The sequence below is a fragment of the Lytechinus pictus genome, chromosome 5 (assembly GCF_037042905.1).
Source record: "Lytechinus pictus isolate F3 Inbred chromosome 5, Lp3.0, whole genome shotgun sequence".
NCBI lineage: Eukaryota > Metazoa > Echinodermata > Echinoidea > Temnopleuroida > Toxopneustidae > Lytechinus > Lytechinus pictus.
In genome coordinates, this window is record NC_087249.1 from 44,397,448 (window position 1) to 44,535,107 (window position 137,660).

The following is a 137,660-nucleotide window of genomic DNA, read 5'->3' on the forward strand; positions in this document are numbered from 1 at the left end:
CCCTTGGTAATATAAGTAATTTGTTAACGAGAGTTGACACTCTATCCAGCATCCAGCGGGTTGTTATTTGATTAGCCTTATTTAATGTTATCAAGTGTGATAGATTTGGATTTTCAGAGGAACTAGGGCATTTGAAAGGGAATTCTGTACTCGCATCTAAACTTAGATGTGATTGATTTGGAAAAGCCCTCTAGATCCAGATCAGTGGACACAAGCAATTTTGATAACCGGTATAAAAAAAAGGAGAATTCGGATACAGTTCTCACTGTACCTTCCTAAAACTAGTTTAACGTGTAATGAGACCGGTCGAAGCAATCTTGGAAGCGATCTTCCAAATAGGTTCATTCAACCACCTCGCGATGTAGTTTCCAAGATCGCTTTGTCTCGTTAAACTGGTTTTAGCATGAAGACACAACCGTTATTTTGGGAAGCGATCTTCGCACATTTTGAGCACGCTACTCTACACACTTTGTGTAGAATGCCTACATGTACAATGCTGTTTCGAATTTCGCGCGAAACGTGTCACCCCTCCGAGAGCGTTCCCATAGCAACAAGATCGCTTTACGTGAAGTGATTTTGAAAACCACTTTCTGGTGATCAAATGGTTACGCTAGCAAAGCGATCTTCCAAACTGGTTCCCTGAACTGGTTCCCAGTAAACTAGTTTTAGAAAGCGTAATGTGAGAACGGGTTCTGATGTTAAAAAGAAAAGATTGACTTTTGGAAAACATATACATAAATCAGATCCATTGTGATTCTCCAATTCAATTTTTGCTTTCTGATATGTGAAATATATATAAATCCTGTCATAAGGAAAGTATATGTTTGCAGACTGTAGTAAAAAAAGTAAAATATACATTCTCATTAAAGGGCGATCCACCAAAAAAAATTTATTTAATTGCAAAATATAATTAAATTAAGTAAGTACATGTAAATGTAATTTCATCATAATTAGATGTCAAATTAGAAAGTTTTGTCGTTATATATTTTTTTTAATTTCACAAAACAGTTGATATTGGCAAATAATTAATAAACCAAACCTATTTTTTCTAATAAGAAAAAATAAATATGGTCATGTAAATGTAAAGCAGTTAATACATACATCATATTTTTTCTCTAAATTTGAAAATGATTTGGTTAATATACACATACGTATCATTTGTAACAAAAGTACATGTACAGACATTTTTTGAAAATGAAGATGTGGTTCACATACATATGTACATGTATTGTGAGTCCGTATATTTGATTATAAAGGAAATTTTGCCCAGGAAACATGAAAATCAAATTAATATAGAGATTTCTGATGTGATTAATGATTACAATTTCATTATGAGCTGGGCAGGAAAGTATTTTACTTGGTCAGAGGAGAGATCCAATTTATTATTTTTTGTCTCACCTGCATAGCAGAGTGAGACTATAGGCGCCTTTTTTCAACATCAAATCTTTACCAAAGGTTAAGTATTTGAAATGACAGCATAACTTAGAAAGTATATGGACCTAGTTCAATAAATGTGAATAAAGGTTAATCAAGTAATAACTGAACATCCTGACCGAGTTTCAGGTCACATGATCAAGGTCAAATGTCATTTAGGGTCAATGAACGTAGTAAATATTGTATCATTATATGAATGGTGTTTTTTTGGTGAATTATTTTATAGTAGTTTTCAAAGTTAGCACTGCTGCTATATTGAATCGCGTAATGCAGGTGAGACTGCCAGAGGCGCTCAACTTGTTTTTTGTAATTGTGTCCTTTTTTAAGAATGGCATATTATCAGGCAAAGCTTAAAAACATGTTTTCTTTTCAATATTACAATTATTCATATATATTTACACCTCTTTGGGAGGTATTGATTGTAGTGACTTCTGGGCAATTCTACGGTAACGGAATTACGAATCAGAGAATTATGGCTGTTATTTTTGCTCACAGCATCCAGATATTTCAATATTTTCTAATTTTCTGTTCTTGATACTAAGCATGGCCACTTGTGCTACAATACAGGGAAGAAGAAACTTGGCATTCGGGATCGTGAAACACGCTAGCAAATGTGCGGGATGGTCTAACGGGATTTGAACGGGATTGTAAACGGGAAACTCAAAATTGAGACGCAAATTCTAGCGTGCTCGGTCCGTGATTTCATCGTGCGCGGTCGTGATTTTCATCCCGCTTCTAACGTGATTTCCATGCTTCTATCGAGATCCCGTTGGTTTGACGCGCGTTTGCACGATAGATTTATGCGCAAGCTAGTGTCAGGACTTGCGCGCGCACCTTTTAAAAGGCGAGACAACAACGGGAAATGATTTTAAAGGGAATGATCACCCTTGCGCGAAACCCCGGGGGGCCACTTCCATTCACGAGTGGATACCATGCGCGACCATGGGGTCTCGAAAAGCACCCTAAACACGTAATTTCCATATTCTGAAAATGCACCCCTTAACAAGTATTGGCGTCTAAAACCCTACCCTTAACAAGTATTGGAAATAAAACATATGGAAAACTAGCGGACAGAAGGTCCTCGCTGCACGCGCGCACCCTTATAACACGCAGAATTCCCTTGCATTATACCCTTTTTTCACAAACAAATGTGTATCAAGGACAAGCGTTGATTCAGATAGAATTTCCGCCCCCCTGAAATGAATGGTAACAACTTCTTCTATCAGATGATCATAATTTTTTTTACATTCAATTGGTGGGAAATATGGCACTTTATTTTATTAGAATCACTAGAAACCATCCATAGTCAGGAATATGTATTGGGATAATGGGTTTGGGGGACATTTTTATAGTACCCGGGTGGATTATATCCGTCGTCACATCGGTGGGTGGTGGTATCATGAATTTCCGCCCAGATTACAATAAAGGGCACATTGTAAGGCAAATACTCATGAAAGAACCATGGAGATTGGTTAATAAGGAAATAGGGCACTTTTATCATCAAATCAGAGGAGATTTTCTTTGTGATAGTGATGTCCGAAGAGCAAACCTACACTCGTGACGGGTCCATTATGTATACGAGGGGTGCATCCTAGCTTACCACTGCATAGCTAAGTCTGAAAATTAAGTTTTGCTTATTTCTTTCATTTTATAATGATGTTTAAATGTTCAAACAACGATAATTCATGAAAATTGACTCAAAATATTGCGAATCAACGCTGAAACATTATCTGTGTATACATTTTATCCCTCTGTAATGCTATTTCCCCCATAAAGCCGCAACGGAACACTCCGCACCACTAGTCATACGATGATCGCGAGGTCTGCAAACGTCGTCTGCTATGTTTTTACATGTCCGGTACACTGCATACAAGTTTTCGATATGGATACTCTTGGCAAATACTTCCTGAAATGAACCCCTAAAATGTTTTATTGTTACGGGTCCTTCGGTATTCGTCTTTACCTTATTTGATTTAGTACGACCCTACCTTCTACACCTCGCGCAAATAGGACTCTAAACACGAAGTGTTGGGGCAAAAAGGACATCCTTTATAAAAATTTTTAATTTTTTATCCTCCCCGCAAATTCGACCCTAAACACGTAATTTACCTAGCGAAATAGATACCCTTTTTTCATTATTTTTGTGTTTTTGACACCCTTATCACGTTACGTACGTAACGTGCCCTATCGTGAAAAAGACATCCTTTTTACGTGTTTTTTTGGTCGCGCATGGTATCCACTCGTCAATGTAAGTGGCCCCCCCCCCCCCGGGCGCGAAACTGAACAAAAAGGATTGAAGTGGAAATATAACGGTATTGACGACTTTCATTGCTAATTCATTTTTACTCTGACATGAATATTGCGTATTTCGTTCACAGATCATTCACATCCGAAATGTGTTGTTTTTTTTCAAGAGGAAACCCTTCTTATTCATGATTATAAGGCGGGACATTTTTAAGATTGTCTTGTGGCTTTAACCATTTCAGATAATGTTCATTTACATTTTGGAAAGAATTTGTGTTCTCCGATAAGAAATATAAAAGACGTATTTTCGGAACAATAGAGACATCCCGGTGTGACACAAATGGGTTTAAAATGATAAAATGGTTGAAGTTCCTTAACATAAATTATTTGTAAAGAGTTATGAAATGGAAATCATCGAATTGAGTTATTTCAAGTCCGGTGTTGGCCCTGATGGTGTTGGTGTTGAAATTAGGATTGCTTCCCCTAGCTCCAAAACTTTTTCAGAGTTCATGCATAACTGATTCAGATCACATTATTTTCATCTCAACAACTAGAGAGTGACTTTTCGGGACCATCTTCATTATATGTTTGGTGTTATAACGGTGTAAAATTTGACCTTCCACCAACACCAAAAGGCCAACACTGAACTTGAAATCACCCATTTACGACTTGAAATTAATGATAAAAAAATAATTGTTGTAGGTTCTTAACAAATTCGTAGAGTTTTGAGGTGAAAATATAATCATATCGATATAATTTATGACGTAAAATCACTCAAATTTACTTCCGAAATATACGAGTTTCGCTTCGATCTTGGAGCACAGACCCTGATAAAAAGGTACGAAAATTATAATCTAGAAATTGTTGATGGTTCTTTATTCGTAAAGAGTTGTGAGGTAATCATGTCAGTTATGATTTATGACGTGACATTATCATACTCGGCATTTTCAAAGATACGAGTTGCACTTGGATATCGGAGCTCCTTGGTCGGATTAAAGCGTATGAAAATGATTGATAATCTATAAACTTTTTGAAGGTTCTTGACATAATTATTCGTAAAAAGTTTTGAGGAAGAAAGTAATCATATCCATGTGATCCATGACGTAAAATCGTTTTTCTTAGCTTTCGAAAGCTACGAGTTTCGCTTGGATATTGGAGCACCTTAGCCAGATCAAAACGTATGAAAATGATCATGTAAAATTGTTGAAGGTTCTTATGTTCGTAAAGAATTTGGAGTTACAAAATCATTATACTAAGCTTTCGAAAGATACGAGTTTCGCTTGGATATTGGAGCGCCCTGGCTTGATAAAAAAGTATGAATAATCTAGAAATATTGTTGAAGGTTTTCAACTTATGAATTCTTTAAAAGTAATGAAGTATAAATCATAATCGATATGATTTATAACGTAAAATCGGATACTTCACTTTCGAAATAATACGAGATTCGCTTGGATCTTCGAGCACACGGCATGATAACCATGATAAAGGGGTAGTGAAATGATAATCTAAGAATTGTTGAAGGTTCGTTAAGAGTTGTGAGGTAAAAATATAATCATATCAATATGACATACGACGTGAAATCATCCCTATCATTTAAGGATACGAGTGATACTTGCATTTTCTAAAATATTTTTTTTTCAAATAAGTTTCGTTACGACTTGAGATCTTGAAGTTAAAAGGCACCAAAACAAAATTGTTCGGAAACAAACGCATTTACCACGTTTACTGCAATAAAGGAGACGTTCATTATGATTGAGATCATTGCACAGTGCAAAATATTTTCTTCCTCTTCTCTTCCTCCTCTTTTGTAGTTTATTCCTTTTCTATTTTCCTTATAATTTCTTCGACTTCTTAGCCATGTCCTGAACCTGGTCTTTTCTCATTTCCCTTCCTTTTGGGCAATTCCATTATTATCAACCTTTTTGTACGTCCGATTCCCCTTTTTCTCAAGTTTTACTTCATGTTCATAAACTGACCACACTGCAAAAACTGCGGTGTTTATTGAACAACAGTCTGTAATATGACCACACGAGAGAAGTGTTGAAACAACACCGGCTTTAAATTAAATCGATGATGTATTAAAAATAATTTATGTTGTATAAACGCATATTTGGAATTAGTCGAAAACCAAACCGATGTTGTTATTAACACTTCTCTAGTGTGGTCATTAGATTCCGGACTGGTGTTGAATTAACACCGCAGTTTTTACAGTGCACAGATTGTCAAAAGTAAAAGAAATCAAGGACAGAAAATTTCATGAATGTCCCGGTCGGACGTACGGAAAATCGATTTGTCCTTTTCGTCATCTTCTCCGTGTCCTGCACATGCACGATTCTGTATTTTATTCCCCATTATCCCCAATATTCTTCTCTCTCATGCAGCATTCGTTCCGCAGTTGTTAGAAAAACATACAAAACTTTATAACAAGTTGTAGACATGTAGTCCACTCACTATACATTAGTTGGGTGGATGAAAGATTTATTCGCACAAAATATGATAATGTTTTGAAGGGCGGTTGGGGTCTGTATTGCAACATTAAGCAGGATGAAATTGATCAGTTCATATATGCCAGTAGATATGACTGAACTGTCGTAAGACTCATCATATCAAACACAATATTTTTAGAATTAATCAGACTTCCACTAGAAAATACAAATACCTCCACCAAAATAAGGATAGGCCTAGTACAATTTTTTGTACGATACGACACCAGCTTTGGAATATCACACCCCTCTTTCCATAAAAATTTTTGGTCTCTTGAAAATGATATCTTCTGAAAGTGTGTTTTATTATGTTGTGAAAATTTGGAACTATAGGAAATTACTTATCAGTTATTTTGAACGATTTATTATTTTCAGAAAATGAAGGCTTTGAAAATTTGTTTTGATCATTTCCATTATCTTACTATTCAAATCCCCTTGAGAAATGCTGCAAGGTATAGTTATAGTTACAATGTTTGTCTTGATGAACAGAAAAATTATGGAAAGTAAAACTACTCGTTCTTTGAATGAACGACGGATACAACTGATTAAAAAAACAGAATTGATGAACAGAAAATGATGGTAGGCAAATCTACATGCTCTTATTTGAATGAAAGAAGTAGCTGAAAAGACAACAGCGTAACTGATTAAATAATAATTAAAAAACAGAGTTGATGAACAGAAAAATGATGGAAAGCGAATCTTTTAATAAAAGACGTAAGTGATGAAATTTAAAAAACAACAACACAGAATTGATGAACAGAAAATGGTGGTTAGCAAATCTCCTCGTCCTTTAAATGAACGACGAATTACTGATTAAAACAAAAAAATGAACAGAAAATGATGGAAAGCGAATCTTCTTTTAATAAAAGACGTAACTGATGGAATTTTAAAAACCCCACAGAATTGATGAACAAAAAATGATGAAAAGCGAATCTTCTTTGAATAAAAGACGTAAGTGATGAAACTAAAAAACACACATAATTGATGAACAGAAAATTATGGGAGACGAATCTACTCGTCCTTTGGATGAACGACGTATTACAGACGTAATGATAAAATAAAAAATACAGAATTAATGAACAGAAAATAATGGAATTATGGAAAGTGAATCTTCTTTGATTAAGAGTCGTAAGTGATGAAAATAAACAACACAGAATTGATTAACAAAAGAATGATGGTTAGCAAATATAGTCATCTCTGTTTCATTAATGGATTTCGTATTTCAAACTTCAAAGGTTGTGTTTTTTATTTAAATTTTCTATTATATAATGATTAATTCTGTTAAAATCTCCATTTCATAACTCCATATAAATAAAACTCAAATCTGAATAATACTCGTCCTTGAATGAACATCGTAACCGATTAAATGGGAAAAAAAGAATGAACAGAAAAATGATGTTAAGCAAATCTACTCGTTCTTTAAATGAACGACGTAACTCAAAAAAAAAAATACAGAATTTATGAACAGAAAATGTAGGAAAGCGAATCTTTTAATAAAAGACGTAAGTGATGAAAAAAACAACAACATAGAATTGATGAACAGAAAATGATGAAAAGCGAATCTTCTTTGAATAAAAGACGTAAGTGATGAAACTAAAAAACACACATAATTGATGAACAGAAAATTATGGGAGACGAATCTACTCGTCCTTTGGATGAACGACGTATTAATATAGAATTAATGAACAGAAAATAATGGAATTATGGAAAGTGAATCTTTGATTAAAAATCGCAAGTGATGAAATAAACAACACAGAATCGATGAACAGATAATGATGGTTAGCAAATATAGTCATCTCTGTTCCATTCTTAATGGATTTCGTATCTCAAAGGTTGTGTTTTATTTAAATTTTCTATAAATATGATTAATTCTGTTACAATCTCTATTTCATAACTCCATAATAAAACTCAAATATGAATTATACTCGTAAACGATTAAATGGGGGAAAAAGGAATGAACAGAAAAATGATGGTAAGCAAATCTACTCGTTCTTTAAATGAACGACGAATTACTGATTGAAAAACAACAATGAACAGAAAATGATGGAAAGCGAATCTTCTTTTAATAAAAGACGTAACTGATGAAATTTTAAAAACCCCACATAATTGATGAACAGAAAATGATGAAAATACTCGTTCTTTGAATGAAATACATACCGTACCTGATTAAAGTTTTATAAAATTACAGAATTGGAGAACAAAAGATAAAAATGAAAGATAAAAAAGGATTATCTAATCGTCCTTTAAACGGAAGACGCCATTGATAACGTAAACACTAAAAAATAAACCATGGAGCTAGCTCCGTAAATAAACATTGGGAAGAGAATCTACTCGTCCTTTAAGCCAAAGACGTAACTACATGTATAACTATAACTGTGTCACTCGGTCAAGAGCTGCGCACATGGATTTCTATCGGGGACGCGTCTGATGCGCGCGCTCGAAGCAGTTTTTCAACCCGCTGTCTATCGGGATTTAAGAATTTTCAACCCGATGTCTATCGGGTTGATACTCATTCTAGCGGGTTGACAATCCCCGTTAGCCATTTTGAAGTGTCCAAAAAATAACGGGAATTGCATCGTGATTGCTTCGAGATTGCATCGTGTTTTGACCAAAAAGTGCCTAACGGGAAAATGCGGGTCCCGCAAAATCATGCCAAGTTTCTTCTTCCCTGTATTGTATATTCTGAACCAAGTTTTTTAGAAAACTCCTCACACGTTCAGATGTGAATGGCTGATATATTTGCAATGGTAACGGAATTACCAGAGTAATGAGTCACTTTGCAATACAAAGCTTAAGAAAAGTTTCTCTGAAATCTACAACACACTAGGTCCAAGCTAATGTCTAATTCATTTCTTTATAATGTCAACTTTATTTTGGAAGCAAATTTGTCACAAATATCATCAACAAATTTTTATGATCGGTCTTTCTTTGGTGAAGTACATGGTAACGGAATATTAAACACCTCTGACATTTATGAAAGAAAATGTTATTTTTAGGCATTTATGAATTAATAATCGCCTCTACATGTATAAAGCTTGTTTATATATTTTTTTCTAATACTTAACATTTAAGTACTTCACATCTATAATATCAAATGAAATACAAGTATATAGTATATTTAGCTCTACCATCCATGAATAAACATAATTTTTCAAATATGAGGGATCAGTGGTAATAAGAATTTAGTTCATTTTCATCTTTAGGGGTACTAGGTAATTAGTACTAGGACTAATAGGCCACTTTTTGCCTCCTCTACTGATGAAAAGAATAATGCAAAGACCAAGAATCATCATTAATACTCATGGTAACGGAATTACACAGACTACAGCCATATGTGTGTACATCAGGAATTTTACAAAAACTGAGGACAGCATGTGATCAGATACGTGTATGCATATTTAGTCAAAAGTTTGTGTAAATGGTTTAAGATATTCTAAAAATTATTAAATATTCAAAAGAATCATAGTTTTACATAGAATTGGCATCTTAAAACAGTTGAACTGAAAACTTTCTACTTTATACTGGTAGTTTAATAAATGTACTGAAAACGAGAAACAATGCTGAAACCACATGAAAATAGTGTTGACATTCACGTTTGGAAAGAATTTTGTGGACAACTAGCAATAAACTGGTTCTTAAGATCTATTTTTAATCTACACCAAGTAATCTAATTCTCTTCAATGGTAACGATTCATCTTTTGTCTATCTGTGGCTCACTGAGGACTGCAATTATAACAGATCTGAGAACTATTAAAAGTCAATATCATCTTCTTCCAGACCAGGTTTATTTCCCAAATGTGATACTAAGAAATTACAGTGATTTGATGATCATCTGTTATATTTATGACCTGGGGTGGTATTATTCTTTGATCAATTTTCATCAAACCTTCATTACCTTTCTCTATTTTGTTTTCTATTACAGTATTACGAAAACCAATATCATCAGGGCGAAGATCTACTTTAAAGGTCTTGGGAACTTGCATAAAAGTACTTTTGAGCATTCTCCTTTTTTTGTATGCTTTTAGTGATTGATAAGAGCAGTGGGTATTTGATCATAAGCAAGTAATTTGTTAACGAGAGTTGACGCTCTAACAGCATCCGATGGGTTGTTATTTGATTAGCCTTATTAAATATTATTAAGTGTTATGATAGATTTGGCTTTTCAGAGGAACTAGGGCATTTGAAAGGGGATTTCTGCACTCGCATCTAAACTTCGGTGATTGATTTGAAAAAGCCCTATAGATCGAGATCAGTGACAGTGACCAAGCAATCTTTGATTACCAGTATCTTATATTACCAGTATCAATCAACAAAGGAGAAGTTAGACACCATTCTCACTACCTTCCTAAAACTAGTTTACTGGAAACTAGTTTAGTAGAAACTAGTTAAACATGTAATGAGAACTGTTGAAGCGATCTTTCAAGCGATCTTCCAAACCGGTTTATAAAACCACCTCGCAATTTAGTCTTCAAGATCGCTTTGCCTCGTTAAACTGGTTTTAGCGTGAGGACACAACCGTTCTTCGGGAAGCGATCTTCGCACATTTTGAGCATGCTACTCTACACACTGTGTAGAATGCCTACGCTGCGGTTTCGAATTGTGCGCGAATCGTGTCACCCCACCGAGAGCGTTCCCATAGCAACAAGATCGCTTTACAAGAAATGATTTTGTATTTCCCACTTTCGGGTGATCAAATAGGAATGCTAGCATAGCTATCTTTCAAACTGGTTTCCTGAACCGGGTTCCAGTGAACTAGTTTTAGAAAGCATTATGAAAATGGGGTCTTATTTTGTTGTCTAAAAAGAAAAGATTGACTTTTGGAAAACATAGATAAACATGTAGATAAAGATCACATTCATTGGGTACCTCCAATTCAATATTCATTTTCTAATATGTGAAATATATTGAAATCCTGTCATTAGGAAAGTATATGTTTGCAGACTGTATCAAGTAGTAAGATACATTCTCATTAAAGGGCAATCTACCTCAACAGAAAAAAAATTGATTATTTATTGCAAAATATAAATCAAATATTTAATGTTACAAATTTTATCATAATTAGATGTCAAATAAGAAAGTTTTGTCATTATATTTGTTTTTCTGAATTTCATGAAACAGTTAATGTTGGCAAATGATTAATAAACCAAACCTATTTGTTCAAATAAGAAAAATTAAATATTGTCATGTAAAGCAGTTTCATCCATCATATTATTTTTTTCTAAAATTGAAACGTACGTATCATTTGTAACAAATGTACATGTACAGACATTTTTTGAAAATGAAGATGTGGTTCACATAGGTACATGTATTGTGAGTCCGTATATTCCACTATCAAGGAAATTTTGCCCAGGAAACATGAAAATCAAATTTAGAGAGAGGGATTTTTGTTATTAAAGATTACGAGCTGGGCAGGAAAGTATTTGCTCAAAGGAAAGATCCAATTTATTTATTTTTCAAAATTTTGTCCTTTTTTAAAACCCTTTCCATGCGTACTTTGCACATATGGGCAATTCCATGGTAACGGAATTACAAATCAGAGAATTTTGGCTGTTATTTTTGCTCACAGCATCCAGATATCTCAATATTTTCAAATTTTCTGAACTTAATTCTATACATGGCCACTTGTGCTATATTCTGAATCAAGAAAACCCCTCACACGTTCAGATGTGAATGACGGATATGTGCTATGGTAACGGAATTACCAGAGAAATGAGTCTCTTTGCAACCCAAAGTTTAGTAAAAGTTTCTCTGAAATTAGTGTTTTACTGCAACTACTATCATTTAGCTTTAAACCACGACTTTAGACCTGAGTTTAAGTTAAATCTGTTATCAGAATACAGGCCAAAGACTTTTTAAATTCTGGGCAAATAATAAAATTGATATAATACTTTGTTTAATAAAGATGTGAATAGGCTATCCCATAATTAAAAATGTATATATATATCTCTCTATATTTTGTAAGACAATACAAAAAAGAATAAGTTTCTACGTTTGTACTTAAAAAGTGTACAACAATCTGAATAAAGATTTTATGTAGAAAACACACAAAAACAAAACAACAACAAAACAAAAAACAGAAAATGTGAAGGGAGTGCAGCCAAACTGAAATGTGAAGGGAGTGCAGCGACTGCAAAGCAGATATGAACCAATAGCGCCATCTCAAGTCCTCAACTGCTCATACCTGGCCAGTTTCCTGACCCATAATGCTAGTGTAGTCTAGTAGTATAGATAATATATATAATGATAACATACTAATTAACCACTTAATACATTTATACCGCAATAATTATGTTACCATGTAGCAAAACAATTACTTTTCCTCTCTAAACGTTTTAGTTTCTCTACACAAATACAATTATAGGTCAATTTATTCTCGGTAGTATTAGTAGATATCTGAAAATGTATATTTTAAGACTATATGTATTTATAACACACAGTCAGTAAGAGACCACACACGGTTCACTCCCCCTTTAAGAGTCCCTTGATGTTAGCAGTAATGGATGCCCGCACCTGTATTGGGATGCATACCGTGAATTACTTAACAATCTCTGTAAATTTGTCATCCTGTGTACATTGTTAAGTATACCTTAATTAGGCAGTGATTATGCAGGTTTCATGCAGGTTTCTGTAGCGTCTGACAGTGAGGAGGTTTCACACCTTGCTCAAGAAAAAAAACAGGTAGTTTGTATGTATGTATGTGTAAATGGAAACAAGGAACTTGTATTATACACTGACTGAGAATACCCACTTACGGAACTTTTAAAAATGATGATACTATCATTTTTCTAATACATGCTTTCTGGTAAGCTTTCACTCAAACCGCTAGGAACAAAAACAAGTGTACGAAATTGTAGTCTTAAACTTAATATTAAAAGACAAGATAAAGAAGGTACATGTAACATACATTTATGATAAAATGAGGCATCTTTATTCAATATGTTTTTCTAGCAGATTGAGGCGGCGGTGCCAGGATAGAATGATGGGGGGGGGCAAGACGATCTAAAAGTGATCTTATATTTTTTTCTTATTGAAGTTGGTTGTTGTAGAGTCACACATCCCAGACGTGTTCTTTTTATTCCCTTTCTCTCCTTCTCCTGTTTAAAAGCAATTTACTCTTAATAATTGGAAAACTCAATTGATTAAGTCAATATGAAAATTAGGTGTTATAAGTACTTGTAATCTAATGTTTTTTCCAGATTGGGTAAATATGGATAGTCCCACTTTATAGTGATGTTCGTGTTTCCAATGATGTGCAGATCATGTGATGATCACAAGGGAATTCTTCTCGAACCAGATTACAAAAGGGAGAAAATTGGGTGAGGCAAGAAGGGTTGAGTTCTCAGCTGTCAGTTATGTGAGTTGTTGGTCTTTGATGGAAAGTGATTTTCCAATAATTATGGAAACTGAATATCATTCCTTGTATCACATCACACTGTACTTGGCTTTTCCTTACATAAATGTTTATTTCTATTCATCGGTATGCAAACATTTGAGGGAAAATGATGATGCCACTACACAACTCAGCTATTTTCTTTCATATTTCTTATAAAATATGAATTATCTTCAACTTTATTTCCTTATCATAATATGAAATAAGGTTTGATTCTTCTACGAATATGTGTGATTTTCATTGTTACGAAATATTGTTGTTCAGTGAAGGTTGTTACATGTACTTAATTGTCCGATCTGAAGACTGAAACTGTTATTTATAAAGCACAACACTGTTTCTTAAGAACCCCATCAAGTCTGCCAGTGTAACAAGTTATTCAAGTTAAGACCAATCATGAGATATAGCTAGGGTTGTTAAGAAGCCAATTCTTGAAAATTAGTGACATCCGTGACTTAAAAGCTGAATGAGCACAACACAAACAAAATAATGCTTTTATCTGTGCTTTTATTTTTTAACAGCAATATCTGTGCTTATGACTTTTTGGGGTCCTTCTCATTCTGCTATTACCGTTACGTCATGAATGTCACCTATTTTGGGACAAACAGCTTCTATCAATCCTATCTACATGTATATCCCATGCTTTGTTTCAACTTGGATAATTTGTTATATTGGATTATTTGATGGGGTTCTTTAGGGAGGAACTTACTTTTGATGTGTTTATAATGAAATATCATCATACAAAATAAATAGTCACTGTGTGAAATCATTTCGCATATCAACCATGTTGTGCATATAGACCATGGACTTTGTTGTAAGTCCATGGCAAAATGGTCATAACTGCTTTAAATTTCCAGTTTTGTAAGTTCTTTCTCAAGGAAAATAAGTAGGTCTGAAAATTATGTAGAAATGAAATGTTTTTATTAAGGTTAAAAAAATGTTCAAGCATTAATTTGATACATAAATTACTAGGTACAGTTAAAGGGGAATGAAACATTTTGAACATGATAGCTTGTGTGAAAACAGAAAAATCAAAGAAACAGATCAAAGAAAGTTTGAGAAAAATCGGACAAATAATGAAAAAGTTATGAGCATTTGAATGTTGCGATCACTAATGCTATGGAGATCCTCACATTGGCAATGAGACAAATATGTGTGATGTCACTTGTGAACAACTCTCCCCATTACTTTAGTATATATTTCACTTTAATTGCCTCTTTTATCACATCTATCAGTAGATCACATGTTCTTTCTATAGAAGGGCATGTAATACAGATTTTTAAAGAATACATCATGGATAAAGAGTTTGTATCACCTTAAGAAAAAGCAAAAAGAGACATTTTGGGGGTATTTTAGAGTCCATCAAAGGGAAAGTTGTTCACACGTGACATCACACATCCTTGCCGCATTGCCAATGGGAGGATCTGCATAGCATTAGTGATTGCAAAATTCAAATGCTCATAACTTTCTCATTATTTGTCTGATTTGTTCTTATTCTTTGATTTTTCTGTTTCGACACAAGCCTATTTGTTCCATAGGTTTCATTCCCCTTTAACATGTCTTAATCAATTCAAGACCAGACTTTCAGCTTTATTTTATGACAATAATTTATTTCTATTTGTGCATAGTGACATGCCCAGCTATGTGTTATGCACTCCAAGAAACTTGATATTAGTATTGCTATTATTTATTTCTTTATTTGAAAAAAAAAATCTCATATTTCTCTCTTTCCGTTGTGTCTGCAGATATGGTGATAAAATCAGAGAAGAACGCCATCAACGAGAACTGGAAACCGTCCTTCCTGTCCGACGATGAGTTCAGCCAACTGATGTTAGAAGCTCTGGATGGTTTTATGATAGTCTTCTCCCAGCAAGGCCATATCTTATATACCTCAGACAGTGTTATCTCATTACTCAGACATTTACCGGTATGTATAGTGAGTGCACAGCAAAAACTGTGGTGTTAACCGGTGTACATAGAGGATAACACCAGTTATTTTACACTGGCATTAAATTGACAGTGTTAATTCAACACCTATAGGCGTTATTACAACATCTTTGGTTGTTACGTTTGCACTCTTTGGTGTTATGTTCAATCTCTAGTGTGTAATTTTAACACCTCAGGGTGTGGTCCTCTATTAACACCAACTGGTGTCAGTTTTAACACCACAGTGTGATTGTATTAGCGACCGGCTTTTGTAACATCCTTCCGATGGGAACTTGAATAGAAAGATGATGAAATATGGTCAAAAACACATTTTCAAAGTCTTTATTTCTCAAAATAAGATAATATGAAAGTAGCTCATCAGTGATTTTGATGTTTTCTCAACTTTTCCCACAGAAAACACATGTTTGATAAATACAATGCCATTTTCAAGTGAGTAAGATATTCTACATGCGAAGAGGGGTCTGTTTGGTAGCTGATATCCTAGAAAAGAAAAAGGATTTCGGCAAAATTTTTACACATTTATATTTTGTAGTTATTTGCGTAGCTATGGTAAAAGTTTGATGAATTTTATGCGAATATTGTGTTTGATATGATTGAATTCATGAAAAGTGTTTGGTAATACGGTCCACTACCATACTTCATATGATAAAACCAATTGGTTCACTTTATAACCTTGCCCCTTCTAATATTTCCTCTCTCATTCATCCCTCTTCTACTACTCATACCGGTCTTTGCTCGTCTAGTTCCATCAAACTAAAAGAACCCAGAACAAAGAGGATATGGGATGGGGTGACAAAGCATTCTTTGCTGCTGCATCCTGTCTCTGGAACTCACTTCCACACAATTATTAAAAATCTCATCTTCTCTTCAGTCAATCCAAACAAACTTGAAAACCTATCTTACAATGTATGTCTCATAATGTCCATTAATACATGTACCTTAATAAACCCCCTCTCATGAATTATAGTGTAATTTTTTTTCATAATGTTTTACTATTTTTTTTTATAATTCACTATTTATTATGTTGAATTCATATTGAATTGTCAGGCGCTTTGAGCATCACTTGGAGTGGATATGTGCGCATTAGAAATTTTGTTATTATTGATGCCTATATGTATCCAGACACATTAAAACCAACAATAAGTCGCCAGAGAAGGTTCTCTAAAAATAGCCTAAGTAAGTACTTTGAAGTAGTAAATAGAAAATTAGCTTTTGAAATTCTAAAAGAGTAATTCTTCTTCTGCACACTGTTAAAATTTGAAGTTGAATAAACGACAAGATAAAAGAATTTCTTGAATTGATCTTCAAAAAGCAAAAATTAGACAATTAGCTGATTTTTCTTCTTCATTTTATACAAATTTGAAGTTGTAAAGTTGAGTAGAAGATGAGATACAAGAGTTCCTTTGACACCACTTTTCTCTGGACTGCTGGAAGTTTCATTGAGATTGCATAACCTGCACATATTATACCTGCTTGAGTGAACCCTGAACTTAACATTGTTATCTCCTTATTTTTTGTTAAAGCTCTCACTGAATTTCTTCTGCATTTAATCGAGTTCCTGACTGTGAGGGTTGATGTTGATCAATTTTGACACGTTATATCATTTTAAAGCTTGGGTTGAGATATTTTTAAGATGATAAATCTCAAAATTCATTTTAGGTGATTTTTTGTGGTTATGCAGGCCTGGGTTATGGAGTGGCAGCTCACATTAGCCCATGATAATAAAGTCTATTACCCCTTTCTTGAATTCACTCTCAAATTGTCGGGATCAAATGCAGATCGTTATAATGCAGCTTGGCTTCAGAAATTGCGGTCATGTATTTAGAAATAGTTTACATTATTTTTTTTTTACGAGTGCAGCTAGGAAACAGGGTAGCATATCATCAAACTATTCGATGCAGTGCCTTTGCGTGGGAAACAATAGCTCTGCCGCAGAATTAGCGCCATCGTTTGGGGATCACGTTCATGAATGACAAAATAAGATGGAGTGTGGCTCAATAAAGTTGAGTACTAATAGAAGCTTGCAAATGCAGCTTATTCCAGTCCTCTGTCTTCCGTGATTGAGATAAGCCGCATCCGATCCACATGGCCAGGAATTCACTGTGTTTTACTAAAATCAAAGTGGTGTTCACTGAAGAAAAGGCAGGGGCTGCGGAAACTGGAGTGGGGGGGGGGGGAGCTGGGGTGGCTTTAGCCCCCTCCCCCACTTTTTTCCCCTAAAAGTATACAAAAATATAAAAATGACCATGCGATTGTGATTTTTGCATGGTCATTTCCCCTACCTAACGTCCAAAACCATTTCACGGCCCTTGAAAAGGGATGTTCATCCTGACACCAAGTTTCAGTTGAAAGGAGCAAAATAGGAACATATGAATGAAGGTTTTGAGAAAACCAAAGACATTGGATATTTTTTAAACGCCCGTCTCGACGGGACGTATTATGGTATCACGCTCGGTGTCCGTCCGTCTGTCTGTCCGTCCATTAACTTTTCCTTGTAAACGCGATAACTTCAGTTTAACTTAACCTAGCAGGGCCTGACCTTTACTCTTTTTTTAGGGAGCCAGCCGGGCTCCTTAAGCACTTTTTTGGGGAGCCCGCAGGGGGTTTAGGGAGCCCAAGATTTTATGACATTTTTTTCATAATATATTTGTGTCATTGTTCGTCTATTGAACACATTATCAAACGTTTTTTTCTGCAATCATCAGCACTGGGAGTATTATTAGTGTATGTAAATGAGACTATGAGGATAAGCTGTTCTAAAAATCAATCTTACAACTATTCAGAAGCCCTAACAGACATACATGGACTTAAGGTTTCATCAGAATTGAGATATAGTCACTCTTCCTCGCTCCGTCTCTCATCAAAGCAATATCTTCATTATTACCCAAAAGATTGAGCAAACAATAATATCATACTGAGAGAAGAAATACATGTAACAACTAACAATTGACAAAAACAACTTTGAAAAAAAAAATGAAAGCCAAAAACTAAATCTGGGGGTTCAAATTGCATTGACAGAAAGGAACCATTTTATAGCTGGAGCTAAGCTGAGCGAACTAGGGGGCAGCTCGATCGATATAAATCACGGACACCGTCCGTGATTCAGACCCATTCATGTTCATCCAATTCTATCTTCGTTTACATTAACTCGGCCACTGGGGACGCCCAGGAGGCCCAGTGACCCCGCCGACATACCAAGCAATGAACGGTTACTAAGCAACACTTTTACTCGACATGAGTGACCCAGACATGACTCATTGTTTTCATGAAAGAAATCTTACACAAGTTAGTAAAAGCTGAGTCGTAAAAGCAGACGAATGATGATTAAAATAATCCAATACTTTTTCTTTTTTTATTAAAGGACAGTGGCGTATTGGTAAAAGACAGCCACACTCACGGAGGCTAAATTACTTTCAGTTTACTAGTACTCGTAGAAAACATTATGAAATAGTCTACATAAACTGTTCAAAAAATAAAATGAAATAATCAAATATGATTAACAAACAAACAAAGCTTGCGAAAACATGAAACAAACTATAAGTATTAATTCATTTATTTTTGCAGTTTTCCATACAACACCCAACTCAAACTTTTATTCTGTATTTTATTTTTTTTCAGTCACATAAACATTAGCCACGAATATCTACGTAACTCATTACGTTCAAACAATAATCCATCCTCGATCACATTATCACAATGCCTTTGAAGTTTGCAGTTTGTAAAATTAATCTACAAGTCCCCCCAGCCCAGGTACGCCCATCCAGGCACGCCGATACCCACACGCACATACAAACATGATACATTAAGAACAGCACGATACACAATGACCACGTGCGTTTCTCCCCACGTCCCTGGTTTCCGCGATCGTTGTGAGTGCCCAATATGAATTGTATGCTGTTGCAGTGTGTACACCATACACATTGCAACGTCATACAGTTCATATTGGACACTCACTACGATTGCAGATTTTTTTTTCTGTTGCAACTCATCGACCTACAGTATTCGCGCTGCTGCTGTAGCTAGTGTATGAGTTGAGCGAAGACGTGTGTCTAGGAATTGTAGCGCATGTTTTATGATTTTTTACTGCGGAATTTTTGATTTTTTAGATGGATTAAACTGCTGGTAAGAAATCACATTTTTCGTGATTGGGGCTTAAAAACTCAGGGAGCCCGCCGGGCATTTTCAATTACTTTCTAAGGAGCCCGCAGAGGTTTTAGGGAGCCTTTTGCCACCGGGCTCCCGCTAAAATCGAGCCCTGCCTAGGCTTATATAAATTGGTGTGTATGATACTAGCATAGATCCAAGGAAGCCTATTGATTTTTAGGTCAAAAGGTCAAGATCACAGTGACATGTTTTCATCTTACCCTTTCGAAGCCCTTGTTAATACAATAAGTTGAACTTAACCTAGGCTCATATAATTAGGTGTGTATGATACTAGCATAGATCCTAGCAATTCTATTGATTTTGAGGTCAGAAGGTCAAAGGTGAAGTCGCCATCTTCCAATTTTCTTGCTTGACCAATAGCTCTGTTTTCCGCGTTACAGAGGGGCGTATTACGTGTTCGCCTTAGCGACACTCTTGTTTATTGATATCTTTTATTCCTAGGCCTATTCAAAGACATCACAGACACCACTTAATTAAAAAAATTCAAAATAGTTTATATATATCACAAATAATGCTTTCTTATCGCCTTTATACTCTTTGAATTAAAAAAAAGGATGCAACCAAACTGTTTTTTAATGCAATGGTACAAGATGCGAAGGGAGTCTTTTTTTTTTCCTATTTCTTTTTCACCCACAGTAGGGTGTTTTATTCAATAAAACTTCAGCTTACATGTACATTTCCTTTCACAGTCAATATGACTCCAGTTTACATTTGTTTTCACAGTCAATGTACAAAAATAATCAGATAGCGAGTGTTTAACAGTAATGCAACAATAACTGATAATATACAATCTTGTCATTCGATTAATATGGGTGCTTGATTTGTTCATCGTTCACTGTAGACTTCATGGAGAACCAACCACCTGAGTTTGTTACCAGAACCCATAGGTGTGATAATAATAATTATACTTGCTTAACACTTGCTTTATCAGAAGTCTCTTAAGCGCTCTACAGTAATGCAGCATATAATTAGCCCGGCTTTAGCAGAGCAGCTGTTACCCGCGCTGCGTTTCAAGGAATAAATTCCTACCACAGGTATTTTGGAATTGATTGTAAGTTCTATACCCTGCTTTTATGTTGACTTACAGTTTTGGTTGCATTGTCTTTGTGCAATCTATCGTATCCCTTCATGTTACAGGCTGTATTTCATGCATCAAATTTTGGTTTGTCAAGCCGTGGCTTTTCACATGTATTTGCCTTTTGGGGGTATTTTTACTTTCAGAGGGCTCTAATGATGTTCAAATTAGCTCCAGAGAGTAGCAAATTGATGAGTTGGTCTTAGCATGCGATTTCACTTTGATCCATCATCTCCACTCTTGCAGGGACAAATTGATGCTGGCAGCGTCAGTTCTCCCATTACAAAGACATGTCAGATCTTGCAAAGTCTCCCATTCTCAGAAATTGGGGAATGCGCGTAGTAAACATAAGAAACATCGAAACTTTGGCCTGTTTTGATATAGGGGAGAGTGGGGTAAATAAGGCCACCTTTTTTATAATTCAAATTGTATCTTTTTAATGCAAAGCAGTAGAAACGTGATTCGATGTCAATTAAAAGATCTAGAGTAGACCGACATTCCATTTGTTTCTTTTTAATGTAAAGCAGTAGAAACATGATTAGGTATCTATTACTAGATCTAGAGTAGACCGACATTATCCATTAGAAGTGATAGAACTAATCAGCCTAATTTGCATTTTAATGACCTGTAGATATTTTTTGTTGGGTGGCCTTATTTCCCCCACCAAAATGGGGCAAGTAAGGCCGCCTGATTAAAACTGCTCTATTCGAATTAAAAATAGTTGTTGGGTTGATACAATCACTTAACAGTTACTAGAAAAATCATATTATTGAAATTTAGTTATTTACCAATTTAACTCCTCCACTTAAGGATTGATCTATTAATCCTCTCCAATGTTATGGAAAAACAGATTCTTGGATTGTGTTTTCTACTGTCACGGTTATATTATTGTGTATCTACATGTACATGTTTTATTGGTAGTGGACACATACATTATATATAATTATGTGTTGTGATGTCTACACTGCATTTTAAAGTTTTAACAGATGTACATGTAACCATAGAGTTTTAATTATGTATTAATCCGGTTGGCCTCATTTGCTCATCGGACATGTTGAGTTCATAGGCATCCAGTCAGAAAAAAAGAGCGAAAGTGGTGAAATTTACTACAGTACTGGCATGCACAATAATACCTTTATACATTAAGTAAACTAAGATAAAAGTTAAGACACATCACTGGGTAGGTACAGTACTTGCCTCTCTAAAGTGGCAATGCTAAGTACTTTCAAATTTTTGATTTTGAGTTGCTGCTGAGTTTGTGCTCCTCCTGGCCATATGCACTGGGCTGTGAGACTCTCTCTATGCTCAAAATCTGTGCTAAGGAACTGTCTTAAATACTACACAAACAGTAACCCATTTTACCCTACCATTCTTGAGCAGTGAGTTAAAAGCTAACAGGTGGCCTTATTTACACCACTCTCCCCTACATTACAAGTTTCTCACTTGGTTCACTTTCTTGTTGATATATTTAATCTATGTGATTCGTCAAAGACAAAATTTGTTGCGACTGAGCAGTGGGTGGACAAATTACTTCCAACAAATTTTTCAAAGGTGCCTTGTTTTGAAGGAAAGGTAGAAATAATGTTTACAGTCAAACCAGCATGGTATCAAGACTTGGGTATTGTAAGTTGCTAGGCCAGTTTTATTGAAGTTTCATGCCTTGCCATTTTAAATTACTGCATAGGAATGTGACAAATTAAATGTGACAGATTCAGTATCATCATGCCTGCTCATTAGTTTAAAAAGGAAGAGAAAATCAAAGAGGAGGAATATGCATTATTGGGGCTGACCGATCAAGACGTTGAGTCTGCGAGCTGGCAGGAATTCCTTTTTGAGCAGTGCACAGGAACGGCAGAAGCCACATCCTCAAGGAGGACAAACACCTGGAGAGCTGCTTCCGCTACGCCGCCGTAATGACCTCAAAGCTCACTCATCTACATCTGGTTTACGCATGAATATTAATTAGTGATTTTTATGTTTTCCTCAATTTTACACAAATGCAGAAAGACCTTGAGTCATGTACAATATATGAACTTATCCATGAAGATGACAGGCCGGAAATGTTCAAGATTCTGTCCCGGGCAGATTCCTCCAACGGCACTCCCGATGTCCTAGGGCAGAGGTTCTCCTTCTCATGTCACATGAGGAGAGGTACATTAGAGCCAGATAAACCCGCCGAGTATGAACCCATCCGCTTCAATGGAAGCTTCTCCCTTCTTCAGACAAGCCAAGGTGATTATACAAATTGCCTTTAAAAATTTTGTCTTATACTTACTTCACCGGCAATAAGCCTTTCGGCTTTCATTGAATATTCTGTTAAGGTATTCTTTCCAATTAGTACTGATATGTATTTCTCATCTTGTGATATTCTTGACAAACAAAATCCATCCATTCATCTTAAAATATTCTTGATGAATAAAATCAATCATTTTTTTTTAAGCTTTGAAATCACTTTTCTTATATTCATGGATTTATAGCTGAGATTTAAACTAGATACCAAACAGGTAAACATCGATTTGAAAAAAAATTTGTCATAGTAAGGACAGAGAATATAAACTGTCAGTAAGAGGAGAAATTCTTAAAGATTTTCAATGATGCTATTAGAAGCATAGATTCTTTTGAAAAATAACAAAACGTACTGGAGTGTAACTATACAAGTTCCATGCATTTTCACTGCTAAGTATTAAACCTGCTTAGTAAATTGCCTTAGAACAATCAAGATTGGAACGGGTGTACAGCGCAATGAAGCCAGTTTCTTTGCTTGCCAATTTTATTATTTAAAAAACAAATATTCAGCTGTTATGCAGTAAAAATGCATGAAACTTGCATGGTTTCATTTGTGACAGGAGGCTTTTTTTTAATATCATATTTGTTAATTAGATTTGGTTGATTTCTGTGCTTTGAGGCCTAGCTTCCAAACAAACATCCCTCTTTGATATCTGAACAACAAAGTGATGTTTTTTTCTTATTGTATTTTACCCTCTAGTTCTGCTTTAAAAAAAATGCAATTTTTGCTTGGATTCATACCTAGAGGAAATTGATTTGATGTTTCTATGACATTGCCAATTTAAAGATTTTAGTGACTTAGTGCACGAATCATTTCAAAGGACTCTCCATGCTGAAAATTATTTGATTTGAACAGAAAGTAAAAAACCCAAAATGTTCAAAATTTCATGAAAATTGGGTTAGGAATAACAAAGATGTGTCTATTCATAGATCTGAATTATTTCTTGTAAACAGGTCTAACGTTACATTTATATACCAGTCCTCATGAATATGAATATATCATTTATGTTATTCAGTTTTCTTCCAAGAATGTAAAATATAATTGACTACTGATTTATAAATTTTTTTTAAATTGTAATACTTGTATGAAAATATGAAAGATTCATGATTTCTAATTACTAATTTTGAACAAAACAAAAAAAGAAATTTGGGATGCAACATCATCAGCCCACCTATCATGACACATGTATTAAATGAATATCTTTTCAAAATATTGCTTAACTTTTAAGGATTCAATAGCTTCATTTATTTTCTTTCACATTTTAAGCGTTATGAGTGTTTTCAGCGTTTTGCTCATTGAATTCTAGTCAATGTATTTCCAGTCAGGAAACACCTTTTATATGTTTTTTTTTATCATTAGACTTCAGCTACTAGATTTCTAATATAGATAATTCTTTTGAGCATATTGTGACGTTTTGGTTTGCAGGTGCTTTCACGGACATGGTCACCACACCTAGGTACTGCTTTGTGGCAACGGTTAGACTACTCTCGACACAGCTGAGCAGAGAAATGGCGACTTTCACTGAGAAGGGCAATGAATTCACATCAAGACATAGTCTCGACTGGAAATTTCTCTTCTTAGACCACAGGTAATGGTGATGATGATGGTGGTGTTGGTGGTGGTGGTGATGATGATGATGATGATGATGATGAGGAGGAGGAGGATAATGATGATCATGATGATGATGAGGAGGAAGAGGAGGAGGAGAAGGAGAAGGATGATGATGATGATAATGATGATAATGATGATAATGACGAAATTGATGATGATGATGTTGATGATGAGGAGGAGGAGGATACAACAGTGAGGTGATGATGATGATGATGATTGGTGTTGATGAGGAGGAGGAGGATGGTGATACAACAGTGATGATGATATTTGTGATGATGATGATAATGATGGTAATGATGATGATGGCAAAAACTGACAATGATGATGGTGATGGTGATGATGATGATAATACAATGATAATGGTGGTGGTGGTGGTTGTGATGGTGGTGGTGGTGATGATGATGATGATGATTATGATGATGATGATGGTGATGATGATGTTGGTGATGGTGATGATGATGATGATGGTGGTGTGGTAATGATGATGATGATTGTGATCTTTATGATGATGTTGGTGATGATGATTTGTGATGGTGATGATAATACAATGATGATGATGGCACAGTTTTGTTCGAGGCAAAAGAAAAAGAAAAAGAAGGAAAATATGTGTACATTTGTGAAATTCCCAATTTTTTTTTTTTTTTGTCTCAATTACACTTCCAGGGAATCCTTGATTTTGATTGGCTTTTAAGGGTTTATCAATAATGTGTAAATTTTGTGAAAGTATATGATTCTGGGTTGCTGCGCAGTCAAGCTAAGTTTATAGTGACAACCCCTGCAACCTTCTTAAGTCGATATGTCATCTAAAATGCAACTTTTTTCATTTTAGTTTGTCAAATAGTTTGTTACGCACTATATTTTCTTTGTTAATTTGTTGATGAAAAGTTGCAGAAATCAATAAATGAAATGAAAAATGGAATGAAATTTGGAAGCTATATATTATAACACATAATTATTGGAAAAAAAAAATCTTTTCATTTTCTTGTTTTTAGGGCCCCTCCTATTATTGGTTATTTACCATTTGAAGTGCTTGGTACATCGGTGTATGAGTATTACCAGCAGGACGACCTGGATAAGCTTGGAAGATGCCACGAAGCATGTAAGTTAAGCCATTTTGAAAGAAAAGAAATGTATATCAAAAGGCATATTTACATTTGTTGCTTTTGAAGGTTTCCTTGGCAAAGAAGAAAGAGTGTAATGGTATATCATTCTTGTGAAGACAACAAGAACAGACTTAGTAAATAAAGAGGCTTTAATAGGAGGTAATAATAATTTGTGAACAAATTTTCGGCATTACTCCTATGTGTTTAAGATCGCATGCTTATATAATGACAATCATAAGTCAGAAAAAATGGGAGTGGGATTTGAACCTGTCATCTACTGCTTCGAATCCCACCGGTTCAAATTTTTGCTGACTTATGATTGTCATTACAGATCGAGCATGCGATCTTAAACACATAGGAGTAATGCCGAAAATTTGTTCACAAATTAAGAACAGACTTGTTGACGCATGGAGTTCGGGTGGTCCTTTTTAGGATCAACGCATTTCCACAAAAGAATATGTGGTGTACTGTGAAACCATTACGCTCCATATTTACACTTGCCCAAAGAGAGAAAACCCATGAAGCATGATGTCAGTGTGAAAGGAAAGCATCTGAATATCCCTGAAAGAAAATATATCCCAAATGAGAAGGTTATTATCAGAAGTGGAACAGCTTTTGTAGGGATTTCTCCAAGGTTACCTTTAGGCCTAAGACATGGACCCCTATTTTTTTTCGGTCTATCCTTTGCAAATCTTGCTCTTCGAACTACTTCCTCAATTTTTAACCAATTCTCATGAAATGTGACTCACACATTGGTTTGGGGTAAAGATGTGTGAAACACATTTTTTGTCTATGCGTCAGAAATTATGTTGTCATGGTATTTTGTATGGCAAAAGCTAGGTAAAAATGTAGCAGTTCAAACTACCTTATCAGTTTTCAAACAATTCTCATGAAATGTGGCTCACACATTGGTTTTGATGTAAAGATGTGCAAGACACATTTTTTTGTGTACATGTATGTGTCAGAAATTGTGTTGTCATTGTAACATTTTACATATATGGCAAAAATTTGGTAAAATCTAGCAGTTCAAACTACTTCATCAGTTTTCAACCAATTCTCATGAAATTTGGCTCACACATTGATCTTGAGGTAAAGATGTGCAATTCATATTTTCTGTGTGTCAGAAATCGTGTTGCCATGGTAACAACATTATATATTGCAAAAATTAGCAAAAAATCTTGCAGTTCAAACTACTTCATCAGTTTTTAACCAATTCTCAATGACCTTTGACCTTGAATTTCATGGGTGAATGTGCATCCTAGGTACTTGATTTTTTTCATTTAATCGTCTTGTAAGAATGGTCATTTTATCACCAAGATCACCAACTTGTAATATTTTATCTGGGAGATACCATTATTCAGTAACAGGTCATTGACCTTTGACCTTGAAAAAAAAAAAACACTTTCCCACCCCATATTCCTCCTCACTTTTTTTGTGTGGAAAATGTTGATACTCGTACCTACTCAAATCAGTTGAAAAACCATTTCCAATAATTTTATTCCAGATTGGCTATACAAGAGGATCTAATTTTGCGTTACTAGAAAGGTTCATTTGATTTTGATTTGTAAGTCATTCATGTATGTCAGTGAATGGAAGCTGCTTGTAGGAGTCAAAAGAAAGAGGGGCAGTTGGTTGGGGGGACAGGGAAGAATGGCATAATCAAAAGAAAGGTCAGGGAAGCATTTCATGATACGTGTCTGTAATTGTTATAAGCTACTAAAGTCCTTGAGTCTGATTGGCTGGTTGATGTTTGTCAGGGAAGTGCTTTATGTAACACACCCCTATGTGCACATGCCTTAATCAAACTTTATATTGATTGAAAACCCGACCTCAAATCACTGATGTGTGCTTCGCTTTTTTTACTTCTTCATATCCAGAGATATTACGAAAGCCAGCCTTGCAGCTGATTTCAGCAAGGAGATTCAAGCAGAGCTCCTTGATTTCAGGGAAATTCACATTGGGAGTTAAACAAAGTCCATAAATATGACATAAAATACTGGAAACCAATTTAATGGGTGTTTTATGTTAACTACAGCTGCTTCTGTGATGGTTGGTTGTGGAGGTGTTATGGTTTAAGTCCATTGACTCTGAAACTATGGGTTTGGGGTTTGAATTCCAACTAGCTCTCACGTCCTTGGTGAGATGCTAATCCACATTTGTCATGCTCCCCCCTCCCCCTCCTAAGGTTTTACAATAGACACCCAGTAGGGTGTAAAAGTCATTGTTATTGGATTGGCGCGCGCCTGTTAAATGCTGTCTAGCGGAGTGAAGATTGTGTATTTTAACACATTAACTAATAGGCCATTTTTTCTGGAGGGAAGGGGGGGGGGGGCCTAGTCTGCTGTGCAAACCTTCACTCGAGTTAAGGGTCTGAGTGTGCAGCCTACTCATGCCTTGTGTACTGAAGGCCCTCTCGCTCAGTACAGCAAGTTTTGTATGTGCTAGTCTTTGCGTGGAGACACACAATCAGGGTCTGTTCCTGCAGACTAGGGGGGGTGCTACTTTCAACTTTATACTACATGTAGCTAGCTAAATCTGCAACATTGGAGAAGCTTTAACATTGTGGTGAATTGGGATTTTCCAGAGCTCTTTTTCTATTTATTTTCTTCAGATATTCTGTTAGCCCCATATAATTTTTCCCGTGTGATAGGCAAGTAATAAAAGATATTTTGTCCAGAATTCAAAATCAAAATCACTCTGTAGCCCAGCTACTGTTGTAATCATAATTGCAAACTTTAATAGGTCAGAGAGGAATCGTCAGAGCGTTACCTCTCCTTCTGTCAGATGCGAAATTTTCTGCTTTCGACTTAAGTTATTAATCCATCCATCGATGGCTCACTGATATTGCTTTCACACGCTCAGAACAATGGTTATGTGACTTAAAACAGGCCTGCTTAAAACTTCACAAGAACAACAGTATACCAATTACTGATGGAGCCACCCCACTAAAAAAGACTTAACAAGAAGTAGACAAACTTTGCCATGCAGATAATATAACTAATATTGCACTTCATAGAGTATTTATGATTAAAATGTTAATTTTAGAAGCATACAGTTTAGGCCAAGCCCATGGAATTCAGTGAAAATTGTTTGCTTGCTAAACATCGTAAATTTACCATATCTTCAGAAATGTAAATACTACCATGACTAATTTGGTATCAAATGAAAGAGCATATTAAGCTCTTTTTCATAATTTGGATGCCGTTCGGATTAAAGTATATTTCAGGTGGAATTTTCTTTGCAGAAAAAAAGTAACATTTGTTGCTAAATGTACTCTATTATTTGTTATTGTATATTAGAAATACATAAATGTGAAATCTATGATTTATATTACATTTTCTATCATGATATGTCACCACTGAACAAAAAAGTGTAATCTGAAATGTTTGTGTTGAGAAGTACATAACTAGCACAAATATGAAATTTTTTGTCAAGTTTTTATTTCTAATTTGTCTAAAATTTGAAGATTTGGGGGAAAAGGGCACCTTAATATATTTCAGCACCTGATGACAAAGCAATGTCATGAAGAGGCATGAAATACTAATTTGTTTGACATCAAATTCGTCATGATAGCACAAATATTTTATAAAATACAGTAAATTTTATGATGTTTGGCAAGTGTCAACTTTTCTTTGAATGTCCTGGGTGTTTGTAAACTTCTGGCCTCAACTGGTAAACAGAAGTAGGAAGTGAACTGTTTTTTTTTAATACCTTTTTGAAGTAATTTAAATTAGGATGATAAGATATTAATGAGGGCCCCATGGAAAAAAATCTAAAAAAAAGATATGTCTAGATTTGACCTGATATTTTGAGAACTCATTTTCATTGATAAAAACAATGTGTATGCTAAAGAATTTTTGTTAGTAGAAAATGCCCCTATGAATTATGGGTGAAAAGAAGAAAAAAAATATGACATGCCCATAAATCAGAGCCTGGTTTCACCTTGTTTTGGGAATTTATTCTGATCCAAATTACCCCTTAGTCAGATCCCTTGGCATAAATAAGTAACACATTCTGAATACTAATTTTTGAGTCTGACTATGGAAAACTTTCACACTATTAAGGAGAATATTGTAGAATTCAAACAGTATTATCTTCTCAAATTATAATGACAAAATGCTGTTTTAACGAATGAACAGTGCATGGCAAAAAGCTAGTTATTATAAATACCAATTATTTTATTTTGCCTGAAAACCTTTGAAGCAGTATCAAAATTGATCTCACATGGCGGGGGGGGGGGGTGGGCTTTGATCAAGTGCCAATGGCGCCAGCAGTTACAAAACCAATCTGACATATGAGTAGGGCTTTAACTAATCTCAGTGCTTCGAGCACTTGATAACTCTTTAGGTGTTGAATAGTGTCAAAAGAGAGAAAAGGACCTCAAAGAAAACAAACGAAAACCCCTCGTATTTAATATTTAGAGTGGAGATTTAGTGTTCAAATGAGAAGGGGTTTACCCAAAAAATGTTCAAGTGGGGCTTAATGTCTGGCAAATATTTTTAATTTGATGTAAGTTTTTAAGTGAGTGATATTCTCTCTCTCTCTCTCTCTCCCTCTCGCACTCTCTTCTGCCTCTCCTCACTCTTCTCTTCAATTTCTCCTGCCGTTTCCTTATGTATGTAATTTACTGCATTGTTGTTATTTATATCTTGAAGTACTACATGTAATTACTGTCTATACAGGAGTTGTTTTGAAGTACTGTTTTCCATGTAGAAGAGTGTTTGGCCACTTATGAATCGTTCAACTCTAAGTAATAAGGAGATGAGGTGGGGTTTTATGCACCACTGGGTAAACTGCCGATTCGTCCATTGCCAACTCGTCTACTCATCACATGGTCTACCTTCATTGAGTCTTATGCCATTCCGTCTATCAACATGTTGTCTAAGACTAACAACCGTTTGGTCCAATAACAATTTGGTCCAAATATCACTTCGTCTAATCACCAGTTAATCTAATAACCAGTTGGTCTAATACCCATTTTCTTTTCATTCATTTCACCCAATTAACACTTATCCAATTAGACCAAATGGTTTATGGACTAAATTGTTATTGGACCAACTGGTTATTAGACCAACTGTTTATTAGACAAAATGGTGAGTGGACGAAATGGCCATTAGACCATGGGGATAGTGGACAATTGATAGACCAAATGATAGTAAACAAGTTGGTAATTAGACCAATTGGCACTAGACCAATTGGAAATAAACCCATCACTTCATCAAAGCTTCATGAGAACTTGAAGATGTGACTTATTGGAGCACAAAGAACATTGGCATCATAGAAATAATCAAAGATAGTATCATTATCTGATTATCAATGCAAACCACTTTGTATATCTGTCGCAATGAACAGCTTGCACAGTAAAATTTTTAATGTGGCCCCAAAGGAAAATCTGCTCTAGAGAAAAAAAAACAATGATTCCTGACAAATGAGGACATTCCATAGGAACAGTTTGCCCATATATTGCACAGGAATTAAATAGTTTCAGATTGTCTCCGACCATTTCCCATCGAAATTAGATTTCTTCTACTCAAATTTAGCATTTACTGCAATAATGTGTTCACATCTTTATGAGATAGTAATAATAATAGCCATTTATATGGGGCTATCTATCTAGAAATAATCTATTCCGAGGCGCATTGTTATTATTATTATTATTATTACCCCAGCTTTAGCTCAAGCTGCATTCTAGCGCTCTGCACATATAAAGAATTAATCCTGCTGAGTACCCATTCTCCTCACCTGGGTTGTGTGCAGCACAATGTTGATAAATTTCTTGCCGAAGGAAAACGCACATTGGCTGGGATTCAAACTCACGTCCCTCTGATTGAAAGACGTGTCGTATCCACTATACCACGACACCCTGCATGTTAGCAAGAGAAACGGCAAGAACCTCACAAGGATACTCTACCATGTAGAGAGTGAGTCTACAGGCATAGTGCTACTAGATTCACTAGGTACTGTGGCTGACTCTACCAATCTTATTTGACACAGAGGCCCGTATTCTGAAGTCGGGTTTAACTTAAACTCAGGTTTAAAGTTGTGGTTTAAGTATGGATGGCCAATTGTTACATAAATCACTAACAGAAGAGATATCATATTTCAGCTCATTTGGCTCTTAAATCATTCATTATTGTCTAGGAAGTATAAATAGATGATTGTCTTCACCAGCGATGAATCAGGAAAGAGCACATTAAACATAAGAAACATACAACTTAATGAAAAATTTGACACTATATGCTTCCCATAATTTTAGCACAGAGTTAGACCATGGCTTAAGTTAAACCCGACTTCAGAATACGGGCCAGAGTCTTTCGAGTCTAGTCTTCACTCTAGACCTGTTATTTGTTTAAGTGTCAAATATGAGTCTGTGATTGCAGACTAGTAGAGAGTTCTAACAGTTCATATTGGGTGATTTCAAGTACGGTGTTGAAATCTGGTGTTGTGACAACACCAACACCATACTTGAAATCACCGTACTTGAAATCACCCTGGTGTTGGGATTGACCTTGGAAAATATGACATATTTCCGGCAGTTCGTGTTGAGCGATGGTGTTGAATGTCGTCTGCTGAACCGAGCATTACAGCTGGTGTGGACGATCTACATGTACGTGTAATTTCCCCATTCACCAACACCAACCCCCGGGGGTTGGGAAAATTGTGATTTCAAGTTTGGTGTTGGTCTTGATGAACTGTAGCTCACAAACAGGCGGCGAACACGATGAAACATCCCGGTAAAATTATCTTTTACAGTTAAGATTAGCATAAATCATTAGAGTTTTATACATTTTAATGAAAAATTATATTTATGCTTTCTGATTCTTGCAGTGATTTTAACCTTTGCATTCTGTACGATAAGGTTTTGTTCCAATTTCTCCCTGATTTCACTTCCGTCGTCGAGAATTTCTCGCGTAAAGATGATCAGCAGCGCCAGAGTAGCGCAGGGCCGAGGCGTGACGTCATAGGCTATCGATAACACGATTGGTATTGCTCCTCTGAACCTGCTCTGAACCCAGCTCAGTGTTGGAGCTCAGTTTAGCAGCCTTTTCACGCTCTCAACACCGAACACCGTACTTGAAACCGGGGTGTGAGAGTTCAGATTTTTTTTCAGCTTATTTTTGGCCTTCCTCTGTACAAAAAGTATGGGAGCTCTTTCTATTTCAGACTTTTTCAACACTCTTCAACTTTTTTCAGATCTTTTTATTTGTGACCACTCACACCCCTGTTGAAATCACCCATTGTGTGCGACATAAAGTGGTCATCTGTTATATATACCACACACAATTTGAAATTTAAGTGTGATTTTTAGCCACACTTCTGAAACTGCCTGGCATTTAAGTGTATACTGTTCTCACACTCGTTCTGTTGAAGACCAACAGTTTGTAGTCACAGACCCTGATTGACCCTTCTGAATCAACAAGTGGGGTTTTGAGATGATGATGTTCAGTGGCCCGTAACACAAAGCTTAGCAATGATCGTAGAACATTTTTCTATGTTTGATTCCATAGACTACAATGTACAATCGATCGTGAAAATCAAGCGTACGATTAATTGCTAAGCTTCGTGTTACGGGGCCCAGGTCCTTCAATACATAAGTCCTATCCATGGCTTTAGACTGCAGATTCAGACCACTTTCGACAAGTGACAAAATTTATGCCCCGAACTGGGTTCCCACCCAGTAGGCCAATATCTTTACTAGTTACTTTAAGTGCTGTCTGAATGGGAACCACATTGTTTACCCACTCTTGCCCTCCAGAGGACATTCATACAGACTTTCAGCGTACATACGTATAAAATGTTGATTTGTTTTGCGTTCACACTCACGGACATGACAACTCATTACTTACAGGAGTACTGTTCTGTAAAACGTGTGATTCAATAATGAATTTTGTTAGCTTGAACGCAGGGATAAAGAAAAGCCCATGACAGTATCTCAATTAAGCTCTGGAGATAGGGCACCCTTCGCTTGATGAAGTCCTAGATTCTGTTTACCTCTTCAACTGAGAGGATTCGATATCGCCTTCCAGCCGTTGGCACGTTGTCATATTAACGGGTTAGATATCGTGGCAGCGTGTTCCCTTTGTAAGCCCTCTTGAAGTTTGGGAAGGAAAACAAGGACATTCTCGATGATCATGTGATAATTAAGATAGCTTTTTGCTAACAAAATATTGAGGGGAATATCATGTGCAATTTGTAGTTAATGGAACGAGGCCACATTTTCTATTCATACATGTATTTGCCACTTATCAAGCTTGCACTTACAAGGCGCTATGCTCGAATGATATTAATAAAGTGTATTTAAATACAGGAAAGCATTTTTAAACAAGCTCTTTTACTGTGGGGAGGGGGGCATTCAAGGAATTTTTCTGAAGCTATAAAATCACAAACATGAATCAAAATAGCATGTTTTCCAGTGCGGGAAGGTGTTTTAGCAGTATTTCATCCACATTGATTCTTTCTAATTTTATGCCTTGCCATTATGTTTTTAGTAAACTGCGAAGTTTGTCCAAGAAATGTTGGTTAATTTGCTGCGCAAAAGCATACCTGGGTGCCGTTTCATAAAGCTAAATGAATTAAGATCGACTTTAAGAGTGACTGGTTTTCCTTTCTTACGCGCTTAACCATCGCCAGTGAATATACCATTTATCATAAAAAAGGTTCATCAGTCGCTCTTAAAGTCGCTCTTACCTTACGAACAGCTTTATGAAACACCCACCTGGGCCCTGTCCAGAGTTCTTTTTCCCTTTCCCTTTCTTTCTCCCCTTTTTTTTCTTTTTCCCTTTTTTTCATAATTTTCCCGTGCTCTTTACTTGAAAGAAATTTACTGGCCCTCTCTCCTTGGGTAAGACGTGCATGTAGCATGTATTTGCTGGTGGTAATTCGTCATTTTTGCTGTCAAAACACGACGAAGACGACGACATCTTATCCACCATCGTAGATTCTGTATATAACGTATAGCATGTACAGCAAATAAATAAATAAACGTGAACGAGGTTACATGCATTGTACACGCTTGTCGAATCAATGGTACGATTTCGCATACTATTTTAATTTTGAGTTCAGGAGCAGAATTCAGCAATGGCAACATGTTGCATGTATTCACACATAATATTTTACATATTATCATGTCCAAGAACCGTGGTTGCATTTGCTGCCCCACGGAAAGTCATAATTTTAGCGACCATCCCACAGTCTATACTCAAACCATCGCTACTCAAGCCATATTCAGCTCATCTCATCTGGTTTACAGTCCTTTTCAGGACTTCACTCACTTTCAAGAAAAGAATACCTCTAATTTCCTCTTTTGCATCCTTTCTCGTCGTTCCATTTCAATTTTTCTGCCTGTATTTCCTTTCCCTTCTTTATATTACACGTGGTGAACCGTAAACCTTCTCCACGTTATAAACTCCACCATACAAACCCACGAAGATCATCTAATTACGGAACAGTCACTGAATTGTCAAATACTTTCTCACAGGAATCGTGTAGATCCAATCGTTCTCTTTATATTGACATCCTATAAACCCATTTTAATATTGTATATTCATCCAATATTTGGGAGGCAGCGTAGCTCAGTCGGTTAGAGCGCCTGTTCCGGATAAGATCGTAGATCTCAAGGTGCGTGGGTTCGAGTCCCGCAGCATGCTGGAAGACGTCTAACAAAAAAACTGATGCTAGCATTGTGTGTTAGCGTGCTTCATTGCTGTGTTCAGTGCGGGTGTTAATGCAGTTGGAAAACACTCCGTCCATCGGAAAGGACGCAAATGTTGGTCCCGTGTATAGGAGAGTCACAACCTATGCACGTTAAAACCAATACGCTATTCGTCAAAGAGTAGGGTGTTCACCCGGTGTATTGCACCTGCCGGTCGCTGGTACTACAATACTGCAAGAATCTTCAGGATTGAAGGAGGCAGTCAGTGTAGCTTGAAACCGATCTTTTTATATTCTATTTCTTTCTTGAATTTACCTTTTACAGTGATGCAAACGGGGGAAGGAAAGTCTTGCTATTACCGCTTCCTAACCAAAGGACAGGAGTGGATATGGCTTCAGACACGTTACTTCATAACCTACAACCAGTGGAATTCTAAACCAGAGTTCATCGTCTGTACACATCAAGTTGTCAAGTAAGTAGTAGTACAGGGGCAGCGGAATAGTTCTGTAGGGGGGGTGAACAAAAAAAGTGGGATGGGGGAAGCTGACCATGCTTAAAGGTCAAGTCCACCCCAGAAAAATGTTGATTTGAATAAATAGAGAAAAATCAAGCTAGCATAACACTGAAAATTACATCAAAATCAGATGTACATGTAAAATAGGAAAGTTATGGCATTATTTTAAAATTTCACTTCATATTTTTCACAAAACAGTGAAATGCACAACTCAGTGATGTGCAAATGGGACAGATGATGATGTCCCTCACTGACCATTTCTTTTGTTTTTTGTTGTTTGCATTATACAATATTTTATTTTTGTTTCACCTGCATAGCAGAGTGAGACTATAGGCGCCCCTTTTCCGACGGCGGCGGCGTCAACACCAAATCTTAACCAAAGGTTAAGTTTTTGAAATGACAGCATAACTTAGAAAGTATATGGACCTAGTTCATGAAACTTGGCCATAAAGTTAATCAAGTATTACTAAACATCCTGCATGAGTTTCATGTCACATGACCAAGGTCAAAGGTCATTTAGGGTCAATGAACTTGGACCATGTTGGGGGAATCAACATCAAAATCTTAACCTAAGGTTAAGTTTTTGAAATGTCATCATAACTTAGAAACTTGGACATAAGGTTAATTAAGTATTACTGTACATCCTGCATGAGTTTCACGCCACATGACCAAGGTCAAAGATCATTTAGGGTCAATGAACTTTGGCCAAATTGGGGGTATTTGTTGAATTACCATCATAACTTTGAAAGTATATTGGTCTAGTTCATGAAACTTGGACATAAGAGTAATCAAGTATCACTAAACATCATGTGTGCATTTCAGGTCACATGACCAAGGTCAAAGGTCAATGAACTTTGGCCATAATGGGGGTATCTGTTGAATTACCATCATAACTTTGAAAGTTTATGGATCTGACTCATGAAACTTGGACATAAGAGTAATCAAGTTTCACTGAACATCTTGTGCGAGTTTCAGGTCACATGACCAAGGTCAAAGGTCAATGGACATTGGCCATGTTGGGGGTATTTGTTGAATTACCGTCATAACTCTGTAGGTATTTTGGCTCATAAAACTTGGACATAAGAGTTGTCAAGTATCACTGAACTCACTGAATCTCATGCGAGTTTCAGGTCACAAGACCAAAGTAAAAGGTCATTTAAGGTCTTTGAACTTTAGCCATTTTAGAGGTTATTATTAGATTGCTGTCATTACTATCAAAGTTTATAGATATAGTGTATAAAATGTGGATAGGGGTAATCAAGTATCACTGACAGGTTTTAGGTCACATGATCAAGGTCGAATATCAATGAACGTAGTATTGTATCATTATATGAATGGTGTTTTTTGAATAATTATTTTATAGTAGTTTTCAAAGTCAGCACTGCTGCTATATTGAATCGCGTGATGCAGGTGAGACCGCCAGAGGCATTCCATTTGTTTTATAGATTTGACAATAAGGACCAACCATATAGTGTTAAACAATGCTAATCCCACATGTTCAGGGAGGAATTCATTATTGTTTTACTTGAAAATGAGGAGAAAATTAAAATATTTCATATAATAAAACACAAAAGAAATAGTGAGTGGATGACGTCATCAGTCTCCTCATTTGCATAGCGACCAGGATGTGCATATAACTGTTGTGTGAAATTAAGCGAAATTTTAAAATATGATAACTTTCTTATTTTACATCCGATTTTGATGACATTTTCAGTGTTATGCTTGTTGGAGTTTTCTCTATTTATGATAATCAACTTTTGGGGTGGACTTGTCCTTTAAAAACACAATTACAGGGTGCGACATAAGCGCTTGCCCGATTGCCCGGGGCAAGTAAAAGTTAGAATCGGGCAAGCAAAATTCTCCTATGGAAATTATATTTTAGAAAAATTCCCCATATTTCACCATCAAAATATAGAAAAGAAAAAGAGACAAAAAAAAAGCAATATCATTAATTTCTTCTTTCAAAAAAGTTTATAATTCGAATTGCAAAATTTGCGCCATTTTCTGCAATAAAAACACAGCTCAGAGACGTACACACACACACACAGAATCAATGGCAGTCTAGTATACCTAGCTAGCTAGCGCCTAGTCCACGCAGCTGATACATGTAGTAAAGTTTCTACGGTGTATGGAGCTGCACGAACGAAGTTTGCTCTGGAAGAAATCTCCCACAGAACTGTTCAAAATTCACATTTCTCACCAATGAAAATTCTTGTAATGTCCATATTTCCTAAAAATTGGGGTAGCTCTGTCATTTGTAAGCAGTAAAAGGAGAAATTTTCACTTCTGTTATGCTTCAAAAAGATCGGGTTTCGAATGATCGTCTGTATCGCACACACTGAAATACATTGTTTGACAGTCCCACATATGCATTTGTGTGTATGTTGATAAACGTGGTTTCTTTCGTAACTATTTTTTTTAGCCAAGGAAATTGATAAATTTTCTTCTCTATTTATGACTGGATAGTTTGAGCTTTCTTCCTCTCTATTTTCTTTCTTTCTGCCTATCTTTCCTTCTTTTGAATCTCTCTTTATTTTTTACATTTCCTTCTTTTGTTCATTTTTTCTGTTACTATACATGTAGCTGTCTTTCTTTTTGTCATTCTTTTCTTTCTTCCTTCCATCCAACCTTTGTTAACCTATTTCTTTAATCCTTCATTCTTTTTCCCCTTCCTTTCATTCTTTCTTACTGTCTTCCTTCCGTCCATCCATTCTTTACCTTTTCTTCCTTACTTTCTTCATCCCTTTCATTCTTTCTTTCTTTATTTATTTCTTTCCTTCCTTTCTTTTTGTCTTTCATTCTTTATTTCTTTCTCCTTCCTTCCTTTCTTTCCTTCCTTCTTTTCTTTCCTTCCTTCTTTCTTTCTTTCTGTTTTCCTTTATTTCTGTCTTTCGTTCTTTTGATCTTTCTTTTCTCCATCCATCCTTTCTTTTCTTCCTTATTTTTTCTTTCTGCCTTCCTTCGTCTCTTTCCTTCATTCCTTCCTTCATTTCTTTCTGTCTTTCGTTGTATCTTTCTTTTCTTTTTTATTTTTTCTTCCTTCCATCTATCCTTATACCTTTTCTTTCTTCCTTTCTTCCCTTTCTCTCATTTTCTTACTTTCTCTTTTCCTTCCATCAATCCTTTACCTTTTCTCTTTTCTTTCTTCCTTTATTTTTACCTTTTTTCTTTCTTTTTCTTTTTTTATTCGTTTCTTGCTTTCCTTCCTTTCTCTTCTCAATTTTTTTTCCTATTTTTTTTCTTTCCTTCCTTCTTTCTTTCTTTCGTTCCTTCTTTCTTTCTGATTTTCTTTTTTTTGGTCTTTTGTTCTTTTGATTTTTCTTTTTTTCCCATCCATCCTTCCTTTTCTTCCTTATTTTTTCTTTCTGCCTTCCTTCATCTCTTTCCTTCATTCCTTCCTTCATTTCTTTCTGTCTTTTGTTGTATCTTTCTTTTCTTTTTTTCTTTTTTTTCCTTCCTTCCATCTATCCTTGTACCTTTTCTTTCTTCCTATCTTCCTTCTTTCCTTTCTCTTGTTTTCTTTCTTTCCCTTTTCCTTCCTTTCTGTTTACCTTTTTTCTTTCTTGTTTACCTTTTATTCATTCCTTTCTTTCTTTCTTTTCTCTTCCTCTCATTTTTTCTATTTTGTTTTTCTTTCCATCCTCCTTTCCCTTCTTTCTTCCTTTCTTTCTTTCTTTCCATCTTTCTCTTCCCCGCAGCCATTCTCTCTCTCTCTCTTTATTTCTTTTTTTTCTTTCTTCATTCCTTTATTTCTTCGTCCTTTCTGTCTTTCTTCTTACTTTTTTTTCTTTCATTCTCTCCCCCTCTCTTCATTTTTTTTTCTCTGGTTATTTTCAGTGATTTCCCCTTTTTTTATTGTGTCCTAGTCCCCTCCAAAATATATGGAAAATATATGAGATTAGGAAATTAATTAAAGAGCATATTTACCATTTATTTTGTCATGATGTTCAAAATAAAAATCATTTAAAAAAAGAAATACATCTACAAGGTACATCAGTAGTCATGTTGAAAAATGTATTTTTAAAGCCGTCAATGGTATGGTATGTAAAACTATAAGGCTATAACTTGTTTTGAAGCAATAAAACTTTGTTTTGAAGGATTTTTTCGGGCAAGTGAAATCTATATTCGGGCAAGTATTTTCCAACTATTTGAAAATTTACTTGCCCGACTGGGCAAGTGCTTCAAAAAAGTTATGTAGCACCCTGCAATTAGATGGTAATTTTTATGTTTTTGTACACATTTATTGAAAATAGTGAGACTGAAATTGTGTTGATCTTTTGAATGGAGAATGTACTAGTATTATTTACTATCAATTATTTGCTAGTTCATTACGATTAACTTGCACGCCGAATAAAAGTACACAATTTAGTACAGCATCTCCCTACGCACGCACTATCCCAAGATCATCATGCAAATAGGCGTCCATTTCCTCTTTTACTTTCGCCTGCCGCCGTGATCAGACGTTAGCTAAGTACACTCCCACTTTGCTTTTTAAAGTGTCCGTTGTTTACATATTTATCTATGTATTTACAGCCTATTTCAATCCTTTGCCTTTCAGCTTTAGATTGATTTCATTTATATCTCTACTGCGCGGAGCTTTCGTGTTATTATTCACGTTTTTCTAACTTGTGAGTTCCGAACCGTCAGTTTCGTTTTCTCACAGACGGGTTGCTTCGGGAATCCGCTTCCCTTCCCCGTAGCTCCGCTCACTCCTGCGTGCCGCAGGCACTGATACGGCGCTCCCTTTTTTCTTTATAATCCTTTTTAATTCTTTATAATTCTTGACTTGCTCCTTTGCCTCGTCTTGAATTGAATTGATTTTATTTCCTCTCCACAGCTTAGGCTATGGGACAGGTAGGAGCGTCGTCCTTGTTTGTTCTCAAACTTGTTTTCAACTTGTTCTTTTGTGAGTCGGTTGATTGTCTCAATCAATCTTTTGTTCTTGTTTGATTAATTGATTGATTGATTAAATAATGAATTAATTAATTGTTTAATTAACTAATTGGTTCATTGTTTAATTATTAATTAATTTTAATAATTATTTTGTATTGACATTTTTTTTTTTAGACTTATTGTCTTAAAAAAAAATTTCTCTTAAATTTTTTGGGAAGCCCCCCTGTTCTCTATTAGCGTCCTTTGTTTTCGCTAATGAGTTTTCGGCTTTCCAGTTTATAGTAGACCGGCCAAAAGTCAAAAAGTGCTCTAGATAAGGATTCGATGGCAAAATTTGTTAATGCTTGGCATCCCAGCTAAAAGTCTTGCAAAAATACCCAGGAATAGCGTACGGCCGGATGCCAAGTGCAATTTTGCGTGAAAGTGTCATTTTTAGCGTAAAAACTGAAAGAATGTCGAAAATCACGCATTTTGATATTTTGACGGATTATTTTAATATTTTTTATTATCTTTGATATCCAATTATTCTTATTCAGAGTTTCAAATTATAAGTCTCATAAGTATGCATTTCAAATTTGAATATTGCACACACACATATGGCACAGGGAAACATAAAACCGCGATTTCCTCAAAATAAAAGTTTGTGAAAACTATCAATAGTTTGAAGTTTTTTTTACGCAGCTTAAATTCTTCGATTAAACTGCGTTTATCCATCAAATGTATAGTAAATGTCCTAATGTCACAAATATTAAAAGAATTTTCAAGTAAGATGGAAGATATCTCACTTTATGTTATCTGAAATGAGACAATGTGCATTCTACCAGGTGCGCGTTTTGAAAGAAAAATTGAAAATACCGTACATTATGTACATAATTACATGTATAAGTACATACTAAAGCGAGTTTTTAATTACATGTATAAGTGCATTCTAAAGCGAGTTTTTAATTGGATAGCACAATTTGTCAATTCTTTGCATCCCAGCTAAAAGTCTTGCGGAAATCCTGAGGAATAACGTACGGGCGGATGCCAAGTGCACTTTTGCGTGAAAGTATCATTTTTTGCGTAAAATTTGAAAGACTGTTGAAAATCACGCATTTTGATATTTTGACGGATTATCATCATATTTTTGGTTATCTTTGATATGGAATTCATTTTATTTAGAGTTTCAAATTATAAGTCTAGTAAATATGCATTTCAATTTGGAATATTACACACACATATATGGAAATATGAAATATAAAATCGTGATTTACTAAAAATAGTAGTTTGTGAAAACTATCAATAGTATAATGTTTTTGTTCCGCATCTCAATTTCGTCCATTTTAGCGCTAACCGAATAAATACATAATAATTGTTGTCATGGCACATATAGTGAAAACAAATGTTGAAAGAAGATGCAAGATATATCATTTTATGTTATATATGCGAAAGATAACAATGTACAATTATCGGATGCGCATTTATGATAAAATACAAACAGCGCACAATATTACATCTATATTGCACATACTAATATTAATCAGTGCGATAATCGTCATGATATTATATCAGATTATGTTTACTTTTGTAGAGTTCGATCTTCTTGCTATTTCCGCGAATTAATTGGTGCTGAACGTAAATCTACCTGTGGCGATATTCATAAATAGGTCTGATATTTAATTTGCCGTTACCATGGTAACATTAATTTTGTATGAATATCTATATCCAAAATCATAGAAACAGTAGCGTACCTACATGTAGGATTTTCCACAAGGGGGGGGGGGGGCAAAACCGTCGGCCAAAAAAATTGACAAGCAAAAAAAAAAGGTCTTCAAGCTCGTCAGGGGGGGGGGGGGCAAAAAAAGGTCTTCAAGCTCGTCGGGGGGGGGGGGGGGCATGGATACGTCTTTTGCATGGGTTGGGACTCGTCAGGGGGGGAGCAGACTGCCCCCATTGCCCCCCCCCCCCCCCCGTAGGTACGCTAGTGCATAGAAAACATACATGTATGAATAAAACGATCGAATTAGCATTTTTATACTACTCTGTCAATCTACATTTTACTTCAATTATTGGATTATCAAAGTCTAAAAAAATATGGCCGTTGCCACGGCAATACCTATTTTTTGTCTCGCCTGCATGCATAGCAGAGCAGGACTAAAGGAGCCACTTTTCCGGCGGAGGCGACGGTAGTTTTGATATAACAGCGTCATATCAACCTTGAAATCTTAACCAATGTTACGTTTTCGAAATTTCGTTTTAACTTTGAACGTACATAGGAAAACAAAATTAATGACACTTACATGTATAACAGTATTCAGGTATTACTGATCGTCTTGCACAAGTTTTAGATCACATGATTAAGGTCAAAGGTCATTTAGAGTCACTGAACTTTGGCCATATATATGGGGGTATTTTTTTCTTAATGTCATCATAACTTTTTTATTTTATTGATCCAGTTCATGATTAAACTTGAATATAAGTATGATGGATCATTTTGCACAAGTTCACATGATCAAGGTTACCGTATTTTCCGGTATATAAACCGCGGCCGTGTATAAACCGCACCCCCAATTTTTGACTCTTGGAAAAAAAAAAAAAAAATTGAGGAAACCAGAAATAGTGAAATCTGTGTAATATTCTATATATTTGAAGGAATATCTTCATGCATTCTCCGTGATACTGAAGCAATAAAATATACGAAAAGATATTATTTGTTCGATGCAAAGTGTTTTCACTTCGACAATTTTGACGCAATTATCTCGCTCATGCAATACACAGCGATAATGCCTGTACCGTACCGGTACCTGGTGCTGAGTCTACGGGCAGCTGCCGGCTGCCCCGAGCTCTGCCTCTGGTACGTCCAAAGTGATTCGTCCTGACGTATGAATTTTGCATAGATACTCATAAAACAGACTTATTACCTGTTGACGACGAATTGGGATTGTGTTTACTTAAGCAACTCAACACCATCACATGACCAAATAATTTGAGAACGGACTGTTGGCCGAGCGAGACGAGCAGTCACGTCGGCTTTTAATTTTTTTTTCTGAGCATACATGGAGGGAGCGCATGCGCGTTGCTCGTGAGTCGCCGCAACCAAGGGGGGGGGGGGTTGGGAAGGGACGATCGGGCATTGCATCTTGCAATGATATTAAGTTTTTTTTTTAAATGAGAAAAATGATGTGATGTGGATGTGGATGAAATACAATTTTTTTTAGAATTGTTTTGTTGTCTTCTTGATATAGTTTTGGTAATGATATCGTATATTATTATTTTGTAATGATATCGTATATCATATTAACTGCAGATAAGGCCTAAAATCATTGCTTCCTTGACTTAATTGGCGACGTTCTCCATTGCTGCAAAAGCAATCAATACCGGTAGATGGCGCTTCAACACGTACAGTCTTCAAGTTTAGTTAGCTGCACATTAGAAAGGCCTCGAGCAAGATTTCTGTTTCTTTCTGGGATTTTTCTTATTTTTGGTTTGGAAAAGCGATAGTAGGCAGCTTTAAAATTTAGTGCCCTACTGTTCAGTATTAGAGGTATGACATTAGCTGTCAATTACACTAGCAGATCGGTCAAACAGAAGAGGGTAAAATCTTAACTACGTCTACGGTACTGCGCGACGCTCCGCCTTCAGTTTCCCTGTCGCTAGGCTGCGGCGCGCCCAGCGCCGGCCAGCCATGCCAGCAGGCACTGGCAGGCGCTACCGAGGAGCGCTCACCGAACATGGATTGTCCATCCCGCGAACGCCACGACAAAAATCATTAAATTATGAAAAGAGAAAGACAGAGATGATGTAAAGTGAGTTTTATTTCATTCTTTTTACAAGTCCACGTTTCAAACATGTCACACATTCATTATATATGCTAAATTTTCGTCAAGTCAATCAAGTTTCTGAGGTCGGATTTCTCTGTGTTCGTGTATAAACCGCACCCCCCATTTTCGAAGTTTTCCCCGACGGAAAAAGGTGCGGTTAATACACCGGAAAATACGGTATACGTCATTTAGGTTCGATGAGCTTATTATTTTATTATCACATGAATGGCGCTTTTGTGAATAATTATTAGTTTCAGTTGTTTCCAATGTTCTGCTGCTATAATTATTATGTGAAAATATGAATAATAAATGTTATTTGGTCTTTTGCATTGCAAGTTATAGTTTTCATTCAATTCATGTTGCTTCATTACAGTTTTCGCGTTTGCTATTATCATAGGTCCATGCTGTTATATATCGTAGTCTAAGACGGGGGCCGGACAGCCGGCCGACCCTGGGCAGCCCTGGACATACATGTATGTATTGCCAATGCCAATTTGGGAAATGCAATCTATATATATTACAATATCTGCGCTGGACGCTGGTCATTAGCCTTTAGATTTGTTTGTCATAATGGTCGTGCGACTGCATTTCCCAACATGACAATACATGTGATGAAATGAGCTTTAAGAATTAAAATGTGAACTTAAAGAACCTGCTCTTTTAGTATTTCAAACATCATTCTCCACAGATGAAAACTCTTAGCTCATGCAAATGGTTACTGACCGATCTATTTTAATTTTTGGTCTAATGAACTGTTCAATTAACTGATCAAAGAGACCGCAGTTGCATGAAACAACGCCTTCGACATTCTAAAATTGGGAAAATGAGCTACGGACACTGACATAAGCCTTTTGATAGAAGATGCATGGAAGTGAGGGGGAGGGGAACCCCCCCCCCCCAAAAAAAAAAAAAAAAAAAAAAAAAATCAAGAAAAGGCATAAAACAACAGAAGCTAAATAATAGAAAGCTTGTTGGAGAGGGGTTATTTAGTTATTTATTTATTTATTTATTACTTTATTTATATATTTATACATATTTATTTATTTATTATAACCTCAATTGAATGTAAATATTGTAATTTTATACATTTTTTTTTATTAATAAACACAAATTCTTCCCTAAATTAAGGCTTTTGCTTAAAAGACTTGGTCAGTCAGCTCACTCATCAGCAGCGTAGCTAGGATTTTGTCAGCAGAGGAGCACGGGGGCGGGGCTTGGTATTTTGCAGGGGGTACCAAAATAGATTGATTCATATGCCATGAAATTTAGAGTTGAAAGTTAGAAAGTTACACAATTCGTAAGTGTAATCATGAACATTATTGTAATGTTAACAATTTCAGAAATTTTTAATATTCTGACGTGGAAACGTAGCATTTAATAAATATTTTTTTAAAATGATATATAGGCTATTGATGCGAGCGTGAAACGCAATCTGATTTTTATATTCCAATCCGTAAACTGGACATTTTGATGACGTTTTGAAATGTTATGTATCTGTTTTTGTCTCACCTGCATAGCAGAGTGAGACTATAGGCGCCGCTTTTCCGACGGCGGCGGCGGCGTCAACACCAAATCTTAACCTGAGGTTAAGTTTTTGAAATGACAGCATAACTTAGAAAGTATATGGACCTAGTTCATGAAACTTGGCCATAAGGTTAATCAAGTATTACTGAACATCCTGCCTGAGTTTCATGTCACATGACCAAGGTCAAAGGTCATTTAGGGTCAATGAACTTTAATAGACCATGTTGGGGGAATCAACATCAAAATCTTAACCTAAGGTTAAGTTTTTGAAATGTCATCATAACTTAGAAAATATATGGACCTAGTTCATGAAACTTATACATAAGGTTAATCAAGTATCACTGAACATCCTGCATGAGTTTCACGTCACATGACCAAGGTCAAAGGTCATTTAGGGTCAATGAACTTTGGCCGAATTGGGGGTATCTGTTGAATTACCATCATAACTTTGAAAGTTTATGGATCTGATTCATGAAACTTGGACATAATAGTAATCAAGTATTACTGAACATCCTGTGCAAGTTTCAGGTCACATGATCAAGGTCAAAGGTCATTTAGGGTCAATGAACTTTGGCCAAATTGGGGTATTTGTTGAATTACAGCCATAAATTTGAAAGTGTGTTGGTCTAGTTCATAAAACTTGGACATAATAGTAATCAAGTATCACTGAACATCCTGTGCGAGTTTCAGGTCACATGATCAAGGTCAAAGGTCATGTAAGGTCAAAGAACTTTGGCCACGTTGGGGGTATTTGTTGAATTGCCATCATATCTCTATAAGTGTATTGGTCTAGTTCATAAAACGTGGAAATAAGAGTAACCAAGTATCACTGAACATCTTGTGCGAGTTATAGTAGTTTTCAAAATCAGCACTGCTGCTATATTGAATCGCGTGATGCAGGTGAGACGGCCAGAGGCATTCCACTTGTTTTAAAAAATCCAGCACAAGCCGAGCTGGCTTTTTTTAAAAATTAGAAACGAAACATTCTAAGGCGCGATAGCTCAATCGGTAGTGAGGGGGTTTCGGATTCCGGTGACCTGGGTTCGATTCCCACTTGGTGCGCTATATAGTGCCAAGTAAGGCATTTAAATGGTATATAGTAAGGCATTTTAATCCTATAGGTCCCTCGGAGAGTACCTTAAGCCATCGGTCATCTGGTTGCTTACTTAGAAGCATTCACGCTTTCTTAGCAAATGAGGTAAAACAAAAATGGTGAAATCATGAACAATGATCAGTATTTAATTATAGCATTTGATGCGAGCGCGAAGGATTTTAAACATGTTTTTAATGAAGAAAAAGATGAATATCTTACTTACAAAAACGTTAGCGCAAAAGCGCGAGCTAAAATTGGGAGAGACTAAGAGCTAAAGATTGGACATACAGTATTCATATTTATTTGATAATGGACTGGATGCGACTGGATTCTGAGAAGTTGACACATCAAGCAAGGTTTTTTTTAAAACAGATAGCAAGTTGTTTATCTCATATATTAATGCCAGCGCGAAGCTCGAGTCGAAAATTTATTTGCCATCTTTGTAATCCCGTGTAGGGTGCCTATCTCGCTACACCACAATAAAATATACACTTGAATCGCGAGCAGAATACTTTGGGTATATTACAGCGGCGTACCCAGGATTTTCCAAAGGGGGGGGGGGAATTTTTTTGAGGATATTTCGTCCGCGAAAAAAACTTACAAGCAAAAAAAAAGGTTTTCAACCACAAATAAAGGATTTTGTACCAGAAAAAAAAAAATTGTCGGGGGGGGGGGGGGGGGGGGGCAGGCCTGGGGTACGTCCCCTGCATGAGTTGTGACTCGTTGGGGGGCAGTCTGCCCCCCCCCCCCTTTACGCTAGTGGTTTATTATCTTGAAAACGGGATACTTTCAGCTCCATGTAATCCTTTCGGACACTACACATAACCTTAGGGAGCGGGGGGAGGGGGGGGGGAAGAGGCAGTTGCGGCCAGAAATTTTGTAACTCGTTTTAAGTATGTACTTATTCATGTAATTATGTTAATAATTTACAGTATCTTCAATTTTACATTCAAAATGCCCCCCCCCCCCCTCCCCGCTAAATTTTGCATGCCCCCTTTCGGAAAATATTTCTTCCATCTTACTTGAACATTTTTTTAATATTTGTGACATTAGAAATCGAAGAATTTAAGTTGTAAAAAAACTTAGAACTATTGATAGTGTTCACAAACTTCTATTTTGAGTAAATCACGATTTTTATGTCATATTGCCATATATGTGTGTGTAAAATTCCACATTGAAATGCATATTTAGTAGACTTAAAATTTGAAACTCTGAATAAAAATAATTCCATATCAAAGATAATCAAAAATATGATGATAATCCGTCAAAATATCAAAATGCGTGATTTTCAACAGTCTTTCAAATTTTACGCAAAAAATGATACTTTCACGCAAAAGTGCACTTGGCATCCGCCCGTACGTTATTCCTCAGGATTTCCGCAAGACTTTTAGCTGGGATGCAAAGAATTGACAAATTGTGCTATCCAATTAAAAACTCGCTTTAGAATGCACTTATACATGTAATTAAAAACTCGCTTTAGTATGTACTTATACATGTAATTATGTACATAATGTATGGTATTTTCATTTTTTCTTTCAAAATGCGCACCTGGTAAAATGCACATTGTCTCCTTTCGGATAACATAAAATGAGATATATTCCATCTTACCTGAAAATTATTTTAATATTTGTGGCATTAGGACATTTACTATACATTCGATTGAGAAACGCATTTAAATCGAAGAATTTAAGTTGCGTAAAAAACTTTAATTGATAGTTTTCACAAACTTTTATTTTGAGGAAATCGCAGTTTTATGTTTCCCTGTGCCATATGTGTGTGTGCAATAATCAAATTTGAAATGCATATTCATGAGACTTATAATTTGAAACTCTGAATAAGAATAATTGCATATCAAAGATAATCAAAAATATTAATATAATCCGTCAAAATATCAAAATGCGTGATTTTCGACATTCTTTCAGATTTTACGCTAAAAATGACACTTTCACGCAAAATTGCGCTTGGCATCCGGCCGTACGCTATTCCTGTGTATTTTTGCAAGACTATTAGCTGGGATGCCAAGCATTAGCAAGCATTAACAAATTTTGCCGTCCAAAGTATAAAAAATCGTTTTGGCCGGTCTACTATTAAGGGAAGTAAGTTTTTACTTCTTCCTTTCAGATCAGCTCCTTTACTTATTTCTTTTGACCTTTGTAAAAAAAACCAACAAAAAAAAACCTTGTGTTTTTTTTTCTTAGCTAATCCTGCTCTTCGTCTCGGACTTGGACATTTTCTGTTTTTAATTAATTAGCGTCATGTATCGTGTAATTGATTTAAAAAAAAAAAACTGTTTTCTTTTTCTCACTTCAGCTTCTTAACTTTGTTTGATCTCATGTTTAAGAAGTCGGTCCTGTTTTTTCCGAAGATATTAATATTTTCTGAAAAGGATCTTGCTTTGTCACCTTTCTTGCCCACCCACCCCTCTGCCCCCTCTCTGTTTTTGACCCTCCTTTTGTTCTTTCAGGCTAAGAACTTACCAGGTAGATGAGCTCTTTTGACTCATCTCTTGATGACTCCAAACCTGCCGCTGGGAGAGAACCAGACATGGTATTTTGTTCCCGTGATCAGCGGCGGTGAGTATGAGGGCAAGAGAGTGAGACCCTTTGCGAAGGGCTCTATAAAGGGTGGAACCGTGGTTTGCGTCCACGTGCCCTGGAAAAAGGATGGTGGAACCGTGGAGTTGCGTCCACGTGCCCAAGAGGGTGGAACCGCGCCCATGTGCCCGAGCGTTTTAGGGTGGAACCGTGGCGCTGCGGCCACGTGCCTGAAAGGTGATAGCCAAGGCACCCTCGACGGGACCTGAACCTATTTTGGGGAGTGTTGTACTAGTATAGAAAACCTCACTCCTCCAGGGCTGCTTGACCCACCGGCTATCGGGTCCAACAAGTCCGGGTTAAAAGCATGGGACTCTTTTCCCGGCACAGACTAGGCTCGATGCTTTGTCAGTCTCCTTCAGGGAGCATTAGCAAAGGGCTACCAGCCCCTAGTCGCTAGAGACACGTGAGCTCGACCCCGTCAATCTCACGATTATCTGATCACGGTGGAACCGTGGAATCGCGTCCACGTGCCCTTAAAGGTGGAACCTTGGAATTAGCGTTCATGTGCCTAAACGGCTTGATCAGATTTGGGTGACTTTTCTCATGCGAGATATCACTTCCCCCCTGTCTCTTGTGCCCTCTTCTGCCCCCCGGCGGGGGCCGCATAGAATAGGAAGAAGAAGAAATTCTAGGTTGCTAACCCCGCTTTGCGGGCAGACCATTCTTTCTGATTCTTGTGCCGATGGCCAGGCGTCGTAACTTCATGTTACAACAGAACGCCCTCGAGCATCACAGATTTTTATCCTCATGCTCTCTGTCAGTTAAAACCGCCGTGTCAAGCACCGGGCAGGTCAAGCAGACATTTGCCATCTCACACCTCGGAGAGTCACCGGCAATTTCATGATTCGCAGGCTCACGCACCTGCAAGGGAAATTCCCGCTAATTCACAGGTGTTATCGACATACGGGCATCGCCCCCCATTATGTCACCAGACTCCCGATAATTGTGGGTCAGGCGTTGCAACTCTCATGTTGCTTCACACGCCCACGAGCAGTGCGGGTTATTTCCCCCACGCTTCATGTCAGCTTCAGCCGCCGTGCTAAGCACCGTGCGGTTCAAGCAGTCACCTGCCCTCTCACGCCGGGCTTTTATTGAAACGCTGCTCACCTACACGGTGACCCCGTTTCTATGCAGGTGCTTCCGACATACGGCTTTCAAGCCAACATGTCGGCAAGCTCTCGGTGACCGACATCTGGACGTTGCATCCTTACAGGTTGCATCAACACGTCCCGAGCATTACAGGTTCTTACCCTCGTGTTCTCCGTCATTATAGACCGCCGCTACACAACGGCCGGGCTTATCAGCAGCCTCGCACCAGCCGCCGGCCCTTTTCTTTGAAATTGCCGGCCCTTTCACCCGCATGGGTGATTTCACGATATGCACATGTGCTGCTGACGTATGGGTCTCACCCAGCAAGTCGGCTAGCCCCCGTATGTCGCTGGTTGGACGCTGCAGCCGCTTGGCTGCTTTTTGTCGGTCTTATTGCCGGTGTCGGGCATTGAGCGGATTGAGTTTTCTCCCGCCAGCCCGCACTCCGGGGAGCTGTCGGCGAGTTCACCTGCATGGGTATCCCCCATTAATATGCAGGTACTCCCGAATTCGCCCTCTACGTCAAGCTTCACAGTTTGACCAGGCATCGCTTACGGCGACGGCTCTTTCAGCGGTAACTCTCCATTCTACCCCCTAGGCGGGCCTGTAGATTGGAGGTAAGAATTTCTAACATACCGCATGCCTTCCTTCTCTCATGAGAATGTTTGGCTGTTTTTGAGAGGGCAACCTATCACGCCCGCGGACCGTCTGCCCAGGCGACGGGACCTTCAGCTTTTGGCCTGAACCTCACTTTCTATACGAAAGTAAGGGTGCCCTGTCTTTACTTTTAACTCCTACTCTTCCTTGTAAGGTTAGAGTCAGGGCTAGTACAGACACCCGTCCTCCAGCGATCGCCGCTGTAGAGAGGGCGACTCCGATATTAGCACCATCACCGCTCTGCGGTATGTCTCACTATCTCGTAGCTCTGCCGAGCTTATGAGCATAAATATCGGATCTGAATGTCACGGCGATTAATAGTTCTCCTATACTTAATAATCGCTATGCCTTCACCACCCGGTGCATTATGGTTATTTTTTAACCTGTTTGTCCCGTATTTGGGCGGCTCGTGCGAGCCCTGCCCGAGCTGCCATCATCGGTCGTCCCCCCCGGACCCCGCCGGCAGCAACCGCACCGAACGCCCGGAGGGAATCGGCTATTTATATGCCAGATACCCCTCCTGTTGACATTCACAGCTTGTTCCCCGAGTCTTTCCCGGTCGGGTAAGCATCATCTCGGAGGAAAGAAACAGCCGTATATCTCATTAGATTGTCGGAGCCTGTGTGCGTGCGTTCAGGCTTGTTTCAAGCCCCAGGTTTTTTCTGTCGGCATTTCTATGCCTACTTCCTGGGCGCACCCACCATGCCGGGTCGGCGAGTTCACACCAAACTGTCCGTCACCAGGCCATCGGTCGAGCTCAAACAGTCTATCCGATAGACTGCCCTCTATGTGGGTCAAGCTTGCGGGCGTCTCCGCCGCTTCCTCGTGTGGAGTGGGCTACGGTCGATGCATTTACCATGCCCGTGTGTCGAGTTGTCTTCTTTTTTAGAAGCTTTTTCACTCGGCACACTTGAGTCGCCTCGCAGGCTGCTTTCATCCTCCTTCCATGCTATGTATGTGGCCATGGTCACTGCGTGACCGAGGATGATGTGATCGTGGATAGATGCTATGTGCATGCATATGTATATATATATATATATATATATATATATATTTGGATATATATTTATGTATATGTATGCGTGTGTGTATGTACATGTATGCTTATGTCTGTCTAACCACGACCGCTTTCTCTCGGGCCGACTGTGGATGAGTCCCTCTATGAAAGTGATTTACTTCACTGGAGCTCTTCTTTTTAGAAGCTTAGATTCTCATCCCCCGCTGCTTAGGGCGTCTGTTTTGCCGCCCCCCCCCCCCCCCCCCCCCGCAGCTTTCGGAACGTAACTGTTGAGGTATCATGTCTGGCGATGTCTGTTGGTTCAGAGCATCATCGTGACCGACATCTCTTGATTGTCGTTTACACGTAAGATCATGACAGAGGCATTTTTTCGCCAGCTCACCTCTGGCGTACGCTTGCTGCGGCTAGGGATTGCTCCGCTCAGCGGACATCCATCGCAGCCTAGCCTTACAGGCCCTCTCGCCGATGGTGGCTTCAGTCAAGCCACCTCTCCCGCCGCGGGTGCTTTATTTAGTACGGGAGAGATGGGATCCGGCGTCCTCTCTCGACCGCTCGGTCTATCACACTTGTTATGTTGTGATGCGAGCCGTGTTTTTTTCTCCGACACGCCCAGTTGAGCTGTTTGACCAGACTGTTCTATTCCACATAGACAGCAGGTCCGTGGCAGTTTCTTATTAACATGATGGCACTCAGTCGTTTTTCTCGACACTTTGACTGCCTTACGAGTGGTTTACTTCAACCTTACTCTCTGCCGTTCCATGTCCTTATCGGACCGCTGGAAACGTCCTGCCACAGCTCTCTATCAGAATTCTGCAGATGTTCTGCCCTCATGCTTTTGAGACAGATATCGAATTCTGGGCGCTTTCCCCCACGCGGGGGCTTCTGAGATATCTGGCATTCCTTACGTTTGCATCGTTGCGGCTTGGCTTATTTTATTAAGCCGGTGTCCCGACCATGGCTTTTATTAGCCTCACTGTTGCCTTCTCGGATTGATTGATTGATCACTTACTGAACCGTTCAAGTTTCAGTCTTCCGATCACGATTCTTGTCGATTTTTTTCAACAAAGTCGGATCGTTTATTGATCATCGGCGATTATCATCCCTCCGGTCACGGATGATTAATACCTTCAATCCGAATCTTACAAACTCTTGAGTTTCTTCTCAAACGTTGAGCTTGTATGGTTTAGTCCGTCATGGCGCCTGTCGGTCGTTCTTGACGCTTGACTAACTCCCTCTTGGGTCGGTTTTCAGGGTATCTTTCGTCTGTCTATCAGTCGAGATCCCTCCTGTATCTGTTTATCTGTAACCATTTACAGTACGTAGCTTTGCATACTTATGCATCGCTCCCGGACATTTGCCGGGATTGGCGTAGATTAGGCGTGGCTTTTAACCCTTGTCTTTGTTTGCCATTCTTCAGACAATTCCCAACTCTGTTCAGTTGGTTGTATTGTCGCGCGAGCCGTTTGCGGCAGCTTCTCGAGACATCATTTCATGCTGGATTGTTGAAACGATCAAGTCAGTTGGTGATGATGTTCTCCTTCTGACACTAGGCCGAGGGCCCATGATACTATAGTATCGTTTCTTCTTGGTCTCCTTCTATTGAATCGTCGTAGACGACATCTTGAGGACCGCCTTTTTGGCGCTCTTCTAATTCCTTGTTCTTAAGGACCTTACTTCAAATGAGGCCTTATTTGCCTCCTCTGTCCTTAAGGCAGCGGCCTTTCGTGTCTTAATCTCCCTATTTTGTATGCACTTTCTTAGTCTAGACATGCCTCCCTTCACGTTGAATCCGTGTTGGTCTAGCAAATCAAATGAGTATATCCCACTTATTGATAGTAAATTATGAAAATACTTACCATGATTTTCTTATTTACGAGATAACTGGATATACTCATTTGAACCCTCCCACCGGCCCCTCGCCTTGCGTGGCAACATGTCTTGCGTTCAGGCTCATGAGAGGAAATGGACACCTATTTGCGTGATGATCTTGGGATAGTGTGTGTGTAGGGAGATGCTGCGCGCGCGCAGGAAAAATTGTGTACTTTTATTCGGCGTGCAAGTTAATCGTAATGAACTAGCAAATCAAATGAGTATATCCAGTTATCTCGTAAATAAGAAAATCATGGTAAGTATTTTCATAGTTTCAGAGTATGAAACATCTTCATGTACATGTACTCATTTTACATTTATACTGTATCGTGTTCCCTATGTACTTTTCATTGTTGTGTATCATTTGTGTTTGATTCTAAGTAAGATTAAGAATTACATTCAAGATCTTAGTCCACTCATTAAAGGGGTACTCTAGTCAGAAAATAATTTGATTTGAACAGACAATCCACAAAAAAAAACACTGAAAATTGGACAAGGAATATAAACTAAGTTATGACATTAAGATTATGACTTTAAGATTTACATTATTTCGGTGAAACAGTTCTAGGCGATTTTTCAAGGATATTCAATGAGCAAATTGATGATTTGATATCCCCACTTGTTCTATTGTATTTTATTGCATGAAATTATGTTTATTCAATTTGTTAATCCAAGAGCTTAAACAGTTGGATTGACAACTGATTATGCATTAGACATTTATTGCTGTGACTTATTTTGTTTTGAAGGAAACACATAATGATAATAATAATCCGCTTTTATAGTGCTTAATACATCGAAACAACGTGTCTAAGCACTTTACAGATATATTATTACACATTATTCACACATGTATGAAATAATGAAACAACTATGATATCATAATATTATAAAATAAGAAAAGTCAAAGTGAGGATGTGACATCATCAACCCACCTAATGAATATTCATGATTGAAACTCACATGGGCTTGATTCAGCAGCCTTTTTATTATTTTTTCCCATGGTATCCGTACTTACTTTTACTGCATATGCTCCTATAGAAAATCTGCATAGTAATCTAAATAAATCCCCTTTATTCAGGGAACTGTCAGAAATAAGCTGCAATTCTATATAGAAAATGGATTGATGGGCTCGGAAAGCCTGCGGGCTACACTAATTGTTTTACTTTCCCAGGCAACTTGGAGTTGTACTGTAGACATCCTTGTTCCTCCCCTCTTTGTATGCATGTACACTGTATTTGCTAAGTTGTAACTTTGTTGAAATGCGAAACTGAATGACTTTTGCGAGCCCTGGCCCATGGAAAAAACATTTTCTAACTCTTTTCTTTTCTTCCATTTCTACTTTTAATATTTAACTATTCAATTTCAAATTGTATTTTTTACATTGTACAATTTTTGTATGTTTTTTATGGCCAAATAATGATAATAATAATGATAATGATAATACTAATGATAATAATAATAATGATAATGATATTAATGAAGTGTAATAATGGGATTTGTAACATTCCACATGCTCCACTTGGTCATTCCACTATGAAATCTGTGACCGACTTCCTTCGTTTGTTGTGTGATTCCCCAGTTATGCAGATGTTCGTAACGATATCAACAAAGAGTTGGAACTGGCCGACAGCAAAATGAGCGGCGCGGATTCCGACAGTACCAATCTCTGGGATTCCAGCGCTTCGGAATCGGCATCGCTGTCGACGTCCGTCTCGGCGAACTCTTCCCTCAACATGCCGTTGTTCAGCACAGGCAAGAATGAGAGATGGCAGTCATGGAGCACAGGTAGGATCAAATATGTGGCATGATTTTTCAGACCTTTGACACATCACTATTCAGTCGTTACCATCAACTTTCAATAAAAAAGTACTTACAAAGTAATATAATAATTTAAAGCAGGAATCATTTTCCTGGTATTGCAAAGCAATTTGCTCCACATTTTTTTAATCTGTTACATAATTCTTTTGTGTAGCAGATTTTTGTTTTATCATAGGACTGTACAGAACATGGTTGAAGGCTTTCTCTTTAATAAGACCAATAATGTTAATCAAATTTGGTGAAGAAAATTTTCCCTCTACAGATTGAAGAGACAGAAGGAAAAGCGAAAAAGCTTTATATACATGTACATGTAGATCTGCCACCTGAAATGAAGTAAACTCAGCATTTAAGTAATTACATGTAGGCCTGTTAACATTAAGAAATTTGGGAACAACTAAGAGCGGCAGAAGTAATTGATTACTGTAAAACTTCCCGTGGTGTCGGTGCAAGTACACCCTTAGCAAAACGTTTTTGTGCACTGCATCGGTGAAGAAACGCCTTTATGCAATGCGCGAAAGTGTGGTGTTAAGGATGTTCTTGAACCAATACAACTTTCTGTTCTAACCAGAGAAGCAGACCTATCCGTAGGTTGGTTGGCCCTATTTGTGCTCTTATGCGTAATGCTAAAAGAGACTTGCCAGTGTAAGCGTCGATCTTGGTGCAGCGGTTCTGAATCTCGCCTTGCAATCAGTGTGTTTGAATCCCACCGAGGCCTAGCGTCCTTTATACCCCCGTCACACTTATTCGGAATCAGCAGGAATCGAATGGAGAAAGAAAAGCGCTTAGAAACAAAGTGTAATAAGCGCTGTATAAATGTAACTATTAGTATAATAATTATAAATGATATCACCAGTTGAAGACCAAGAACCTTTTTTTGAATTTCTTTTCCAAGAGCCAGACACATAACTTGGCTGATGAATGTGTTGTTCATACCTGTTCATCCATATGTCTGCTTGTTGCCTGTTCCGTTCTCATTCTTGTGATAATTGTTCATTTGATCAACTTCAAAACTTGGTCCCAAGCATGCGTGTCTGGAGTGGCAATATTTTGGTATCCCGACAGGGTCAAATGTCACGTAAGCCATGGAATACCTGAAAATGCCTGGTTCTTTCGCTATTAAAGCAGTTCATTTTCAAACTTGGCTCATGTATGCATATGGAAGTGGTGGTTGTCTGATTCAATTTTTAGGGTCATAAAGTCAAAGGTCACAAGAGTCAAGAAATACTTTCAGGGTTTATGATTATCCATTATTAAAATGGTAGCAAAGATAATCCATTCCTTTAAGAAGCAATGTTTGCTCAGATTATATGTTTTTTTTTGTTGCTTTCTTGGACATTTAACTTTTGCTGCTTCAGCACCAACTTTGTTCATTGACAGTGTAGAGCATAATTCAACCAACTTGAGATCAATACTCTTTCTTGAAGTCATATCATATCACTTTTGATGATAATCCATTTCATTGTGGCAGCAATTATTTTTTTAAACTTTCTTGAACATTTAACTTTTGTTGCCCCAGCACCACCTTCATTTACATTCCAAAGCAGACAATATGATTTTTTAGACCGTTATTCAACCAACTTGATACCAATATTCTTTTTATTGAGATCAATATTATTTTTGACAAGATTATCCATTCCCAATAGAGAAGCAACATTTTTTTTGTTTAATTTCTTGAACATTTAACTTTTGTTGCTCCAGCATCCACTTCAATACATTGCAAGGCAGACAACATTAATCTTTTAGACCATTAATTCAACCAGTTTGAGTTCGATATTCTTCTCACTAAATAAAACTAGATGTTACCTTTAAACAAAAGAAATCTACCATGGTAATTTTATGCCACGGGCATTCACAAAGGTCTTGCTCCTGCTATTCTGTTGAGGGTAAGCTTCTAATTGATAGTATCTCATATACATGATTCATATTCCGTGAGAGATATATATCCCCCATCTCAATATATTCCACCCCCTCCTGATTTCACTTGCCCAAGCTGTGTAATCAGACATTTTTAACTAGTGGTTTGCAGGCGAACCGATCCATAATAGATACTATCTCATTTAAACATGTGTGCACAGTGATCCCTTTTGTTGCCTGGCAATATTCCTCCTCCGTTTTTTTCTTCAAGTTGTTTTGCTTAACGAGTTTACTGAAGGAGAGATAGATTGATTATATATGTAACTTCTCCATTTGCCGTCTATATGACATCTCTTTATTGGAGAGAGTAAGTCTGCTATTCTGAAACTTGTTATTTTTCAACTTTAGATCTATGCAAGTTTACCTCAAAACTTTCTTTGTATTCACTGCCATATTTTCATCCTAACATGTAAACCATAGACCTTATTGCTTTGTTTTTTGAAATGTATTCTAGATTAATTTTCATAGAATGTCTATGCAAAGTGATTGTAAAACAAGGTAGGCCTATATAATACATATCAATACGGTATTATTTTTTTAACAATTATAAAAATTTTGTGCTCTGTTATTCTTAGCTTTATGCTTGTTTCCTGCTTTACCTTTGTTTTAAGATTTAATGTTTTTGTGTTGATTCTCCTTTGTAGATTGTGGCACTCTTGTATTGTATGAAGTTATATCATCACACAAGTGCCAACCAAAATGCTTTATTGATTTCTTGTTTTGATTTCATCACAAATGTACATGTTTTGAACATTTCACTATTTTTCACTATTAAAAAAAAAATTATCATGCACATACAGTGGTGCTCAAAAGTTAGTGAACCCCACCAGAAAAGGAACATATTTTAAAGTTCTACCATATTTAGGATATATAATTGTGAACTCAAATGATGAAATATTACATTCAAGAAAGTTTATTTCCCTGGGTTCGCCAAACATTTTCATGCTGTTGTCTATACTCAACACACAACATGAAGGAGTGTATTTTGTGAAGAGGTTCACTAACTTTTGAGCACAACTGTAACTATACCATGACTCCTTTTAAATGATTTGATCATTTACATTATGTTTATAAAAACTTATTTTGAGCATGATCCTCCATTCTTTTTTGTGGTGAAATTATATCTTCTACATAAATGCTTTTGATTCATTAAATATTATTTTATAATTTATGCTCATTAGTTGCAACACATATTGTGAGCCTTTCTCTGTATTTTGTTTCCTATATTTATTTTTAGATGAAAGTATATCATGCACAAGCAGTCTGAAACCACCCAGTTTATCGCACACAGAAAGCAAGAAAGGACTTTCACCTTCACAATCTGGTATGTTTGTAGTATAAGATTCATTGCACATAAAGCTCAGAGCCGACAGTCATCCTCCATTTGTATAAAAATATGTTTGCTATTTTTTTTCCAGACAAATCATTGAAGCACAGACATACAATGTACTGAGTATCACACTTAAAGCATGTGATACAGAGCTGACTGCGGAGAGCGAGGATAATTTTTATTTGTCATTTCCCATACCCCCCCCCCCTTTTTTTTTTCTCTCTGCCCTTTTGTCCCCTCCTCTTTTCCCATTTTCTTGTTCTTTCTCTTTTCTTTCTCCATTTTTTCACCACCAATTGGGGGGTCCACCAAGATGCAAAATAGGGGAGACTATAATGACACTTTTGTATAAATGAGCATTAAAATTTATGCATTACTCCTTTGAGTGTCTGTAATATGCTTTTCACACTGCACTTTTTTCCTTAGCCCCACCAATTCTCCGGGGTTAAGCTTAGCCCACTTCGTTTTCACACTACGTTTTTTAGCAAAGTGGGCTAGCACGGTAAATAGTACGGTACTATCTGGCCCTGCAAAAAAGCAGGGTTAGCCGGCTTATTGTGGTGTTGCAGTGCTAAGAGATGCAGTGTGAAACGAAATAGGGCTAAGCATTAGCCAATCACAGAAGTCGAAATTGCATGTTATTCGCGCTCTGTATGGTAAAATCATCAATATTCATGAGCTGTATGATAGTCACGTACGTGCATAGCGCCAACTTAATGTGTTCCGCCATCTTGCTTGTTGGTTGCCGATAAAATGCGCATTTTCAGATTTTTTAACGCTCAGTTATTATCCATGACTGAAACATTGACCAATCAAAAACTAAGATTCTACAAGAAATATGAATATTCATATACGAAAGTATAAACATAGATAATTCAGTTTTATGTGAAATTTAAACCCAATACTTCAAAATATGGTTAGTTTTATGTCTCTAAAATGACCCTTAAAACCAGAATTTTATTAGTAAAAAATAAAGGTTTTCCCAAGTTGCCATGGTAACGCGGTCTGAGATATAAAAGCTTAGCAAACACTTAATTTCAGTGATCGAGGATGTATTTGTTTACGGTATACGTCTACATAAATTATAACATTTTTTTCCAGACCATGGATGAACTTTCAAAAAGAGACATTTTAGGCAAGTTTTTACGATTTCCGGCAATTTTCTGACACAGGCACTTTGAAGAGGTAATTTTTACAGAATTAGAAGAAGACATCATGGATTTTCCTAATTATCACGACGGATATGCAACTTACTTGTAAACAAATCAAACAAAGTCTATGATACATTTTCGATAATGCAAAAAGAGACATTCGAGTCTCTGATTGAGAGCCGCAGATTGAACATTCGCACGGCGCAATGGTAGCGTTTTCGCCGAATTCGTCGGGGCGAAAACTCCAAGAGAGCCGTACCACTCACCAGTCCCGAACGCTGCGCTGTATGTTTGATGATTTATCTGGTGCCATTTCGTGCTTATAAATTTGTTTTTTCTACAATGCCACTATCTCATTAAAATTGTTTGTCATGATAACATTGGAAATATTATCGTTTAATGGCCCAAAGGATCGACTGTAATAAAAGATACTTTGAAATATTGTCAGAGAGTGATTAGTTAGGTGATGTTTATGGTCAGAATTTAGTCATGGCTTCGGGTGAACTTACGCGAACGCGGTCACTTGCTCACGGGGCGAGTCGGCCTGGCCCTTTGGTGGAAGGCCGTTAGGCAACGTGCAGTGCAGCTAGAGCAGAGTTGGGGAGTTATAGGTATAAACATACTTTGAAATAAGTAATCTGCAAATATTTTTGTCTTATCCCTTTGGATTACTTAGATAAGAAATTCAAATTCTCAAAGTTTAAATCAAATTTTAGACAGTGACAACAAAGAGTGGTGCTGTATGGGGGGGGGGGTGGGGTCTTGCATGCCCCCAATTCACGAACAAGAAAAAAAAGGAAAAGGTAAGAGAATCTTGCGAAATTGTTCAATTGGATTTTTGTAACCAAAAGTCAAAATTATGCTTATGTCGCTTGCTTGCAACTATATATTTTATAAATTTTGCCTGATACGCCATATCGTAGTACGTACCCTCAATTATTTTCACTTGTTACGCCACTGACATGACTGATATAACATTTACTAGTTTATGATAACATTATTTGGTTGCGGGATCAAAGCATCAGCTATATAGCTAAACATTTATACTTTATGCCTGTTCAACTTCCAATACAGGTTTAGGCCTGTATTTATGAGATGTTAAGATCTATGGGTGCCTTTATTATTTTCATTTTCAATTAAAACAATTATTAATTATGTATTAATTTAGTATTAACCTCGATGATACATTTTATTGTATTAAATCGTACAATTTCTGTTGTATTAAGCCCCTTATTAAGCCCTTTTAAAAACATGCTCAGTAGCAGACCCCCCCATATATAAAGACAATAGAAGTGTATATAGAATTAATTGAACCCCCCCCCCTTATTGAGGACAAAATGAAAAAAAAATACTCAAAATAATCGACCGCCCCCCCCCCCCCTTTGACGAGGCAGCTGTCGGTGGCCTGATGTCTTCATTGACTTCTTTTTGCTTGTAAAAATAATATTAAAGAAATAGGGGCTACTCTAAGTGTCCCCTGTGAAAATTGATTTGGATCTGCAAGTGCATGAGGCTGCGCCCCCTCCAACGTCATAGCTACCCCATATCTTTAGGTTCTAGCTCTCATATTTTTCAGCTCCCTGGTTTTTTGGAAGAAAAAAAAACGAGGCGAAAGAAAAGAGTGAAATAAATGAAATACGATTAATCAAAATTTGAGTTGTTTGAAAGAATTATACTTATCAGAGAAACTAAATTAAATTCTACAACCATGAAGAATAACGGCAATCTTGATAAATTCTGTTTTTTTTTCAAAATCAGAACCAATCAACCTTTTTCTGATTATTCTGTCACTTTCCATATTTTGGAGAAAAAAATAAAAGTGTTCATCGATGCCCTGTACTGCATGATGAAACTGTATCCCCACTCGGCCCTCGTAACCCCCCCCCCCCTCTCTCCCTCTCCCCCTCCCCCACCACAATGCCCCTTGCTCATTTCTCTTATCTCACCTTGACCTTAATTAATTAATCTTAACTATTTGGCGGTACAGTCAAACGTGACTGGTCGCCATCATAGTTTCATCCCCAACAAACAAGGAACAAACAATAACAATTCTGTTTTTCGACCCAACATCATTCCTTTCAATACGCGTAAGGCTATACGTGGGCATGCACAAACAACGTGGGTTAACAAAAACTGACCCGCGTTTGGACTAAAATTGTGATTAAAATAAAAATGTTATAAATATGAAAAAAATATGTGTATAATGAAGGATATCTGATAAACGGAAAAACATCAATCGCGAATTCATAAAAATGCTGGAAAAGATTTGACAGAGGTTTTTAACAACGGTAATCAAGGGGAATTAGTGTATGGGTGAATGGCGTTCGAGCTTTAGCCGAGCGTTAGCCGGAGAGGGCGCGGGCCAAATCTGGCAATATGGCGTCGTCCATTAAGCTGACGTTAGCCAGCGGCGACTGCACGTACGTGTAGTCCGGGGTTAAGGCGTTAACCCCGGCTAAGCAAATAGTATGGGGTTAAGAAAGACAGTGTGAATCGAAAAAAAGATAGTATGGGGTTAAGGAAATGCAGTGTGAAAAGCATATTAATGAGAAGTAGATTGTGAGACTGGGGGAAAGAACTGTATTGTGGAGTCCGGCTATATATGGACTTGAAAAAAATCCGTGATTTTTTTTTAACAAAGGAGATTATACACCTGCATGATTTGAATTTGTTGCAGTTTTTCAATATTCAAAACATTTTTCATTTACATCAACTCGGTATTAACGTGTCCTTATCACGATCATATTTCTAAATTTAGTTTTTATTGCTCAATCCACAAGTCTGGTCACACAGCCTACGCTAACGCCAACATCAGTACTCAAATCAAGAAATACATCAACAAAAAGTGGTACCGGTACATGTTTAAAGTACTGCATTATGAGGCTCGTTTCCATTGAATTAAGTAGACCTATAGCAGATATTCCTTGATTGATATTCATCATGCATCTCATTGTGTATGAAAAATGATTATTTTATTGATCTGCTTTTGAAGTTCTCTGTAGCTGTTGCTTCCTTCATGAGTGCATTATACATTCTACTCACACAAGCAAGCAAGTTGCCATTACCCATACAATTCCATCAATGCATTATGTCCATGTTTATTAGCCTTTTCGGTATGCTGTAATAGTGACAATTTTAATTTGCTATTGCTATTGAAATCTTTTGTGAGGATTGATTTCTAATAATGTTACTCATTTGTTTAATAGGCGGAACTCACTACAAGTTTGATGCACTAGCAATACATTGTGAATTTGTTTTTGTACCATTATCCATTCAAAGCCTTGAACAGAATTATTATCATGTATGCATACATACATAGGTACAGATGATATTCATGCATTTCTGTAATCATATCTTGGCGGCCTCTTATTCATAGTGAAAACCTGTCTTCAGTGGCCACAGAAATTGTCTCTTATTCAAGATTCTTTTATTGGTCAATATACGCATGCATACAAAGAAATTTGGTTTCCAATGGCTTTAACAATAAGTATACACAAAGATGAAAAGTACAATACATCGTAACAATATTGAAATGATTCACATGAATAATCAATATACATGTAAATTATTAATAACTCTCTGCAATTAGTTTAATACTCCTAAAATCCACAATGCATGTGGATAATGATGAAAGGTATATATGCTGCTATATCATCCCCTTATCCTAGTACGGAATATCCTAGTGCGAAATATGTTCATCATTAAATTTCAAACACTGTAATAGTAGAATTTAATAGTATACATAATAAAACACATGTACAAGACAGTGGTGAAAGTAAGGCAGAGAGAGAAGGAAAGATTAGAAGGAATACCATTATGTATTGAAGATCCTCTTAGTGTCTACGATATAAAGGTTACCTGTTTTTAGTGGCCACTTTTTTCCATTTTCCCAGTGGCCTCAATAGACAGGTTTGACTGTTTATTATTGTGTATAATAAATGCGCATTGTAGATGTTAATGGCGTCATTGTCAGTAATATGCACTGTGGAAAGGTGCATGGACAAACTCATGCCACTATATATACGTATGTAACATTTATTTTGTGAAAAGTTGATCTCTCCACAGCCTTTTGTAATGCCTTTGAAAATTGTCTCTGTCCTGTGTCACTGCTGCACAGTGGCGTACCTAGGATCTTCCACAGGGGGGGCAAATTCGTCCGCCAAAAAATTTGACAAGCAAAAAAAAAAAAAAAAGGTCTTCAACCACAAATAAAGGATTTCGTACCAGAAATAAATTTGACAAGCAAAAAAAAAAAAGTCTTCCAAGACTCGAGTCGTCGGGGGGGGGGGGGGGGGGGGGGGGCAGTCTGCCCCCTCTGCCAACCCCCCCCCCCCCCCCCCCCCGTAGGTACGCTAGTGCTGCTGCATCATATTTTGCACTTCTCTAAGCAACATCTGAAGGAGGGTTTAGAGATACAGTCAAACTTACTTTTTCCAAGTGACTGTTGGTTTCCCGTGAGAAGTATTCCCCTTTAGAATATCCTTTATTTCATCCCTCAAAATGATTAATGCACTGCTTTTAGGTTGGCATTCCTGGGGCGTGTTTCACAAAGAGTATAATAAAGGGAAAGTTCAACCTGACTAAAAGTTTATTGTAAAAATAGCACAAAAATTCATGAAATATATTGGTGAAGATTTGAAAAAATCCACCCAAGAATAAAAAAGTTACCCGGTACTTATTAGAAGTTTGATTTATTTTTATTTACTGGTAACACATATGCGAGCAGCTTTCCTACATGTGGTATGGTACGAAATTGGTGAAATGTCATTTTCCTCAGAAAACTGCAAATATTTTTTATTTTACCTTCACTATATCAATAGACATATCATTTTACACCCGCTCCTGAAAGAAATGAATAGTCATCACAAACCGTTTAAAAAAAATGAAAATTTATACATTACATATAACATAACATAGGGGGTTGCTGCTTGTTTATGACGTATCAAATAAACCAGAACCAACTTAAAGGGTGAAGTTCACCCTGACAAAAGGTTTATTTTAAAAATAGCTGAAAAATAATGAAATATATTGCCGAAGGTTTGAGAAATATCCATCAAAGAATAAAAAAGTTGTAAGAATTTTGATTACTTGATTTTTTACGTCACATGCGAGCAGATTTCCTACATATGGTATGGTTAAAAAAATCAATGAAATGTCATTTTCTCAGAAAATTGAAAATTGTTTTTACTGTGCCTTCAGTATATTAGTAGACAAATCATTTCTCACCCGTTTCTAAACAAAAATAAGTCATCATGAACCATTCAAAATTGAAATTTATGTATTTTATATTACATAACATATGGGGCAGCTGCTCGTTTGTGACGTCACAAATCCAAAACTTGAAATTCTAATAACTTTCTTAATCTGTAATGGATTTTCCTCAAACCTTCACCAATATTTTTTATTATTTTTTCTGCTATTTTTATAACAAACTTTTCTTTAAGGTGAACTTCCCCTTTAATCTATGATGGATTTTCCTCAAACCTTCACCAATGTTTTTTGTTATTTTTACTGCTATTTTGACAACAAACTTCATCAGGGTTAACTTCCCTTTTAAGTGTGACTTAGAACTTTGTGTTCAAATGCCAACACCCACATGATATGTTACGTACAATCTCACTGATTAATACACACATTTCCTTTTCTAATGCGGCGATGCCTTTTATACCCCATGCAACTGGGAATTTTAAAGTATTTTCATCACACTTTACTCTTTGCAAAACATACTTCTTGACTTGTATTTATATATTCTCATTGGCGTATCCATTGGGGCACATCCCCCCATTTAGAGTCATAGCCAATATTTTTAATGCAAATATGTCGTTCACTCACAAGTGTGCCCCCTTTTAATAGTCACAGCAAATATTTTTAATGGGAATATATGCCTTTAAGTGAGGACCTTTTTTTCCTGAAAATCTTGTTATTTTCTTATATTTTTTGTGCCTATCAAATCTTATGTGGGACAAAATTAGCTTCATTTTTTGAGTGAAACCTTCTTTTCTTTTGCTTGTCAAATTTTCTGAGGGAAAATGTGCGCCCCCCTCCTCCCTTTTTGAAAATCCTGGATCCGCCCCTGACTGGGCTAACTGATAATATTTTTGTTTTATTTTTTGGTTCATAGTTTCACAAGCATCCAACACCTCTCAGCAGCCCCTCCCCCAGGCCATGGTAACCCAGCCATCGTCGGCACCAGGAATGTTTCCTCCCAACAACGGTCCTCCGCAAGAACAGGTATGAATACCGCCAACGGTATTTAGCTCCACTGGTTGCCATTGTAACAGATTTCAATATAGTTATTGCATTTCAGACGTCATAGGGATAGGATTAAGCCCTGTTTTATTTCCTTCAAAATGCCACTTTTTATTAAATAGAAATAAGAACTATGATTTTTATATCTATATATTTTTGTTCTTTAATATACTATCTACTTTTCATTTATTATCTATTTATTAATGTATTTGTGTTATATTATACAGATATTGCCTACCTAGAGTTTGAATATAACATTTCCTCTCCCCGATGGACTTATATTTTTCCCAAGGGAAAATATAGCTTCGGAGGGGAGTTAAAATGTTATTTATTAGAACGATAGACCAGGCAATATCTGTTTATTATATAGTCTATGTGGATTCGCCATCAGAGATTGCATTCATCACCTGGCTCCAACCCGAAATTCTTGCTACAGCTCTGATCCATCTACGTCATAATCGATTAAAAAAAAAATACATCAAGCGCGTTCTTCATGCAATCGACGCTTTAACACTAGCGCGTAAATCAAATAAACTACCTGGGGACCGTTGCAGAAAGAGTTACAATCAATCGCAACTCTAAAATCATGGGAAACTTGATTTTCAACCAATCAACAGCGCGCATTTGGGACGATTGATTTTTTGACTTACGTTTAAACGCAACTCTTTCTGCAACGGACCCCTGTTTACGCAACTTGTAAGCAGCGGGTGACGTCACCTTAATAAATATAACGCCGCAATTGACAATACAACGCAGTTATATTCACTGAGGTGACGTCAAAACCTAGAATATAACAAATGCGATCCTCGCAGCTATGGTCACGTGATGGCGTATTGACCTATCACTGATTCGAATCTACATAACCTATGTAATATTAAATAATAATGATTATGAATATTTATCAGGGTAGCCATATCAAATGCTTGATAAATATTGCATATTATTATTATTACCATTATTGTTATTATTATTATTATCATTATTATTATTGTCATTGTGATTATTATTATCATTAATATATTTAGAGATGCTAAAACAAAGGGTTAATACACATTAATAATAATAATTACAATCAATATTTCAAGAACTTCGAGAAATATATTATTGAAGATATACCTGTTTTCCTTACTTTTAGTATTTATGAAAATTCACCCCTAGTCTGCCACGTACCAGCAAACACCATCATTTTTTGTGTGTATGTGTCCTCCAGGAGCCTGTTTCATAAAAGACTTACAACTTCAGCAACTTTACCATTGTTGTAAATGCCATGGAAACCGTGATTGTAATTGTCTGCTGAGCCCTGTTACCATGGCAAAGTTGCAATAGTTGTAACTATTATTTAAATATACCCCAGTTCGTGTTGAGTTGCTTTTGATTAATATTTGTATGTTTTACCCAGTAAGCCATATTTTAAGCATGAATACTTGGCTTGCTATGTCAGGCAAGACATCATTCTATTTTCATAAAGACTTGTTTCAATAAAAAAAAATCAGCCAATCATGTTCAAGGATTTTAGTAGCGTTTAACTGTTCCTGCAAATTTCTTATTATAACAAGTTTCATGAAATGGAGCCCCAGATGTACGTTCTCTCTTCCCCATTCAAGACAAAAGTAAGCACAGTGTGTGCTTGGGCCAAATATCCATTTATGCCAAGCCCTAAATATCACACAACATGAATAAGAAGGAAAAAGTACAATTACTCAACACCTATTTTCCTCATTGGTATTGGAGTGTATCTTTCATGTTATGATGGTAAATGTCTAGAGGAAATTGTTCCCTAAATCAGCAATGCACTGGAAACCTTAAAATCGCCCTTTTTTCAACGAAAATTTGGCAAACTTCTTACCTCAAAAGGCATTCTTTGTCAATCTATTTTTCTGATACATGATACATAAATTGTAAAAGGGAAAATCTTGTAAGAAAGAGAAATGATTGTGTTGCAAGCAGTGAATTTGACCTCGGAGAGTGATAGATTTTCATCCATGTATACTATTTTTATGTGAAGTGTTATGTTGCTTCATACACGATAGGAAATTAATTAAGGCGTCATGTTTTTCAGAATCTGCATGTGCTGTTGATTATTTTGATACATCTCAAGATAGCCTAAAAGGGATGCATGCTTTCCTGTTTGTGCACTATTGGATGAGATTAGTTGTGCCCTTTTCTCACATTGTTTTTTGTCTCTGGACTGTTCTTAATCCTTTACTGTCCTTAACCACATCCTATAATTTCCCGTTTTCTCACAGGCCAAATTTTCTGCCTAACCCAAGGAAATGTTTGCTTTTCTTACAGAAAATTCAGTAATCCCGGACTAATGGTAGCCATTCACAAGTTTTTATCTCTGATTAGACAGCGCTGGCTCTGTTGCCCATGGGGCATACATCGAGCACCGTCCTTGGCTTGACCGGGGAGAGGGGGGGTTCTTCTCTCACAGCGACTCTCGACCCCTTTAACACTTAACACTGCATTTGCTTGGCCAACCCTGCTTTTTTGCAGGGCCACATAATCCAGTACAAGCAGTTGGGTTAAGCCCACTTTGTAAAAATGCTGTGAGAAAAGGAAGTGGGCTAAGCTTAAATCCGGACTGTAGGTGGGGCTAATTTGTCATTTAGCTCCACCTTCAGTATGGGGTTAAAGAAAATTTTGCCTGTGAGAAAGGGTATTGGTAGGGTTCCATGATATTTCCCCCGGTGACGATTGCTCCGATAGAAAATCTGCACATTAAGTCAAACATAAAACCTAACCTCCAAAACTAAATAAACCCTAATCCATATCTTTACATTATTCTGAAATAAAAGCTCTGTTACAATCCTAACCCTAACCCTATGCCTTCTGAGATATCGAGACAGGAGCAAATGTTGTGTCACCATTGGAAAACTGTGTGCTTTTATTCTGGTTTACAGCCTGCCTCATCGGACAGTAATCTGACACCACAGCAGATTACTGTCATCCAACTGAAGCTACAGGAGCAGTTGATGATGAGACATCACAAATTGCAGGATGCCATCCTTCTACAGCAACAGGAATTGCAGCAGGTATGTCAGAATTCCTCATGCATGCATCTGATCTCTTCCTTACTTCGATTATTTTTCTGGAAGGGGGGGGGGTTGTTGAAGAGTTATTCTTCCCCAATTTAATTAAGATGCTCACTTTTCTCTTTTTTATTATATTATACTTCTCCAGCAGTGAGACCTGCAGCAGATATGTCAGAATTCCTCATGCATGCATCTTCCCCTCCTTTGTCTTCTCAAGCGCATCGAGACTTATTTGTTTTGTGTTATGCGCCATACAAATACTGACCATTATTATTATTATTATCTGATCTCCTTTTAATTCAATTTTTTGAGGGGGGTGCTTTCACTCTTTTATACCAGTTTTTTTGGATTTTTTGTTCAAAATAAGTAATAAACTGTTCCCATTTCTCTTATAATACTATTCTTTGAAAGCAGTAAGACTGGCAGCAGGTATGTCAGAAATCCTTGGGGAGTACTTGCATTCTTTGCTTATCATTTGTAAAAGCCAGGTTAACCCTATATAGCACATACTATTTTGAAGTTGCATAGGGGAGGGGGGGGGCAAAAACAGCCCCCAGATCTCGGCCATTGAGCATGCGATCGTGATGAAAATTGGCACGCACGTCACCTATGACGTAGTCTCCACAATTGACTTATTGGTGAATGGTGACTTATTGGTACTTTTTTATGTACATACGATTCAGTCAGTTGGGTGCTAAGATGATTATTTCAATAAATACTATAATTGTTAGCTTTACCCAATTATTGATCTGTACCCTAGGTTCAACAACAGCTGATGACGGCGCAACAGTTAATGATGCAGCACCATCCGATGCTCGGTCAGATGTTCATCCAGCAACAGGAGCAACTGATGGGGTCCAAGACCCCGCCTGTAGGGGGTGCTGGTCAGGCCACGCCCTCCAACGCTTCAGTCCAGCAGCTGGAACCCCCGAGGATCCAGCAACCGCCGCACTCCTCCCAGCATCCCCAGCAACTGCCACAGCAACAGCAACGACACACACCACAGCCGACGTCTCACGAGGCGCTGTCGATGGAACAACTTGCACAGCATCAGGCAAGCAGTAAACTCTTAATCCACTGACCAATGAATTGTCCCATACTCATACATGTATGTTGTGTGTAGGGAATGCTTACTGCAAGTAGGCAACATGTCCCTACAGCAATCCAAGAGTCTTTCAAGTTGGTAATTAGCTTCTGACTTGCTGGTGGCTTAATACTTAATGGACATTTGCAAGTTAGCAAATGGTACATGCTCGCTTGAAGATTGCTAGATTATATCCCTGTATTCCTCTTACCATCTTATTACAAAAATCTGTTAGCTTACTAGCTTGCTTCTAGCTGCTGCTAGCTTGAACTTTTAACGAGGCCTGTAGGTTTAAATTAGATATCTAACTTGTCCATTAGTGCGATCTAACACTTAAATTCCCTTAAATTCCATATAGTGACAATTCATTTTTTAATGAGAAAACTTTATAACTCAAAACACATGAGAATAAATACAGGAATCAATTAATTAATTAATAGCGTGCTGCCCCTCCCTCCCTCACCTCCTTCCCTTCCCTCATTATTCTTTTATTCCAGTAGAATGCTCTTGACCGATCCTACTTGTGTACTATTTCTGTTTGATTTTGTTTTTCTAACCCTTTAATTCTAATCCAGATTTGTAGTTTAGAATTTCTCCTGTTGTCGAGGGTGATTCACATGCTTCTATCAACTAATTTATAGAAGATCTTGCACTTTGCATTTCCAAATTCAAGAAAGGACTATTGGTCCCCGTCTATTTTATACCAAAATTGTTTGGCACATGTCAGCAACGATAAAAGAGATATGTGACAAGCCACCCCTAACCAACAATTAGTTCCTGGGGAAAGTTCTCTGTAAAGAGCCCAAATCTTTAAAAAGCAAAAAAAAAAAAAAAATTTTAAATAATAGAAAATTGACTTATCTGAAAGGGTACATGTACCTCATCTTCCTTATACTGTCAAATTTCAAGTTGTAAAGTGGAATAGAAAACAAGATGGATAGATTTCTTTGACACCAGTTTTTGTGGACTGCTTGGAAATTCCATTGAGATTGCACAGTGTGCACATCTCATGCTTGAGTGAACCCCAAACTTCAAACACAGTTTTCTCCTTGATTTTTAAACTTGCGCTGAGTTTCTTCAGCATTCAATCAAGTTTCTGTTTGGGATATTATTGATCAATTTTGACAAGTTATATATCATTTTTAAGCTTAGCATTTTTTTCCATACTCATTGAAAATCTCAAAATTCGTTTTGGGTAACTTATTGTTGGTTTTGGGTTGGTTGGTCTCATGTATTGGTGTGCCTGCCAAATTCTTTTGATGATATTTTACGTATAGATTATTCTTTCTGCAGTATGCAATAAATTCGAATATATAATTTTGCATTTCATGAAAAAAAAAATTATTCTCCATCATCTGGATGCATACTGGATTTTAAAGTGTGTATCTTTCGCTGTGAATCAGCTTCTAATTTCTTAGTTTTAGTATCTACATGTATTTCTGATTGCTGTTCAAGGGCCCGTTTTATATATTGACTTGTTCCAATAACAAATTTTCAATAACAGCTTAAAGCTACTGTTATCATTTTTGGCTGATGGTAAAATTCTTTTATAGAAATTGTGTATTTGTTATTATAACAAGGCTTTATGAATGGAACCCTGATTGCTGTTTTATATTTTTGATTGATGTTTTCGTGAGTTTCTTGATTTGTTGTCGATGAAAGCTTGAGTTAATATAACGTCATGATTTGGGGTTGAGTTTCAAAGAACTCACATCCACTGACATACAGAAAGGGGGGGGGGGCTTAGGTGGCCATTAACCCCCAAAAATTTACACAACCAAGAATAAAAGGGAGAAAAGGGAAGCATGATGGGTGAAATGTGATTTTATTTTTGGAATATTGTTGTCCAAACCTATTACAAAATTGGATCTTTGTATTAAAAAGGTTTTAAAAGAATTGCTCGCTTGGATGTTGTTGAATATTTGTCAAAAAATCAAATAGCAATAAATAGGGGAAGAATGGCTTGCTGAAGGAAACCATGTAAAACGACTCCACCTTCGTCCAATCTTGTTGCAGTATCTTTGCTCGGCTGGGTCACGGCTGGGATTCATACATACAACCTACTCATTGAAAGGCTAAAATCATAGACCATGGTACTTTTGATTATTAGATATGATAGCGGGTAATTATTAATTCATGACCTTGTAAGACTCGTTGCCATGACTACAGAATCAAGAAGCAGCCTTATTAACCTATTTTAATTCTGCCTTGCATCTAACCAATCCTAACAATTTGTTTGCATTCCTTTCAATCTCCGCCTTACTCTCTCTACTTTTTATCTTTTTATTGATCATCCCCTTTTGTGTAAAATCTTGTCCGCTCTCACTCTTTATTTACCTTTGAACTGTATGTCCCGTCTCTATTTTTCTCTGAAAGTTTAAATCATCTATCTATCATTCTTTCTGTTTTGTATTTTGGATTTCTCTATTCATTTGTCCTTCTTCCCCCTTTTCCTCTTCTATCTTATCTCCTTTGTTTCATATTTCTATTGATCTTTTTGTCAATCAATCCGTCTATCCATCTTTCATTTATCTTTCCTTGTATTTTATCTTTCAATTTTTATGTTCATATTTATTTGTCTATCCTTCTATCTTATTTTATACAACATATCTATCTAACCATCCATCCATCTGTCTCTCGAGCTACCCCCCTCTCTCTCTCACTCGCTATCTATCCATCCATCTGTCAAACTATCTCTCTCTCACTATCTATCTATTTTTGTATCTCCTTAACCTGCTTATTGACCAGTCTATTTGACCATGATCTCTGCATGCCATTATTAACCACAGCTGTCTACTGGGGCTATGTGGCCTTGTAATACACCCAATCTTCTTGATTTGCCGAGTTATGCCTTACAGGTTAGAATGGTGTTTGTGTCCTGTCTCTCACCCATCATGCATTTCTAACATTTAACCCAATTTATCCATCAATTCAACAAATCATGCCAATTCTGTGCCAGTTAATATTTGCACCTGGCATGGAACTGGCATTCGATTAATTGAAAGATTGATAAAGCTCACTCGTAGATAAGATGTTCTGTACAGAACGTGTATATTCAGATTGCATTGTTTACTAAAATGTCTGTTTAGTCTTGACTTGAACCTGATTACCCAAGTACCGCTAGATGTTGTTATTATTAATCACACTAAAGACAATTCTTTATGATAGGCTGATTTGATTTTTATTTTTCTTGTAACTTAATTATTAACATTGCACTTCAAAGTTGATTTCTTTATGAAATTCAGATAAATCTTGTTTATATTTTTTTGTAGAATTAGTGCTTGCATGATTCACTCTCTGTATCAGTTTAGAAGTCAGAAAGAACATCAAAAATCAAAATGAAACGAAAGTTATATTTCTAATTCATTCATTCAATTGCTAATTTTAAGGGTGTAATGAATGAGAATGTTTATATATATCTGCTAATTCTTCTTTTTTTTCTGTGTTTCAGTCAGCAACAAGGGCCCCGTTTGCTATGCACCACGCTCATCAGTATCCCTCCACCTCTGGACAATCATCGCACCGGGAACACCTGACCCCCCATAGAACTAATAACAACGCCCCACCCCATCAGCAGGTGGGGCCGCCGCCCCCGCAGCAGCAGTCGCCACCCCCACCGCCCCCTCACCACCCCCAACAGTCTCTGAACTGTCACTCTTCTTTACCCCAACCGACCATGCACTCTTCAATGACAATGCCCCCGGGGGCGCAAGCGGTACCCATGCAAGACCTCTCTTGCCTCGGACTTCCGACACTGGACATGGGCAATGACCAATACATGCAGCAGTCGGAAGGCCAAGATACTTTATAGGGGGGCGTGGTTGCCCCTCTTTGTATTTCGAAGGTGCTCTTATATATCGCAATGCCTGTGCTGGTACATTGTGTGAATGGATACTACAGTGCATGCATTTAATTTGAATTGGAGTGGAAATTGGAAGATACTACCTTCTTGCATCAAGAACAAGAGGATATGAGCTTCTCGCATTGAAACCTGGAGGATGTGACCTTCTTGCATCTAAACCTGAAGGATATGACCTTCTTGCATCCAAACCTGGAGGATATGACCTTCTTGCATCTAAACCTGAAGGATATGACCTTCTTGCATCTAAACCTGAAGGATATGACCTTCTTGCATCCAAACCTGAAGGATATGACCTTCTTGCATCCAAACCTGGAGGATATGACCTTCTTGCATCCAAACCTGGAGGATATGACCTTCTTGCATCTAAACCTGAAGGATATGACCTTCTTGCATCCAAACCTGGAGGAAATGACCTCCTTGCATCGAAACCTGAAGGATATGACCTTCTTGCATCTAAACCTGAAGGATATGACCTTTATCCAACCATCGCTGATCCTCAATATTCCAGTCAGAATCGTTGCTTGCAGGGTTACATGGAATCGCGAAGATTAGAAGCCTTTTCTAGGATACTGCTCAACACATATCTACTGGCATGCGCCAAAGACTTCATGTTATACATGTATATGTTATTGACGTGTGGAGTACAATGTATTATGTGTAGTCAAATGCATTATATGTCTGTGTTTTACTAAACTCTATTAATCAACGCTTTCTTTGGGACTGCAGGTTATCATCCAGCAAAAATATGTATGTGAAAAGTCTAAAATGTCTTTTCGTGGTCATTTTACGTTTTATCATGTAAGGTTTCTGATTTAAAAAAAAAGTGCTTCTTATGCAATTTCCTCATCTATCATTTGTTGATATTAAGCATTATTGGATCAACTACATTGGGGTTTAGAAATGACTTCCATGAACATTTTGTCCAGTGAATATATATGAAAAAGGATGAAGCTAAAGAGATGATCAAGAATTACACAATATGTTACATATTTGAAAAGAATTTCAGTAATATTGGATTGGCATTGTTTATATTGATGAAATTGCTACCATATTTTTCTTTTATTACATTGTCTGTGTCTGTCTCTTTGAAAAGTTTTTGAAAATTTTTTCCTGATTTTCATGTATGATCACTCCAATTAATGCCATGGCAAGGAATGGAAATACCCTGTCCACCCCGAGTAAGAACATTCAGAAACAAATCACAATATGTCATTTTGACTATCAAAATATTTTTTGTGCAATTAAAAAAAAAACTTGTTGACTATAGACTGGAGAGGGCAGTATTTTGTATGTGGTTATCAGCATTGCGGTTTGGAGGACGGTCTAAACAGTGCCTTTTGAATTGAAACAATGAAATCAGATGACAACCAAATGTGCGAAAAAATGAAGTGCCTACATGATTATTCAGATACAGTAATTTGAATTGAGGCCCATTTTTCATCATTTAAAAAAAATAGTTTGTTAGGCAATTAATTTCAAATTATTGATACATTAGGCAGTCAAGTAGGGGTAGAGAAAAAGACGGGTAACACTGTGTATGGCTCATAAAACTTCGATAAATTCTGTAAAGTTTACTAACAAATTACAAATACATGTAGCGAGAAATATTTGTCCTTTGTCAGTACTTATCTTCTTTTATTTCATTCCTTTTCATTGAAAGTCCCATACAACCTCAAGGTTGGCACTTCTACTTTAGGGGGCATTTTTATGACCACTCCGGAGAGGTTTATAATTTTTATAAATGTTTGCTTCTACCAAATTATCTGATGGTCATGGCACATGTGTGATGAGCCTCACAGTTAAACATCAAATACAGTATAAATATCGAAGGCATATTGCTCACAGATTTAGTTGAATTCTGTAAGATAGCTTAAAGCTTGTCTTTAGCTGTGAAGTGTCAATGATGTGAATTATATTCAAATACAAGTATTATCTAACAAACCAATCTTAAAAACTTGAAGTAGCATTTTAATCCCTTGGCCAACGGCCTGTTCTCTTTGAAAATTAAGATATTCATATCAAACATATCTAGTGCCCTCTCTCTGCGATATTTCTACTTTCCTTGATAACAGCCCTTGAAGCATTTAACTTATGAATATAGGGATTGGATCTCACTAAGCTATAGACAAAGATTAGTTCCAGGGCCCCGTCTCACAAAGAGTTACGATTGATCCAATCAATCTCAACTGTATGGAAATCTATCCGTAATCTATCTCCTAAGTAAACAGAGAATCACGCTGAATCTTCAAGAGAACGATGAATGTATGGATATACATCATGTCTAGAAAATGTTTTAAACAAATTTGCATTTTAGATGTTGACGTTGCTGGCCGTCCATATTTGTGGTTGATCGGATCAATCTTAACTGTATAAAAATCCATCCATATCATTATTTTTTCTAAAGGAATTTTGCGTAATCTCCATAGTAAACAAAGAGAATCACACTGAATCTTCAAGAGAATGATGATTGTATAATTATCTAGAAATAATATCTCGAAAATATTTTGAACAAATTGGCATTTTGGATGTTGCCGTTGCTGGCCGTCCATAGTTGTGGTTGATTGGATCAATCGCAACTCTTTTTAAGATGGGGGCCCTGAAATTTGCAGCCCAGTCAATGCATCAGATTATGTTTTTATCAAATAGAAATACCATGCAGATACATGTATTCTATTTTTTGGACAGGCACCCGATCAAAATACATATTCATGTAAAATTGCAAAATTTATATCCTTTAAAACATATTTTCATTACATATCTTACACATCATTGCTGCTTTAGGGCATACACATTTGTATAACCTAGTTACGAGGTACTAGTAATGGGGGATTTACCAAAATCAAAGACAAGCTTTAAGTTTACATGGTTTTCCCACCACATGGCAGTGTCTAACATCATTTTCCAAACAACGTGTTCTGTTACTGCCCTAATACTCAAGGGCATGTGTGCTGAACTCTGGTCTAATGTACACTCTGGTATAAATTTTTTGTTTAACTATGAATAGCCAATCGTGTCGGGTATCTCTTACAGTACAAGTTTAATTCATTAGCCCATTTGGCACTCAAATCATTCATAATTGACTGAGAATGATTACCGGGATAGTTCTCTTCATCAGTAAAATTTGAGGAAAGAGCCAAGTAAAGATAGGAAAAATAACGCAATTTGGCATTTTTGGCTTTCCTTAATTTCAACACAAAGTTCGACCATGGCCTCAGTTTAACAGGGGTGTGTTTTACAAAGATTTAAGTATGACTTAGAGTCGCACTTAAATGCCTAGTTGCATGCTGTATAAAAGGCATGACTGCATCGGCCAGATCATGCGAAGGGGACGCGCACTACTGCGTATTGATCAATAAGATGCGCGTTGCATATCGTGTACGCGCCAGCATTTAAGTGCGACTCTTAAGTCATACTTCAATATTTTTTAAACACCCCCCAGGACTTCAGAATACAAGATAAGAAGCAATCATTGTATTAGTATTATAATTGTATGTAGATAAGTTTTTGGATGAGAGAGAGAGAAAACACTTCCATATCTTGTAGGGATGAAAGGTTTTTCCTACAGAACGAAGAGCTTACATATGTATATAAAAAATGTTTAAACATATTTTTCAAAGTGAAAGAATGGTATATGAGTATTTTTTTCATATATTTTGTGCAATATTGGAAGGGTTGCAGTTGATCAATTGATGGTGAAAATGAGAATTTATTGAATTTGAAAAGAAAAAAAATATTTTATGAATATTTGAATGTTCATGTTAGCATTTACAAGGGGGTTTCCATGTGAAGTCTCGGGAAAGATTTGAAGGGATGAGACGTGAATATAGTTGTGATTTGCAACGTAGGGGTATTTGAATATACAGTACATGCATTTATGATTTGTAGGGGATTTTATGTACAGAATAATATTATTTCGTTATTATTTTCAAAATAATGCCTGAACATTTTGTTAAAGTTCATACATGTACATTTTCGATGAAATATCCAGAAAAGTTGAAGTTGGTTTATGAATATCATATTTCATCTCTCGCATTTGGTATAGAAAAAAAAAGTGCTTACTGCTGTGTCTATGAGAGTAAAAAAATTAAAAAATTTTTGAGGGTTGAAAAGAAAGCAAAATTCCTTAAAGTAGAGGTCAATCCTAATAATAATAATAGTCATTTATGTTGTGCCATCTGTCTAGAAATAATAGATTCCGAGGCGCACTGCTATTATTATCACTCCAGCTTTAGCTCGAGCTGCCTCGAGCGCTCAGCACATTCAAGGAATTCATCCTGCCGGGTACCATTCACCACACCTGGGTTGAGTGCAGCACAATTTGAATAACAAAAAGTTGATTTGAATTAACACAGAACAATCAAAAGAGCTTAATGCTGAAAATTTCATCTAAATCAGATGTCAAGTATAAATACAGTTCTTGAAAAGTTTTGTTTAATTCCAGCAAGCGTTATATGCACATCCTGGTCGGTATGCAAATGAGGGAACTGATGAAGTCACCCACTCACAAGTTCTTATGTATTTTATTATATGAAATATTTTTATTTTCTCCTCATCATAATCTTAAACAAATTCAGATTCTTCTCAAAACATGTGGAAATGTCATTGTTGTAACCAATTTTTTAATCAAGAATTTTGTTATTGTAAAATATGCATTTAAAGTCTAAAAAGAAATATTATTATAGCCCCTACTTTATCTCTTGGGTATTGCATCATTCATTTTAAAGGGGTACTCCAGGCTGAAAATAATATGATTTAATCAGATAAAGAAAAATCAGACAAACGAAACACTGAAAATTTGATCAAAATCGGACAAGGAATAACAAAGATATGGCATTTTTAATAAAGACTTGCACTATTCCGGTGAAACTAATTCTTTGCATGTCTTTATGAATATTCAGTGAGCAAACTGAGGATGCCACATCCCCACTTGTTCTTTTTCAGTTTAATTAGGTTTATTCATATTTTTCCTTCAAGAACCAAAAAATTTGAAATGACAACTGATCTAGTACATAATACATTATGACATGCATATAACTGTTTTCACAATATATTGCTACATTTTAAAGTTGAATAACTTCGCTATTAAATTGTTATCAGATTTTGATGAAATTTTCAGCATTTTGCTCTGTGAATTTTACTCTATTTATTTAGATATAAATATTTTCAGCCCTGAGTATACCTTTAATGTAAAAACCTCTTGAAATCAATTCATTGATTTCTTTCATAATTCTAAACAAAAAAATACTCTTTAAATTATTAGAGAATGAGCTCAATGAGATACATGAGGGGCATTTATATTTTAGTTTTTGTGTGTGACTATTAACTGACTATTAATGTACTTATTTGTAATGGATGAGTTTTGGCCATACATATAAGCAAAGACGACTGTACTACAAATGATATTTCCAGTTATGTTCCAACATTTTTATATTGTGCAAATCAATTTGTACTGGCAAGTTACTGAAAAATTACTAAAATTTTATTTTTTATTTTGGTAGGGTGTTGTGTGTCTATCTCACTCTGTAGCTAGGTATTATGATTATTCATGCTGTATTCAGCAGCTTATGTATTGTAGGTAAGTAAATACAGTCTTGGGTTTATCAATATTGCATATCTGAGTTTTAGGGCCAAATATATGGTGATATTTTTTTCCTAAAAATGAATCATTTGAAGGTATGCTGAAAAGTGTTCACATCCCACTTTTCTTGAGCCATGTCTTACATATGGAAGACGCAATAGAAAATAGAGAAATGTGTTCAGGTTTAAACTTGTATAACCCTTTCCATTGGAGCTTGGTAAGTTTGATATCTGGGTATTATAAACTAGTTACCTTAATGATGCTGTTTTTGCTAAGGTTACTCCCATAGGATCTCGCCTGGACAGTTTTTTTGCTGGTATAATGTAAACTGATACATTAAAACTAATTACCTAGGAAATATTTTACGTCTAATTTATACCTCAGTTACATTTGCTCTACGGCGGCAGTACGGTGAGTCGAAAACTTTAACAGCCGTTTAAACCTTTTTTTGTAATAGCCACATATAGGTGGTTTGAATGAAAATGAATAAAAAGGCTATTTTCAACTCGCCGTACGGCTGCCGTAGAGCAAATGTGACTGAGGTATTGATCAGACATGATGGCTGACCAAAATTACTCTCGGGTCTTTTTATCAAAGTGGAAACAATGACAGAGTGGGGATTTGAACTCACAACCTTATGTTCATTAGTCCAATGCTCTAACCACTAAACCAGACAACCTGTGAAATTATAACCTTACCTTAATGATTAATTGTCTTTCAAAGCAAATTTTTTTTCTGAAAAGTATTTTGTTAATCCATTAAAAGAAACTGATATGTGTTAATGAAATAATTTAAATGAAATAGACATAGAGATAAATTTGTCATTCAAAACAGTTCCTCTTTGTATTAAACTTAATTTGCATTTTATAGTAAAATGTAACTTTCTGGAAGGATTTAAATTGACTGCTAAGCTTATTATATATCACGGGATAATAGGATAAAATGAAAAGTATAAAAAGGGGAAATTATGTTTTTATTTTTAATGGTTTTTTAACATTTATTTTTAATCAAAATTAAATAATTTAAATGACTCACAACATATTCTTACATGCTGTTGTTTCATAAATAACCTCCCAGTTACTGTAAGACAGTGTCTTTCATACAGAAAGAAAGTTATACATAATTGTGCAATCAATCACTAAATTTGAATGTCCAATCACATTCATTGTAGCATTCGTATTTTGTCCAGAATCCAATGAAAGGTGTTCTTTCATATTTGTAATCAATTAAAAAACTTTGTGTTACATGCCCTGCATCAAAATTAACCTTATGTCTTCAGAAAATTAAGATTAGATCATTATTGTTGCAGAAACAAATTTCTGGCCATGAATGTCATATAATTCTTGATCAAGTACCCAATGCATTTATACATTTGTTCATTTCAACTTTTTATATCACTGCAGACAATACCTATATTAAGGAGAACTACGGTATACCTATTTCTTTATTTGTAGAAATGTTCAATTGTCAGGAATTGAAGAGAGTGCAGTTTCTACCTTGGAATGTTTGCTGAATTATTAACGAGAGGCCACATAGCAAAACCCTAGTTTGGTGTTAAAGTGTACGTAGAGGACTACACTGGTCATTTTAATCCAGTGTTAAATTTACAGTGTCAGTTCAACACTAATATAATAACATGCTTGGTTGTTACTTTAACACTCTTAAACATGTGGTGTTAAGTTCAAAAGCTATGGTGTAACGTAATTCTAACGGTGACATGGCAATTGCTCCTGCGACATCTGCTCCGGTCTTGATATCTCAGAGGGCATAGGGTTAGAGTTAGGATTGTAATAGAGTTTTTGGTTAAGAATAATGTAAAAATAAGGATTAGGGTTTATTCAGTTATGGAGGTTGGATTTTTTTGTTTAGCTTAAAGTGCAGATTTTTCCATTGGAACAATTGTCGCCGGAGCAAATCTCATGAAACAAATTAATAATAATATTAAACACAGCATTTATTATGCGCCATCTATCTAGTAAACTATTCCGAGGCGCAGAAATTCCAACACCTCGGGGCGTGGTCCTCCAGAGACATCGATTGATTGGTGTCACTTTTTTTACACCCATTTTTCCAGTGCACCCATACCCGTATGATTATTTTCATGTTGGCCAAGAAAGAGCAATGTCGCACATTCTGTATACATTTCTTACATCGATAAATCACTCTGTACTTAACAACTATTGTATCCTGCCATAAATATGAATCGTACTCCATATCTGCCATCCATATTGTATGCTACTCCAAACTATATTCGTCTCGTTCATTGCCTATGTATTATGAGAAATTGTTGGGGTAAACTGTGTGTGATCTTGTTACTTGCTGTGGGAATTTTTTTTGTTTTATTTCTTCAATTTGATGTAATAATTTTTTTTGTCAGATGTTGTAATATGTCGTTATACCTTATGAATGGTCATGTGTTGTAATATGTAAGTGGATGTGATGTGTATGTATTGAAAGTTCCGGTTATACATGAACACAGAAACTCATTTTTCTGAATACCTCAAAATGCCTCAGTGAAAGTTGGAATCGTCATCATTCAGCCTGGTGATTGTTGCCGTGCATTGTCTGTAGATGAAGGAAATCGAATATATAACAATCTTTTCTATCGTGATGAAAAAAAATATATTGTATTTGAAGTTTTGATGCAGTGTTATTTCGGGCATTATTCTGTCTCAGTCCTCATAGTACATTGTTCAAATACCTATTCATATTCTCCTCCCCCTCCATGATTTTGTTTTCTTCCATTCCTCTGATATTTCTTCCCCACCCTTTTCTTTCCAGACCTTCACACCTCCCCGCTCCGTTCCACCCTCTCTTTCTGTGCTGTACTCTCTCTTTCGCAATCCCCTACTCTCTCCCATCCCTCTTTCCTACCCCCCCCCCCATTCCTATCCCTTCCTCTGCTATTCTCTCTCCTTGTCATAAGCCCCCACCCCCTCTCATCCCTCTTTCTTTCCAGGTTTTCCTATCACCCCCCCCCCCCCCATTTCCCTCTCCCTTCCTTTGCTATTCTCTCTCTCTGTCATAGCCCTCCTCTTTCTTTCCAGACTTTCCTACCCCCCCCCCATTCATCTCCCTTTCTCTGCTATTCTCTCTTTGTCATAGCCCTCATCCCTCTTTCTTTCCAGATTTTCCTATCACCCCACCCCCCATTTTCCCTCTCCCTTCCTCTGCTATTCTCTCTCTCTGTGTCATAGCCCCCACCCCCTCTCCTGACCTCTTTCTTTCCAGACTTTCCTACCCCCTCCCCATTTTCCCTCTCCCTTCCTCTACTTTTCTCTCTCTCTGTGTCATAGCCCCCCGCCCTCTCTCCTGGCCTCTTTCTTTCCAAACTTTCCTCCCTTCCCCCCCCCCCCCCATTTTCCCTTCTACAATTCTCTCTCTCACAACCCCCAACTCTCTCCAATGCCCTCTTTCTTTTCAGGCCTTCCTACCCCCCCCCCCTACACATCTCACAGTTGAAACTGACTTCAGATCGACCATTTATTATGTTTCCTATGACATACCTTTGGCTTGTTTGGAGTTAGTTTCGCCGGTGTAATAGTTTACTGTTGTAATGTAATGTCATTAGCTTGAAGATATTTTGATTGCTATTGGTCTCTTATCTTATTATTTGTCCAAGAAAGACTCGTTACTTTGAGAAGTGTTGCGAGGCATCTTGTTTGTTGACGATGAACAGAATTTGGTAAACCTCAATTGTCACTCATCACTTATTACAGGGTTTGGTTAAAAAAAAACTAAAAGCACATGCCTTCTTCAAAAACATCCGGGACCTCCATTTCAGCCATATTCTGCATTAACCTCAATTCGAAAAATCATAGATTGCATTTAGAAATAGCTCTAATGAAGTTTGAAATTAGAAAGATATTTGATAAACATCTAATCCTCCTTGTCCTGTCCATGTGTATGTAAGTATGGTGTGTAACTTTGTGAGGAGGAACCTTTGATATGTGTATTGCTTATTGCAAACTTATTTTTACTCTGAGAATTTAATGTGCCTGTCTGTCTATACATCATATTTCAATCGGGATTTGTACATATTTTTTTTCTTCTCTCTTTCGCTCTATCATGATATATATGTTACGAGGGATATTAACTCAATGTGCAACTGTATTTCACTATTTCTGTATATTCAGACTTAAAAAAAAAAGTTGAATACTCTCGTGTTGAAAAAGAATATGTTTTGTTGTTTACACATAACAGAGAAAGTGCTTCTTTATATTTTATGATGGGAAAGTGATCATGTAAATGTGTTTGTATAAATGCACCAATAAATTTGGAAATCAGATTTATCTATAAAAAAAGATGTCTATCTTGTAATGTGTTGCCAATGGTTTCATTCATCTGGTAGATTGCTTTGGAAGTGAGTTTGTATGGGTTTAACACTATTTTAACTGGACTATTTCAGACCAGGCTTAAATGGGGGGGGGGGGGTCACTTTGACCCCCTCCCCTTCAGATCTCGCCCATTCTCGCGATCGCAGCAAAAAAAAATGCATGCACGTGGGGATGTAAGCTACAAGATTATTATTTTAAAAAATGTATATATATATTTTTATTAATTATGCAAACAAGTGTAATTAGTGTATGATATTTGAAATTATGAACATTGAGAAAGAGAAAAGGGGAAACATAAAGAAGAAAGAATAATGAATGAATGAGTGAGTGAATGAATGTGAAAAGGGGATCTAGAAAGATGAATAGATGAAAATTCATTACATTATTTCATCTTGCAAGTTATGCAGCCAATTCAATCTTAAGCCAAAACGGTTAAAAAAACTATTATTCCTCCATCACATACTTTGACCTATACTGTACCTCCCTCAACATTGTGCTCTCCTATTCATGCTATAGTAAGTCTGATTTCACCAAATCCGGAGATTCTCTGTCATGAATGAGAAACATAAAGCTGCTAAATTATTTATTGGTAACAGGGGCCGCGGAACTGGGGGAGGGGTAGCCCCCCCCCCCCCCCCCACACACACACACACACTTCAAAACCATGTACAAAAACATAAAAATGACCATCTGATGTGGGTGTTTTTTTACATGGCCAACCCCCCCCCCCCCCCAATCTTCGGCTCAGCCGCCCTTTTCAAAACCATTCCGCGGCCCCTGGGAAATGATGATGTTGGCGATGATAAGGAGAGCAAATTTGCCCATTTTGAGAATATGTTTTGTTTTCTCCTTCATATCATACCCCAATAAGCTCAATGATGTGTTCAATGATCTTTATCTACCAGTCCTCCCTTCAGCTTTTATAATCAAATTATCCTTGTCACAAACCACCCAGTTCCTTACTTATGAGTCCAAGCCTAATTTGAAGGCTATTCAATATGGTTTTTGGCTCCTAATTTCAGCTTGATCGATTAAGGTATTATCACTGCTATTCCTGAAAACTTGATTTTCAAAAAAAGGGGGGGGGGCACATTTCCTGATGAAAAATTGACAAGCAAAAGAAAAAAGTTTTTCACCCAAAATTTAAGGTAATTTCGTCCACGAAAAAAATTGACAAGGACAAAAAAAGTCCTCGCTTTCATGGGGGGGGGGTGCACGGGCCGGATGTGCCCCCCCCCCTGGATCCGCCAGTGCCTGAAATTGTTTAGTATCATCATGGTTATCCAATCTCCCATTAAATCCCAGTTTGAAACAATATTTTTTCCCTCACCGATATGAGATCCTCCTGTTTTGAATATACGTACATGTATTTATTTCATTATCAGATTATTTTTATTTGCTTATACTAATTTAATTCTAAGAAAGCGCTTTGAGCTTAATGGGGGAAAAGTGCAGTTAAAGTAATAACAATGATAATAATAATAGTATTAATGATAATGATAATAATGATAGTAATAATGATAATTATAATAATAATAATTATTATTATTATTATAGTAATAATAATTATAATAATCATAATAATATTTTTATTGAAACTACATTGATGGAGGCAATCACCATGAATCCACTAACAAACCGACGAATGTCGTCTATTTGCTAATGTTGATAGGCATTGGGGCGAAACAAATACGAGCGCACAATGGCGGGAAATTTGAATTTGAATAGCTGATCATGGGGCAGGCGAGAGAATGTATTTTGCCAACAGGATCGGGATACACAGCTAGCCGTGAATGACGTTATTGCATGTAGAACTAAGATGTCCGACCAGAATTTAAACAGCAGATCCCAAATAAGAGGACAGCCGACAGATTTAATTTTCCTGATATTACTTAACATGAAAGGAAGGGATGAAAACTTCAGTGATTTCAGTCATTAGTTTGGTGATAACCAGGTTAGTAAATCAGTGTTAAAACTTGAGAAACCTTGTTTAAGAAATGGCTCAAAGAAATAGACGTTTGCCAACGCAACGTTTTGTAGATCTATTTAGATCAAAGCATATATGATAAAGGTGTTGGTGTACTAACCTCGTATTAGTGTGAGTGGGTGTTGCCCAAATTAATTTGGTGGTTATAATTATGTCAGATATTATATCTTATGGAAATCTCACAAGATTTGTGACACGGGGTCGTTCTCACCCAAGGGTTCATTACATGCCGCCGCGCACAGAAAAATCAAGCCTAACCTCGCAATACGTGTGAGTGGGTCGTTCTTAAAGGACAATTTGAAAGGACGGGGCAATACTAGAGATAAATATTAAGATGATAAACATAGATGATAAATTTTCGGCGGTGGAAGTGCTTTTTTGTGAATGAATGCGTGTTTATTATGTACATAAAATTTGCCATGTGTAGGTTTGTGATTATAATAGCTTTATCATTATTAAAACTGCGAGAAATCTTGATTATGATTGCTGCTGAGCCCTGTAATCATGGTAGTTGCCATTAGCATTGTAGTAAATTTGCCATGTACCTGTACTTACCCTATATGTATTAGTATGTGTATAAGTCTATGTATTGATCTATGTTCATGTACATTAAGTCTGTGTATGTGCTGTGTGTATGCGAGGAGCGCTCCTGATTGGAGGAGCCTTTATATGCTCCTACGCCTGCTACGTGTGTGCGTTGCACAGCACGTACACAAGTTGGTGCCTGGTTGGGAGAGGAGAGATTGGATCCAGACACCACAGAGAGAAGACCCAGAGACGCCATCGAGTGTGGACATGCATCCCAGCTGTTCCCCACCCGGCGCCATGGTCTACAAGTAACTTAGAAGCAACATAGAATTAGTATACCTGTTTATCTACCGTGTGGCATCGTCTGTACAAGTGTCAGGTGAGTATTAGTTGTTGTCACTGTCTTGTACCGTCGGTAACCCATTTGTGTATTAGTGAGTCGTAACCCCTGTCAGTGTCGTACTTGTAAATGTAAGTTTAACCACTCGCCCATCGTATGTATGTGTCTCGTGCCATCACATCACTGTAACCCTCATCAACCTTTCATTTTTACAACATTGGCGCTGCGAGTTTTCGGATCGTCCTGTGCGCCTATCATTTTTATTTTAATCATTTCATGTCCGTTCATACTTCATATTTGCTCATGAAAGTAATTTGTGAGTGATTTTGAAGTGTACAACGAACGGAGAGTGAGTGAGAAGTTTTCCGCTCTCGAATGAGAATTGTAATTTGCGTGCCGGTGATTGCGTGGATTTTCATGCATCTCGCACACATCTTGTTTTAGTTCTACCATTTTTCCGTACATGATATCATTTCTTGTTTGTTACAAGTGGATTTTGGTATATATTTGCCATATCTAGGAAGTTATTTCATGTCCACTACGTTGCATTATCATTGCAACGCACGTGGTATTCTCTGTGCACACGCCCTTCATTGTTTGTTGCACTTGCATTTCTCATCGCATTCTTCGCGAGTCTCTTCTATTGTTTGGCTCGCGATCAAGAATTTCGTTCCTTGCATATTTTTGCGTCGCTTACCATCTCGTTGCTTTTGTTTGTAAATTCTTTGAAGTCTGCATCTAGGCGAGGATATTTTTAGTCCGCCATTGTCTTTATGATAAGCTTTCTTTCAAATTCGGAACATTCACACCACACCACTTCCAAAAAAAAAAGTCGGGTGTGAGTATTTGGTGGATTTATTGGATTGGAAAAGTTAATTTGAACTTGAAATTTTCTCTCGATCCTCAGTAATTATTCGAGATGGTATAAGTTTCCTAGAATTTCATACTCTTGCATATCGGGCAGTGCACCAATATTTTGAGGGCGTAGAGTTGTTCATACATTTCTATAAAATTTCCAGTATATATTTTCTATCGACATTTGGCAAGTGTTTTTTACAGCCAGTTCTGTACACATTGAGTGGCAGAAAGAGTGATAGAAGTTCTAATACTCCTGGTTGCCGAGTTGAGTAATAGTCTGAATTTACTTCAAATTTTTACCCAGCTCGAAATTACACTTGTGTCGGTGGTACGTTAGAGGTGGGTTTTTCTGAATTTCAGATCTTACCTGTTACTATAAAATAGGTGGGTTTTCTGAGCTTCGGATCTTACCTGTAACTTGAATAATATACTCTTGAATTTTGTTCTTAATTAATACACATTTTGTGAATTTTCTTCAGTGCATTTCATTCACCACATATGATATTGTGATTGTTTCTTCACTTTCTTGTAATAATAAATTGTCATTGTCTAAATCTAAAAGTTATTTGTTATTCCTTGTGCTCAATTGTTCACCCACTCGGTAGAATTGTGTGAATAGACTTCTATAAATATTTCCAGTGTCAGACCCGTTGGGACTGGAAAAAATAGACGTCTGAATTGTGTGTGAATATAGACTTCTATATAATAATTCCAGTGTCAGACCCGTTGGGACTGGAAAAAATATAGACGTCTGAAATATTTCTGTGAATAGACTTCTGTCAATACCAGTGTCAGACCCGTTGGGACTGGGAAAGAGAAGTCTGAATACTTTTATCTTCCCTATCAAATAATTAGTAGTTTGGGCTGGTTGGGTGTAGGCTCCATAATTTTTCGAAATTGTGTAGTTTTGCAGAGAAACCGGTATAGGCTATTTATTTCTTGATAACTTAGATAAATTATTCTCTATGTTCTTCATGTTACATGTTTTTATGTCGTTTTGATTCGAAATTAATTGAATCATCACTATTGGTAATTTTCATTGCCATTGATTTGGAAGTCAAGAAGTAATAGATTGTTTTTGACCAAAAATTGACAATCTACCCTCGATCGCCTCGCTCGGCGAATAATTGAGTGAGTCATCACTGTCGAGCCGAATCACGTGACTTTTATATTTTTCACTTGATCGAGATCGAGACTCTCGTTGACGTAAACACAACAGTCGATCAGAGTTAGAATTTGCAAAATTCTGATTTTATACGATTATCGTATTTGACTGTTGATTTATTTTGAAGATTAGTTCTAAGTAGGAACTCGTAGAAGTTGATTTTGTAATTGGATCATTCTTTATTAGTTAATTTTAGATCTAACGTCGCGCGGTTTCCAACCAACCCCAGCGCAACGCACCTCTCTGTCTGGTCCGTAACTCCAGGCAGGGATAACGTTCACGAGCCGGCTATCGTCGCCGTGAAGGCAAATTCTGAACGAGTTTTCTTTTCGTCAGTTTTTGCTGACAATTTCCTGAATTTAGCTGCTAATTGTCTCTTGACTCAATATTTACGCGTTTTGGGCTAAATTCCTTGTTTCTATATTGTATTTCTTGTTCGTAGATCTAACCTATTTTATCACGCCAACTCCAAGCTTCTTCGTCCGGTGTCATTAGCGTCAGCCTTCTTATCTGACGTGTGAGTGTCTTGTGCTATAGCATTAGTTTGCATTTGAGAAAGACAGTTCGAACTGGAAACTTAACAGAATTTATTTAATTAATCTTCTGAGCTTCAGATTATTTGATCTTAAGAAATATAAAGAGGTCTAGTCTTTTTTGGATCTTTAAGTTTAATTTTCTTAGTGGATTAGTAAATAAGCTAAGCACTGTTGTCCTGATTACTAAAAGTCTTGGAAGTTCAATTTCTAACCCTAAAATACTTAATTTAGTCCAGGTTAGAAAAATCCTTTTGTCTGAATTTGATATCAAATTCCATTATTAGGATTTTTTAGGAGTCTTTGCAGCCAATAATCTTGTTTAATCTCTCAGGTGTTTGTAATTTCCTGACCGTGTATACCTGGAGCCAACAAGTGCAATTGTTTGCTTTGCCTTTTGACTCGGTGTACAACTGGTTTGAACGAGGACTTGGAATTTAATTTCAGGCCCTTAGTTCTTTGTAGGAAATTTTTCTTGGAGGTTATCCTGGATTGTCTTTTTGTCTGTTTGAAATTCAGGTTTTCCTAGTTGATTAATTTTAACAAGCATTGTTAGATCGGGAATTTTTCTTTGGAATAATTCTTGTAAATTTAATTTCTATATTTTAGATCTCAACTGAAGGTACAAGAAGTACTGAATTAAATTTTAATAAGGCTCTTGAAAATACTTATTTTAATTCAATCAACTCTTGATTCTGATGTTAAGTGAAAAGTACAGATACTATTGATCTTTGATATCAGAATAATTGATATCAACATTCTTTTAAAATTATTTTTTTTTCATATAGTTGCTCTTGTATTTTTGGAGCATCATTCTTGCGCTGAAAATTTGTAAATTTCTATTCAGGCTCAAGAATCACATTCATCAGTGAAGTACAAAATTCACTGCTGTCATTTTGCGCCAGTTGATTTCTAAATAGTAGTCATTTTTAGGCTCGTTGCCATTCACTTTCATTTTTTTGGTTGGTGGCTTATCCACATTCAAAAGACAAAATAAAGAAAATCGGATGTAGGATAAATGTGTGTTTGACATTTATTTATATATTGCATTCATTAGGAATAAACAATTATTATTGAATGCTACTCCTGTAATCGTTGAGGCTTCGATAAGTTGAATCCTTGTTAGGTTCTTTTAATAGTCGTAGATCGAGTAAGTAAAACTTATTGACACTTCTGCGATTACTCAGAGTAGTAGAAGTTTGATATTCTATTCTACAAGTGTAGTTTCTGAAACTTGAAGCTGCACTGTAATTTGTAAATATGCTTTCACTGAATACATCCATTGCTACAGGAGTGGAGTGTGTACATTTAATATTCAGACGCTTGTTCTTAGCAGTACAAGTATTGCAATATTTTACTCTTTCCTTGGCAGTAAGTGTGTTCAGTGACACAAGTATAAACAAACCTAGTTAAGTTATTTCACTGATCTGCAAGCTTTATTCTGCTAAGTTTAATACACTGTAGATCATTGAATAAATGAAAGTATCATTTAAAATATGTTTAAGAATATGCCTTTGAATCACCAAGGTGATCATCAATAATACTTTCCTGAATTTATCTGGAATTCATAATGATGCAAAGTGAAATTTCAATTCAATTCAATTCAATTCTTTTTATTTCATTTCCATTCAAAAAACATAATACAAAGTAATATAAAGTAATACAAATCAAGTACAATTTTACAGAAGGGCATTCTTACTTCGTAAAAAAAACAAAACAGAAAAAAACAGTATAATATAGAGCATAAATGGAAATGAGGGGGATCCACTAAAAAGCAAAGCTTGTAAAGTGTGGATCCCCCTTGGAAATGAAAAAAGTATAGTAGACTTATTCTGATATGCGTACATAATTATATGTATTACAGGAAAGAAAAAGAGAACAAAAGAAATCATACGGATGCAAATATAATTACTGAACTAATGCAAAGCTTTTCACACAAAGAGGTCTTCGTAGTAAAGGATGTGTTGCGCAAGACAGAAGAAAGGAAAGAAAGAAAAAAAAAACAGAAAGAGAGAGAGGGGATGACAAGACATAGAAGACAAGACAAAACAAAAGACAGGACAGTACAAGACAAGATAACTACTTTATAAAAGGAGGAATACTAAGAATGGGAAAGGGCTGACCACGAACCAGCTTGATCTGGTGAAATGACAAAAGATGATATAACTGGACAATATCAGATGAAAAAAGATAAAACAATAAAAGTGAAAAATGTAATGATTAAAATCAAGATAATGAAGTGTTAGTTCCGTTGCGAAGAATTATAGGAATTAAGCAGGATAAGTTTGAGTTTATGTTTGAATGAATTTAAGGAGACACTGTCTTTAATATTATTAGCTAGTGAGTTCCAGAATTTAGGACCGTTGAAAAGGAATGTATTTTTGGCCAGTAAAGTTCTGTAAAGTGGAATGTGAAGTTCGTCAGAGTGTCTCGTGGGGTAGTTATGATAAAATTGATTTTTAGGGAACATGGCATCAAAAATATGGGGAAGTGCATTATTATTATAACTATACATGAAGTGCCCTAACTGTAGTAAATACAGGTCTTTGACTTTCAACAGTTTACTTTCTAGAAAAAGTGGGTCCGTATGAGAACGGAAACATGTACTATAAATAACACGAAGTGCTTTCTTTTGCAAAAGCAACAATTTGTCTAATAAGTATTGATGGGTATCACCCCAAATAAGAATCCCGTAGTTTAAATAAGGCAAGATTAAGGATGAGTAGAGCATGATTAGTGATGTGGAGGGAATGCAAAATTTTAGCCTATTAATAATACCTATATTTCGTGAAATTATTTTGGATATATTTTCAATATGATTTTTCCAAGAAAGTTTACTGTCAACTGTTATACCAAGAAATTTGGTGTAAGGTACCATTTGTAATAAGGTATTATCAAACATAATGTTCATCGGTAACTTGTCTATGGAATTACTAAATAACATGTATTTTGTTTTGTTAAGGTTCAAAGATAATCGATTGGCTCTTATCCATTCAGTAACATTAATAAGTTCAGAATTGATAACATCAACTAAAGTTTGTGGATTCTGATGAGAAAAAAATAAGGTCGAATCATCTGCAAACAAGATAAGGGACAATATTTTGGATGATCTACAGAAATCATTTATATAAATTGTGAAAAGAAGTGGGCCTAATAAGCTACCCTGAGGGACTCCACAGTTAACATATTTTAAATTGGAGTTATGATCTTTAACAAACACGTATTGTTGTCTGTTGAATAAGTAACTCCTGAACCACTCCAAGGCCTTCCCTCGCACACCATAGTGAGACATTTTTTTAAGTAGGATTTCATGATTTATGGTATCGAAGGCCTTGGAGTAGTCCAGGAAAATACCCACAAGGTGACTAGATTTATCTAGAGCATTAACTACTTTGTTGACAAAATTCATCAGGGCATGAGTGGTGTTGTGCTTTTCGCGAAACCCAAATTGAACATCAGATAAAATATTATGCATTGACAAAAATTTTTCGGTTCTAACGTATACTATTCTTTCAAGGATCTTAGAGAATGTGGACAAAAGAGAGATAGGTCGGTAATTACCGACATCCAACTTATCACCTTTTTTAAATAAAGGGATTACCTTGGCTATCTTCATTTGATTTGGAACTGTACCATTTTCTAAGGAAAGGTTGAATATGTGCACTAGTGGGGAAACAATAGAATTTATTACGGATTTTAAAATAAAATTATTAATTTCATCAAAGCCAGGGCTTTTTTTATTTTTCAAACCACATACGATATCAATAACTTCTTGATTATATGTTGGAGCAAAAAATATTGAATTTGGGTTAGGCGGGCCGAGATAGTCCGAAAAACTTTTCGTCGCGGGAGGAATATCTTTAGCCAGATTTGCGCCAATGGAAGAGAAATGGTTATTAAAAATATTTGAAAGGTTGTCACCATCATCAACAATAACATTATTAAATCTAATTTTGGAAATACTTGATTTATTATTGGATAAATTCATGGTCTGTTTTAGAACTTTCCACGTGTTTTGCATGTCGTTTTTATATAGAGCCAACTGTCTCGCAAAGTAATTTTTCTTTTCAATGCGTAATATTTTAGTAAGTGTATTCTTATAAGATGTGTATTTTATTTTTGATTGTTCTGTACCTTTCATTTTGAATTTATAAAATAAGTTATTTTTTCTATTAATCGAACGTAAGATAGATGGCGATATCCATGGTGACTTAGATATCGTTTTGTATGTATTACGCTTATCTTTTTTTAACGGTATATGCAGGTCTAATTTCTCATTAATTATATTCATAAAAAGGTTAAAGGACGCATTAACATCTACAGAATTGTATACAACTGACCAGTCGACATTGTCCAAAGAAGCACCCAAACTGGCTGTATTTTCGTGCGTAGGTCTACGTCTTCGTTGTTGGGAGTGCATCGGTCTAGTTGGTCGTCTTAATGAAAAATGAGTTAGAATCGGGAAATGGTCCGTTATGTCAGAAAGTATTATAGAAGAATCGGGAGGAGGAAGAATGTTGCAGAAAATGTTGTCAATAAGTGTAGCAGTTTCATTAACTACACGAGTAGGTTTAGAAATCAGTGGCAAGAAGGAGGCCGAAAAAAAAGTTTCAAGAAAATCTTGAGATATATTGTTGTGTTTCAATAAATCAATGTTAAAATCACCTATAAATACTACATCCTTATTAACGAGAGCTGGATTATTTGTTGTTTCGGAAAGGTAAGTTAGAAAGTCATTCGTATTTGAGTTTGGGGGTCTATAAACTACACCAATGATCATATTTTTGCTACCAGGAATATTAATTTCAATAAATAGAGATTCTACAGTGGGGTTCGTGGAGTTGAGATAATCACAAACCGTATACTCATAGTCATGTGAAATATAGAACGCTACCCCACCCCCAGGTCTGTCTTCTCGGTTATTCATTACGAAATCATATCCGCTTAGTGAAAATGGATGATTATAATCACACGATATCCATGTCTCAGTGAGGCCAATTAAAGAAAAGGGACATTTTTTAGAATTTGAAGTGTTATTCAAAAGTAACTGAAGTTCATCAAAATGTTTATTTAAACTTCTTATATTGGCATGCATTATGCAAAATGTATCGTCATTAAATTTTTTTGTAAGATTATTTACCTGATGTTGCGTAATATACTCAGAAGAAGGATTTTGCAATATATTACGATCCTGTTCAAAATCGAGATCTAATTCTTCCGAAGCTAAATTTATATTATTAGTAACCAAATTATCATAAAATGAAGGATTCATTGGGTTTCTAAGTACAGTATCCTGAGGTCTCAACTCGCTAAAGAGGTCATCATTTTCCAATGATGCAAATGGAAACTGGGGTGTATTGTTTATGCTAAGAAGTCAGTACATATCCGAAAGTGTTGTGTTATGTCCAATAAAGTGTCGGTCAAGGTCATATAAAGGGCAGTCAAGCAAAGTAGCAGAGCGAGGGGAGAAGGCGAAGAACACAAAACACATAAAGAACATGAAGGACGAGGAGGCGCAACACAAAGGATTCTTACACAAAACTGAGCACGTAGGGCAAAGACCTCTGAGTGTGAACGATGCAAAGTCAGTGAGAACGGAACGAATATAAACGAAACAGACATTGGCGGAGGACATAAAGTGAGAAGCTCCAAAATAAAATAATGTGTAGTGAGATACACCTAAATAGTAAATTCAAATATCAAGATATAATTTCAAATATGTATAGCGAATAAAGAATAAAGGAATACGACATAACATGGCATGACAATTGAACACATTTGAGCACAAGTCCTATTCGTATTCTAAGAATTGAACAAAATACCACTCACCAAATACTCGGAAATTGTTTTACAGGTGTGGCAAGAGCAAACAAAAATAAAGTCAATGAATTGAATGAAGGGGCCATGCCCAACATGTTGAAATATCAAATGGATAATACAAAAGGAAGATTGTCATTTCGGTGAAACCAGCCATTAAAAGTAATTATTAACAAAAGGCAGACAATGCCTTTTCAAGTAAATTGTTTAAACAAAATGTCGATTATTCAACTTGTAATCCATAGTAAAACTGACAATAAAAAGTGATGCAAGCATGCTTGGCATGATCAAGAGCAAGTAAACACGGATATATATATATTTTTTTATAATTGGGTAATGTTAATGTTACAAGAATATAGGAGTAAGTCAAGCATGGCATTAATCGAGACTGAAGACATTTGTAGTTAATGATTTGCATATCTTTGGCGCTCTTTTATGATCTTGCAAGATACTGAAACATGTGAGGTATATAACATGCATGGCTTGATAAAATAACGTAATTAAGCACAGATCCTTTATGTATTCTGAAAAACAATCAGGAATACCAATCACCAAATTCACAGTAGGTGTGGCAAGAGTAAACAAAAAGTTAGGAGTTAACCATGAACCCGTCGACGCAGGATCATTCATAGCTACTGGGGGCGCTGTGACAATGCTCAGCACCCCCAGCAACAACAGAATAATCCCCCGTGGACGAGACCATGGAGTTAACGAATTGAAGGAGAGGTCATGCCCAACATGTTCCAACACCAAATGGATAATATTAAAGGAAAATTGCCATTTGGTGAAGCAGCCATTGGAAGTTATCACAAAGGGCAGACATTACCATAATCAAGCATTTTTATTTTAACAAAGAGTTGATTAATCAACTGGAAATCGATAATAAAACAGACGAGTGTTGAATAATGAGGCAAGCATGCTTGACATGATCAAGAGCTAATAACACAGATCTTTACTCATAAAATTGGGTAATGTTAATGTTACAAGAATAAAGGAGTGAGTCAAGCATGGCATTAATCGAAACTGAAGACATTTGTAGTAAATGATTTGCATCTCTTTGGCGCTCTTTTATAATCTTGCAAGATACTAAGACACGTGAGGGATATGGCATGCATGGTATGATAAGTGACTTTAATTATTAAGCGCAAGTCCTTTTTGTATTCTGACAAACAATCAGGAATACCAATCACCAAATTCTCAGTAATTATTTTATAGATGTGGCAAGAGCTAACAAAAATTTAGGACTTAACGAATAAAAAGAAGGGGTCATGTCTAAATGTTCAAACACCAAATGGATAATATAAAAGGAAGAATGCCATTTGGTGAAGCCAGCCATTGGAAGTTATTACAAAGGGCAGACATTACCACAATCAAGCATTTTTTAAACAAAGAGTTGATTATTCAATTGGAAATCGATAGTAAAATAGACGAATGCTGAATAATGAGGCAAGCATGCTTGGCATGATCAAGAGCTAATAATACAGATCTTCACTCATACAATTGGGTAATGTTAATGTTACAAGAATAAAGGAGTAAGCCAGGTATGGCATTAATTGAAACTGAAGACATTTCTAATGTAATTAATGATTTGCATATCTATGGCGCTCTTTTATGATCTTGCAAGATACTAAAACATGTGAGGGATATGGCATGCGTGGCATGATAAGTGAATATAATTATTAAGCACAAGTCCTTTTTTGTATTCTGACAAACAATCAGGAATACCAATCACCAAATTCTCAGTAATTATTTTATAGGTGCGGCGAAAGCGAACAAAAGGTTGGGAGTTAACGAATTGAAAGAAACATGCCCAACATGTTCAAACACAAATAGATAATAGAAAAAAATGCCATTTTGGTAAGACCAATCATTAGAAGCTATTATCACAAAAGGGTAGACATTACTATAGAAAGCATTTCTTTTAAACAAAATGTCGATTATTCAACTTGAGATCGATAGTAGAACAGACAATAAATAGTGATGCGAGCATGTTTGGCAAGCATGACCACGGGCTCACAACTAAACACAGATTTTTATTCATTCTCTAATTAGGTAATATAGTTATTGCAAGGGCGAACAAGGAATGTTAAATAATGATGCAAGCATGCTTGGCATGATCAAGAGCTAATGACCACAGGACTTAACTAATTTTTATAATTGGGTAAAATTGGTATTGCAAATGAAGGTGAAAAAAGGAGGAAAGAAACAACGAAACAAAAACAGTCATTTCAAATTACTAAAGGGCATGCATGATAGAATCAACATTCAACTTGGAGTAAAGTGAAGGTGAAAAATATATGCAATGATACCAGGCTAGGTTACGGCCACACAAAGAGGAACTTACGTAAATAACTAGAGTAGATCACTATATAGATATTAATAATCTAGCACACTATTGTCTATTTATCCGTTTGAGGCAATGATATTTTATGTTTAATAAAAGGATGCTAAATACTAAAATAATAAAATAATGTATGCATGGTGTAAACTACTTCATTATGTTCATTAGGACAAAATATTAAGGTAGCAATATAAAATATGTGATACCAACCGGGGATATGATTAGCATAGGAAAAATGGTCAATAAAAGGGTGTTGAAAATAAAGATAAGGATTAAAATGAAAATAAAATAATAACAATTTAGTCAAGCACTGTAACAAATAACGTTACCATTTAGATAATGATATTGTTGGAAAAAAATAAATAAAATGAAATAAAAAGGGCATGCATGACATGAAAGAGGAACATACATGAAATTGTAACTGTTGCTTACCTCTAATCTACCGGTCACATAACCTACTATGGCTATTAGAGCTATGCACTAAATCTAATCTAAATGTAAAAGGGAAAATGAGATAAGTGTTCATGGAGAAAATATGAAATTCCAATAATAAAAAAATACAAAAATAAAAAATGGCATTAATAACCGGAAAGGGTAAAACAATTAAGGATCCAGTAAGAATGAGAAAATGCTGTTGTATTTACTAGCTACTCAGAATAATGCATGCATGTGTGAAAGTGTACAAAAGCCAGCACATTATTGCCTATCCATTTGAGGAATAATGATATTGTAATGTTGTATAAAAAAGAAGCAAATGCAAAACTAATAAAGATAATAATGTATGCTTGATATGAGCTGCTTCATTATTTGTGAGCCAACCAGGATATGATTAGCACAGTAAATAATGGTGAATAAAAGGGTGTAGTAATAAGAGAAAATAAGGATTAAAAAAAATAAATAGTCATGCATTATAATGATAATAATAATAATAATAATTAATAACAGTTACTGTATCATAAAACAACATTACCATTTGGATGATATTGGTGAAAAAAAATTATAAATAAATATGATGAAATAAAGGAAGCATGCATGACATGACCAGAGGAACATACATTAAATAATCAATATTACTTACATGTAGCTGTAAAGTACCAGTCTACATAACCTACTATGGCTTTCTGGACTAAGCACTATATCTTATCTAAATATAAAAGGGGAAATGCAATAATGTATTCATTAAAGACATGAAATTCCAATAATCTGTAAAATGAAATAACATTAATTATTGGAAAGGGTCAAAAAATCTAGAATCCAGTAAGAATAAAGAAATGCAGTTGTATTGACTAGCGAAACATGTACTGTAATCATAGCACTAGAGGTTTTTTAATTTACTAGTCAACATAACCTGCTATGGTTTTACGAGCTATGCCCAAATCCCAATAAGTCTAGTCAAATTATAAAAGGGAAATAATGTATTCATTTCAGAAAACATAAATAAACATAAATAAAAACAGAAATCGCCAGAGCAAGACAAGGATTAGTTGAAGACATTATAGACAGTCGTAATACTAGTAGGGGATACTTATATGAGTATTCACTGGCAAATAATCTGTACAAGCTTGGTTATCCAAGAAATTTTGTAGATGAATTTGTTTATGAGAGGTTTGATTGTTCAAGGATACATTATTTATCTGATCTCGATTTAACAGATCTTGTATATAAATGTGCTGATAAATGCCAATATAAATATGCTGAACCCAATACTGGTAGAAAGCCTCAGGCTGATAATTTGAGTACTGATGCATCTTATCATTCTAGGACTGATCATCATGAAGATTGTTCAAGGAATTTTGGTCATATTTCATATGGTTCTTCCAAGGTTGATCAGGATAGATATCATTCACAATATACTGAACACTCTAGATATGCTCCTGGTACTCCCTATACTAGTGAGGATTCCAAACATTTACATTCATCTTATACTCAATGTGAACCCAGATCAAACAGCAGGGTTCAGAGTACAAATAAACATGATTCTTATCCACAATCTTCCTGTCATACTTCTAATGATCATTCCAAAGATGATGCTTACATAGCAATGATGATGCACTGTATGGCTGTTCAAATGAAATCATTGTCAGAAGAACTGAAATCATCTCGGCATTCATCTACTCTAGATTCAAGGCTTCCGTCCTTAGATCGAGGTTGCGATGCCCTGAGATCTTATTCTCGTGGGTGTACTGGTCCGCGAGTGTCCTCGTTGCCCAAGTACGTGACCTTCGATGGTAGAGGATGTTGGCACACTTTTATACGTAATTTCCAGCTATATTCGGAAGATCGCGGTTGGGGTCAAGCCCAACAGCTCAATGAACTTTGCTTTTGTCTTGAGGGAAGCGCAATCAAATATTTTGCATCAATTATTGTTTCTTCCAAGCTAAACATTCCCTATACAGATGTTATCAAGAAGCTTGAGCAAAGATTTGCTTCCAAAGAATTTCCTGTCGCACAATTGCAATTTGATTTTGCGCAGCAGGCAACAACCGAAACAAAGGGGGAATGGGCCGACCGTGTCCTATCCTACGCTTCACGCGTCTTTGACGGATTGCCTGAGGAGATTTTTGAGAGGCAAATAGTGCAAAAGTTTTGTCAGGGTTTATTAGACCATGAAGCGGGAAAATACGCTATCAAATCACGTCCTCGGAATCTCGATGATGCCATCTACTTAGTTCGGTGGTTTCAGCATCGGCTAAAGTATGCAAGACAAAGGTCTTACGATACTGTCGAGGAGGATCCCAGAGTTAACCGTATGGGTGTTTCCGGGCATGCCTCTAATGCTCAGCAGTCCTCCGGTCAGAACAGTCTGGAGGACCGAGTGCCCAATCTGGAGAAGAAGGTTGATATTCAATCTGCTCCAGGGGCACAGATGAAGTCCTTCCAGTCCTCAGTCCAGGGATCGGTAACTGCTGTCCAAGAGCAGAATAGGCATACACATTCTCCTTCGACAGAAGACAATGAATCCCAGTTGTCTTGTCGTGATGTTTGTTTTGCATGCAACAAATCTGGACACTTTAAGAGGAACTGTCCAGAATGTTTAGCAGTAAAACATGTAGATATCTTAAGTGTAGATGATGTAAGTGTAAATACCACATGTGTAGATGATGTAACTGTAAATACTACATGTGTAAGTAATGTTACAGTAAATACCATAGGTGTAGATAATGTAAGTCTTGTAACTGTGTCAGAGGACAGTCGAGCCTCTACTGAGAATACCAAGCATGGGCAGAGTTATCTTGAGCAATTGCTTTGGGGAAGTACCCCTCCTAAGCTGTCCATCCTTGAATTCCTCAGTTCTCTTCTCTGGTGGAACCAGAGATATGTCTGTAGTTTAAGTAATGACCCATTTCTTATACCTTGTCCGTGGCTCCTTCCTCCCTGGCCACCACCCCAAGAATGGAGTAGTATCTCCTTGATCAGTTGCTGAAAGTCCTGCAATTGAAATTTCTGTTGTTATACATTGTAATTCCTTTAATAGTCACTGAAGGTGAAGGCACACCTCTTATTTTCAATAGCTTTTACCTCTTCAGGTGACATATGAATTAATAGGTGCAAACACTGTTTATGCAATAGCTCTTTTATACTACATAAGATATATAGATATTTCAACCATAGATCCTTTACCTTGTTTGCAAAGGCTTTATAAACAACCCTGGAAATATTGTCATACAGGATGTTGAAATAGTAGTAGTTTTTTCTCAAGAGAAAATACTATGGTTGTATGTCAAGTCCAGGTTGTTATATCTATTTGCACCAGATCTGGTTGAATTACCCTTACATTACATATGTTTTTAAGAGCTCAAACATATTACCAATCATATATCATATTTGTAAAGGTCACATTGTACAGGCCTATATTAATTGGTAATAGAGCTCCAGCCAAATTGGCTTTATTCCATTGTCATTATTTTAATAGTACAATATACAACTTAATATAAAGCACTGACCAAGAGTCAACTTTAAGAATCTATGTCAAGTAGTGCACTTTGAAGGATGAACATACAATGTACCTTCTTTCAGTCATTCAGACTTGCACTAAAATAAGAAGATAACCTTTGTATCAATACATAGACAAGACTGGGCCAGCCTGGCCAGATTAATACTTACCATTAACTTGTTCTTGTTTCCCTTAGTGTATATTTGCTGGTCTCAAGTGATGAGATGTTTAATTTTGCTGGACCAGCAATCTTTTTAATGAACAAGTTAAGAATAGTTCATATCCTCAGATCACACTTTTTGTGTATTTGAGGTATTTTATTGATGTCATGTATTTAATCAGTTTTAATCATATAGGCATATATTACATTCTTCTGTCAGAGTTCTTCATATCTGTTTTTATCTATTGAGATTGCACAATATAGCCAATTCATGGATTTGTCAATATATGTCGCAATCTGATGGAACCGGGAGGAATGTAGTAAATTTGCCATGTACCTGTACTTACCCTATATGTATTAGTATGTGTATAAGTCTATGTATTGATCTATGTTCATGTACATTAAGTCTGTGTATGTGCTGTGTGTATGCGAGGAGCGCTCCTGATTGGAGGAGCCTTTATATGCTCCTACGCCTGCTACGTGTGTGCGTTGCACAGCACGTACACAAGTTGGTGCCTGGTTGGGAGAGGAGAGATTGGATCCAGACACCACAGAGAGAAGACCCAGAGACGCCATCGAGTGTGGACATGCATCCCAGCTGTTCCCCACCCGGCGCCATGGTCTACAAGTAACTTAGAAGCAACATAGAATTAGTATACCTGTTTATCTACCGTGTGGCATCGTCTGTACAAGTGTCAGGTGAGTATTAGTTGTTGTCACTGTCTTGTACCGTCGGTAACCCATTTGTGTATTAGTGAGTCGTAACCCCTGTCAGTGTCGTACTTGTAAATGTAAGTTTAACCACTCGCCCATCGTATGTATGTGTCTCGTGCCATCACATCACTGTAACCCTCATCAACCTTTCATTTTTACAACAGCATTGAGGACTCCATGTCTGATATTTTTTAATATTTTGACATATACTTTTTCAGACATATACTTCTGAAGAAGTATATGTCAAAATATTAAAAAATATCAGACACGGAGTCCTCAAGGCTATGTTGCCATGAGCTGTGATGACAGAATTACCATAATTGTAAATCTTTGTAAAACAAGCCCATAATGCGATGTACCTGTAAAGGTCAAGTCCACTGCAAAAACAAAGCCGATTTATATATAAAGAGAAAAAAATAGAGGCATATTGAAAATTTGAAAACTTTATAAAAGTCATAAATTTTATGAAATAAAAAATGATGTAAAAATAGATAAGTATGGTATTTCAATAAATTTCACAAAATAGACAGATCCTTCTCATTTTTTAATGTTTCTTTGAAGATTTTAAAGTTAATTTGTAGATTTATATCTTGTTTATACATACAAGAGAACTATATAAGTCACTCATCCTACGAACGAGGTTATGATATAACCTCGTTCTCGGCTATATGCCTTCCATTGTAAAAAAAATAAACATTGCTCATTTTCCCTCCATCCGTTGCCCAAAGCATCGCGAATCAATTCATACTTGAACTGATCCGTTGATTCAAAATGTTATTCTGACGGAAATGACATTATATGGACGGTGTTACGAATCTACACTGCATGGGGAATTTGATGATGCCCATTTAATTTTTTTTGGTATTTTATATGAAATATGGAATTATTTCCTCATAATAAATAACATGTTGAATTGTCATTAGTGCAACCTATTCACTGGCGTAAATCCCGGGGGGATGGGGGGGATATATCCCCCCCCCCCACTTTTCGAGGAGGGGGGATGGCCTGTACAAACATCCCCCCCCCACACTTTTTACGAAAGAAATGGAAAAAAAAATCACAAGAGATAATTGTTTTATTGGTGAAAATTCTTCCAAAAATACCGCTTAACAAATAAAACAATATTATTGAATCATAAAATGCAAATAAAGAGCCAGTTCACCATTTCCTAACGAAATACTTATGTCCTTATTTAGTCCAGTCAATATAGAGTTTGACCCACCACTAATTGCAACACGAGATATTCCACTGCAATTCTTTCAAGGAAGGTCCCCTAAACAACATACTAAAAGTCCCAAGAAATCCAAGCAGTGGAAATTTATGAAATTTGCATATTATGCAAATTAGCCATAAAAAGTTAGAAAAATAAGGAAAATAGCCCAAAGATTACAAATTGAGTGTCCAAAACAATTTAATTTGAGCGAAAATTCATGATAAATAACTGTATTCAATGTTTTTAGTCAAAAGTGCAAAAAAATCTACCTCATTTGCATAATATGCAAATAAGCATCCTTATGTGGAAAAATGTCAAGGTATTGTGATTTTTCTCTCATTAAATGCTTGAAAATTTCATTAATATTGAAATTTCCATGCTGCTATCACTAAGGACGTTAAATACGTTTGTATTCAGCTTAGTGTCTGTAGTGTAATTTGCATAATATGCAAATAAAAGTATCTAACATATTATAAACATTCAAGAAAACACACTGGTGATACATCCCTCAAAAATTGCAAGTAGATTATCTATTAAAATAGGAATATGGCAATACCTTACAGTAAGGTTTCCTAAACACCATATTAAAAGTCCGTAAATATACAAGCATATAGGAAAATCACAAAATTTGCATTTTATACAAATTAGCCATGATAAATTACAAATAAGGAAAATAATCCAAATATTGGAAATCAAGTGCAGAAAACAATACGAATTGAATTGAAGCCCATGATAAGTTTAACAAATTTAGTTATTTTATAAATAAGAAATCGTAAATAAATCTACCTCATTTGCATATATATGAGCATTTTTCTATGGAAAAAATCCAGAAATTTTGATTTTCTCACAAAAAAGTTATGAAAACATTTCAGTCTAGATCAATATAATGTGATCACTAAGAATGGCAAAAACATTAATAATCAGCTTAACATCTGAAGTGTAATTTACATATTATGCAAAAAAGCATCCGACATGTTATAAATATTCAAGGAAACACATAGTGATACTTTCCTCTAAAATTCCATGTATATTATGTGTATTAACCATGATGACCTTCCCTACACTTCTTGCTTGGTTGATATTGACTTTTGTCACGAGCAGTTACCCCACTCATATTGTACAATGATGAGTCCATTCTACATGGATCCCACTGCTTGAATGTTTCATTATTTCCATCCAAGTCTTGCTCTCTTTTTTACTTTGTAGAGACTTTGCGTTTCTTGCGAGTATAGTCCACGCTAGCAAGCTCCTGGATTGCCAAGTGATCAGCACAAGATGTCACACCCGTACAAATAAAAGCCCATTAGCTTCGAATATTTGGTCCTTGTAGCACACCACTTAGCTTATAAACTTGGGGTCCTTGTATTTAAAGCGCTAACGATAAATCTCCACCCTACATATCAGAGCTCTTATCTCAGCATAGACCAACACGCAGTCTCAGATCAGCAGATCAAGCATTGCTGATAGTAGAGCGGATTAGCCGAACAATTGTGCAAATTATGACTAAAGCATGAAACTTTCACAAGTATTAGTATATGCCGTAAGATTTATTTTAAAGATGGGAGGTAAATTTATAAATGCCATTTTCGGCCGTTGCCATGGCAACGGATTAATTTCTCCAAAATAACATGCATTCCCATGTAAATGGTAAATAAACATGATATAGATGACCAAAATGATAATTTTCAGGCTCCCAATTGAATACATATGAAATTTAGAAATATTCAAGATCATCAAGAAAGTTCCAATTGGTCCGTTGCCATGGCAACGGCTTGTTTTTCCCCAGAAAAATAAAAAAAATTATTAAAAAAACGTTGTAGAATATGATTTATCTTTAATTTCCCCTAACTTTACTGTGCTTATCGAAGATATTTTGGTTGCTAAATGTGTAAATTACATCTCGAGCCATTGCCATGGCAACCAAATAACATCTAATTTACAAAAATAACATGTTTGACAAGACAATGGACAGGTGGAAAATACAAGTGTAATTAACTTAATCTGTATGCTTAAGATTTGACCCCCTCATTTGAACAAAAAATACAGAAAGTGTTCTGCAGGAGTTCTTTATAAAGATAAAAATTAATGTTGCCTTGGTAAAGCTTGAATTAAATTTAAAAAGAAACAATTTTGCAAAGGACCCGTTGCCATGGCAACATCTTATTTCCCTCTAGAAAAGTAAAAATATTGCTAAAAATGTAAAATACATGTACAGTATGATCATCATTCCATTTTCCCTAATTTCAAGGTACTAATCGAGATATGTTTGTGACTAAATTTTATAAATATAACATCTTAAGCCATTGCCATGGCAACCAGATAACATCTAATTAAAAATAAAAAAAACATAGATGATAAGCTTATGAACAGGTGAACAATACAATAAAAATTAACATGTACATATGCGTAACGTTTGACCACCTCAATTAATTTAGGGGAAAATAATACAGTCAGTGTTCTGCATGAACTAAATTAGAATGATAAACATTGATGTTGCCTTGGTAATACTTGAATTCAACAATAAATATCAATATTCAAAATGGCCTGTTGCCATAGCAACAGATCATTTAGTACCAGTTTTGATTAAAAAAAGGGACTGTAGAATCTGATTTTTCTTGCATTTCCCCTAATCTTTGTGTGCTAAACATCGATATGTTTGATGCAAAATGTATAAATAACATCTGAAGCTATTGCCATGGCAACCAGATAATATCTAATACAAAAAAATAGTGATTTGGATGACAAGATTTTGGACAGGTGGAAAATACAATTACAAATAACTCAATATGCGAAAGGTTTGGCCGGTCATTTAATTTTGAACAAAAATTTCAGTAATAGTTCTGTATGAGTTCATCAGAATAATAAAATTATGTTGCCTTGGTAATACTTGAATTTAATGATAAATATTAGTGTTTCAAATGTCCCGTTGCCATGGCAACAGCTCATTCCCCCCAGAAAAGTATCATCTTTGATAAACAAAAAAATTGTAAAATCTGATTTTTATTTCATTTGCCCCAATTTTAGGGAGCTAAGCATATATATGCTTGCTGTAAATAAATAAATAACATCTTCAGCCATTGCCATGGCAACCAATTAAGATATAATTTTTAAAGCAAACTAACACAGTTGTAATGATAATGGACAGGTGGAGTGTAAAGTAAAGATTTACTTAATCTACATAAGGTTTGACTTTGACCAGTCATTAAGTTTTGAACAAAAAATACAGTAAGTATTCCGCATGAGTTCATTATCATGATAAAAACTGATGTTGCCTTGGTAATGCTTGAATTTATTGATATCAATGTTTACAAATGTATGTTCTATTCCCATGGCAAGGGTCATTTTATTCCCCCTAAAATACCATCTTTGATAAAAAATACCTTGTAGAATTTTATTTTCCATTCAATTCTACTAAGCTTTGGGTGCCAAACATACACGTACATCTCTGTTGTTTAATGTATAAATAACATCTTAAGACATTACCATGGCAATAAAATAACATTTAATTTACCAAAAAATAACATGGCTGACAAGATAATGGACAGGTGGAAAATACAATGAAATTAATTCAATATGCGTAAGGTTTGACCTCTTTTAATTTTAAAATCACATTAAGTGTTATGCATGATTTCTTACGATATGTTGATTTGGTAATGCTTGAACATAATGATAAATATAATTGTTGCCAATCGCCCTTAAAAGTACAAATTTTGATAAAAATAAAATGTTTATTTTATTTCCTTTTCCATTGTTTGAGGGTGCTGAACATAAATATGCTAAATTATAAGCACAATCTTATTTCATTATAAATACATGGCATCGAAATAAGACCTACAAAAATCATATCAGACTTTTTGGGGCTCAAATAAATTCCCGAAACTCTAATTTTGAGGCTGGTCAATTTCGTTCAAAGTATTCGCAGGCTGCCATTTTGAAAAAAGCGTCTTGGTGTGATTTGTGCTTTAAGGCCGTTCATCATATCAATATATAAGGGGATTATAGGCGTTGATAAATCAAAATCAAAAGTCTATCTGAGGAGTTGACATGGTCTTGAGCTCCTAATCAATGTAAATACAGTAAATCAACTTTTACATGGAAATCATTAAAATTTTGCTTTGTCTGACTGTTTTAGCATAATACTTGGCTCGAAATTTGATGGCAAAGAATTATCAAGTATCATCTGCTAGTACGCATTTTAATTACTGCATATATCAGAAAATTGTTACTTTTTGAAAATTCCCATCATTTCTTGAAAATTGCTAAAAATTCAAAAAATTCCCACCATATTCCCGTTTATTCCCATGAAAAGATTCCATCAAGAAAATTCCCGGAAATTCTGCAACCCTACTCCCCCCAAAAAAAAATCATTACCAAGAAAAAAATAAAGAGAAAGTGAAAGAGAGATGGATAAGATATGATTATTTTACGAATACTATACCCAAAATCTTTTACAAAATTTTATTTTTGTTAAAAAAAATGAAAAATTTCGAAAGTTTTACTCTTTCGCTGGGCTAGCTGACAACTTTTAAAACTAAATTTTACTCAATACATCATATCTGGACCCCTCAAAATTACACTACAGATTTTGACAAAGGAGATTTTGAAATACTGTGATAATGTTTAAATTAACATAATTATGAATCTAATCAACATGAAGTATAATCTATTCACTGCTAATTTTACATAATAAGTAGACTTATCAAAATATCTAAATTTTTTAAAATACCCTTACTGGTTGAAAGGTTGAAAAGAAAAATTAAGTACTCCAGGGTAACAGGAAAATCCAAGATGGTGCCCTCACTGGCTGCCGTAGGCTAAAAATCCACAACTCATCCATTACTTGATAAAATGGCTTTAATTTGTTTTTTATTCATTGGTTATTATCAAGGATCAATAGTACATAGGGCCAAGTTACAGGGACAGCCAGTGGTCTGGAATGTCCAAAAACATAAGATGGCTTCAAAAAAATGAATCTAAAAAGGTTGCTGATACCTAAAGCGGACGTAGCTCATTTCAATTTGGCCTAGGGGAAGTGATTTTGACTTTAAATCATTGGTTTCAAGAGTCTAATAATATTAGGACAAGTTACAACGACAGTCAAGTATGTCCGAAAATCCAATATGGCTTCCGAAAATAATTATAAAATGGCTGCTGGTACTTAAAAAAGGAATAGCTCATTTTATATTCACCTGTGAGATATGATTTTGGTGTCTAAACTATGATTTCAAAGGCGAATAATACATTAGGACAAGCTACACGGACAGTCGGTGGTCTTGTATGTCCAAAATTCCAAGATGGCTTCCAAAAAAGATATAAAACAATGTCTAATGTTGCTTACAAATAAACATAGTTTGTTGAATATCTGTCTGGGGAATATGATTTTGGTGTCTAAACCATATTTTAAAGGGTCAAGTAATGCATTAGGACAACTTACAAGGACAGTCGGTGGTTTGGTATGTTAAAAAACGCAAGATGGCTACAAAATGGGGTCTAAAGTTGACTGTTGTTACTTAAAAATTGGCAGAGCTCATTCTATATCCGCCTGTGAGATGTGATTCTGGTGTCTAAACCATATTTTCAAGAGTCAAATATAAATTAGGACATAGTTTGCTCAATATCTGTCTGGGGAATATGATTTTGATGTCTAAACCATAATCATAAAACCATGGTTTAATGCATTAGAACAAGTTACGAGGACAGTCAGTGGACTGGTATGTTAACAAATCCAAGATGGCCTCCAAAATAGGGTCTAAATTGACTGTTGGTACTTCAATATGGACATAATATAGTTCATTAATAATATACATTGGGGATATGATTTTGGTGTCTACACTAGTATTTAAAAGGGTCAAGTAATACTGTACATTTGGTCAAGTTGAAAGGACAGTTAGGTGTCATTATTGTGTCAAAAAATTCAAAGATGACTTGAAAAATGGGGGTTATAATGTTACTAAAAAATGGACACCTGGGGATATTATTTTGGTGTCTACACTAGGGTTTCAAGGATCAAATTATACTTTGGGACTGGTTACAATTGTCCATTTTGCCTGAAAATCCAAGATGGCTTCCATAAATGGGTTCTAAAATGACGACTGTTACTTTGAAGTGGATGTAATATCCACTTGTGAGAAATAATTTTGATGCCTACATTCAAAATGCAAGCAGGTAAGAGTTGGCAACAGCACCCATTGATGTAATTTTAGAATCTACCTTGGATTTTGGACAAAATTGATAACTAACCATCCTTGTTACTTGTCCTAATGTAATAGTGGACCCTTCATACCACAGTGTAGACACCAAAAATGTTTCTCACATGTTGATGTTGTATGAACTCAGATAATTTCTGAGTGATATAAGTAATTTTAGATGCCATTTTGAAAACCCTCTTGGATTTTTAGGAAAAAATTGACAACTGGATATCATTGTAACCAGTCTAAACATATTTTTTAAACCTTGAAACCAAAGTGTGAACACCGAAATAATTTTTTCTTGGTGGATTTTAAATGAACTATGTCAATTTTTAAGTAACAGACTCCGATTAGACTCCAATTGTCGGAAGCCATCTTGGATGTTTAGACACACTGGATTACTGACTGTCCTTGTAACTTGTTCCAATGTACATGATGTATTTACTGACTTTTAAAACCATGGTTTAGATATCAAAATAATATGCCCTTGGCATATATTACACGAAATATGTCCATTTGTTAGTAACAGGAGCTATTCCATTTTTGGAGGCCACCTTGGATTTTTTGACAAACTTGACCACTGACTGTCCTTGTTACTTGTCCTAATGTATTATTTGACCCATTTAACCATGACATAAACATATTCCAGGATATCAAACAAACTACTTTTTTAATGCAGCAACAGCAATTTTAGACTCCATTTTTGGAAGCCATCTTGGATTTTTTTATATAATGGACAACTGACTGTCCATTCAACTTGTCATAGTGTATTATTTGACCATTGAAACCATGGTCTAGACACCAAAATCATATATCTCAGATTGATAGGAAATTACCTATATGTCCATTTATATATCAACAGCCACTTCAAACTCCATTTTTGGAAGCCGTCTTAGGGTTTTGGACACGTCAGACCACTGGCTGTCCTTGTAACTAGTCCCAATGTACTACTTCACCCTTAAAACCATCGCATAGAAACCAAATTAAGCCACTGAAATTAGATGTTATTTGGTTGTCATGGCAATGGCTTAAGTTATTTGTACATCAACAGCAAACATATCTATGCTTTGCACCCTAAAATTAGGGGAAATTTATGACAAAATGCAGATTTTAAAGTGTTTTTCGATCAAATTTGGTGCTTTCCTTGGGAAAAAAGAGTCGTTGCCATGGCAACGGCCCATTTGCAACATTGTTATTTATCATTAACTTCAAGCATTACCAAGGCATCCTCAAATTTCATCATTCTAATGAACTAATGCGAAACACTGTAATCTTTGTTCAAAATTAAATGACTGGGTCAAACCTTGAGTTAATTGATATAAATTGCATTTTCCACCTGTCCATTATCATGTCAACCATGTTATATTTTTTCAAATTAGATGTTATTTGGTTGCCATGACAATGGATTTATATGTTATTTGCATGTTAACAGCAAACATATCTATTCTTACCCTAAAGTTAAGGGAAATGAATGAAAAATCAGATTATACAGTCCTTTTTGTCTCACCTGCATATAGTGGGGTGGCTAAGGGGTTTTACCGTTACAGAGCGGATAAAAGCACCATTTTTGGCACAGAGCTTCCTTATGGACTAACTTTTGATTTTAGAAGGGGAGCCACCCAAACCGGGTTCGTCTTCGACCGTTGCCATGGCAACCGGTTAATTTCTCAAAAAATAACATACATACCCCTGTAAATGGTAAATAAACATGGTATAAATCATTCAATTGATCAATTTCAAGCTTCCAATTAATTACAAGTGAAATTTACAAATATTTGAGGTCATCAAAACAGTTCCAATTACCCCGTTGCCATGGCAACCACTCATTATTCACCTAGAAAAGACCAAATTTTTATAATAAAATTGTAGATTTTGACTTTTCTTTCATTTACCCTAACTTACCCTAACTTATGGTGCTTAACATATATAGCAGTGCTCATTTTTATGTATATATATCATCTTAGGCCATTGCCATAGCAACCAAATATCACCTAATTTGCTTTAAAATAACATGATGAAAGAATATGATGACGTAAAATACAAACAAAAATTACCTCATCTACATGCGTAAGGTTTGACACAGTCATTTAATTTTTGACACATTCTACATACAGTAAGCATTCCACATGTGTGCATTAGAATGGTAACACTTGATGTAACCTTGGTAATGCTAGAGTTCAATATTAAATATTTGTGTCAAATTCCCCGTTGCCATGGTAACAGCTATTTTTTTTCTCCAGAAAGGTAAAAATTTCTTCAAAAACATGTAAAATCTAATCTTTCTCTCCTTTCTGCTAATTTTAGAGAACTATAGTACTTAACAGAGGAGTGGTTGTTTCTTAATATTTAGATATCATCTTAAGCCATTGCCATGGCAACGAAATAACCCCTAATTTGCCTTAAAATATGACACAGTGAGAAAGATGATAGTTGGGGGAAAATGGCCTCATCTACATGTACATACCTCATTTGACCCACTCATATAATATCTTATGCAAATAACAGTGCATGAAAGTTTTCTGCATCGAGTTCATTGGAATGATAAAACTTGATGTTGCATTGGCAACGTTATAGTTAAATAATAAATACTTATGTTTTAAATGCCTCGTTACCATAGTAATGGATCAATCATTTTCCAAAAAAGTACAAATTTCGATTAAAAAACATGTAGAATCTGCATTTTCTTTCATTTCAACTAATTTTAGGGTGCTTAACAATAGAGTTGCTTGTTGCTACATGTGTAAATATCGATCATCTTCAGGTGAAAAAGTTAATGGTGGAAAAGCAACAAAATTACCGACACTGTAATCTACATGCCTAAAGTTTGAGACACTGATTTAAGATGACTAAATAAACACTCACCGAATACTCTTGGCATTTTGATTCAGGTATTCCTGAAAATAACTTCATTTGCAGAGGGGAGAGCAGTTCAAATTTGCACGGGTACATGTGCAGTTAGAGCAGTTTCCTCTGCATGAACACTTTATCAGTTCCCTGCATGCTTTGGAGACCTCTGGAATTGTCATCCATACTGGAGTCCAAGACCCTGCATTCATGGTCCACCCATAGTCTTCTGGAGATGGTATCGCTTGTTGAGACTGAGTTCTTGTTGTCCAGACTCCTGCTTGATATACAGCTCTCCGAATATGCTGGAGGAGTGCATTCTGAGTAGGAGGCAGTTTGTCTATAGTACGATTCATGTGGCAGAAGAGATGTTTCCTCACATCATTGACTTGACTCAGACGACTAGACTTGTCATACAGAACTACCGTTAGTCTCTCCAGCATTTGGAAAGTCTCAGACTAAGGATCCAGCATTTGGAAAGGATGTTTGGCTAGGAAGGTGAATGCCTCTTTTAACTTTTTGAAGTTCTGCCAAGCTTGCCAAGCTAACTTCTTCCTCTTTTCATGAATTGCCGATGTTGTGTCACATCCTGAATAAGCATGGAATACAGGGAGTCCTTGGCATTTTGATGGACCAATATTCTGGCAGATGGAATTTATAGTGTAATACCTGTACTTCTTTCCCATTCCAAAAGCCACCCATATTTCTGCTGTAGGTCGAATTTTCAGAAGCTCATGGAATTTACCAATAATTATTACCATGACATCAGTGTCTACTGTTCTCACCATTAGTTTCTCTGCTCCTTGTTGAAGTGCGTGAACCATGTGGACGATTATCCTGGTGTCTGCCTCTTCATGGTTGCATTGATCCATTCTATATGAGCCTGAAGATGATACATTTTCCTTTGAAGTTACATTGACACTCTTTTTTGCTGGCCAGTTGAACCCCTCGATCTTTGCTGTGAAGAAGTCAAACAGCTCTTGCTTGTTTCGTTCATCTCGTAGAAACCCCATCCAGTTACTTGGTAATTTACTTTGCCCAGACACTTTCCTCTGAACACCAGTCCCCCTCTTATCTCGGGTACTCTCTTTCAAACTGCCTGCAATGTACGAGTCCCATACCAGATCTAACCTCTCTGTGTTTCTTAGCTGTTTCTCAAGATATGGCAGGAAGACATCTTCTGCATAGTTGTCAAATGTACAGACACCCATCACAGGAAGAGAATGTGCAAGAACAGCTCCATCCAATATCTTGCAGCAGAATTTTGAAGGTGGATCCTGTTGCTCTGGCTGCTCAATACATTGCAACAAATCTGACTTGGTACCAGGAAGGTAGAGTTTGCCGAATTCGGAAAGGGAAGGAGGGAATGGCTGCACTTCATGAGCGAAGAATTCGTCTAAGTCACCTTGGCGACTCTGCATAGAAATGTACAGTTGACCAAAGAGGGACACATTGTTCTGAAGAACTTTGATTTTCTTCTCCTTCTTCTGGGTTGTCTTCTGTCGACCTTTTCTAAAGAGTGCTAGTGAATTCCTCTTGATTGGGTCATGGATGGATTGAGTCCCCTCAACAAGCACTTTCGTGACAAACTCTTCGTACTGTTTCTTTCCAGTGTCTTCCCACCTTTGCACAGTATTCACAACTGAGTCATCTGCACATATTCGTGTGTCAAGAGTAATGAGGTCATCAAATTCATCCAGAAATGGATTTCCCATGTTTTGGACCGTGTTAGTCAAGTTGGTGACGTGTTTGCAGTATGTCTTGTTAGCTGAGGGACTTTGATCATGGTGCTTGTGTCCGTTTGGTTGATTGTCTCCTTCTGGTGCGTAATCTTCTTGAAACTCCATGATCATCCTTGCTAGCTCTGGTCCTGAAAACATCCATCTCCTCAAGGCTGCAGGGTTTTCGAAGATCCCTACTGCCCCACCCGAACCTTTCACAGTTTTGTTCTCCTGCTCATGAGCCTGGTCGAATGGAATTGCAGAAAACTTGTTGGATGTCTTGGAAAGAACCCAGTTACCCGCATTCTCAAACTCCTCCTTGATTCCATCTGGCAGTGATTTCATGTCACGTATGTGTACTGGTGTCCATCTGGCGTAATTGGTATGGTAAAAGGCAAAGAAGAGTGGAGTGAGTTCTTCTAAAACTCTGACATACATTTGGAAGTTCCTTTCTCTGTGTGCCCGGATGAAGATGAGAATGAGCATTTCATATCTCCTTATTTGCTCCCATTACTTGAATGTAGGACTTTGCTTCATCATTTGATCCTTCCAAACTGCAAATGGAGTGTCATCACTTTGGCCTGATCTGAACTGAAAAGCCTCCTCTTGCAACTTATTCAATGCAATGAGAGTGACTTGATGTGCATATCTTGTCTGCATGAGATGTGAAGCTTTCAGACAAGAATCTGCTACTCCAGGAGATGCCACTTGGGCATCGGCTAAAGCTGTTGTCCACCCAGAGCATTCGAGGATATCACCAAGTGTGCTCCAAAGAGCCATCTCTGTGTGCAGCCCAACAAGCATAACCACATGTTTATTTTCACCATGGGTCTCTGGCCATTTCCATTGCACACATTTTGCCAAGGCGAAGAGAGGCTGATCAAATGTAGTCACAGGAATTTGTCCTGGATTGAGATATTCAATAGCATGTTTCTGGACGTCCATTCCATGCTTTATCATAGCTGGTGTTGTAGACTTCTCACAAAACAAAGGGAGAAGTGCATGTCTGGCTGGCAGGTTTTCTTTTTGTGACTGCTTTGATGAGTGATAACTAGCCTTTGTGATGGTATCATCATGGTCGATTTCATCCTTCTCTAAAAGAGACTCTGCATGCTTTATCCATTCATTTTCTTCTTCAAATGCATCACCTAACGTGGCATCAATGGAATACATGTCGCGTTTTGGTACACTTACTGAGCTTGTCTTCAAAGCCACTGCTGGAACAGATGCGTAACTGTCTGGAATATGATATATTTTTTTTCCAGTAGGTGGTATCTTGATTGGTGGTCTTCTTTCCCCAGGTTTATCTTCAGATGGCAACTGGAACAAGCTGATTCCTGTCCCATGAAATGAAGTCACAGCAGTGGTTGAACTAGGATTGTGGTCCAGATTGTCTAAGGCCCCAACTGTAAAAATGCCTTTCCGGAGGGATGCAGGAACAACAACACCATCTTCTTCAAAGCGTTCAGAAGCTGCTGTTGCGATCCAGTCTTCGATTTGCAGAACACGCTCATATGAAATGCTGATACCCATGTTGTAAAGCTGTTGGATAAGCTTCTTGCTTCTAGTCTGTGCATGCAAATTGATGCCAATGTAGATGGGGAGTGGCGGCTCACGATCAGTATCATGTCTCGTATTCTGTGAAGAGGATGTAGGCTACACTAGCCTTTCCATCATGTAGCAAAATGAGGTCATCATGATTAGAGGTCAAGCTTAAAACTCCTCATTTCTTTATATATACTTCAGCAAATAAATGTGGTTTGTAAACTCATCAAAGTTCTATATTCTATCTCAACTTTCTTTTTGATAGGCTTTGATATATTTTTGATAGATTTTGATGGTGAAATTTTAATACCAATGGGCATATAGAAAAAAAAAGGATTAGGGGGCATGGGCAGGGCCCCTCCCCTAAAATAAGTAATGCAGTCCTAATGTCTAATGATGTGCAGTAATTTATGTATAATAAATGCCTTAGTAACTGAAATGGATAGAGAAGTTATTCAGATGGGCATGAAATGAATTTCCGTACTGTGGATGGGTCACCCCCTCCATGCATGTCTACCCCATTTTCAGTTTTGGTGGCTCCCCTTCTAAATCAAAAGTTAGTCAATTGAGGAAGCTCTTTTATTTTTTATTTGTCATGGGAATTCCTACATTCAACAATAAGCATATATGTTTCCACCCTTAATTCAATGGAAATGAAAAAAAATCAGATTCTACATGCTTATTTTTTTTCTTCAAAAATTGAACTTTTCTAGGGAAAAATGAAAACATTATTAGGGTATTTGTTACTTAAATTTAAGAGATGATATATATACATTTAGAAACAAGCACTGCATGTTACCAAGGCAACATGCATGCAGTATTATCATTCTCGTAAAATCAATGAAAAACACTCCCATGTACTATTTACATTAGAAATTATATGAGGGGGTCAAATGAGGTATGTAGATGAGGCCATTTTTTCCCCAACTATCATCTTTCTCACTGTGTCATATTTTAAGGCAAATTAGGGGTTATTTCGTTGCCATGGCAATGGCTTGAGATGATATCTAAATATTAAGAAACAACCACTCCTCTGTTAAGTACTATAGTACTCTAAAATTAGCAGAAATGAGAGAAAGATCAGATTTTACATGTTTTTGAAGAAATGTTTACCTTTCTGGAGAAAAAAATAGCTGTTACCATGGCAACGGGGAATTTGACACAAATATTTAATATTGAACTCTAGCATTACCAAGGTTTCATCAAGTTTTGCCATACTAATGAACACATGTGGAATGCTTACTGTACGTAGAATGTGTCAAAAATTAAATGACTGTTTCAAACCTTACGCATGTAGATGAGGTAATTTTTGTTTGTATTTTACGTCATCATATTCTTTCATCATGTTATTTTAAAGCAAATTAGGTGATATTTGGTTGCTATGGCAATGGCCTAAGATGATATATATACATAGAAATGAGCACTGCTATAATATGTTAAGCACCATAAGTTAGGGTAAGTTAGGGTAAATGAAAGAAAAGTCAAAATCTACAATTTTATTATAAAAATTTGGTCTTTTCTAGGTGAATAATGAGTGGTTGCCATGGCAACGGGGTAATTGGAACTGTTTTGATGACCTCAAATATTTGTAAATTTCACTTGTAATTAATTGGAAGCTTGAAATTGATCAATTGAATGATTTATACCATGTTTATTTACCATTTACAGGGGTATGTATGTTGTTTTTGAGAAATTAATCCGTTGCCATGGCAACGGTCGAAGACGAACCCGGTTTGGGTGGCTCTCCTTCTAAAATCAAAAGTTAGTCCATAAGGAAGCTCTGTGCCAAAAATGGTGCTTTTATCCGCTCTGTAACGGTAATCCAAAAAAATGACCCTAAGCCACCCTACTAATAGCAGAGTGAGACTATAGGCGCCGCTTTTCCGACGGCGACGGCGACGGCGGCGTCAACACCAAATCTTAACCTGAGGTTAAGTTTTTGAAATGACAGCATAACTTAATAAGTATATGGACCTAGTTCATGAAACTTGGCCATAAGGTTAATCAAGTATTACTGAACATCCTGCCTGAGTTTCATGTCACATGACCAAGGTCAAAGGTCATTTAGGGTCAATGAACTTAGACCATGTTGGGGGAATCAACATCAAAATCTTAACCTAAGGTTAAGTTTTTGAAATGTCATCATAACTTAGAAAATATATGGACCTAGTTCATGAAACTTATACATAAGGTTAATCAAGTATCACTGAACATCCTGCATGAGTTTTACATCACATGACCAAGGTCAAAGGTCATTTAGGGTCAATGAACTTTGGCCGAATTGGGGGTATCTGTTGAATTACCATCATAACTTTGAAAGTTTATGGATCTGATTCATGAAACTTGGACATAATAGTAATCAAGTATTACTGAACATCCTGTGCAAGTTTCAGGTCACATGATCAAGGTCAAAGGTCATTTAGGGTCAATGAACTTTGGCCAAATTGGGGTATTTGTTGAATTACAGCCATAAATTTGAAAGTGTGTTGGTCTAGTTCATAAAACTTGGACATAATAGTAATCAAGTATCACTGAACATCCTGTGCGAGTTTCAGGTCACATGATCAAGGTCAAATGTCATGTAAGGTCAAAGAACTTTGGCCACGTTGGGGGTATTTGTTGAATTGCCATCATATCTCTATAAGTGTATTGGTCTAGTTCATAAAACGTGGAAATAAGGGTAACCAAGTATCACTGAACATCTTGTGCGAGTTATAGTAGTTTTCAAAATCAGCACTGCTGCTATATTGAATCGCGTGATGCAGGTGAGACGGCCAGAGGCATTCCACTTGTTTTAAATCAAAACTGCTAATGTTCTTGGGTAAATGATCCGTTGCTATGGCATCAGGCCATTTGGAACATTTATATTTATCGTTGAATTCAAGTATTACCAAGGCAACATCAATGTTTATCATTTTAATTAGTTCATGCAGAACACTGACTGTATTATTTTCCCCTAAATCAGTTGAGTAGGTCAGACCTTACGAATGCACATTAAGTTAATATTCATTATATCTTTCACCTGTTTTTAACCTTATCATCCACTTTTTAAAAAAATTAGATGTTATTTGGTTGCCATGGCAATGGCTTAAGATGTGATATTTATAAATTTAGTCACAAACATATCTCGATTAGTACCTTTAAATTAGGGAAAATGGAATGATGATCATACCGTACATGTATTCTACATTTTTATCAATATTTTTACCTTTCTAGAGGGAAATAAGCTGTTGCCATGGCAACGGGCCCTTTGTAAAATTGTTCCTTTTTAAATTTGATTCAAGCATTTTCAAAGCAACATAATATTTTATCTTTATAAAGAACTCCTGAAGAACAATTTTGTATTTTTTGTTCAAATGAGGGGGTCGAAACTTAAGCATACAGATTAAGTCAATTCCAATTGTATTTTCCACCTATCCATTGTCTTGACAACCATGTTATTTTTGTAAATTAGATGTTATTTGGTTGCCATGGTAATGGCTTGAAATGTAATTTACACATTTAGCAACCAAAATATCTTTGTTAAGCACTGTAAAATTAGGGGAAATTAAAGATATATCATAATCTACAACTTTTTTTAATCAAAATTTTTATTTTTCTGGGGAAAAACAAGCCGTTACCATGGCAACGGACCAATTGGAACTATCTTGATGATCTTGAATATTTTTAAATTTCGTATGTTTTCAATCGGGAGCCTGAAAATTATCATTTTGGTCATCTAGATCATGTTTATTTACCATTTATATGGGAATGTATGTTATTTTGGAGAAATTAATCCGTTGCCATGGCAACGGCCGAAAATGGCATTTATAAATTTACCTCCCATCTTTAAAATAAATCTTATGGCATATACTAATACTTGTGAAAGTTTTATGCTTTAGTCAAAATTTGCACAATTGTTGTGATTTTTGGAGCTAATCCGCTCTACTATGAGGGAATCTCTCAGCCACACAACCTGGGGGTGACAGAGCCTTCTACATCTCTGGACCAAAGCTGTGGAATAGCCTTCCCCAATTTATCAGGAGAGCAGAGACCCAATCAACTTTTGAGTCTTACCTGAAGACCTTTCTGTTCCCCACTCCAACATTATCCCAAGAATAACTCAATTGGAGCATTAGTAGAACAGTACTTGAACTGAATGATGATCCTAAGCACTGTTTGAAGACATTGAAATTTGTGAGATATTTCCTATTTTTGAGCAAGCGCCATGAGCGCCCAGCTGAGGCGGATACTGGCGCTTTACAAGAACCTATCATCATCATCATCATCATCACTTGTCTTGGTGGTGAATATGAGTACTTGCTTGGATCACAAGATCTCTGGGCATGCTTAATAAGAGTAACAATGGGCATTTGCCTATACGAGCAACATGAAAGCCATTCATAAATTTATGATGAAGGCTTAAAGTGCATTATAGGCATCTTTCTCAGATTAGACGTTCTTGCTGAATCCAGTTGCTGCTTCATGATGAAGCATCCATTTTCTGTTCTTTCCTCTTTGATAAATCTCCTATGGCAACCATCTCCAAATATTAAAGCTATAGTTTCTAAGTCGTATGCAAATAATAATATTAATGTCCTGATATTTATGGTAAACAGAAATTCCTCAGTAGGACAATGAACAAACCAGATGGAGGACTAAGCCAGATTATTGCCTTTCCAACAAGAGGACACAACATAATGGAACACCCTTAACATCACCATCAAATACCATCCAACATTGATTAGACAGTGTGTACCACTTCCAGGATTTATTTGCCACAATGTGTTACTCATGGGTATACTGTGAGGTTATCCAGAGGAATAAACCTTTTAGTAATTATGATACGACTAAGGATGTTCTTTTGGAGGAATGCTGACTTTAATAGTGTCATGCAGATGTACTTTGGACAATCATACAACTCTCTGTACTGAAATCCGACAAGTCGAGCATAGGAGACTGAATGCCAATCAAGAGGACTTTAACAAGAACACACTGTTAACCATGTCTTCTTCCTACACAAGTTGCCTCAATGGACAATGGACATAACTGTTGTGTCGGAAGATGTCAAGAGTTTTAGAGAAAGGCTTGCACATTTTAGAGCTCCAAAAGCATCAGTAAGGTAAAGCTCAGAATTGCTACAATGCATTAAAGAGGACCATAAGAGGGTTTGTAGACAAGCCTATAATACATAATTTGTTGACTGGATTGACAATGATCCAGGCTGTAACAATTGACATGTTGGGAGCCCTTAATATCAATAGCTATGACTACATTGGAATAGCATTATTAAAGGAAGGCAAAGATTTTTAGTCTTAGTATTCACCACTGATCATGATGATGATGATGCTCTACAAGTCATGGGACCAAGTCCTGATCCAGATATGGCCAGATAACATTGTTTAGTCAAACAGGTGTAGCCAGACTACTGAAGAAATTGTTGAAGAAAACACCCTGCATGAAGCTACTAGGCCAGACGGAATCTCTGCTACACTTCTTAATGAGACTACTCATCAGATCTTACCTGCCATAAGTTTGCTTTTCCTGGCCTCCCTTTATCATACGGTGAATTTTCAACAAAGTATAAGTCGTTCCCATCCATATAAGAAAGTGTTGTCAACTCTATTAAACAAACTACACACCAATTCAAATACTGTGCTTTCTTCTTGCCGATCCCACCATCTTGTCAGACTAACAACGCGGCTTAAGGAGCGAAGAACATATTTCCAGTATTTTTCCTTAAATATAAATCATATAAGGATAGATTTGAATGCTTAGTGATAGCAGCATATTAATTTGAAAAACTGATATGTTTTCACTGCAGTCAATGTGATAAAAATCAAAATTTCTTGACATTTTCCATATAAGGATACTTATTTGCATATTATGCAAATGAGGAAGATTTGCTAGCTTTTTTAAATAAAGACATTGAACTTATTTATTCATCATGAACTTTTGTTCAAAATTACTTGCTGTGGACATTTAATTTGTAATCTTTGGATTAATTTCCTCATTTTTTTTTAAATGGCTAATTTGCATAATATGCAAATTAATTTTCAGGCATTGGGATGAATTCTCATGCTTAGTGATATAGTAGCATATTAATGTCAACATTTATGAAATGTTTTCAAGCAGTCTATATGAGAGAAATCACAATATCTTGACATTTTTTCCATATAAGGATGCTTATTTGCATAATATGCAAATGAGGTAGAAATTTTTGCATTTTTGATTAAAAACATTGAATTCAGTTATTTATCATGAATTTCCATTAAAATTAATTTTTTTTTTACATTTAATTTGTAATCTTTGGATTATTTCCCTTTTTCTAATTTTTCTTGGCTAATTTGTATAATATGCAAATTTCATAAATTTCCACTGCTTGGATTTCTTGGGACTTTTATTATGTTGTTAAGGGGACCTTCCTGGAAAGCATTTCAGTGGAATATCTCGTGTTGCAATTAGTGGTGGGTTACCCCCCTATTCTGGCTAGATTGACTGGACTAATTATAACATTGAAGAGAAACCCCCGTTTCTTCGAATTCATCAATGTTGGGGTCTTTGGGAAGGGATTAAGATGGAATGTCAAAAAATTTTGAATGTAATCTCTAATAAAACCATTAAACCATCATGGGGTAAAAAAGATAATAATATTGGAGGGGTATTTGCCATATGGACATGCAGTGGCGTAACTATGGGGATGGGGGGGGGGGGGAACGGGGAAAGGGGGGAAAGGAGAAAAGAGGTAGAAAGGAAGAGAAACGTAGTGGGAAAGAAGAAAATGTTATTCATTATAATGTTATATTATATTATAATTATGTTATGTTACATTACATAAGAAACATTTTTATCATAACTTTATGAAACATAATTTGCCCAGGGCCTACGTCTTCATTGTTCCTGGTGCTCGCATTGTCTATTTAACGAGATATAATCCTGTTGTACTAAAACATCCCGTTTTCAAGTCAACATAAACCAAATATATTTCCTAGCACTTGAGTTATCATTGTTTTATGTTGTGACATATGCTTCTTTTTCATGACTCAAAGGTGATTGCCCCATGTTAAGGTCTTCATATATATGAAACATTTCCTGTCCGTGATTATGTTCGCATTAATTGGTGAGATATGTCTGCTCTTCATGAATTCCTAAAATCAGTCCTTAAAATGTCCCTTCTTCTGATCTGAATATCAAAAATTTTCAGCTCGCGCTTCGCGCTCGCATCATTTGGTTAATGAAATACGTATGGTCCTAGTTAATTCCTACAAAGAAACCTTAGAATGCCCCACTTCAGGTCTGAATTATCTAAGTTTTCAGCTCGCGCTTCGCGCTCGCATTGTTTAGCGAGACAGGTACCTTTCTTGATTACACAAATTTGATTATAATGTCCCTTTTTATGTGTGAATATAACAAAAATTCAGCTCGCGCTTCGCGCTCGCATCATTTGATCAGTGAGATACATATCCGTTTAATGACATTGTCCTTAAAATGTCTCTATTAGGTCAGTCACTCAGTGACTCAAAAATGTTGCTGGTGACCCACGGTACGCCACTGTGGACATATCAATGACAATTCCTTGCATATCTAAAAACATGATTGCAAAAAAATGCCAAAATATTTCAGTCATCCCCCCCCCCCCACCCATCAACACGGATTTACGCCAGTGAACCTATTGTAATCCAATGAACATGATTAATAGCTTATACAATAATCTGCAAAATGTAATATCATTCACAATAAATACAAAGAAATATAAATATATGCGTGATGTCATTGGCTTTAATTTGCATTTCCTGTGATGTGCCTTCATCCTAAACTGTCGTTTTGTAAAAATGAACAAAAATTAAAATTGTAACTTTCTTAATTTACATCCGAATTTTGATGAAATTTTCAGCATCATGCTTTTTTATTTTTGTTTTTCTCTCTATATTCATATCAACTGTTTTTGCTTTGATTGACTTGAGTTAAAGAAAGGTTTTCATGCAGGGACGGTGGAACGGGGGGGGGGGGATGCCCAGCCATTCCATGTAACTAGACACCAGGGGCTTAAAATTTCAAGTTGAACCAATAACAAAAATATTGGCTAGGTATATGTCCAAACAGTGTAAATCTCACTGCTTTTCACCTTCCAACAACCGAGTTACACATCTCTGAACACAGATCATATTTGCTACTGGAATCAGGGGCGGCGGAACGTATTTTCGTTTGGGGGGCAAGGCGAAAAAGGGCACTTAGATTTCAAACTGAGCAATTTGGTGCAAACAGATATTTCATGAAATTATATTGCCGAAGGTTTGAGAAAAACCCATCAAAGAATAAAAAAGGTATTATAATTTTAATTCTTTGATTTGACGTCACATATGCGAGCAGCTTTCCTACATACAAATGTACGAAAATCAATGAAATGTCATTTTCTCAAATTGAAAATGGTTTTTATTGTACCTTCAGTATAACAATAGACAGATCATTTCGCACCTGTTCTAAAAATATGTATAAGTCATCACGAACCAATAAAAAATGTATGCATTTCATATTACATAACATATGGGGCAGCTGCTCGTTTATGACGTCACATAAATTATAATCACTTCTTTAATCTTCTGTGAATTTTCCTCAAACCTTCAGCATTTTTAATTATTTATTTCTGCTATATTTATGACAAACTTTTCTTCAGGGTGAACTTCCCCTTTACGGGCAAAGGCTGGTTGAGGAGCGATATGTGACACGTCAAGGACGTTTGAAAAATGTATGTTTAGGGAGTTTTCACAACCACTACGCAGACACTTTCTGGAACGTACGTAGATAATCTATTGCCAAAAGCCCTCCTGACAAACGCAGTCGTTGTCGAAAATCGGTGAATCAAAACAGCAGTGTCGTCCATGACTCTGGACAATCGAAAAATTTGCATTTTTTTGTCATATGGGGGGAGGCAAAATCGATATGTCTGCCCCCACCTCCCGAGATGACATATGGGAAAAACGGACCATTTTTTTAAAGACTGTATCATTTGTTTTCTTTTCTGTTTTTCCGTCAGCGCAAGAATCTACCTGATGTCGATCAAGACTATATAGCATCTACCCCCATCGAATACGGTTGATATTACTGCCTGATATCCTGAGCCTCCATTGGAAGTAGAATGATTGGAATCAACGCGGCCTGGTAAGCAAGGAGTGGTGCTGCTAGGGTTTCATCAGGAGGAGATGGCGGGTCAGGTGGATTAGAGATCGTTGCTTGGAAGGCATCTGCATGTGGTTATCTTACGGTGAGATGAGGTCTGACGTCATTGTTGACCGGCCAATTCGATTTTCCTACCAGAGAGGACCCGGTTTTGCCATGAGAATGTGGACTCCCGTTGACGAGCATGCCAATACCATGGTTGGAAAGTTCACCTGATGCAGTCTCATCATGGTGAAGGAGTGATTAAGCTTCCAGGATCCAGTTGGTCTCCCGCCGGCCCAAACCCGGTTTTACCACGAGCAGAGATCGAAGGAGCAAAGTGCTGACGTTGGACTCCGGTCGACGAATATGCCGAAATTGCCAATACCTTGGATAGTTAACCTGATGCACTTTTACTTACGGTGAGGGAGATATTTCAAGCTTCTAGGATCCAGTTGTTTACAATACCTTGGAAAGTTGACCCAACGCAGTCTCATCATGGTGAAGGATGATCAAGGTACTTCCAGGATACCCAGTTGGTCTTCCGCCCAATGGCCCAAATTCAGTTTTATCACGAGAATTAGGAGTCGGACGTCGACTGTATAGGCTCCGGTCGACGAATATGCCGATACCTTGGAAAGTTCTCCCGATGCAGTCTCATCACGGTGAAGGATGATCAAGGTACTTCCAGGATATCCAGTAGGTCTTCCGTCTGCCCGAAACCCAGGAGTCGCAGAAAATGCAGAAGAGAAAGGAAATTAGGAAGTAAAATATGCATGTATATTCTCTATAGTTTAACGAGTAAACATTTTGTATACCGTTGCTAAAAGATTATAGGCTTTAATCATTTCTCATGCTTGTTGATTCTACTCTCAATATATAGGCAAAGAAACTAAAAATGAAAAAAAAAGAAAAAAAAGAAGCAATTCATTGATGTCAAGTTTTTAATAATCTCTACCCGATTTGAATTAAGTGTATTTCTTTGTTTCATGGGCAATTAAGTGCAAGAAATTGCGTGTTGTGGATTAAACTTCGAATTGATATCCACATTTGGTAATATCCCCTCCGGCAAATGTTTGAAGGTTCGCAATTTTTAAAGATTTTATAAAACAATTTTAACTGGGCATAGATAGTCAAGATATGGACTCATATGATTCCATATCTTCTTTTCAAGGCCTAGGGGTCATTCCATCTGGATTCACCCAGTGGTTGCACCCGACCCTCTCAGTTTTTGTTGTAAATTGGTACACATAAAATTCACCATGGCCCACGCACAAAACAAAAAAATTTGTCCAATCGGTCCGTCGGTTCTCGTGCTACGGCCCGCCCTTTTCTCCTTGTTTTGACAAAAATGGGCGTGACCTTCAACTTTCAATGGCCATTGCGTCGTAACGTGTTGACCAATTTTCACGAAACTGGTACCATTCAAAAGGAAATTCAGAGAGGAATCCAAAACATGCATCAAATAATGTATTGGAGCGATTTATAAGGTCATGACCTTTGACCTTTACTTTGACCTTGAGTTTGACCCCCGGACAAATAATTTTTTTACTTGATTTTCGTGTATGTTAATTATTAGTATGATATTGACAAAATGATTATTAAAAATAATTAAAGATAATTAAAACCAATGATGATATTTTGTTTCTTCACCTTTTAAAACTCTTCCAAAGATACCAATTATCTCATCTGAAATTTCACTCTAGTCCCACATACTGATATTCATGTTAGTAAATTGTTTACCAGTCCCATGATACATGATTTCTTCCAATCTTAAGTTACAGTATGCAAACACATGAAAATAAATTAAGCTCATTAGTTAACCAATGAAATTAAACATTTATGCTCATGAATAGGTAGGTACCTGTTTAGGCATTTTGATGTTGGGCAATATATAATAATTCATTATTAGAAAACTGCTGGGAACTGCAATATCTTGCTTTCTAGTCAGCTGTACTCCCCCAAAGTGGATACATCCTTCAGATCCTTGAAGCATCATACATTCTTGATGATGATGATGATGTTAGAGATGGATGATCGACGGGATGATCAATTGGAGAGATAATATTCTTTCTAACTATCCAGCAGGTACATTCATCCATCTTTACACTGCTCCCATATGGAAAAACACAGTGTTAAGATATTAAGCATTAACTTTTTTATATGTCGCTCCATACTATTTTATTTCTCAAGTATTCCTTTATCATCAAATTGTAAAATGCCTATTTCAGGCCAAACATACAAATTTTGTCTTAAAGGAGAATGAAACTCTTGGAGCAAGTTAGCTTTTGTGAAAGCAGAAAAATCAAAGAATAAGATCAACAGAAGTTTGAGTAAAATAGGACTAGCAATAGAAGAGTTATGAGCATTTGAATGTCGAGATCACTAATGCTATGGAGATCCTCCTATTGGCAATGCGACCAAGATCTATGATGTCACTGATGAACAACTCTCCCCTTTTGGACACTGAAAATATACCCCAAAACATCTCTTTTTGCTCATTGTAATCATATGACAAACGATTCATCAATGATATAATGTTGTGAAACCTCTGTACTTGTCCTCTCATAAAGAGAACACCTCACCTTGTGATAGACTCTTATAAAAGTGAGAATATAAGTGAAATAAGTACTAAAGTAATGAGGGAGTTGTACGTGTGTGACATCACAGATCTTGGTCGCATTGCCAATGGGAGGATCTACATGGCATTAGTGATCTCAATATTCAAATGCTTATAACTTTCTTATTATTCATTCAATCTTCCTCAAACTTTCAACAATATGTTTCTTTGATTTTTCTCTTTGATATGGATTCAGCTGGTTTCAAGGGTTTCATTCTCCTTTAATGTTTTGAGATATTGGTGTAAATGTAGATTTTAAGCAAATACTCAGTTTCCCATGGAAAATGCAGTACCCACAGATGAAGAACATGTTAATTAAACTCATTTTAATAAGGGCGCCCTCTGTGTGTCTAAGGTATTATTTTCCCCTTTAAATACACAATGACAAATTATTTCATGGTTAATGAAGCAAGTGATAATAAAACTGAATGGAATTTTGGTCCATCTGTAGATACATGTACTGCGTCTTTCCATGGAGAAACCGACTTTCCCAGAGTAGGCCTATCTAAGGTACATTTCTTCAATATCTAAAAAAATAAAGAAACAAAATATTTGTTTTGGGAGCCTTAAATAGGCATATACTCAACAATTTGATGATCAAGGAATACTAAGAAATAAAATAGTTTTGAGCAGCTTTGGAAAAACACAAAATGCTTAATATCTCAACTTATGCAAAATGTAGATACTGTCTTTTTTCAATGGGGAGGCAGTGAAAAGGATACCTGCTGGGTAGCTAGATACAATATTATCTGTCCAATTATTCATCCATCTCTGGCATCATCATTATAAAGAATGTATCCAATGCTGATGCTTCAAGGATCTCAAGGATGTTTTCACTATGGGGGAGTACAGCTGACTAGAAAGCAGGATATTGCAGTTCCCAGCAGATTTTGAGTTATTACATTTATATATTGTCCAATATCAAAATGCCTAAACAAGTACCTACATGTATTCATAAACATAAATGTTTAATGTTTCATTTATCAACTGATATGCTTAATTTCTTTTCATCTGTTTGCATACTGTAACTTAAGATTGGAAGAAATCATATATCATGGGACTGGTAAACACTTTGCTAACATGAATATCAGTATGTGGGACTAGAGTGAAATTTCAGATGAGATAATTGGTATCTTTGGAAGAGTTTTAAAAGGTGAAGAAATAAAATATCATCATTGGTTTTAACATATTTTGTCAATATCATACTAATAATTAACATACACGAAAATCAAGTAAAAAAATTATTTGTCCGGGGGTCAAACTCAAGGTCAAAGTAAAGGTCAAAGGTCATGACCTTATAAATCGCTCCAATACATTATTTGATGCATGTTTTGGATTCCTCTCTGAATTTCCTTTTGAATTGTACCAGTTTCGTGAAAATTGGTCAACACGTTACGACGCAATGGCCATTGAAAGTTGAAGGTCACACCCATTTTTGTCAAAACAAGGAGAAAAGGGCGGGCCGTAGCACGAGAACCGACGGACCAATTGGACTAATTTTTTTTTGTTTTGTGCGTGGGCCATGATGAATTTTATATATACCAAATTACAACGAATTCTGAGAGGGTCGGGTGCAAAATTGCACATTCATTGGGTGAATTGGCATGGAATGACCCCTAGTTTATGTTTTATAATGAATAGTCAGTTTGATGCTCTTACTCCCCATAGCATTTAAGATATATTATTTTTATAATATATATCTTATTTTGGATGCCAAGGTGTGGGTGGAAACCTTTCAAGAATTATACGTCCTAATTTTTGTCTGTTTTCAATTGTACATTATTATGTATCTTGAATAGTCTCTTTATTCATTCATTAATTTATAGCAACCATTGGATTATTCACAATAACCAAGGACATGAAGGATAATTGCATGAATAGCACAGATGAATTCAAATACTCCCCCCTTTTCGGGTTTTATTTACATCATAGCCACTGGCGCACAGATGGGGGCATGGACCCCCCCCCCCCCCCCCCCATTCTTACGACCAATAAAAAAGGAGAAAAAATATAAATGGAAAGGGGAAAAATTCAATTCCATTTCTTCAATTAGATATTATATTTTCTGGACTATTGTGTCCCAATTATATATTCTTTTATTAAGAAAATCAAAATACTGCTCGCTCACAGCCTTTTAAAAATTGAAAATTGTGCCCTATATGACATATTTGAATCCTCACAATTTTCGGCTAATTACACCACTAATTATTGTTTTTGGTTATTGTTAAAGTCTGTCATCTGCTGAACGAATGAATAAATTTAGATAAATGAGTTAATACAACGTCGATAGGTAAATACATAAGTGAGTGAATGGATTATAACAACTAAATAAAAAAACTAAATAGATATTAAATGAGAAAGTAATCAGAACTGATTACTCTTTTTTGACCAGTAATCTTCGGTGCTGAATGCTTTGATGTTTTTTTTTTTTTTTTTTTTTTTTTTTTTGGGGGGGGGGTTAATGGTTGGTTCATATATTACGTGCATAATAAGTAAAAATATCATACCAGGGGCGGATCCAGGAGTTTCTAAAGTGGGGATCGGAGATGGCGATGTCTACTTTAATTACTTCATGTCATTTATTCGTCATTTTGTAACCATAACTATCCATTTTTTGCCAAACGTTGCCAACCAATATTTTTACCCATGTACAGAAGTGTTAACCTCAGATTCTAAACATAACTAGCAGTTTGGTGCATTTTTATAGTTGCCTTTTCCCTCGATGCGTGGGAGCCTATAATATGTAGCAACGCCAGGCGTTCGGGGAGTAACCATACGTAGAGTACTATATGACTTATAACCTCGCATGTTGTGTGAGTGACTCCCCAGACGCCTCCAGGGGCCGATTGCACGAAAGGGTCTTTGCAAGGACCGTCTTTCGTGTCGCCCATCTTTTATGATACGCCATGTGAAACGCATTTCAAATAAATTATCTGCAAATATATTTTATTTGTCCGTTAGAATAAACAAAGATATTTTTTATAAAACGATGTGATATCTCATGAAATTGTATAAAATTTGATTTAAAAGCTAGCCTACGAATTTTATTTGTTTATCATAAATTTCAGAAACACGTACCCCCCTTATAATTATAGCGCATCATAAAAGATGGGCGACACGAAAGACGGTCCTTGGAAAGACCCTTTCGTGCAATCGGCCCCTGGCTACTTCACCACACTCAGTGCAGTGGTAACTTGGCACAACACATTATCATACTTAGATCTAATACAAGCAAGTGTGTTATATAGACAAATTTACTATCAAACTTCAATATTAAATGCTCATTTACTCACATCATTGGGTTTTTATGCAAGTTTAGACAAAAATAAACGGCATTGACATCATCTTCACAAGACATACTTAGTAGGATGGGGGATCGGGTGTCCGGACACTTTATATTTTTGAAGCCTTCTTTTTTGTCTTAAGATTACACTAAAAATATGAATTCAATAGTTGTAATCATCTTCTATTTTGTTCTCTATAATATTTTCTAAAATTTTTTACTAAAATTTGATGAAACTTCGCTTGTAATTTTTTCCAAATGACTTTCTAAAATTGATCGTCCGGACACACAACCTGTCCGGACACACAACAACTGGGTATATAGTGAGTGATTGTATTACCGACCGGCATTGTATTACCGGCCGAACGCGCGCATCGTGCGCGTCAGAAAATAATTTCATGAGACTAAAACTTTGCAACATCCTTCCAAGGGGAACTTGAATAAAAAGATGATGAAAAATGGTCAAAAACACATTTTCAAAGTCTTAATATTCTAAAAATAATAAAATATGGTCAAAATGGGTCATCGGTGATTTTGTTGTTTTCTCAACTTTTCCTATAGAAAACACACGTTCGGTAATACGATACCTTTTTCAAGTGACCAAAATATTTCACATCCGAAGAGGGGTCCGATTGGAAGCTAATATCGTAAAAGGGATAAACGATTTCGGCAAAAATTTTACATATTTATATCTTGTAGGTAATTGTGTATTTATGTTGAAAGTTTGGTGAATTTTATGAGAATAATGTGTTTGATATGATTAAATTCATGAAAAGTGTTCGGTAATACGATCTACTACCATACTAGTAGGGCGACTCCCAATGCTACAGCAAGAACGCCCTCAACTGTTCAGAGTCGTATTTTGCTTCGAAATCGCCGCTTGTGACGTCAGACTTTTTATTATAATCCACATCCAGCATTTATGTTTGAGTCTAGAACGTCGGATATTCAACCAGAATTATAGCTGCGTCATTGCCTTCTATAACTTAAGTCCATACCTTATTTTGCTTCATCTAAAGATTTTTTATCTATTCACCTGGATAAAATAAGATATTGTTGTGAAGCTTTTATCCTAGAAGCTGGCCATACGTGCATATTTGACAGCAGGGCTGTATATATATAAATTCCCTTTTCCCATTTGCTTTTACTTCCCCCCTCTGTTTCCTTTCTTTCGTTTCTTTATCTCTCTTTTTTTGTTTTTCCTCTTCCTCTCCCCTTTACTCCATCTGTTTTTTCTCTCTCCATCTTTCTTTTACTTCTTTACTCCCTCCTTTTCCGTCTCCGGCCTTTTCTCTCTAGCTCTTTCCTGTTTCCTCCCCCTTCCCCATTTTCATTTTGTCTGTTCTCTTTTTCTCCCTCAATCTCTATTCCTTTACCCCCCCCCCCCCTCCCTTCTTTTGCTTTTCTTTCCCCGTTTCTCCCCGGCCGGGCCCCTCACTTTCTAGTCAGGTATTTGAGCAAAGAAACAAAGACAATGCATTTAATCGGAGGGATCTTGAACCCGCAACTTCATTAAATTTTAAATGTCGAAACCTTTTTTTTTTCTTCATAATTCTTCCCCAAATCTAGCAGTGATCACACTGGCAATGGGTAAGACCACAATTCATGGTAGAAATATGATTTCGAAAGAAATATAAAAAAATATTTTCTTGATTGCTTCCCAATACTAGCATCTAATTTTGATTAGACTTTATTTTGGGTAGTTGTCATAAATTCATTTTTTTTACCCAAATAGCAAGGGGGTATAGTTAACAATTTGGGGCAAAGTTTTTTTCATTTTTCATCATTATAATCATTATTTCACATCCCTTTATCTATTCATTTATTTTTCTATTAATCAATCATTTTTTAAATTAATTTTCCAATTATTTCCCTATTTTATCAACTTTATTTTTTCACTTTTTACCTTTCTTCTTCTTTCCTTCCTCTTTTCCCTTCTTTTCCCCCCTCTTTCTACACTTCACCCCCTAGTCCTGACGCAAATAATCATAACAAACGATGATAACATGCATTAGTTCCATAAGTAACATGTATTTCTCCTTCGTAATGACAAGTATATCAACAAAACATGTCTGCCCAACATGTTACAGTCACAGACAAAATATATATATATACATATACAATATTCCTGCTAAACTTTGGTAACGAAAGAAAACAGGTCTCCAAACCTGTTGTCCAACACTAATAAACATAAAAACATGAATCCTTTCTCCCCAATATCATATAAAATGCCTCTTAAACCACTACTCTACTTCCAGTACTCTTGATGATCCAAGATCAATTGTATAACTTAATTAAAATTGAAATGAATGATTCCATCAGTAAAAAGAAAGGATTATAGAATCTAGGACTTCATGAAATAATCACAAGTAAAAGTCTGCCCACTTCTTAATAAAATCCTTTTGAATTTGGAGATTTGCCGGGGGCACTAACAATATACATGATATTAATAGTTCTCATATGATGTGGTTGATTCAAACTGGAGATGGTTGTCAGGGGAACTTGCTCCCATCTTACAAAGAGTTGTGATTGATCCGATCAACCTCAATCAGATGGAAATCAATCAATGTCATAATTTATCCTACAGGAAATTTGCACAATGTCATTTTGTAAACAAAATGGAGCATAATGAAAAGTTATTGAAAAAAAAAAACAATAAATGTCTAAATATCATATCTAGAAAACATTTTGAACAAACATGCATTGTAGATGCCGACATTGCTGGCTTACCATAGTTGCAGATGATCAGATCAAGCTTAAAGGGGAATCCAACCCAAATAAAAATTTGTTTTTATAAGGAAAAGAAAAATCAGACAAGATGATAGGTGAAAAATTGAACAATATCGGACAAACAACAAGAAAGTTATGAATTTTTAAAAGTTGTAAATATTGGTAATCACTATACCCATGGAGACTTCAAATTGGCCGCATATGGGATGTCATAGTGGTGTAAGGCAAGGACTACTCTTCCATGTACTCCAATACATGTTATGGCTAAAATGTCATTTTTCCCAAAAGTTTTATTTCAAATTATATTTTTCTTTCATGAGGACATAAAACAATATACTACCTGGGTTATATTCAGATTACTGCCCCAGGGGAATGGGTACTTAGGAGAAAACCACAAATCCCTGATAATAAAGTACATGGCCTATGGGAAAGTTGTCCTTGCCCCTTGTCATAATTTACTTACCCAGTTGCCAATTTGAAATCTACATAGTATCAGTGATCTCAGATTTAAATCAGCTATAACTGTTGTCCGATTCCTTTCAAACTTTCACAATGCTGTTTAATTTATTTTTCTCCTTCCCAACACAACATTTTATGGCCAAGGCTGGATTCCCCTTTAACTCTTTAAAAAAACTGGGCCCTGATGCCAATTTGGTCGTTCTCAATACAGGATGACGGGAAACCATTAACCAATATCAGAGCATAGAATTGTCAAAGTTTTGATGATTTGATAACATCACAAGTCTTCTTTTGGATGAACTATTTGGTGATCGGTAACATGCCCCCGTTAGCCATATAGACTTGAACTTACAACAATACAGTAGGTGGTTTCAGACCGCCTCGAAGTTCGCCAGTTCCAGGTATTCTCTGATCGGGAAATTTACCCCGATCAGAAAATACCAGGTATTTTGGCGGTGTGAAAGCAAACTACGCGTAATATCCCCGAAAGAAAATACCCGATAAATAGTAGGTACTTGGCGAAATTACGAGAACTTTCGCGGGGATTTTTCCAAGGTCGTGGGTATTTTGGCGGTCTGAAAGCAAATTACGGGAACTTTTAGCCCAGCGTGTCGTTGGGTGCGGCGCCGTGCATGAGTTGCTGCTGGGCTAGTGATTTTGAATTTCGCGCCTTGCTGCTTATCAGACCATACTGCGCATGCTCGTAACTTCAGGAACTTATCCTGAAGGGTATGTTTCAGGGCGGTGTGAATGCAGGAATAATTAATGGGTATTTTTCAGCCTAAAAAAGTTCTCGTAATTTAACGGGGATTCTTGTGATCGAGGCGGTTTGAAACCACCTATTCTGAAAAATCTATTAGTGAATACAAGTTACAATAAGCCTGGGGGAGAATCAATAATAATGGAGAAAATGAGAACCAAAACCTCTGGCCAAAATGGCCAAAGTAAACAAAATTTGAAACAAAGTGAAAAGTATGCCCATCCACATGTACATAATGTTAAGAAGTTATAAATCATCCATAAGAGAGTGGTAGTGCCATGCTCAAGAATTCAAGAGAGTACATTGTAACATACATCAGAGGATAATTTTGACAAACATCTGCAAACACTACAACTGAAACATAACAAAAATGTATGTATATATAAGGACCGTCACTAATTGCAACAATTTTGCAACTAATATGTGTACAATATTCTTTGTACACTTTACATTGTACATATGATACGGATACCAATGTACATGAATGTCAAAGAGTTAAACACTAATTTTGTATAGCACCAATTCATTTTTTTTTAGATAAGAACAAGATTCTTCAAAATTTCTACCAAGTTAAACAGGAACAGACTTAACCCAAGGGTACACCAAGATATGTCTACACGAAAGTTACATGTACATTCAGTTTTACAATGCCTGAAATATCATTCCCTTAAAATCAATCTTTAAATAGTATTATCTTAAACATTATATAATGTGAGTCTCACCTGTGTGTAGCATTAATTGAGTTTGTGTAGTAAACATACATGTATGGTGACACAACATTTGCTCCAGTCTTAATATCTCAGAGGGCATAGAATTAGAGTTCGGATTGGAATGGAGCTTTTTGGTTCAGAACAATGTAAATATAATGATAAGGGTTTATTTAGTTTTGGAGGTTGGCTTAATATCATGTTTGGCTTAACATGCAGATTTTCCGTCAGAGTAATTGCCGCCGGAGCAATTGTGATGGAACCGTACATACACATGTATTAAAAAAAGTTTGCAACAACTGAAAACATTTTGAAGCACATAACATATTTCATATTGCAACCTTGAGGAATAAGTGGGTGCAAATTGGGCTACAACCATTTGCTCATAGTATATCACATTATATTTGGGGGTTATTACATCATTTAAAATAATACGCTTTATTTCAAAGTATGTAATAATGTCTCTGATTGAGTAAAAGTTCCAGAGAAAATCGAGCATGGAGGATGATCAAGTGTATATAAAAATAAACCTAAGTACTTTATCAAACAAAATCCAGCATTAATATTGCAAAGGTCATAAGTTCACATATATAAAAGAGCCTACATGTACATATATACTGTCCAATATGCAGGTTAAATCTACTTTCCCTTGTATGAAACGTTTCATTGTCTATGGTGCTATGCATAAGAGTCACAAGCAGGGCATTGATACATTGTGCAGTACATTGTGTTGGTAGGATAATAAAACTTGTATAGCAAACTTGTCGAATGGTCAAGTGAAGGGAAGACATGGCTGCCATATATTTCTTCACCTGTGATGTTCACAAGAAACCCTAGTTTTTTTGTTCACTGAGCTGCAAATTCTGTTTTCTCAGATGTTCTTCAACGACACGTACTCAACATATGAAGAAGCAAATAGTGAAAATCTCGGATAAACATATCATGATTCCATGCGTATGAAGCCTGGCTACTGCATACTACACGGTAAACAGGATTGATGAGACTGTATTCATTTATGCACTTTTGCATTGGATTGTGCTCTGGTTTTTATGATTTTTCACTCTCCCATTTTGCTATTCAAATCGTTCCAAATTGTATCATATATCAAATTTTCTCCAATAGATAAAAAAAAAAACGTGGACCCCCATCCATGAATAATTTCACCTGAAGTTGAGACACAAAATCTTATCATACCACCAACGATGTGTATGATAGATTACACTAGAAGCTATATACGTTGGTATACTTTGCTTCAATAAGAACACTGTTATGTACGGCA

The 137,660-nt window shown here is 36.3% G+C and overlaps 1 protein-coding gene across 1 annotated transcript; it reads left to right on the top strand.

The window, feature by feature from the left end:
- Nucleotides 1–15,295: 15,295 nt before the first annotated feature.
- On the top strand, nt 15,296–77,921 carry LOC129261591 (circadian locomoter output cycles protein kaput-like). Its single transcript, XM_054899646.2, has 12 exons — nt 15,296–15,475; nt 22,738–22,966; nt 24,447–24,609; nt 25,625–25,731; nt 35,712–35,859; nt 56,021–56,226; nt 59,411–59,497; nt 66,776–66,885; nt 69,807–69,938; nt 70,699–70,992; nt 73,812–73,880; nt 74,474–77,921. The coding sequence occupies exons 1-12, from the start codon at nt 15,296–15,298 to the stop codon at nt 74,831–74,833; spliced, it is 2,085 nt and encodes a 694-aa protein (XP_054755621.2). The 3' UTR covers nt 74,834–77,921.
- The last annotated feature ends 59,739 nt before the right edge of the window (nt 77,922–137,660 follow it).

Excerpts from the sequence above, each read along its gene's own strand:
- LOC129261591 (XM_054899646.2), top strand. The coding sequence starts at position 15,296 with ATGGTGATAAAATCAGAGAAGAACGCCATCAACGAGAACTGGAAACCG. Across the intron at positions 56,227-59,410 it reads ATGGCAGTCATGGAGCACAG|ATGAAAGTATATCATGCACA; the intron begins GTAGGATCAAAT and ends ATTTATTTTTAG. Across the intron at positions 73,881-74,473 it reads TGCCGAGTTATGCCTTACAG|TCAGCAACAAGGGCCCCGTT; the intron begins GTTAGAATGGTG and ends TCTGTGTTTCAG.